This window comes from Salvelinus namaycush, chromosome 3 (genome assembly GCF_016432855.1).
Source record: "Salvelinus namaycush isolate Seneca chromosome 3, SaNama_1.0, whole genome shotgun sequence".
Classification (NCBI taxonomy): Eukaryota; Metazoa; Chordata; class Actinopteri; order Salmoniformes; family Salmonidae; genus Salvelinus; species Salvelinus namaycush.
The window spans coordinates 75,614,154-75,740,573 of record NC_052309.1 but is presented as its reverse complement, the minus strand read 5'-3'; the positions used below and the strand labels follow the sequence as shown (position 1 = coordinate 75,740,573).

General features: G+C 44.4%; 5 protein-coding genes across 15 annotated transcripts; 1 reads left to right on the top strand and 4 right to left on the bottom strand.

Moving 5' to 3' along the window:
* Nucleotides 1-4,484: 4,484 nt before the first annotated feature.
* On the bottom strand, nucleotides 4,485-15,435 carry LOC120038853 (low-density lipoprotein receptor-like). Its single transcript, XM_038984443.1, has 18 exons — nucleotides 15,168-15,435; nucleotides 10,239-10,364; nucleotides 9,992-10,114; nucleotides 9,437-9,814; nucleotides 9,179-9,301; nucleotides 8,948-9,070; nucleotides 8,644-8,763; nucleotides 8,151-8,276; nucleotides 7,853-8,024; nucleotides 7,472-7,699; nucleotides 7,240-7,358; nucleotides 6,982-7,121; nucleotides 6,705-6,846; nucleotides 6,282-6,425; nucleotides 5,919-6,167; nucleotides 5,706-5,780; nucleotides 5,417-5,580; nucleotides 4,485-5,267 (listed from the first exon to the last, which is right to left on the bottom strand). The coding sequence occupies exons 1-18, from the start codon at nucleotides 15,223-15,225 to the stop codon at nucleotides 5,235-5,237; spliced, it is 2,643 nt and encodes an 880-aa protein (XP_038840371.1). The 5' UTR covers nucleotides 15,226-15,435; the 3' UTR covers nucleotides 4,485-5,234.
* A 5,077-nt stretch (nucleotides 15,436-20,512) lies between these two features.
* LOC120038749 (transcription activator BRG1) lies at nucleotides 20,513-49,045 on the bottom strand. 11 transcript variants are annotated; one of them, XM_038984410.1, is made up of 31 exons: nucleotides 48,818-49,045; nucleotides 48,501-48,636; nucleotides 47,033-47,458; nucleotides 46,685-46,783; nucleotides 46,151-46,406; nucleotides 34,224-34,524; nucleotides 32,217-32,390; nucleotides 31,919-32,101; nucleotides 31,708-31,758; nucleotides 31,221-31,351; nucleotides 30,936-30,990; nucleotides 30,198-30,461; nucleotides 29,896-30,059; nucleotides 29,583-29,649; nucleotides 29,329-29,439; nucleotides 28,957-29,199; nucleotides 28,754-28,867; nucleotides 28,470-28,577; nucleotides 28,255-28,341; nucleotides 28,088-28,134; nucleotides 27,804-27,970; nucleotides 27,373-27,536; nucleotides 26,926-27,192; nucleotides 26,413-26,490; nucleotides 25,972-26,190; nucleotides 25,576-25,847; nucleotides 25,313-25,421; nucleotides 22,450-22,551; nucleotides 22,058-22,196; nucleotides 21,438-21,574; nucleotides 20,513-21,192 (listed from the first exon to the last, which is right to left on the bottom strand). In XM_038984410.1, the coding sequence occupies exons 1-31, from the start codon at nucleotides 49,028-49,030 to the stop codon at nucleotides 21,160-21,162; spliced, it is 4,917 nt and encodes a 1,638-aa protein (XP_038840338.1). In that variant the 5' UTR covers nucleotides 49,031-49,045; the 3' UTR covers nucleotides 20,513-21,159. The 11 variants fall into 11 exon arrangements, with proteins under 11 accessions (XP_038840338.1, XP_038840343.1, XP_038840355.1 ...); XM_038984415.1 differs by having other exon boundaries at nucleotides 25,313-25,418; XM_038984427.1 differs by having other exon boundaries at nucleotides 26,965-27,192.
* Nucleotides 49,046-55,223: 6,178 nt separating this feature from the next.
* Nucleotides 55,224-57,962, top strand: LOC120044600 (galactosylceramide sulfotransferase-like). Its single transcript, XM_038989271.1, has 2 exons — nucleotides 55,224-56,221; nucleotides 57,020-57,962. The coding sequence occupies exon 2, from the start codon at nucleotides 57,326-57,328 to the stop codon at nucleotides 57,842-57,844; it is 519 nt and encodes a 172-aa protein (XP_038845199.1). The 5' UTR covers nucleotides 55,224-56,221; nucleotides 57,020-57,325; the 3' UTR covers nucleotides 57,845-57,962.
* A 52-nt stretch (nucleotides 57,963-58,014) lies between these two features.
* Nucleotides 58,015-67,065, bottom strand: LOC120038739 (cysteine protease ATG4D-like). Its single transcript, XM_038984399.1, has 11 exons — nucleotides 66,958-67,065; nucleotides 62,101-62,348; nucleotides 61,929-62,012; nucleotides 61,625-61,798; nucleotides 61,190-61,466; nucleotides 61,015-61,082; nucleotides 60,773-60,921; nucleotides 60,587-60,665; nucleotides 60,424-60,500; nucleotides 60,032-60,151; nucleotides 58,015-59,517 (listed from the first exon to the last, which is right to left on the bottom strand). The coding sequence occupies exons 2-11, from the start codon at nucleotides 62,285-62,287 to the stop codon at nucleotides 59,332-59,334; spliced, it is 1,401 nt and encodes a 466-aa protein (XP_038840327.1). The 5' UTR covers nucleotides 62,288-62,348; nucleotides 66,958-67,065; the 3' UTR covers nucleotides 58,015-59,331.
* A 2,483-nt stretch (nucleotides 67,066-69,548) lies between these two features.
* LOC120044041 (microtubule-associated serine/threonine-protein kinase 1-like) lies at nucleotides 69,549-122,838 on the bottom strand. Its single transcript, XM_038988631.1, has 26 exons — nucleotides 122,800-122,838; nucleotides 111,783-111,814; nucleotides 91,617-91,714; nucleotides 91,421-91,496; nucleotides 90,764-90,839; nucleotides 87,470-87,706; nucleotides 86,818-87,027; nucleotides 86,110-86,211; nucleotides 83,869-84,001; nucleotides 83,668-83,735; nucleotides 83,178-83,254; nucleotides 82,778-82,986; nucleotides 82,515-82,653; nucleotides 82,257-82,389; nucleotides 81,499-81,664; nucleotides 81,284-81,385; nucleotides 80,797-80,919; nucleotides 77,020-77,129; nucleotides 75,581-75,741; nucleotides 75,141-75,412; nucleotides 74,812-75,042; nucleotides 74,373-74,602; nucleotides 74,063-74,185; nucleotides 71,677-71,813; nucleotides 71,343-71,530; nucleotides 69,549-71,221 (listed from the first exon to the last, which is right to left on the bottom strand). The coding sequence occupies exons 1-26, from the start codon at nucleotides 122,836-122,838 to the stop codon at nucleotides 69,549-69,551; spliced, it is 5,145 nt and encodes a 1,714-aa protein (XP_038844559.1).
* Between the last annotated feature and the right edge of the window lie 3,582 nt (nucleotides 122,839-126,420).

Here is a 126,420-nt window from a genome sequence, read left to right as displayed (position 1 = left end):
TGAATTGGGCTTTACTCAGATCCTTTCAAACAAAAATATGGTTTTACATGGCATCAATTATCACCCATGTTCTCTTTGCTGTTTGCTCTTTGTACATAGCTACTCTGAGTCATGTCTTCATCTCCCTGGGCCCCACAATAAATTATCAGTGACGTTTACATTGCAATTCTTTGCCAATCTATGTAGCTTATCACCACTGTCAAACGAGTCTGTCAAATAATAACACATCCCACCTAAAGCAAATAATAGTGCCTGAGATAAAGAGACTGTTTCTGGAATGATTAATGACTTTAAGTAGCTTCATTCACCTCATGTCTTGAATAGTTGACCAGGTATTGAAGAGCTCTAGGGAGTGCGGCTGCAGTGGGATTCAGAGAGGAGGAAGGTGTTTATTTGAGGTCTGAGGTGATAGCCAAGGGACAGCAATTTAACTGTCGTGTCACGAAATGAGTGCCTTTTTGCATCCCTTTGATGTTTTAAGTAGAAATTGTGCACCTATGTTACATTTTTAAAGCTTGTTATATTTAATGAAGTGCTCTTTAATATAGACCACATAGATAATTCAATAAATCAGATTTTTTATATAAATGAAGACAAAATTCAGTATTTTGACATGTCCCTCAGTGCACCCTCTATGACTTTCACCATCATCATAACACGTCAACCCTGTTACCCATGGATAAACAAGCTAGAAATGTTTTAACAATTTCATTTATTTTCTGGCGCTTGTGTTCAATTGCACCTGCCTGTGGCACACAGCAAGCTTCCTTTTCCCCTGTCACAAGGGGATGTATGGCTAATTTAAGATGAAAACTTCAACCCTGTAACTTTATTCTGGACTCCGTGCCACTTACTGTAGTAATTTAGTTTTTGAACCTCTTGAGTTGTGAAAACTAGTTTTTTATTAAGTTGAACATGTGCTCTTTATCGCAGAATGTTAAAATGAAGTGAATTCAAACATTTTTTTTTACCAAGTTACACATCTCAAAAGGCACCAAACTGGTGTAATTTATGTATCCTTTTATAATAGCCTACTCTGTGGCTCAGGAGTTTTTCTCACCTGACCTGGCATAAATTGGAGTTAAAAATTAGATGAAGATTGTCTTCATCTGAAGAAAATAGATCAAGATGGGATGAATAATTTAACTGGAAGCAAAACTACAAATCAAAGCTTTCTGATGTGTAGAATGACACTGTATCATGTCATCATTACACGAGAGGGCTCTCCTAAAAATGTGAGTCATGATATATAGGTAAACAATGGACAAAACATCAACAGGTTTCAGAAGGAACCAGTGTCCTTCCCTGGCCTATTTCCACCCTCCGCCCACTGCTTCCCCTTCTGGGAAAAGTGAATACGTCCAACCTCTGCATAGAATATTGGCAAATATTCAATGTACACAAAAAAACAAGGATGGCCTCACCATTTATCTCTTCTGTAATGTTTACTTAAAATGAGAGAGTATGGTTAATATGTTTCCATATAGATAGGTTGTATTTCATATTAACTACACTGATGATATAAACTGTTTATTACACCAATCTGTTTGAATACCAGTATAAAGAATACTGCCCATATTGATAGTTTGTTACAGTTTTACACTCTGCTGTACCTCTAATAAACTCCAGCTCCAGTTCAGCTGTACTGAACTCATGTTGGTATGTTAATGATTAAGGACAACCCGAGGTTCTTTGCTTCAAAAATGCCTCATGCCAACAAAAACAACCAGTCTAGGACACTGTGTTAGGAAATGAAGTCATATTCCGGGGAGCAGTTATTTGTTTGGATGAATGTCACAAGTAAAGTAATCAAACAAAAGGAGGCCAAATCTCCAGTTGAATAAGTGTCCTAGTTACTGACAGCTGGTTAACATTGTTCAGCCAGTGATCCAAACCCAGCATCTACTTTATCTTTAATTGTGTGCAGTATTGTCCTACTGTAACATGATAATCTAGTGTCCAATGTCAGTTAGCACCCATGACAGTCTAATAAGGATGGGGATTCTCCTCATTTTCCATCTTTCACAATGGCAGCCAGAGTCACAACTTGAATGGAATGGAGATGTATGTGTGTTTGTATGTTTTTTATGTATTTACTGTATATGCATAAGTACGGATGTGTGTGTGTGTGTGTGTGTGTGTGTGTGTGTGTGTGTGTGTGTGTGTGTGTGTGTGTGTGTGTGTGTGTGTGTGTGTGTGTGTGTGTGTGTGTGTGTGTGTGTGTGTGTGTGTGTGTGTGTGTGTGTGTGTTTTCTTGGTATGTCATCATTTATCCTCCCTTCACAGCCTTGAACTTTGTCTACAGTAGGGAGCCTGCTGCCAGGACACATAGACAGTTTGACGTGAGCGATGTAGCCTGAGACCTCATTGCTTTCTTGGATGCTGTTCCTGTTATTCTTGGACACTGTTTTTTAAGGCTGCCACACAATCTGCAAAATTGTTTCAGTTGGAGATGTGTGCTGTGAAAAGTGTTCTCTTGATGTGTTCTTGTGCAGTAGCTTTGACCTAAACTGGTGTCATTATGACTTTGTAGACCAGAAAGCTTGTGGCAATATGACAATGAAGATTAGATATTTCATTCTACATATGGAAAGAAAGTACCCATACACACTTCATCCCAGCTTGAACAAAAACTAGGCCTACGTCCCGTCAATAAATAATCAGATCTATGCAGAAACAGAGTGCTCCTTTTTCTTTATTTAAGACAAAAACACTCCCATAGTTAGTTAGTTAAAAACACTAAAGGTCAGTCGTCTGAGTCCATATAATTAAACACAATAAATCAACATAGTCCGGAAATATAAAACAGCTGTGTGATTTGTGTATTTACAATCATACAATTTCATAAATAAATATATCATATCTTCCATGCTTCTGTCAGGAATTACAGAACGTTTGTGTTATTCAACAGGCTGTCATCCTGCTAATGTAATGGCCATTGGTAGTGCCCTTATTATCTAAAAGGTTAAAGAAATGTAATTCTGGAAATATTTAATTCTCAAATTAGTGCTAAAAATCTGATGGAATGATAAGGTATAATAGATCTATGTGAAAGGTGACTATTTTGAAACTACTAAAGCATCTCAATATTGATTAATTCTGGAAAACCAAAGGCAGCAAACACAATTAACACAGTTAACTTGTAACCTGTATTTTGTGTATGTATGACACATTTACAACACAAAAATGCTTGTCAGACCAAAACTTCAGGCATACGTGAAGTACCAATCACAGTGTAATGATTCTAAAATAAATATAAGCATTTATTTATGTACATCAAATGTTTAACGGTGTACAAATTCTACACTGGGGGACATCATGGCCAAATTTTTTAATGAATATTTACAAATACATTATGAACATAATATTTACATATTCATGATCTGCACTGTTGATGTTAGTTAACACAAATTTCTGGATTTATTCCATACGGCTATTGAATTAAACAATATGTTTAGCCCCAACCCCACATTAAAAAAAGAAACATAAACAAACACTTTCACTGACTCAACAATAATGTCTTTGTTAGGCTTAGGCCATATGTAATTACCCAAACTCTCGGTCTGTCTAATACCTGTAACACTGTGACATCCTCAAGGTCAAACACATTTAATTGTAAACAGTTAGACACATTAATTTCACTCTGATCTCAGAGAAAGAGGTGTCAAACATTGTAGCCTAAAGCCACCTCAGCACTATCATTAGTATTTGAATAAATCATCTGGTTAAAAGGTTAGCAGCATGATATATAATGCATGTCAAAATCAGTTTTTACTTAGTCAAATAAATATCTCTCTCCAGTAAACAACTCTGAAAACCATTGAAAGGCAACTTATGTTTCTGAACCTGAATGAAGACATGATATGCTACACTCTTAGAAAAAAGGGTTTTAAAATCGTTCAGCTGTCCCCATAGTAGAACCATTTTTGGTTCCAGGTAGAACCCTTTTGGATTCCATGTATAACCCTCTGTGGAAAGGGTTCTATCTGGAACCAAAAAGGGTTCTTCAAAGGGTTCTGCTATGGGGACAGCCCAAGAACCCTTTTTTCTAAGAGTGTAGTCATGGCTCCTATGGTCATATGGTCCCGTAAACCAATTTTTTAAGGCTTTCTGTCATAGAAGAATTACACAATTATATACTGCTCTCACACAGTTGGGCTGAAAGAACAGGAAGCTTGAGAAGGAGTGGATGACAGAAAGTTAGACAAGGCAGAAAATGAGAAAGATACATCTCAGACAGACTGTCCTAAATCTACTGTCTTGGCTTGCAATTAAACACCATATTAGGGAAATTGACAGCAATAGTGTTACCAAGGCACATAGACATACAGTATAAGTGTCAGTGTGTTTAACCGTCCATTTGGATAGTGCTCCACTAGTGAGGCAATGTGGACGATTGGTATAAAAAGCTATGATTTGACTTTGTCCCTGTCTGGTGATGTTATAGAGGTAAAATTGGCTCATGTATAGAATTCAAGACGACATTCACTATCAAAGGGTTTCATTTCAACAAGTGGCTCAGGTGTTAGTTTAAGTCCGATTTTGATATTAAAACAATTCAGGAACAAAGAAATTAGTCTAGACATAGTAAAAGATATGATCCGCTCATTATTTCTCAACATTTTGTCAGTCTCGGACATAAGTAAAATAAATACCTACGTTATTTACAATACCTAATTTCTGAATTCTACGTAACAAGAAAGAGAGATTTTTCTCAATTCTAAGTGGTGTTAAATAAAGTTGCATTAACCTCATATATCAAGGGCACTTCTTCACAAACACAAAACACTCAAATATTACAATTACATTACTGTTCTTTCATAATGGGGTTCAACTTCTAAACAGTCTTCTATTTGTAAGACATTTCACAGTTCAGACAAATAGTCTCTGAGAAAAATACTATGGTGTAGAATGGGCCAATAAAACTCAAGCTTGGTGGAGATGAGTTGATGGTCTCTTATGGCTCTGGATTGTGCACAAATGGGCAAGAAAGACACATGAATGAGAAATCTTCCTCCTTTTCCTGCTTTTCTTTCCAGAGCTTCCATTTGTCTTTGAGCACACAGTGGTTTGGTCAGCGGTATGACACTTTCTCTGCCTTCTTATGTCTTTGAGGTTGTGAGGTAACATTTTTTAAATAAGATTGTCCAGGTAGCTTATATAAAATGTTTCTCTTACTCCTCTGCTTTCTCCTCTTAAAGCGTTTGTGTTGGCAGGGAACGGCAGCACTACGGTCAAGCCTCATCATCAAGACTCACAATCTGTCTCTGAGGGGAAGGAAACAAAGAGTAATACATTAGGTCACTGAACTACAGCTACTGTACAACATACCATAGGCTACATTTGCTAATACAAAAACACTAGCATACTCCAAGTGACATTGAGATTGACTGTGTATGAAAGATTGACCTCTTACCGGTGGGTAGGAGTAGCCGTCTGAACTGTGGCTCCTGCATATGTGCACCTGTTCTTCAGTGGTCTTCTGGTAGACTGGGTTTTCAAAGTGAATGGTGTTAGTGTTCTTCAGCCTGTAGTTCCTCCACACCAGCATGGCACCAAAGGCCACCAGACACACAATGGCTGAGAGACACAGAGACATACAGGTCAGAGGGGATTTGTTGATGCTAAAGTGGGGTTTTAACATCATTGGTGTGTAATAATCATGCTAACTGTGTGTCTAAGTCAGTGATGTTAAAGCAACTTACCTATAGGCAGCGCGATGTATAAAGCTGCAGGGGTTGAAGGGGCTGTGGGTATAGCAGCAAATTCATGGCGGATGTCTGAAGGGAAAAACAAGACAGATTTAGACCAATGATACACCATGTCAAAGTGTGATGTTCCAGGAAAGTCATCTTTAAAAATATTCATTGCTGATAACTTCTGCATTTAATGAGAGCACACATTTAAGTCATGCTTACCCTGAGTGGTGACTTGAGGCACTGTGGTAGTCTGGGCCTGGGGGATCCTGGGTCTATCTGGCTGGGCAGGTTGGGAGTTGCATGGCACAGGCTTGGTAGTGCGGGGAGGCGCAGGCGTAACTGTGGTAGCGATGATGGGGGCCTTAGTGGTGGCGCGGGCTGGAGGTGCAGGGGAGGTGTGGGCGGGTGCCGGTGGGGGGTTGGAGGCGGGAACAATGGGCTTGACTGGAGCTGCAGGTGTTGGTGCAGCTAGTCAATATACAGATAACACTTAGGTTAGATATTATACAGGAAGCAAGGGATCATATATTTCCCCTGTGTTATGCTACATAGAGAGGCTGAGGGTGCTAGCTAGATATATACCTGGTACACATTTCCTCATGTCTTTGGCCAGCAGCATGTTGTCAGGGCATGCACAGGTGTACTTGGGGGAATGTATGCCCACCTGGGGGGCTGCCAGACACATGAACTCACAGCCTCCGTTGGCCACCTTGCACCAGTCCCTGCCTGGAGTGGGGCAGAGGGGAGGAGGGGATTAAGTCTGGGTACTGGTTTGTCTCAATAGAAAGCACATTGCTATTGCTATGCTACTGCAGCATTGCAACTTAATTGTAATAGTCTGAGGCTCCAAACACAAAAATAGCACTTTGAATAAAATGCATCCCTGAGGTGCAACCGTCATGCAAAAACCCATTGGTGCCTAACTCCATGGCTACTCTTGCATAAACAAACTACTGATCTAACTAACTATGGGAAGATTAAAAATCTGAGAGACCTGATACATACCAGTTGGCTGTTTGAGGTTGTGGTACAACACAATGTCCTCTGGGGATACCAGGTGCTCTGCCACAGGCTTGATGTCCCTGCCTGTCACACGGTTGGCACTCAGAATGGCATTGTTGCTGACATCTGTCCAAAACACTCTTTCCTACACACAGAATACACAGTACTCCATTTAAACATTTCTAATCTCTGCATAAACATATGAAATATATATGATTATTTTCAGACTTATTTTCATAGTGCCTCATTTAAAAGTTAAAGTTGTAATTTTGGCACTCACCTCAAACACAGTGATGCCTAGGGGATGGGCTAGCCTGTGTTCATCTATAATGAGTGTTCTTCGGCCACCACCCTGGACGTTGATACTGGAGAGGGTGTGCAGCTTGGAGTCCACCCAGTACAGCCGCTGGTTCAGCAGGTCTGACCAGGGGATAGGACAAGAGAAACTAGTCAGACCAGAGTGACCATGCAGAAACACACACACAATTATGCATGCGCACCCTCACACACAAAGGTAGGAAGTTATGAAAGTGCTCACCAAGGGTGATTCCATTGGGCCACACAATGTCGTCTGTGACCAGAGCAGCACGGTCCCCTCCGTTCAGACCTCCCTTCTCAATCTTGGCTGGAGTTCCCCAGTCAGTCCAGTACATGAAGCTACGAGGGCAGGAGAACACATTTATTGAAGCATGTCATCATTCAACAGATATCCTGTGTAGGCTCAATGTTTCAGTCATTATGCTCATTCCTGAAGCCAGTGTGGGACCTACTTGCTGTGGGGGTCGACCACAATAGCGCGGGGCTTGGCCAGATCATTCTGGAAGAGAGTCTTGCGGCGGCTCCCGTTGGCGGTTGACACAGAGATGCTGCTGCGGATACTGTCGGTCCAGTAGATGTTGCCGTGGACCCAGTCAAAGGCGATGCCCTCCGGAGCTTCGATGTCGCTGTCAATCACAACTTTGTGTTGCGCTGTGTCTGCAGCCAAGTCTATTGAGGTGCTGGATTGTAGGAGAAGGGTGAACAATAGAGAGAAAATATATTTATTATACCATCATCATCATTCTAATCATCATCCTCATCAAAATATCACTGGGAGCAATAGGCCTACAACAGGGCTCTATGGATAAAGATAACATGGAAGCTTTGCTCACCTGTAGATCTTCTTCTGGGAGAGGTCAGACCAGTAAATCTCCTTGGCAACCATGTTCATGTCCAGAGCCACTGCATTCTTCAGGCGGGGGATGACACGCGTGTACTCACTCTTGTCCAGTGTCATCTTCCTCACCTCATGGCGATTGGTGAAGAACAGATAGGCTACAGTGCCTGTGTGATCAGACGAGAGAGTATTGTTCCAATAACTGCAATGCATGACCCATGACAATATAAAAATAAACTTGATCAAAACATGAGCAAAGTAAGCATTCAGTCTTTCTTAGGTCCAATACTTACCGATGGCCTTGCAGGCTTTTGTGGCTGGGTCGACCTGGTAGCCCTCCTCACACTCGCACTTGTAGCTGCCCATATGATTGACACAGATCTGGCTGCAGATGTCTGGGTTGGCACACTCATCGATATCTGTGGGAAGAGGTACAGGACAGATATGACGTCTGTGTAACTGGCACAGTGTTGGAGAAGGTAAACGGTGGCGTAGAGTCAGACGAAGGGGGTGTGACAGTAACAGCACTGGGTCATCATGGCTCCACAGGGAAGTGGTCCAGTCAGGACAGATACCTTCTCACCCCACTATCACCAGCTTTACACTGCCATACAGGATTGAACTAAGGCAAAGGTATCAATGGGCACATCGCCTGGCACTAGGCCTAAAGGATGTACAGTCTGAAGTCCACATTGGCAAGGACATCAGATCCAATAGCGCTGCTGATTGAGCCAACTTTTTGGGCTCTGTGGACACAAATGCAGCTATAGTGGTAAGGAGTTTAACCTTCACAGTGTTTCTTGTCCGTCAGGTAGTAGCCGGTGGGGCATTGGCACTCATAGCCGATCTTCAGGTCATTGCAGATGTGTGAGCAGCCGCCATTGTTGTACAGGCACTCGTTGGAATCTGCAGGGAGGGTTAGAGGAGAGAAAAGTGACAGTTCAACACACCAGTCCACAACTCCTTCTTTCTTTCAGCAACCACAGCTAGATAGCATTCCCACGGTTTCCATCCAACTCATTTTACGTGAGAAGCTAACCATAGACAAAACTATTTTCCCCCTAAGTACATGTTCCATCTTTATACTCACCACACTCTCTGAGAGGCTCATCTGACCAGTCCCTGCAGTCACGCTGCTTGTCACACACCTTCTCCATGCTGATGCACTCCCCACTACGGCACTTAAACCTGGTGGGACCCTTGCAATGGCTCACTGTGGAGGAGAGGAGAGTGTGACTATAACACAAAGGTAGTATTACCATTTTAGTAGGTCACAGTAGTAGAAGCAGGGGTAGTAGCTTTATGTGGGGCAAGAGCCTACCATTGACACAGCCTATTTCATCACTCAAGTCTCTGCAGTCGTACTGGCGGTTACATTGGCGACCGCCGTGGATACAGGTGCCATCACCGCATTGGAAATCATCGGGGCGGCAGGTGAGGCGGCCTATGGAGAGAAGGAGAGATTGAGAGGTCAGTCAAAAATCCATATGCAATTTACATATTAAAGACAGAAAATATTAAAGCGAATATAGCTAACAGAAGTAATAAAAGGGTAATATGAGAGAGGGAATGTACTCACTACAGTTGGTCTCGTCAGAGCGATCCAGGCAGTCGAACCCTCCATCACATTTCCAGCTGCCGTGGATACACTCCCCGCTGCCACATTGGAACTCCCGAAGGGAGCAGGGCTTGGGGGCACCCTCAGGGGCTCGCGTCCCACAGTTCTGGGGCCACTCATCGGAGCCATCCGAGCAGTCAACGTCTCCGTCGCAGGCCCACAGGCGCGGCACACACACAGAGTTGTTGCACTGGAAGGAGGTGGAGCTACAGGTGGTGGGTGGGCAGGAAGCCTCGTCGCTCCCGTCATCACAGTCCAACTCCTCATCACACACAAAAGAGGCTGACACACACTGGCCGTTACTGCAGCGGAATTTGTTATCTGTGCAGCGCTTGGGCGCTGTGGGAGGAACAGAGATGTGTGTGTTAGAGGGGAGCCTCATTTGTCAGGTTTATATCAGTTGGGAAAGAATGGGACTGAGAGGGAAAAGAGAGAGTAGATGAAAGAAGGGGAAATGTTGGGAGGTAAGTTGGGGAGAAGGGTACAATAGAGAGTGGAGAAGACAGGACCACTCACCACAGCTCTCCTCATCAGCTCCATTTTCACAGTCTGCTTTGCCGTCACAGAGCCAGGTACTGGGAACACACTGGTTCAGACGTCCACCACAGCTAAACTCTGTGGTTCTGCATGTTCTGGCCGCTACAGGTGCAACCGAAAAGAGAGAACAACCATCAGTGACTGAAACTGAAAAAGATGTTGAACTAGAAGTGTGGTTCAATCCTCTATTGTATTCCTATTAGCTACGGCGGTATGTGTTACTCACAGCAGGTTCCGGGGAGCTCGTCAGTTCCATCTCCACAATCATCTGTTCCGTCACACACCCATCTCAGCGTAATGCACTTCCCGTTCCCACACAAGAACTGCCTAATCCCGCATACTGTCTCTGCGTCTATAAGGGGAAAACACACGTACCCACACGGTCAGTCCATGACTATTCATTCTGGTGAACAACAAAATCTCAAAATCAAAATGGGCTTTAAGGAGCATTTAACTGACTAACATTTACAACCCCGGATACATTGTATAGTGGGACAATACATTTCTTATGAATGAAATTAATTGCTGTTCTATTTATTTCTGGGAAGCACACAAACCAGACGCTTTCCCGAGAGGACACTGTATATAGCTGCACATTGATCTGGTACTGGTACTCCTGGCAAAGTACACAAATCAGATGCTTTCCGAGAGGGGTCGCGTGGCAAGCCAAGCCCATGGCACTGCAAAGCCTTAGCAAGATAGGACAACCAGTGGTATTTCTCTGCTTTATCATCTACATACTGTCAGGTCAGTCAAGAACACTACACATTATTTGAACACCTGTATCCAGACATCACAATAAACCACAGGAAAAGGAAACATTGTCTGTTTTCTGTAACTCTGTGGATGTTATCTGAGGCAAATACTTGAGCAGACCATAAATCAGAATGTATAGAGTTAAAACAAAAGTGCCAGAGCAGGTTGCATCTGGTGGGTCTCATTTCCCAGCTTGCAGTCATATGTGACAGTGAGTGGGGGAGGGGATGGCTGTTCAGTGGGCTATGGCAGGGATGCTGGTAACACATCAACAAAGAGGCAGGGGGATGGGTGGGAGAGGCCCATTATGACCCTCTCCCTCAACATACACACATATACATGTACAGACACATAAACATGCAAATTCCAACCTGCCTATAGAGGAGGAATGTGGAGAATCTACAACTCAAACACACTGACACATGCACACATACACATGCACACACACTCACACACTAACGTTTACACCTGCCATTGGTAGTGGAGAATGTAGATTTTTGTCAGTAATTGGGTGGTGATGACTGAAGACAAATGAAAAGAGATCGTAGACATACAGTGCTGGCTGCTGTTATGTTCTCTTTAACATCTTAATTTTCCTCCATGCAGTTCTGAATGCTCTTCATCCATCAAACAAAGACATTCTAGACCTCCTACAGCTCTCCACCCAACCCCCTATCTAAATCACCCTAGTTAGTGAACTGGAAGAACCAATTAAGACACTGTACTGTACATCAGTGCCCCTGGCCACAGAGATGACTCACAGCAGTGTCCAGATGCCACTGGGAATTCCTTATCCTGCACTTAGGCCTCAAAACACTGGATGGACACCTGTTTCTGATAGGAGCCAGAGGGAGGAGCTTGACCAGAGGGAGGAGCTTGAATCACACCACTGGTAGCTGATTGGGTCAAGAGGAAGGTTTGCATGATAATAACAGTAGAGACAATAGTGGGCCAGATACTCTTTTTACTGACCACTGGGGATGGATTTTCAAAACAGGACAGTTCCTGGGTGAGGTGAACCTTTAGTTTCTCACCAACGGTTTCAGGTGCAGGAACAATAATACCTACTAGGGAATTTGGAAAGATTTAACAATTTATGCTCATTGGAGGAAGGCCCATAGTTTGGCCTACATTTTCTTTACTGAGATATTTTGGTCATAAACTGTGACAGCGCAGTTCTGTTGCTTTTTGTTCCGTACTATTCAACAGATGTCAACAGCAGATCTGGGAAAGTGGATGGAAATTAAATGGGGCAATCTAGTACAGATATTTCTCTGTGAACAAACAGTATGAACATGAGAAGTCAATGTCCTCATTCACCATGTCTCCACAGCTAAACAGGTTACTGCTATTCCAGTTCTGGACCCAGCTGTCCCCATGTAAAAGTGTACTATGGGCGGCTGTATTGGTGGGACCCTCTTCCATGTGCATTCCCTTTCTTTAAAGGTTTTATCATTAGTGACTTTAATCTTATCTTACCTGGTTGTCTTATCTATAGAGTTCACTCGTGAGTGAACAAGACAAGCCACAAAATAAGAGCAGAACAACACGTGAATGAATACCCACACAACTGAGAGAGAACATAAAAGAATACCCAGATGTGATCACATTTCACACTGCCATCCCTTGGAAAACAGTTTGGGTTCTAGTAACTCACACAATATGACCCTCTAGGGCCAGGTGAGTATATTGACTTAATACCTGCAAACTCTAATTAAAGGCTATCAAAGTCTCTCTCTCTCTTTATCATATCCACCTGTCCTCATTCCCAGAGAGAAATGATGGTCAGATGCAGGCGAATACCCTGCCTTCAATAACATTTGGTTAGGCTTAAAGTTCAGTCCATCAAAGGCTCGGACTGACAAGGTTTACTGATTAACCTTGGGGAGAAATGTAACGTGGCATACTTGTTTGTCTGTCCTCTGATGTGTGGTGTGTTTAATTGATCTTCCGTCCCCTATCAGGACAAGCTGGAGGAGAGTAAACAGCTCTGCCCACTGTTTGATGAGCTGTTGAAGCTGGCTAATAAAAGTAAAAATCTCTTAATATGACACTTAGAAGGCATGGACATGGTTCACAGATAGCATGATAAAGTGATTTGCACAGGCTTACAGTTAATCAGTACCACTTTTTAAATAGGTGATGGAACAGCTCTTTTTTGAGATGGAGCATGTCATTCTGCAACTACTTTTATTTATCGCTCAGCATTCTCCATTTAGGCCCTCAGAAAATGTCAAGGCAAAAACGGTATTCTTTCTGATTATTTGCAAAGAGTTTGAATCAAGTTCCCAGTGTGAGTCTCCCATTCGATGTCACATTCTCGATATATCTGCACGTTACAAATTGCGCAATATGAGGGATGTCCGCTCCTCCTGATAAGACAATGGACAATGAGCACAAACTGTTTCAGACTGCTGATGCTCTGACAACAACACAACTCTGTTGTGTCAATGGATAGGAGTGTGAGAGCCAGTTCCAACACATTCCTGGCACTTTTTCCCAAACATTTCCATACTAATGATAAAACCGTTTATTGTTTACTCCATGTGTAACTCTGTGTTGTTGTCTGTTCACACTGCTATGCTTTATCTTGGCCAGGTCGCAGTTGTAAATGAGAACTTGTTCTCAACTAGCCTACCTGGTTAAATAAAGGTGAAATAAAAATAAATAAAAATACTGGCCCCAATACTAACACTGGATGTTATTGCATACAGGGCAGATGGTGTTGAACCAATATGTTGGAATGTTGCCTCAAGAGAAATACACAAAAGTCCTGCTTTGTGGAGGTGGGCAAGAGGGATTCCTTTAATTCTCAAGGTGGCCCACCACAATGATGCCATAGGGCCATCAATACATCATGAAAGGGTCAAAAACATGAGTGAACAACAGAGAATCTAGATTGAAATGTGACTGGTTATTACATCAGTTGATGAGAACACATATAGTCTATTGCAGCCTTGCTATGTAGCCTAATTATACAATAACTCACTTGTAATCTGCTGTACCTGAATTTGGAAGATTTTTGCACTTTAAAGCTAGAATGAGCAGTTGAAACAATAAAGCAACACCCCGCCTCTGTTTTGGTAAAAAGCTGAGGGATGGGCCTGAAGAAATGTAACCTCTCTCAAATTCATAGACACAGCCAGACTATGGATGTAAGGACTGACCATCCATGATATCAACATTATAATTTGAACCATGTTTTGAGACTATGCAGGTTTTTAGTTTTTATTTAGCCTATATTGTTTACAAACATTGGAGGGAAAAAAGCTTATATTTTGGGTTCTGATGGGATTCAACAGCTGGACTAAGCTCATTAGGTATGTATAAGTGGCACAGCGGTCTAAGGCACTGCATCTCAGTACTAGAGGCATCACTACAGTCCCTGGTTCGAATCCAGGCTGCATCACAGCTGGCCATGATTGGGAGTCTCATAATTGGCCCTGCATCGTCTGGGTTTGGCCAGGGTAGGCCGTTATTGTAAATAAAAATCTGTTCTTAAATTACTTGTCTAGTTAAAAAAATATATAATCAATGGGTGTATATATAATTAGGTAGATAGTCATTGCGCTAATGCTAGTTAGCACTGGCTCGCTAAACTACCTCAAACGTCCATCATACTGGCCACATGGTATCCACGAGTTCATCTGACTCTTGGTAAGTAAATGGCCTCATTGGCAAAATCCCAGTATCCATTTAATTCATAAATCCTGACATGGATGTAGCAATGAAGGATTATAGCTTTAAAATAACAATAGCCTACTAACAAAATAATTGTCTTGCACAAAGTGCAAAACTGTAAACTGCCGCTCTTCTCAGGGTGCACAACAATGCAAATATCCTTTAGCCTCGCCCGGCTCCAATTCCACAACAAGCTTTCGGAAACGTCTTGTTGCACATTCTTAAATCTGATTGGCCACGGAATCTCATGGCCAACAACAAATCAGAGGCTGTGAACGTAGATCATTCAAACAAATGCCGGTAAAAATAGATCATGTAAATGTATCTAAAGGTAAATGCGAGTGCAATGACAAAATAAATACTCGCCTACGCATTGTGTTCTGATCATAATAAGAAACAATTTGTGTTGCACACTATCGCAGCTTCTTCAAGATGCAACACAAATTTGACCTACATTCTACAAATAACTAGCCCCCTCCCCCGTCGTGATGCGTCAGGCGATGTCCAAGAGTGGGCTATTTAAACATTTCAAATCGATTGATAACTGCCATTTACGATAGACATAATATTTAACAAGAAGGTAGGCTGTGTTTAAAAATATACTTACTTTGCCACTATGCATTAATGGAACAAATAACAAATAAACCAAATTAATTGGTAATTATTCCGAAGTTTACGATACACTAGAGTAGACCTATGTTAGAATAAAGATACTTACTTGTTTGGACAACACAGCAAGCCAGGAACACCAACAGCACGCACAGCAGCCGCTCCATAGCCTGCAGCCAAATTGTTAAAATGATTTACACTTTACTCTGACTGTCAATAAGGTATTATGATACAGCTATAACAATGTTAAAACGATTGTTTTATTTTAAAGTCACTGCTTCCAAGCTATTCAGTTCCTCTGCTCTTATGTTCTGGATTCAGATGCGCTTGGGACGAGAGGTTAGACAAGGATGCTCCTGGCAGTGTAATCATGTTTGGCAACATCAGAGCAATTTCAATGTGGTCCAGGAGTGGGTTGGAACGGGAGGAGCCCAAGAAGCATAGGGCGGGGTTTGGAGTGGTGTGATCTCTGGAATACAGAGCCTCTTTATCGAAAGGCTGTCTTCAGACGCTCTATTTTACTACTGTTTAACACTTGAGTTCATTCTTAAAGCTCCACGCACGAACACACACACACACACACACACACACACACACACACACACACACACACACACACACACACACACACACACACACACACACACACACACACACACACACACACACACACACAAGAGGCGGGCCAAGACATACAAATATTTGTCTATAAGCTCATTCTGACAGGCGTTTCTAAGTATTCAAAAGCAGGATCTCCCTGGTCAAAACAATAGATAAAGATTGTTTGAAGTTTTGGTCATAACATGTTTCCTTGCTTTTCCGTGGAGTTGGTAAAAGTGGTAACTATAAAGGTGATTCTTAATAGTGATAGGTTCTACATATCTATCTTGTGACATTTTGATAAAACTGTACATTTTCATGACTCAGCTCAATCCAGACACAAACAGAAAATGACATAGGCTGTTGGGGTTCCTCGAGGTTGTCCCTATGAAATACAAGAGAACTGAGTGGGAGGAGAGAAGAAAAATAAATAGGATGTTAGTGAACCAAACAATAAGCACAGAACATGTGATCAGGTCTATCATGATGGCCTTGAGGACTAATTCTCATCTAGTTTGTACTTGCTCTATCTATTTTTAATATTGATCTATCCAATGTCCATCAGTGTGCAATGACGCACCATCTCTTAAACAAAAGACAAAAACGCCACAGCCAAACGACTGTTTTTCCCTCATGGTCAGAGCGGCAACGCGTGACAACATAAATAATAGCAAAACAAGTGTAGTCAAACTGCTCTAGTTCTCATGGGTCTGCTGACCCGACCAGTATTAGTATGACATCCTGCTATGCCTCTGTCAACCAGTAACTGACTACAGCTCCCTATATTATTTTGGATCTAATAGAACAAGCTAAAAACTGTAATCTAATAGTGGCTTCACATCAGAGTTGAGGATCTAGCTACACACAGTAGCTGGAAATAAGATGGCAGGAGAAGCCAAGGCTTTGATGATGACAGCGATTATATAGCTATTACCCTCTCCTTCTGAAGCAATGGTGTTTTATTTAGTAACAGGGAGTGGTAACACAGATGTAATCAAGATTATGTCAGACAGATTTGGATCATACTACACTACATCAAGATGAAAGATTAACAGTTCAATTTCATGTTACAATACCTCACAAAATAATCATTGCTAATTGGTTTTTACTCCAGGATTGAGATGTATTTCTTTCACATGGATTCTGAGAAAGCTAACCTACACTTGAGACCAATAATAGGAGTTGACAGTCACACAACTCTCTTCCCTCTGGTGAGAGTGGGTCCTCTCAGTGACCGGCCCTTGAATAGCCCACCATGGGGCATGGAAGCTTCTGAAACTGTGCAAAGGAGAACCACAGAAGTGCCTAATGAGACTGTCATTAATTGTGCTGCCCTCACTGCTCCCGCTATTGGAATGCTGATGGAGCAGATACAGTGACATTTCACATTCTTAAAATAAAGTGTTGATCCTAACTGACTTAAGACAGGGAATATTTACTACGATTAAATGTCAGGAATTGTGAAAAACTGATTTTAAATGTATTTGGCTAAGGTGTATAAACTTCCGACTTCAACTGTATCAGAATAATAGTGGAGAGAATGATTTATTTCAGCTTTTATTTCTTTCATCACATTCTCAGTGGGTCAAAAGTTTACATACACTCAATTAGTATTTGGTAGCATTGCCTTTAAATTGTTTAACTTGTGTCAAATGTTTCGGGTAGCCTTCCACAAGCTTCCCACAATAAGTTGGGTGAAATTTGGCCCATTCCTCCTGACAGAGCTGGTGTAACTGAGTCAGGTTTGTAGGCCTCCTTGCTCGCACACGCTTTTTCAGTTCTGCCCACAAATTTTCTATAGAATTGAGGTCAGGGCTTTGTGATGGCCACTCCAATACCTTGACTTTGTTGTCCTTAAGCCATTTTGCCACAACTTTGGAAGTATGCTTGAGGTCATTGTCCATTTGGAAGACTCATTTGCGACCAAGCTTTAACTTCCTGGCTGATGTCTTGAGATGTTGCTTCAATATATCCACATCATTTTCCATCCTCATGATGCCATTTATTTTGTGAAGTGCACCAGTACCTCCTGCAGCAAAGCACTCCACAACATGATGCTGCCACCCCTGTGCTTCACGGTTGGGATGGTGTTCTTCGGCTTGCAAGCATCCCCATTTTTCCTCCATACATAACGATGGTCATTATGGGCAAACAGTTTTATTTTTGTTTCATCAAACCCAGCCTTGTGCAGGTCTACAATTTTATCCCTGATGTCCTTACACAGCTCTCTGGTCTTGGCCATTGTGGAGAGGTTGGAGTCTGTTTGATTGAGTGTGTGGACAGGTTTATTTTATACAGGTAACGAGTTCAAACAGGTGCAGTTAATACAGGTAATGAATGGAGAACAGGAGGGCTTCTTAAAGAAAAACTAACAGGTCTGTGAGAGCTGAAATTCTTACTGGTTGGTAGGTGATCAAATACTTATGTCATGCAATAAAATGCAAATTAATTACTTAAAAATCATACAATGTGATTTTCTGGATTTTTGTTTTAGATTCCGTCTCTCACAGTTGAAGTGTACCTATGATAAAAAATTACAGACCTCTACATGCTTTGTAAGTAGGAAAACCTGCAAAATCGGCAGTGTATCAAATACTTGTTCTCCCCACTGTATACGAACTGTAACGCAGTAAAATCTTTGAAATTTTTGCATGTTGCGTTTTTATTTCTGTTCAGTGTATTTAATTTTTCAGGTGAAAATCCATCAACAATCATTGCCACGATAGCACATTGATAGTAGTCAGGGACAACTAACATAGCGAAGCAGGGCTGGGTTTGGTTAAAGCCCTGGATGGGAGACCAAAGGGTAACTGTAGACGGAAGGGGTTCTGCCCAGCCTGTTATTTTTTTTCTTCTGATAGTGGATATTTTTTTAAAGGTATTCTACATATTTTATACAAGTTTTATCTATGTTGGAATTTGGTTACCATGATAACAAAATCCTGTGGTTGAAATTTCACCCTCAAAACAACAGTTTACATTGATGACTTTTTTCAAATCCAATGTATTTTCCATGTAGATTCCACATCACAACACATTGACAAATTACATTGGAACAACATTGATTCAACCAGTTTGTGTCCAGTGGGTTGGCTGGGAATGAGAGTCCTTTCTCCCTCACAAGAGAGGAGACATGAGAGTCAGATTAGGATCCTCCAGCTGCAGTAGAGCCTGTTGGCCCAGTGAATCATCTTGACAGACCTGGGAAGCATATGCTGCGTAGACATTGGGTGCCTTGCACTAGATGCATTATAAAGTTAAAATTAGGAAAGCACTAGGTTCTTGGCATGTAGACTAACTAGTCTGATGTTTCATGTGGAGGCCTTCACCTAGCAAAACATCAGTCTGTAGACAACAGGGCAATCCATCACCAACCAGCTGGAAGGACTGCCATTATTTATTTGCCAAGACTTAACTATCAAACACCAGAAAACACATGGCTCTAATATCTCAATACAAAAACATGGTTTTATTTCTAATGGGAGGGAAGCGGTATGCTTTAAGAATTGTTTTACAATGTTCTGCCCTTGGACAATTGGATAAGGCAGAGATAAGCGATACGTTGGGTGGAAACTGAATAATATATAGTAAAATGACTACACTGTCCTCAAATGAGAGTTTGTGTCCAACGCTCAAGGTCACTTCTGTTGGAACCTTGCTATCCAGCTTTCTCTCGTATGTCACGAGTCTTGGAGATATGACAATGTGAGACAACTTGTGCAGATACATGTTGAAACATATAACCACTGGTTGTAGGCCCTCCGCCTTGCCCTCCACTCAACCCCTCAAGACAGCTCACATCCATGACACACCCCTTGTTCATAACAGACCATCTCCTCTTCCTGCCTGCCTACAGTGCAGTGAGAGGAACTGTTCCGTTGGTTACTTGGTTCTTCCACCCCTGTGGGGCACCAGCTGTAAATCCTGTACACTGATCTGTTCTCCTGGTTTCAACCATCACATTCTTTTCCATCTCTCTTCAGATTTCACCTCAACTTCACCACTACTGACCATCATCCCTCCTAGCAAATAAGCTTTTTTATTAGAATGTATTTCTGAACAATGACAAAGTAAAAAGAAAATCACAAAATAAACTGGCCATGTTAACCCATATACACATAGGATAATAAGGCTAGTCAGAGGTTGGTCTCAGCGCAGTCAGAAACTCTGCCATCATGGTTAATGCGGTGACGGTAGCTCTTTAGAGTCACTTAAAATGAGTTAACAAACCATTTGAGGAGAGAACGGACTCTACTGCAGATCCATTCAAAAACATTCTACTGAAAAACGACTTTCAACACACAGAAAAAAAGTATTTGTCCAGGTGTTATGATATGAGCCCAATGCTGGAACAAAGCAGTGTGAGGGGGAGCGGGAAAAAACAGCAGGGTCAATGAGTGACCTGAGGAAGAAGAAACTGGTGTATATCTGAGATCAGAGGCATGGAAGCCCTGGCAGGATCTCACACATGCCCAGAGTAACACTGTTTGAAATACAACTGTGTGAGTGCTACAAGCCTATAAAAGCACTGTGGCCTAAAATACATAATTCATATAATTCAGTTTATCATAGCAAACTAGCATTCATTTAGTGGTCAGCATGTTTACAGTTCAGACTCAAGGAGAAAATCTTCAACCTAAACATCAACAAAACACCTACATTTTCAACCCATGGCTTTTCATCCAGAAGCATTCAGTACTGTTATCTGGTCAAGGTGAGAGGGCCATCTAGTATACATACAAGATATCTACAGTTAGTCAAAGATGGCTTAACAGTTCATTCCATTCAGCACATTTAGGATACAGCAATCAATCATGTGTAGTGCATAAAGTGAATAAAGACAACAGCAGTGAGGAAAGTTTAATTACGAGACGCCTTTATTGTACTTTTTGGAATCCAGTGACACAGACGTGAGACAGAGTCCCGCCCTTCCCTTCTCACTCGTAGCCGGAGGAAGGCCTAAGGGGGAACGTACCGTTATCTCACTTGTATTCTTAAATTAAACAGAGATATAATAGAACGACACACCCAGGTGCATTTCCACAGACCAAACGACATGCATTCAAGGGACTTAGAAACCACAGCGACTCCGGTCACACAGCTCCATCTCAAAGGAAACAAAACGACAAAACAAACTCACTTAAAAAGTCAGCAAACTCTCCCTATGGTCCACGATCAGTCTGCTAATCAAACCCTGTCCACCTTAAATCACTTCCAGGAGAAAACAACAAGGCAAAAAGACATACAGTCCAGCTATTCATACCAGGATTGCCTGCTTAAATATGTAAGTTTTTTTTATTTTTTTTATGTGTATTTTTTTTTATTGATGGTGTATTTTAATTATGGAATACATTTCTCTCACTAAAAATCAGCTCATCTAGGTAAAACTAGGCCCCTCTCCACTGGCTTGTCTCCCTGCTATAGAATCTAGGTAAAATATATAAGTTCCAGTCGAGGGTGTCAGTGGGCCGTTGGTCCTCACAGAACAGGAGTGGTTCAGTTCAGTCCTCCTCACTGCCGCTGGCCGAACCCGCCTGGAACAGAAGGCCGAAGAAAAAACACTTAATCCTTCAACCCAATACAACATAGCTTGTTGATCACCAGCCTAGTCTACTGTAGACGTTTAAGAAAACAATTCTGAAAGTGTTAAAGACAATCCCACAAAAATACTGCTGCTCTGAGTTACATAAGTTAATCAGTGTTGCCAGTGTTGCTGGCTTCGAAAGGAAGCTTAAATGGACAGTTAAGTAGTGTCTCAATGTATTTGTGCGTGTCTTACCTCCTCCTGTTCCTCCTCGCTGTCGTCGTCGCTCACTACAGGTTTGGCCCGGGAGCCACGGCCCCTCCGGCGCTGGCCCTTCCCTCTGCCCTCCTTCTCCTTCCTCCCCAGCTTAATCTTCACCTTCACTGAACGAGCTGAAAGAGGGAGAAAGAAAGAAGAAGCATGGACACAAATCCATGAGTATACAATTCCTCAAAAGTACAACAAATTATTAAATAGTTTAAAGGGGCAATCCCTGATTGCAACATCTATTTTTGGACTTTTCAATTAATGATTTACACCCATTGATTCTTGAAGAATATAAGTTATAAATGCCTCATGAGCTGAGTTAAATTGTCACATTCCACCAGAACCCAAAATATAATCTTGTTTTACTCCTTTGTAAACAATGTAATTGTAAACAAACACTGTACAGCCTCAAAACATGGTTAAAACTATAATTATGCATTCATAGCTCAGTCTATGAATTTGAGAGTGGTTTCAACAGCCCCATCAGTCAGCTATTTACCAAACACTGGTGGGGGGGAGGGTGGGACGCGTTGTTGTTTGAACGGCAGATTGCCCTTTTAACAGTGGACTATGATACTAAGTACATATGTAAATACTGTAACACTCACATTCAGACTCAGAGCCTTCGTCCACCTCCTCCTCTTCTTCCTCACTGTCCTCTCCCTCACTCTCCTCCTCCTTCTCCTTTTCAATCTTCTGCCTGACACTGGTGAAGACTGACTGCAGTACGATGGAGTCCTCATAGATCTAGGGGGTGAGAGACGCCACAGAGAAATATAGAAGATGTCAGCAGCAGGGTAACAGGCTACTGTGACATTTCTTCAGAGTATGAGAGGTTCCATTCAATTCACCATAAAAAGGTTGTGACAAGTCTCCTCGGATCTGTAATACATTGGGCTGAAACAGGCCCTCCATATCCCAGCACCCCCACAACGTTGTCTTATCATGCCCAACAACGGTCTGCCCTCCCCTCATTCCCTCCCTGTTGCCAGACACTCACCAGAGAGCCCTCCAGGTTGAAGGTCTGAGCGTTACTACACAGCAGCATCACATCCTTCTCCAGGTCATTCAGGCTGCGGTACTTATGGCCGCGGATCCTCTCCTGGAGGGGAAAAGAGGAGAGGACATCAGAATAGTCATCAGACCAGTAGAGCACAACACAGGACTGAGAAGATCAGGACGAGACAGCTAGATGTGACTTGTCAGTCCCCTAACCTCCCAGAAGGACTATTTTACTGAATGCGATTCCCTAGTCGATTCCCGCGATGTCTAATATTAAAGAAGTCTCGAGGTATTGCTCGCCTGAGGTAGAGTACCTTATGATAAGCTGTAGACCACACTATCTACCAAGAGAGTTCTCATCTATATTAATCGTAGCCGTCTATTTACCACCACAGACCGATGCCGGCACTAAGAACGCAATCAACAAACTCTAAGGCCATAAGCAAACAAGAAAATGCTCATCCAGAAGCGTCGCTTCTCGTGGCAGAGACTTAAATGCAGGCAAACTTAAATCAGTTTTACCAGCATGTCACAACTGCAACCAAAAAAACAAAAAACATTCTAGACCACCTTTACTCCACAGACAGAGATTCATACAAAGCTCTCCCCTGCCTTCCATTTGGCAAATCTGACCATAATTCTATCTTCCTGATTCCTGCTTACAAGTTAAAACTAAAGCAGGAAGTACCAGGGACTCGCTCAATACGGAAGTGGTCAGATGACGCGGATGCTACGCTACAGGACTGCTTGCTAGCACAGAGTGGAATATGTTCCCGGGATTCATCCAATGGCATTAAGGAGTATACAACCTCATTCTTCGGCTTCATCAATAAGTGCATCGACGACGTCCCCCCAACAGTGACCGTACGTACCGATCCCAACCAGAAGCAATGGATTACAGGCAACATCCGCATCGAGCTAAAGGCTAGAGCTGCCGCTTTCAAGGAGCGGGACACTAATCCGGACACTTATAAGAAATCCCGCTATGCCCTCAGACGAACCATCAAACAAGCAAAGTGTCAATACAGCATTAAGATTGAATCCTACTACACCGGCTCTGACGCTCGTCGGATGTGGCAGGGCTTGAAAACTATTACGGACTACAAAGGGAAACCCAGACACGAGATGCCCAGTGACACGAGCCTACCAGACGAGCTAAATGCCTTTTATGCTTGCTTCGAGGCAAGCAACACTGAAGCATGCACGAGAGCACCAGCTGTTCTGGATGACTGTGTGATAACGCTCTCGGTAGCTGATGTGAGTAAGACCTTTAAACAGGTCAACATTCACAAAGCCGCGGGGCCAGACGGATTACCAGGATGTGTACTCAAAGCATGCACGGACCAACTGTCAAGTGACTTCACTGACATTTTCAACCTCTCCCTGACCGAGTCTGTAATACATACATGTTTCAAGCAGACCACCATAGTCCCTGTGCCCAAGGAAGCGAAGGTAACCTGCCTAAATGATTACAGCCCCGTAGCACTCACGTCGTTAGCCATGAAGTGCTACCCACCTGAAAAAAAGGAACACCTATGTGAGAATGCTGTTCATTGACTACAGCTCAGTGCTCAACACCTTAGTGCCCACGAAGCTCATCACTAAGCTAAGGACCCTGGGACTAAACACCTCCCTCTGCAACTGGATCCTGGACTTCCTGACGGGCCGCCTCCAGGTGGTAAAGGTAGGCAACAATTCGTCTGCCACGCTGATCCTCAACTCTGGGGCCCCTCAGGGGTGTGTACTTAGTTCCCTCCTGTACTCCCTGTTCACCCACGACTCCAACACCATAATTAAGTTGGCTGACGACAACAGTGGTAGGCCTGATCAACAACGATGAGACAGTCTATAGGGAAGAGGTCAGAGAACTGGCAGTGTGGTGCCAGGACAACAACCTCTCCCTCAACGTGAGCAAGAGAAAGGAGCTGATCGTGGACTACAGGAAAAGGCGGGCCGAACAGGCCCTCATTAACATCGGGCTGTAGTGGAGCGGGTCGAGAGTTTCAAGTTCCTTGGTGTCCACGTCACCAACGAACTATCATGGTCCAAACACACCAAGACAGTCATGAAGAGGGCACGACAAAACCTATTCCCCCTCAGGAGACTGAAAAGATTTGGCATGGGTCCCCAGATCCTCAAAAAGTTATACAGCTGCACCATCGAGAGCATCCTGACCGGTTGCATCACCGCCTGGTATGGCTACTGCTTGGCATCTGACCCTAAGGCGCTACAGAGGGTAGTGTGTACGGCACAGTACATCAGTGGGCCAAGCTTCCTGCCATACAGGACCTATATAATAGGCGGTGTCAGAGGAAAGCCCATAAAATTGTCAGAGACAACAGTCACCCAAGTCATAGACTGTTTTCTCTGCTACCACACGGCAAGCGGTACCGGAGCGCCAAGTCTAGGGTCAAAAGGCTCCTTAACAGCTTCTACCCCCAAGCCATAAGACTGCTGAACAATTAATCAAATGGCCACCGCACTATTTACATTAACACCCCCCCCCTTCCCCTCCATTTGTTTTGTACACTGCTGCTACTCACTATTTATTATCTATGTATAGTTACTTCACCCCTACCTACATGTACAAATTACCTCAACTAACCTGTACCCCCGCACACTGACTCGGTACCAGCGCCCCCTGTATATAGCCTCATTATTGTTATTTTATTGTTATATTTATTACTTTAGTTTATTTGGTAAATATTTTCTTAACTCTTCTTGAACTGCACTGTTGGTTAAGGGCTTGTAAGTAAGCATTTCACGGTAAGGACTACACTTGTTATATTCGGCGCATGTGACAAATAAAGTTTGATTTGATTTAGTCTTATAACCGATACATTAAAGGGTTAGCGCCATACCTTAATCTTCCTGAAGTCGACAGGCTTGCGGATGAGCTCGTAGTACTCAGGCAGCTCCTTGCGGGATGGCAGCTGGATGAAGACTTCACTCAGCTGGCGCCCATTGCTGCTGTGAAATAGGAGAACAGGGAAACTCCGGGATTAGTCCACCTCAACATGCTCTGCTCTGACCATTACATGACAAAGTAGGTTGTGTTTGTATATGTTGTCATGTGCTGATCTTCACTGAGTTGTCATCCAGACATAGGAGCTCACCAACTCACCCGTCCTTGTACTTGATGACAGTGTCCACCACCTTTTTCATCTTCTTGGTGAGGGATGGGGGGTTAGGGGACAGTTTTTCAGCCGGAGGGCGCCCGCGTTTCTTGGCCTTCTTGACCTCCTCATCCTTGTCACGGCTGCGACCACCGCCACCACCGCTGGAGCTGGGCGTGGCTGGGCCGGGCATGTCGTCACGGTCTCGCTTGCGCTTCCGGGTCGTCTTCTTGTGACGCACCTCCTCCTCGAGGTCCTCCAGATTACCGTCCTCTATGGCCTGTTGGAGGGGGAACCACACATCAGCATTGCAGGTCATAGACCATAGAGGACGGTAATCTCAGTTATAGGACTTTCAATTATTAGCTAAAATCTTTTTCAACTACAACAGTTGGATAGCTGACCTTGAGCCACTGCTTCTCTGTGAGTGAGTCGCTGTAGTCCACCTCCTTGCGCTGGCGAGAGCCGCGACCAAACATCTTCTCCTCCTCCTCCTCACAGGTGAGCCTCTCCACCTCGGCATCATCCTTTAGGATCCAGGTGGGCAGCTCGTCATCCTCCATCAGACGGGGCTTTCTCTTGGGGTTGCGGGCGTCCTCACGGCGCCGGTCCAGGTCCATACGCTGGAGGGGAGGTACAGTGTAAGAAAAGAGGAAAAAAACAGTTGAAGAATGGTAGATTTCCATCGTAAGTCTATGTATCGGTGTCATTTTATCAGACTTGAGGTTGTGTCAAAGCCTCCAACAGGGCAGTCTTCAGTCTAGAGACTGACAGTGAAGCCTCCAGTTGCCTCAAGCAAGACTCAGACTACATTACTGTAAATCTTGAAGAATTATGGGACTGACCATGAACTGGTCAAACTCCTCCTCGCTCCTGGCAATCATCTGGTTGACAGTCTCATCATCAGGCACCTCGTCCTCCTCCTGTAGACAATAGAAAGGGTGAGCACAGGGCTGTTAGTGGTGCCTCAGTCTCTGAACTAGAATTCTTGAATGCTTATCAGTTATGTTAGTATCATATAAAGTGCATTGTAACATGTAGCGCGTGATGTATTGGAGTGAATATCCTACAATAGGTGTGATGCATACGTCTACCAGAAAACCACTGCTCCTACTAACTGTATAGATAGTAGCCGTCCTAGCTGGAAGTCTGTTCTATGTTATTGAAAAAGAGCTTCATTAAATAAATAAAACGTTTTTTTTTTTTTAAAGAAAGCAGGAAGAGGAGAAGAGGAAACCAAACCTAAAAAAAGGAACAGCCCCTAAATTCAGAAGGTAGAGGGAAAAAAGGAAAGAAAGGTTAAATGGTAGGGAGGCGTGTGGGTGGTTGGGAAGTGTGGTGGACGTGATCACACCCACCAACGCCCCCCCAGCGCGCCAGCCCCCCGGGGCCCCGACCTCGTCCTGTTCCTCATGCTCCAGGATGGCCTGCAGGAAGGCACGGCGCTCATGACTCGACGACTTCTGGTCGAACATGCCGGCCTGGATGACCTTCTGGTCCACATTCAGCTTGTACTTGGCCGCCGCCAGGATCTTCTCCTCCACACTTTGAACGGTGCAGAGACGCAACACACGCACCTCGTTCCGCTGCCCGATACGGTGGGCTCTGTCCTGGGCCTGCAGGTCCTGTACAGGGGAGAAAGAGAGGGGTGAGTGATCAGAGTTAGGGGAAGGGTCGGAGTTGGCTATGTTACCTCACAAAATCACCTCAATAGCCACTAATCCCAGCTGTTTTCTAAATATATATCAATAACTCCAGTGAGATTCCTAGATCATAACACTACAGTAGAGGGTAATGAGCTGAACCTGATGTGGGTTCCAGTCGGAGTCAAAGATGACCACAGTGTCAGCAGACTGAAGGTTGAGGCCCAGCCCGCCGGCCCTGGTGCTGAGCAGGAACACAAAGTACTGAGAGTCGGGGTCATTGAAGGTCTTCAAAAGCATCCCACGATCCTCAGCCTTAGTGGTTCCTATGGACAAAGACCAATGGTGTTAGTTACCAGTTTCCACAGAACAACAGCAGAAGGGATTTGCAAATAACATGAGCTCGTGAACGTACATCAGCCTCCCCACATCACAATGTTGAGCCATTGTGTTCTAGTAAACTGCATACTGTAAGTACAAAACAAATCCTACACATAGTTCTGTATTTCTCATAGTACAAAATACTTCTGGAATTTGTCTTGAATTCATTTTCTCAGCACCAGACTAAATCACTTTCCTATCCCGCCTCTCACCGTCCAGACGCAGGTACTTAAAGTTGCGCCAGCCAAAGTAGTCCTCCATGATGGTCATGGTGGAAGTCATCTGACAGAAGAGCAGGACCTTGTGGTTGGTGACCATCAGCTTGGGCAGGATACGGTCTAGCAGCTCAAACTTCCCAGCTGCGCGGTACAGGTCAGGTCTGGAGGGAGCAGGGGACGAGAACAGAGGGGTGGATGAGGGAACGCGCCACACATAGTAAGATCAACCACAAGACCATGAAGCGTCAACATGCAACGTCAGCAGAAGATTTGCTTACCCAGACACTACGCCTCCAGTGAATCCCAAATGCTCAGAGAAGGACTCCTGTGAAGAGACGAGTCACAACTATTCGGTTAAAATGAGAAGCTTTAACCACAATCTTACACTTCAGTCAACATCTCTTCTCAATTCATGGAAGAGTTGAGGTAGGCCCTTGCACTGTACCTCGATCTGCTGGAACATGTAGGGATGGTTACAGATCTTCCTCAGCTGCATGATGGTGTTCATCAGGGTCTTGGTGCCTCCTTTACCCTGAAACACAACACTCTGCACTTAGTCATCCTGTAGTACCCATCTAAACAGCCCAGTATAACTGACCCCCAGTCAGTTGTTAGGGGGTGTATGGAGAGCAGTGACGGGGGTTCTCTACTCCTCCTTACCTTCTTGTCTTTCTCAGAGCCGTCGGTGAGCAGCACACCCTTAGCCTGCATGTGTCTGTACAGCACTCTCTGCAGGGCCGACATGTCACACTTGATCACATACTCCACCTGCGGAACACACACACACACACACACACACACACACACACACACACACAGGGAGAGAACAGGTTAAAACATTGCATTGATTGGACAGATATGAGTTTAAAGTACTGAAAAAAATCAATTGATTGATCTTTATTGTCCTTGGAGACTGAAAGCCAAGTGATTGACAGGAGTCAGACCTTCTCAGGCAGCTGGGACTCCACTTCCTTTTTCAGTCTGCGCAGCAGGAAGGGGCGGAGCACTTTGTGCAAACGACGGATAATCAGGATGGTCTCTTCCTCGTTCAGATCCACCTAGGTTCGAGAGAGAGGGGGGTAAGAGTCCAGCCATGATGACCCCAATGTCTCCAAAACACCCCTCTCCACAGCCCCGACTAACTCACCTTCTCTCCGGTCATGGCGAAGGGGGCGTTGAACCACTGCTCGAAGGTTGTGCAGGACTTGAAGATGGTCGGCAGCAGGAAGTTGAGCAGGGCCCAAAGCTCCGGCAGCTTGTTCTGCAGCGGGGTGCCGGTCAGCAGCAGACGCCGCGGGGCCAGGTAGTGGGTGTTCAGAACCACAGTCAGCTTACAGTGGTGGTTTTTCATACGGTGGCCCTCGTCCACTATCATGTACTTCCATCGCAGCTGAGAGGGAAAGAGTACAGTGGCGTGAGAAGTTGAAATGGAAGTTTCCATAGGTTTACCTGTCTGACTAGGGCCATTTCTAAGGCGGTGTATAATTGCACAGGGTGATTTGAAGAGGTGGGTCCCTACCTTAGCCAGCACTTGCTTGTCTTTGATGATGTACTCGTAGGTGGTGAGCAGTACGTTGAACTTGCCGCTGCGCAGGATGGGGAGGAATGCCCGGCGAGCTTGTGGTGAGCCCTGGACATAGACATAGTAGAACACACATCAATTTTACATCTACAGAACACTATAATCAAAGGATATTCACATGTACATGCGGACCACCTACTACGCAATTGTCAAACTTCACCCTGGAAGAAGCGTTGAAAGGGGCTACTCACTTTGTAAGAGACTTTCACCACAGATGGAGCCCACTTATCAAACTCATACACCCAGTTGGACAGAGTTCTGAAAACAAAGACGGGAGATAAATTTATAAACATATACTTTCTCTGTCCACCTCAAGGTCGCACTGACATAACACAAGGCAAAAATACCCATGACTGTGGAAAATACCCATAACAGCCCTTCTGGGCTTGTATCTGTATAATTACAGGAGAACATCTCGATTGAAACAACAGAAATAGTGCATCAGTCCCGGTCTATAAAGGAGCAGAGAAGTGAATAGAGGAAAGGAGAGGCAGAGGGACTCACGAGAGGGGCACGATGATGAGGAAGGGGCCGTTGATGCGCTTGTGCTCCATGAGGTAGGTGATGAGGCCGATGGTCTGGATGGTCTTGCCCAGACCCATCTCATCAGCCAGGATCCCATTCAGGTTGTTGTTGTACAGAGACACCAGCCACTCCAAGCCCTTGATCTTAGATGTGAGGGGGACACAAACCAGTCATTCTACTGTCTCACAAGGTCATCAGGTGTGCGTCATCTCTTCTTTTTTGACACGTTACTTCTTGTAAGCATTGTGAAAGGTAATGAAACACATGGGTAGACTGTGCACCTGGTAATGTTTGAGCTGCCCGTTGACCAGCAGTGTGGACTGTTTGTCCACCGTCTCAGTGACGGCGTGGGCCACAGCATAGTAAGACTGCAGGCCTCGGGCGAACGCCGCCTCGGCACTGTTATACTCATCATCCACATCCTGCTTGGCTCCCTCGATGATGTAGCGGACGTCGACCTCAGACACGTCCTCTGTGTCGGGGTCTGGGATCTTCTTTTTCTCCTCAGTGGGAGCCTGGGAGGGCTGGGGCTCCTCCTCTTCCTCCTGAGGGGTGCGGAGAAAGAGGATGGACTCAGATACAGATGCCACACAGCCTGGCTCAAATTTTCTCAGCCAAGGTCAAGTCAAAAGACATGTTATCGAATCGGAATAAAATATTCTTTATGGAAACTAGAACACGGCTTGTCCCATGAACTGGTTAGGATTAAGATTAATCTGGAAAAGATCTCTGTTCCAGTAAAGATATTTACAGCACAATATGTTTTGATTTACATTAATATAAGCTTTATAGTACACAATGCAGAGAAAAGGTTACATTAGTTTGGGCTTGGCAATGGCTTGGTTTCTGATAGCCCAAGGCGAGAGTGGTACGCCTCTGAACAGACTCCACACGCAAGGTCTCATCCACGGCGGTCTGCGTACATTTATTTAAAGGTGACTTGAGGTTTACGATATACATATATTAGAGGGGAAAGTGGGGGGGTAAGGAGAGCATTGCGGTCTCTGTAAGGTACATACCTCCTCTTCCTCTGAGCCACTGTCCTCGCTGTCTGAACGAGGAGCCACTTCATACCTGCAGGAGAAAAGTTAAAATGATTAGTTGTGATGCCTGATGTCATAGTTTTGAGATGACAGTGTTTATGTACTTATGGCTAAGCAACAGTGTGAAAGGCATTTAGAATTGTACAATGTTCATTCTTTCCAAAGGAAAATGGTATTTCACATTCCTCAGGCTCTCGTGTCGTCATTATTCCCACAGTCGGGTAAACAAGCGTGTCTCCTAGCAAGCTGTGTTTAACTGACCCAGGGTTCATCTCCAGCCAGGTGTCCAGCTGGCCAGCCCGGGGCGCGTCCAGCCCCGTCAGGATCTTCCCACTGTCTACATGGATCACCTTCACAGGCAGGTCACTCATCTGACTGGTCTCATCCAGAGGCTGAGAGTGGAAGAGGGAGTGAGTGAGAAATTGACTGGAAACTGTGTGATATTACTTGTCAATATGATAATTTCATGGTAAATTAAACAAGTATTCCTGTGGCCTTGTGAAAAACAGGGAGCCTGGAAACAATGCTACTTTTCAGTTTCTTATCAACACATCATGAGGCAAATGGCCTATTACCAGACATGAAAAGGTCCTATTAGTTAAAATGTTGAGTGATGGGGCTTACATTCGTTCATTATATTGTTCTTCATGAACTGATGGCAGAGAAGATGACTTTGTAAAAAATCTTGGGGGGGAATTATTGTCTGGATTTTATCAGACCAAATCTTTCACTGGGATCTGAAACTCACCTCTCCGTCGGGTCCCAGGGCAGGAGGCTGGCTCTCCCCACTCTCTGGCTTCTAGGGAACATGAACATCAATTTCTCATATTGCAATGCCAGGCTCAACAACGGAAACACGGGGGGCTGCATATCGCAGTAAAACACAAGGTAACACAATACAACAAATGGAACTTCAGAAAGATGCACTTTCAACATTTGTCCTTGGCCTCATTCTTCACCTTCTTCTTCTTCTTCTTCTTTTTCTTCTTCTTCTTCTTGTCCTTGAGGGCCTGATCAGCCTTGTGGGCTCTGACCAGATCGGTGAGGTTGGCCACGTACTCGTCTGTCTGCTGCAGCAGGTAGGCCAGACGCTTGTCTTTCTTCTGGTCAATGAGCTTACGGTAGCCCTCCTCATCTTCAGCCTAGGGAAGGACACACACATTGACGACAGGTGTTAGAGGCATTGGGTGTGAGAGTAGATCTATGGCTATTTAATAGTGAGTGTGTAAACGAGCACGCAGCTGTGTGGTCACTCACCATCAGCCTACTCATTCTCTCCTTCTCAATGCGCTCGTTCTCCTTCTTCTGCTCGCGCTCAGTGTTGGCGTGGTAGGTGGCCACAGCTTTGGTGGCCTTCTGGAGCTTGGCTGTGATGGAGCGGTGGTACTCCTTGAAGTCTTTAGCATGCTGCAGGATGCTGTTAAGGTATTCCTATACAAAAACCTCAGAATATTAGTGTCTATACAATACAACGCAAAGCACTGGAGGTCTTACAAGAATGTGAGGATCACCTGACATCTAGATTGTGAACTTCAGTCCCGACCCCTCTGTGTACCCGGCGGTTCTGTCCCGACCCCTCTGTGTACCCGGCGGTTCTGTCCCGACCCCCCGGTGTACCCGGCGGTTCTGTCCCGACCCCCCGGTGTACCCGGCGGTTCTGTCCCGACCCCCCGGTGTACCCGCCGGTTCTGTCCCGACCCCCCGGTGTACCCGCCGGTTCTGCCCCGACCCCCCGGTGTACCCGCCGGTTCTGCCCCGACCCCTCTGTGTACCCGCCGGTTCTGCCCCGACCCCTCTGTGTACCCGCCGGTTCTGCCCCGACCCCTCTGTGTACCCGCCGGTTCTGCCCCGACCCCTCTGTGTACCCGCCGGTTCTGCCCCGACCCCTCTGTGTACCCGCCGGTTCTGCCCCGACCCCTCTGTGTACCCGCCGGTTCTGCCCCGACCCCTCTGTGTACCCGCCGGTTCTGCCCCGACCCCTCTGTGTACCCGCCGGTTCTGCCCCGACCCCTCTGTGTACCCGCCGGTTCTGCCCCGACCCCTCTGTGTACCCGCCGGTTCTGCCCCGACCCCTCTGTTTTACCCGCCGGTTCTGCCCCGACCCCTCTGTGTACCTGCCGGTTCTGCCCCGACCCCTCTGTGTACCTGCCGGTTCTGCCCCGACCCCTCTGTGTACCTGCCGGTTCTGCCCCGACCCCTCTGTGTACCTGCCGGTTCTGCCCCGACCCCTCTGTGTACCTGCCGGTTCTGCCCCGACCCCTCTGTGTACCTGCCGGTTCTGCCCCGACCCCTCTGTGTACCTGCCGGTTCTGCCCCGACCCCTCTGTGTACCTGCCGGTTCTGCCCCGACCCCTCTGTGTACCTGCCGGTTCTGCCCCGACCCCTCTGTGTACCTGCCGGTTCTGCCCCGACCCCTCTGTGTACCTGCCGGTTCTGCCCCGACCCCTCTGTGTACCTGCCGGTTCTGCCCCGACCCCTCTGTGTACCTGCCGGTTCTGCCCCGACCCCTCTGTGTACCTGCCGGTTCTGCCCCGACCCCTCTGTGTACCTGCCGGTTCTGCCCCGACCCCTCTGTGTACCTGCCGGTTCTGCCCCGACCCCTCTGTGTACCTGCCGGTTCTGCCCCGACCCCTCTGTGTACCTGCCGGTTCTGCCCCGACCCCTCTGTGTACCTGCCGGTTCTGCCCCGACCCCTCTGTGTACCTGCCGGTTCTGCCCCGACCCCTCTGTGTACCTGCCGGTTCTGCCCCGACCCCTCTGTGTACCTGCCGGTTCTGCCCCGACCCCTCTGTGTACCTGCCGGTTCTGCCCCGACCCCTCTGTGTACCTGCCGGTTCTGCCCCGACCCCTCTGTGTACCTGCCGGTTCTGCCCCGACCTCTCTGTGTACCTGCCGGTTCTGCCCCGACCCCTCTGTTTACCTGCCGGTTCTGCCCCGACCCCTCTGTTTTACCTGCCGGTTCTGCCCCGACCCCTCTGTTTTACCTGCCGGTTCTGCCCCGACCCCTCTGTTTTACCTGCCGGTTCTGCCCCGACCCCTCTGTGTACCTGCCGGTTCTGCCCCGACCCCTCTGTGTACCTGCCGGTTCTGCCCCGACCCCTCTGTGTACCTGCCGGTTCTGCCCCGACCCCTCTGTGTACCTGCCGGTTCTGTCCCGACCCCTCTGTGTACCTGCCGGTTCTGTCCCGACCCCTCTGTGTACCTGCCGGTTCTGCCCTGACCCCTCTGTGTACCTGCCGGTTCTGTCCCGACCCCTCTGTGTACCTGGTGTTTCTGGCGTCGTTTACGCTCCTGTTCAATCTTTTGTTGCTTCTCCAGTTTCTCTGTGATGCGGGCCTCGCGGAGGGACTGGCGCTTGCTGCGCTTGTAGGCCTTAGCGTTGAGGGCCGTCTCCAGGGCCGTGTCACGACGCATACACACCACTACCTCCTGACGCAGCTGTCTCTGGAAATTTAGCAGCCTCAGGGCCTTGAGCTCAATGTTGGCTTTGGTGCGCAGGTCTCCGGCCAGAGACCCTGGTAGATGCTCCAGCTCCTGGATACGGTGGGTGATACGAGCCTGCAGCCTGTACTCTCTCTCCTGGAGGATCTCCACTGGGTCCAGACCACGGGGCTTCTGGATGGGCGTGATGCGGTTCTGTTTCTGGTGCAGCACCATAGGTGGGGGCTGCCCAGGGGACTGGGTCTGGGGGGGCATGACCGGGGAAGCAGCAGGGGGCACGGAGGGTGGAGCAGGGGAGGGTCTGCCAGTGGGCTGAGGGGGAATCAGCTTCTGGGGGGCACTGGATGGAGCAGCAGCATTCACCATGGGCCCTAGAACATACGGCATTGAAAGAGTTATTAGTTCTACCATCCCACAGAGTGTTTTCGTGCAATGATTATGTGTTCAATATGTGTGTATTACTTGTTTAATTGTTATTTAACTAGGCAAGTCAGTTAAGAACAAATTCTTATTTACAATGACGGCCTACCCTTGTGATAGGTCTGGTGAAATGATCAGCACAGGAAAGAGAAGAACATGGACTAAAAACACTACAGACTAGTGCCCTCTCACACACAGGTGAATCACTGCCCAGGGGTCAAGCTGAGGCTCACCTTCGGGCCATTGTTTAGGGGGTCCATTGGTGGGCTGTCCCTGCATACCAGGGGGAACACCTGAGGGTCCTGGAGGAGGCATGTTTGGGCCTACCATTCCTGCAAGATGACATTAGATATGATCAGACACTACCTGGGCATTCATGCCTACTGAAGTCTAGTTAACGTAGAAAATGGTGCCTGAGCCGAGAGCACGTGTTTAAGTTTCACCACCAGGGGTCCCTGTTCAGCATTCAATTTTTTTTTATTTTTTTTTTGAGATGGACAGCATTTGTGTGTCATTCATAGGGTTGCAAAACTTATTAACAGACTGTGTAGCATAAACTTGTACATTCCCCCCTCACCATGAGGTCTGTTGTAGTTTGCTGGTGGCTGTCCAGGCCCCGCCCCAGGCCCAGAGGAAGGCGGCATGTTGGGCATCCCTGGCTGCTGCTGCATCCCTGGCATGGGCCTCTTGCCCTGCACAGCCATCTGCAGGTGGTCTGGCAGGGGCTGGCTGCGAGCCAGCATCTTGTAGGCCATGATCTGGGCCCTGAGCTGGTGCAGCTGGTTTTGGTTGAAAGGGGTGGGTCCACCCGGTCCAACCCCGCCTGGCCCAGAACTACCACTCGGACCTGGGACCCCAACGCGGTTCTGCTGGCCCATGGACTGGGGGTCACCGCTCTCCATGGGGACACCTGGGCCAGAGGGCATCATGGGGCCGGGGGGAGGGCCGTTGGCTGGCACAGGGCTGGGAGAGTGCTCAGAACCCCCCAGTGGAGAGGGGTAGCCTGGGGAGGAGACAACAGCACAGGTGAGAAAAGTCATCTTCCCTGGGAATGGTAGGGCATGACTGTCCCTTTAACAGTAAGAAACTGATTTGAATGACCAATAAAATGGCTAGATACATTGAAAATGGTGGCGAAATGGATGCTAACAGACCAGAAGAAATGTTAACCATATCCAGACTGGTTTTATGATTATGAGCTGGACTGTCGAAACAAACACTTTACAAATCAGTCTCTAACAGACATGCACACATTACAGCTGAGCCTCGCCCTCTGTCACACCAGTCAATACAGGATAGAAGAGTGAACAGAAAAACACCCTCTCCTGTGTTACAGTATTTCAACAGCCCCTCGGTCTCCCTGTCCCTCTCTCCTTGGTGACTGAGTAGTTTTGTAGCAGACAGCTGCCACCGTCATTGTCTGAAAGGGGAAGCCTCATGCCCCGCCCCTCCACTGAGCGTCTGCTGCTCACGCTACCCAACAAAACGACAGAAGTGAAAGAGGAGAAACTAGCTGGTTGAGTTCACAGTACAAGTGCACACAAGTCTACACGAGTTAGCATTCTCTTTTCAGCTAATCAGCTTTAAAAACAATTGTGCTTAACTCTAAAATCATAAGCACAATATTTAGATCATATGGAAAGCTAATAAGTTAATCTTTTGTGTAAAGCACCTTCAATAACAGAGTCAATGTTTCCTCTATCCAATCTAATCATTACCCCATGGTATGGTACCTTGGGAATGTTGATCCATGGGGCTAGGAGGGGGTCCCATTCCAATGTGGCCTCCACCTGGTCTCATGCCCATGCTCTTCATTGGTCCATAGCGAGGGTCATCAGACATGCCCTTCTCATGCATGCCTTCCATAGGCTGGGAGAAGACAATACACATTAATACATTGACATAAGAATGTCCTACTTAGATAGCACATACATTTCTTAGGTACAGTAATGGAAGAATAGATTAATGCAAAAAAAGTATAATGAAATGGTACTGCAGACCATAGCAGACATTTTACATACATTACAGTTATGCCCATTTTCTGTCTTACTTTGTGCATCTGATGCATATTCTCCTGAGGATATCCTGAGGGCCCCTGTTGTGGGTGGGAGTGTCCAGAGGCTGGGGGACCTGGGCTGGGTCCCATCATGCTATGAGCAGAGCCCGGGGAAGGGCTGGGGCCCATCATTGCTCCTGGAGAAGGCCCCGGTCCTGGGGAGGGGCCCGGCCGAGGCGTCCCTCCCATGGGGGGGTCTGGGGTGGACATCTCTCAGCTGAGTCTGAGAATTTGACAGCACCAAGCTCCACTCTGCAGAGAGGACAAATTACAAATGATACTGAGCAAATTGTTGTTGACAATTTCGCAATATTTGTTTGCGTTAGTTGGCTGTACCTGCACCAAATCTCCAGTGGTTTTCTTTCATAGCTTGTTTTCCATTATCTTTTTAAATAGGGAGGCTTTTTTGTTGCAATTTTATTTCCATGATGGATCAAAAAACATGTTTTCTCATGACTCCTGTCCCTCTGCAGCAGACATATGGTATTATAATTGGATTTTAAGGCACGTATGAATATCCTGCGTAATATAATATTTGTGTCATTATCACAAATCAACTGCATTATACTTAAATACTTCAACGTCAACGAGTAAAATGGCTCTTTGGCTAGCTTTTGCTACAGCATTTATCAACGAGCGTTAGGATTCTAGCTAACAATTGATGCATCCAAAATAGTTATTTTGCAAAGACAACCAAATATAATCTCAGCGACTTGTCAAGCAAGAATCAAAACATCATTGTAAGCGTATGAAAATGTAAATCTTGGCTGTTGAATGGGCGCAGATGGCAACAGATTCTTACTGCAGCCAAGAGTCACGCGCATCTGTGTGTAACGCTAGTGTTTCATGTACTGTAAAAGGGTCTATAGAATCATGAGAATCACAATAAATATTGTATCGGCACCTAAGTATCGTGATATTGTATCGTGAGGTCCCTGGCAATTCCCAGCCCTGGTGCGTACCAGATGATCTCTATGTAGCCATCATCCACAAATGGACTTTGTGTTCTCGGATGTGCCCAAATGACCCAAAATACACCAGTTGGTCTGAATAACAAGATCCAATTCCCAAGATAGCCTTTTTGTAGTCATTTGAGTATGTTTTGTGTTAATATGCACACCTGGCACAAATATACACAAGTAGGATTAGGGGAAAAAAGTAGAAAATAAGACACTAGACTGGTAGAACCTGAAAGCACAGTTCACACATCTCCTGAGTTAGTTTATTTATTTTCTGCTTCAGTCACAAGGTGGCTCATTTTGTCAAGATAATTAGCCCAAGCATTCTCAACTTAAGACAAAAGTGTGCGTGTAGGCAACAACACATCCGCCACACTGACTCTCAACATGGGCCCCCCCCAGGGGTGCGTGCTTAGTCTCCTCCTGTACTCCCTGTTCAGCCACGACTGCATGGCCGAACACAACTCCATTAAAGAATATGGTCCACTCCACACACCAACACAGTCCTGAAGGCACGACAATGCCTCTTCCCCACAGGACGCTGAAAAGATTTGGCAAGGGCCCTCAGATCCTCAAAAAGTTATACTGCTGCACCATTGAGAGCATCTTGACTGGCTGCATCATCGCTTGGCATCCAAATGCAAGGCACTAAATAGGGTAGTGTGTAAGGCACAGTACATCACAGGGGCCGACATCCCTGAATTCCATGACCTCTATGCCAGGCAGGGTCAGAGGAAGGCCCTAGAAATGGCCAGACTCCAGCTACCCAAGTCATAGACTGTTCTTTCTGCTACTGCATGGGAAGTGGTACCAACATGCCAAGTTTGGAACCAACAGGACCCTTAACAGTTTCTACCCCCAAGCTATAAGACTGCTAAATAGTTAACCAAATAGCTACACAGACTGTCTGCATTGACCCCCTTCAGTACTAACTCCGACTCATCATATACACCGCTGCTACTGCTTATTATTTATCCTGTTGCCGAGTCACTTTACCCCTACCTATTTGTACATAGCTATCTACCTCAATTCCCTCGTACCCCTGCACATTGACTCGGTAGGGGTACCTCGTGTATATAGCCATGTTATCGTTACTCATTGTGTATTTTGGCTATTCGTCATATTATTTTTTTCTCTACATTGTTGGGAAGTTAGTCTACACCTGTTCGTTATGAAGCACTTGATTTGTTGAAAGACACCAATGTTCTGTTTATCTTCAGTTTGTACAGGCCTACCTAAAGACCCCTGGATGATTACATTAAGTGGCCCGCCTTTGATAATACAACCTATATCATAAATAAATTATAAATGGTATACTTTTATTAATAATTGCTTTACTGAAATATAATAATTGCACATAGATTGTTGGACAGAAATATGCTCCAATGACAAAAAAATGTTCTTCCAGTGTGTGGCGATAGACAGAATGAGGAGAGTTCTTGCTTGGAAACCTTACACTCAGACGAGGTGATTCGGATGATGCTGCCCAGCAGCAGCTGCATGCATAAGAAGAACCCCCATACACTCCCGACAGAATAAACAACATAAAAGGTAAACAGCAACCATGATGTGTGGGTAAAGTTGTCGACATCATGACATTCATGTTAGTGAGACGAATAACGTTATAGCTAGCTATTTAAACGATTGAGAGTGGAATCTATTGTCGTTCCTCCTCACTAGATATTGTTATGTTAACAGTTATGTCCAAGGAGTGATGCATTCTCTTTGGTGAGACAGTAGTAGCTTGATACTGTAAACCCTGCTACCGGCGACTTGACTTAAGCTAGCTAGCTTTAGTAAAACACGGATATTTAGCTAACTAGTGGGACACAGTTGCCGGTTGCAGTTGGTAATCGTAGCAATTGAATTGCGGTAGCTAGCTAATTAATTAAAGACTTCGTTAACTACTTGCTAAATATTTAGTTATAGAAGCTAACTAAACAACGTTATAAAAAAACAGTTAACGGATGCTAAGCTAATGTGGTGTACGGTGTAGTTAGCATAGTTTGACTTGGCTAGAAAGCTAGTTATGTATAATAACTCAGTTCCGTTTACAACACAGGTTAGAAACCATTCATGTGATGTGCTAACAAATATTATTTTCTAGCTACACAATAAATGTGTATAAAATGAAAACTAACAAAAAATAAGAAACACTGCCAGGCAGTTGGCTAACGTTAGCTGGTATAGTCTCTACTAGCCGAACATGCTGTCGTAACAAAATGTATGGTGAGAATTGGGTTATTTTGCTGACTTTGGAGATGCAGCAAGAGAGTAAAAGTTAAATAATAATTTCAGTTGATTGATCCAACCTGCAGCCCGTACCCCCGCTCTAGCTAGACTGTTACATTTACAAAAAACACAATTCATTAATTTCACTCTGCCGCCAGTCTGCATTGCAGACAAGACTAATAAATGTTCGTCTAGAGGCTAACGTTCCTTCCAACGATAAACAAAAGAAAGAAACTGAAATTACGTATCAATAATCTGTTTAAGGATACCATCGACGAAGTCTTAAAAATACAACTTTTGAATCTGACTTACATTGAAATCACCCTTCGCCGATAGGTCCCTTCGATTTCCAACGCTAGCCAGAAACAAAGAGCGACCTAGCCTGTTAGCATTTTTTCTCTCACCACCCCCAATTCTCGTCTGATTGTATCGCCAAGGAACGGCCTTCACTACAGCAACCGTGATACAAGAGCGCCCCCCCTACACGTTCATCCCCATGAACGACTGGAAAATCAACGCATGCCCAGTCTAGGCCCCATTGCAGAGAAGAATGCGGACGAACTATGTCGACGTGGGGGATGGGTGTACAAGTTATTTACATGTAGTAAAATAAGATAATGAGGGATCCTTGTTGATAGTAGTCATTGACAGTAACAATGAAATCAATTGAGCTCCGTTTACATACATTTTTCTGCCTGAATAAAATTTGCAATGTCAAAAAAGCATTTGCCGATATCCACACTAGATTTTTTTATTTAACTAGGCAAGTCAGTTAGAACAAATTCTTATTTACAATGACGACCAAACCCGGACGACACTGGGCCTATTGTTCCACCCTATGGGACTCCCAATCACAACCAGTTGTGATATTGTGATACAGCCTGGATTTGAACCAGGGTGTCTGTAGTGACGCCTCTAGCACTGAGATGTAGTGCCTTAGACCGCTGTGCCACTCGGGCTCGCCACTCAGTAGATGGCGTAGTATAGGCCTGGTCCTTCAGCAAATGACTTGTGCGAGAATGATACTATAAAGACACAGAAGAGCCTTGTCCAGAATAACCCCAGAGCTGCAAAATAGAAAGTAAACATGATTTAGGCTAGGCTTATTCCACTATCTAAATATGTGTGTTATTTAACGGACATATAATTGCATAATTAATTTTTATAGCCACATGGGGCTACTGTAGTGATCATGTAACCTAATGAATCACACTTTTTTCCAGTATTTGGGAGCACGGACTGTAGGCCTTATATCAGGCATTTTGACTGTTGTATTTGCGAATTCCAACCTGTATGTAGGCTTGTTATAGCCATTTGCATTGCACAACCCCATCACACAGAGGCTATATCCATATCAAATAACGAGACAAAACAAAATATTAAGTGTTGGCTATTAAGTGTTGTCTTGAGCGGAATAGCCAAGGGGTCCCAAATGGTCAAGACTATCTATAGCCTATTCTTACTGCCAGATCTGTTTTCCCTATCAACCACTGCATGTGCTTCTTCAACTATTTTGTTTAAAATGTATTCAGAGGCTATATTTAGAGGCCTGTGAGCTAGGGTCTCTTTTTAAAGGAGAGGCCTATAATAAAAACAGTAATAAAACACAAATAGAATCCTACAATTATTCCACAAGACACCAGTACCAAAATTATAGCCTACATTGCAATGCCTACAAGTTGATGGCCCATTGTTTTATTTGGATAGGCCTAAATTAAAAATTGAATTATTAAAATGATAGGCAACTTGAGAATTTAGATACTTTTGAATACACACATGGATTTCAATAAACAAACAGATAAGACTGTTCTATTCTCTTTGATTTAGTTCCTATTGCAACTCAGATCATAGAATGGATGACATACTGACTGACTGGCTGAACTGAATGAAGGATGAATTAAATGTTGAAATATGTTGGAATGAGTTGCACACATCGTGCATGCTCTGTACTTTATTTGGCTAGTAGGCAAATAGGCCTAGATTAGGGTATAATGACTATGGCTGCATGCCTCCAGAAGGGCATCTTCTGAGGCTGAGGGGTGCTTTTCCGAAGGCGCATAGTGCTGTGGTATTGCATGGAGATCACAAGCTCTTCAACTGGGCAGCAGTTTCACAATGGAGGGAATAGCCTACACGGAGACTACTTAAGACCACTGCAACAGAGTTATTGTAAAGTGTGGGAATAAGATCATGCTAGACTTAGCCTACGTTTAACCTCTCCCTTGTTCAGTTTAAAGGCCATATGTTCATGACCTGATTCATATAAATCATGTCAAATTATTTTTAATTCATATTAACCCCTCCTACAGAATATGCTTTGGCAAAATTGAGTGATTAAATAAATGTCAAAATATTCAACAAAAAATATTGAGTGGCAAAGGCTCCAGTGGTCATACATAATTCAGATTCACCAAACATCTATATTTCATTATTCCTGGTATATACTACTGGTTATGATTGCAGACAGAGAATGGGATGGTGCAGTACTAATTAGTCATATGTTGATAAGGTGCGTGCATGGGGATGTCCACGTCACCCAGAGATATGCCCAAGCTGTAGAGATTCACCTAGCTGACTGAAACTTCACTGTTGTAGGCATAATACAGCTAGTGTTATCCAGACTTGCGCTGGCAAACAAATCCATGACATTAGCTACTGAAATGTGAAGTAAACTCAACTGAGTAAGAGAATGGAGACTTTTAACTTGACAACATGCAGGATAACTCTTTCCGGTTTCTCCGGCTTCAAATTATTAATTTTTGTACACTGTGTTATGCTTGTTCGTGTAGCACTCCTCACAGGCCGTTTGGTGTACGTTTTTTTTTGACGGTGAGATGAAACTGCCCTAACTCTGAAAGGTATTATTGTATGTCAGAATTGCAACACAAGATTTGTTCAAGCCTAAAATGTTAGTCCGTAATCGTAACATGGTGTTTCTATGTTCACAGATTAAATTTCACATTTACGTTTTACGCATGGCTTTTCTTACCATCCTAACAATTTATGTATGGATTTTCTTACGATACGTATGTTCAACCTTTTGGCAGCTATCTGGCTCCATAGAAAAACTGCAACATTTACCTGGATCTCACTCTGCAAGTAGCACTGCTGGCTAATTTGAAAATCAGTTAATCAATCAATCAATAATACTCTTAGCAAAAAATGTTATATTTAATTTACAATCTGTTGAAACTATGAGAATAGAAAGGTTCCGAACTTTTGTGAAACATCACAGTACAGTTGAAAAATATATGGCAAATAGACATCAAAACTGGATGGTGTTCAGAGATGGATGGGAGGGGTTGAGAGGAGCTGAAGGGTGGGACTAAAAATAACAAAAAAACAAGATAACTAAAGTAAAATGTATTGTGTCCGTAAAATGTACAGGATATAGTATGTATAAGCTGTAAGTAAAAGCCTAAGTGTTGTTGTCCATTAGTTTAATCCAATTAGGGGAGGGGTGGTAGGGTTATGGGAAAATAATAAATGGACAATATATATAACAAAAATTCAAGGGTTTTTCTTTATTTTTACTATTCATTGTAGAATAATAGTGAAGACATCAAAACTATGAAATAACACATGAAATCATGTAACCAAAAGTGTTAAACAAATCAAAATATGTAATATTTTTCAGAGTAGCCACCCTTTGCCTTGATGACAGCTTTACACACTCTTGGCATTCTCTCAACCAGCTTCATGAGGTAGTCACCTGGAATGCTTTTCCAACAGTCTTGAAGGAGTTCCCACATATGCTGAGCACTTGTTGGCTGCTTTTCTTCACTCTGCGGTCCAACTCATCCCAAACCATCTCAATTGGTTTGAGGTTGGGTGATTGTGGAGGCCAGGTCATCTGATGCAGCACTCCATCACTCTCCTTCTTGGTCAACTAGACCTTACACAGCCTGAAGGTGTGTTGGTTCATTGTCCTGTTGAAAAACAAATGATAGTCCCACTAAGCGCAAACCAGATGGAATGGCGTATCGCTGAAGAATGCTGTCGTAGCCATGCTGATTAAGTGTGCCTTGAATTCTAAATAAATCACAGTGTCACCAGCAAAGCACCCCCACATCATCACACCACCTCCTCCATGCTTCACAGTGGGAACCACACATGCAGAGATCATCCGTTCACCTACTCTGCATCTCCCAAAGACACGGCGGTTGGAACCACAAATCTCAAATTTGGACTCATCAGACCAAAGGACAGATTTCCAAGGTCTAATGTCCATTGCTCGTGTTTCTTGGCCCAAGCAAGTCGCTTCTTCTTATTGGTGTATTTTAGTAGTGGTTTCTTTGCAGCAGTTTGACCATGAAGGCCTGATTCACGCCGTCTCCTCTGAACAGTTGATGTTGAGATGTCTGTTACTTGAACTCTGTGAAACATTTATATGGGCTGCAATCTGAGGTACAGTTAATTGCTGACTGGTAACTGTAATGAACGTATCCTCTGCGTCAGAGGTAACTCTGGGTCTTCCTTTCCTGTGGCGGTCCTCATGAGAGCCAGTTTCATCATAGCACTTGATGGTTTTTGCAACTGCACTTAAAGAAACGTTCAAAGTTCTTGACATTTTCCAGATTGACTGACCTTCATGTCTTAAAGTAAATATGGTCTATCGTTTCTCTTTGCTTATTTGAGCTGTTCTTACCATAATATGGACTTGGTATTTTACCAAATAGGGCTATCTTCTCTATACCACCCTGACCTTGTCACAACACAACTGATTGGCTCAAGCGCATTAAGGAAATAAATTCCACAAACTAACTTTATCAAGGCACACCTGTTAATTGAAATGCATTTCAGGTGACTACCTCATGAAGCTGGTTGAGAGAATGCCAAGAATGTGAAAAGCTGTCATCAAGGAAAAGGGTGGCTACTTTGAAGAATCTCAAATATAAAATATATTTTGATTTGTTTAACACTTTTTTGGTTACTACATGATTCCATAAGTGTTATTTCATAGTTTAAGTCTATACTATTATTCTACAATGTAGAAAATAGTAAAAAAAAAAAAAAACTCAAACAAGTAGGTGTGTCTAAACTTTTGACTGGTACTGTATATATATACAGCCAAAAAATATGTGTGGGATTGGAAATGATGCAGATATTTACACTGATAGAAGCCACAATCTATCTGCAACATTTGAGCTGATCTAACCCCCCTGACAAAAAAAATTTGTGTAGACTACATGACCAAAAGTATGTGGACACCTGCTCTTTGAACATATAATTCCAAAAATCATGGGCATTAATATGGAGTTGGTCCCCCATTTGCTGCTATAACAGCCTCAACTCTTCTGGGAAGGCTTTCCACTAGATGTTGGAACATTGCTGCGGGGACTTGCTTCCATTCAGCCATAAGAGCATTAGTGAGATCGGGCACTGATGTTGGGCGATTAGGCCTGGCTCGCAGTCTGCGTTCCAATTCATCCCAAAGGTGTTCGATGGGGTTGAGGTCAGGGCTCTGTGCAGGCCAGTCAAGTTCTTCCACACCAATCTCGGTAAACCATTTCTGTATGGACCTCGCTTTGTGCATGGGGCCATTGTCATGCTGAAACAGGAAAGGGCCTTCCCCAAACTGTTGCCACAAAGTTGGAAGCACAGAATCGTCTAGAATGTCATTGTATGCTGTAGCGTTAAGATTTCCCTTCACTGGAACTAAGGTGCCTAACCCGAACCATGAAAAACATCCCCAGACCATTATTCCTCCTCCACCAAACTTTACAGTTGGCACTATGCATTCGGTCAGGTAGCTTTCTCCTGGCATCCGCCAAAGCCAGATTCGTCCGTCAGACTGCCAGACGGTGAAGCGTGATTCATCACTCCAGAGAACGCGTTTCCACTGCTCCAGAGTCCAATGGCGGCGAGCTTTACACCACTCCAGCCGACGCTTGGCATTGCGCATGGTGATCTTAGGCTTGTGTGTGGCTGCTCGGCCATGGAAACCCATTTCATGAAGCTCCCGACGAACAGTTCTTGTGCTGACGTTGCTTCCAGAGGCAGTTTGAAACTCGGTAGTGAGTGTTGGAACGGAGGACAGATGATTTTTACTCGCTACGCGCCTCAGCACTCGAGCCTGCAGCCTGTACTCTCTCTCCTGGAGGATCTCCACTGGGTCCAGACCACGGGGCTTCTGGATGGGCGTGATGCGGTTCTGTTTCTGGTGCAGCACCATGGGCAAGGGCTGGGGGGGCTGCCCAGGGGATTGGGTCTGGGGGGGCATGACCGGGGAGGCAGTAGGGGGCACGGAGGGGGGAGCAGGGGAGGGTCTGCCAGTGGGCTGAGGGGGAATCAGCTTCTGGGGGGCACTGGATGGAGCAGCAGCATTCACCATGGGCCCTAGAAGATACGGGATTGAAAGAGCTATTAGTTCTACCATTGATTCCACAGTGTTTTCGTGCAATGATTATCTGTTCAATATGCGTGTATTCCTTGTTTAATTTAACTAGGCAAGTCAGTTAAGAACAAATTCTTATTTACAATGACAGCCTACCCTTGTGATAGGTCTGGTGAAATTATCAGCACAGGAAAGAGAAGAACATGGACTAAAAACACTACAGACTAGTGCCCTCTCACACACAGGTGAATCACTGCCCAGGGGTCAAGCTGAGGCTGACCTTCGGGCCATTGTTTAGGGGGTCCATTGGTGGGCTGTCCCTGCATACCAGGGGGAACACCTGAGGGTCCTGGAGGAGGCATGTTTGGGCCTACCATTCCTGCAAGATGACATTAGATATGATCAGACACTACCTGGGCATTCATGCCTACTGAAGTCTAGTTAACGTAGAAAATGGTGCCTGAGCCGAGAGCGCGTGTTTAAGTTTCACCACCAGGGGTCCCTGTTCAGCATTCAAATTTTTTTGTTTTTTTGTTTGAGATGGACAGCATTTGTGTGTCATTCATAGGGTTGCAAAACTTATTAACAGACTGTGTAGCATAAACTTGCATGTGCCCACCCCACTCACCAAGTTGTCTGTTGTAGTTTGCTGGTGGCTGTCCAGGCCCCGCCCCAGGCCCAGAGGAAGGCGGCATGTTGGGCATCCCTGGCTGCTGCTGCATCCCTGGCATGGGCCTCTTGCCCTGCACAGCCATCTGCAGGTGGTCTGGCAGGGGCTGGCTGCGAGCCAGCATCTTGTAGGCCATGATCTGGGCCCTGAGCTGGTGCAGCTGGTTTTGGTTGAAGGGGGTGGGTCCACCCGGCCCAACCCCGCCTGGCCCAGAACCACCACTCGGACCTGGGACCCCAACGCGGTTCTGCTGGCCCATGGACTGGGGGTCACCGCCCTCCATGGGGACACCTGGGCCAGAGGGCATCATGGGGCCGGGGGGAGGGCCGTTGGCTGGCACAGGGCTGGGAGAGTGCTCAGAACCCCCCAGTAGAGAGGGGTAGCCTGGGGAGGAGACAACAGCACAGGTGAGAAAGGTCATCTTCCCTGGGAATGGTAGGGCATGAAATGGTGGCGAAATGGATGCTAAAAGACGAGAAGAAATATTAACCAAATCCAGACTGGTATTATGAGCTGGACTGGCGATACAAACACTTTACAAATCAGTCTCTAACAGACATCAAATCAAATGTATTTATATATCCCTTCTTACATCAGCTGATATATCAAAGTGCTGTACAGAAACCCAGCCTAAAACCCTAAACAGCAAGTAATGCAGGTGTAGAAGCACAGTGGCTAGGAAAAACTCCCTAGAAAGGCCAAAACCTAGGAAGAAACCTAGAGGAACCAGGCTATGAGGGGTGGCCAGTCCTCTTCTGGCTGTGCCGGGTGGAGATTATAACAGAACATGGCCAAGATGTTCAAATGTTCATAAATGACCAGCATGGTCAAATAATAATAATCACAGCAGTTGTCGAGGGTACAACAAGTCAGCACCTCAGGAGCATCAGTAAGCCAGTGACTCAGCCCCTGTAATAGGGTTAGAGGCATTCGTCACATGCACACATTACAGCTGAGCCTCGCCCTCTGTCACACCAGTCAATACAGGATAGAAGAGTGAACAGAAAAACACCCTCTCCTGTGTTACAGTATTTCAACAGCCCCTCGGTCTCCCTGTCCCTCTCTCCTTGGTGACTGAGTAGTTTTGTAGCAGACAGCTGCCACCGTCATTGTCTGAAAGGGGAAGCCTCATGCCCCGCCCCTCCACTGAGCGTCTGCTGCTCACGCTACCCAACAAAACGACAGAAGTGAAAGAGGAGAAACTAGCTGGTTGAGTTCACAGTACAAGTGCACACAAGTCTACACGAGTTAGCATTCTCTTTTCAGCTAATCAGCTTTAAAAACAATTGTGCTTAACTCTAAAATCATAAGCACAATATTTAGATCATATGGAAAGCTAATAAGTTAACCTTTTGTGTAAAGCTCCTTCAATAACAGAGTCAATGTTTCCTCTATCCAATCTAATCAGTACCCCATGGTATGGTACCTTGGAAATGTTGATCCATGGGGCTAGGAGGGGGTCCCATTCCAATGTGGCCTCCACCTGGTCTCATGCCCATGCTCTTCATTGGTCCATAGCGAGGGTCATCAGATATGCCCTTCTCCTGCATGCCTTCCATAGGCTGGGAGAAGACAACACACATTAATACATTGACATAAGAATGTCCTACTTAGATAGCACATACATTTCTTAGGTACAGTAAAGGAAGAATAGATTAATGCAAAAAAAGTATAATGAAATGGTACTGCAGACCATAGCAGACATTTTACATACATTACAGTTATGCCCATTTTCTGTCTTACTTTGTGCATCTGATGCATATTCTCCTGAGGATATCCTGAGGGCCCCTGTTGTGGGTGGGAGTGTCCAGAGGCTGGGGGACCTGGGCTGGGTCCCATCATGCTATGAGCAGAGCCTGGGGAAGGGCTGGGGCCCATGGCTCCTGGAGAAGGCCCCGGTCTTGGAGACGGGCCCAGCCTAGGCGTCCCTCCCATGGGGGGGTCCGGGGTGGACATTTCTCAGGTGAGCCCGAGAATGTGACAGCGCCAAGCTCCACTCTGCAGAGGACAAACGACAGATGAGATACTGACCACTATTTACAACAAACCAACCCAGCAGTGGGGAGTAAAATGTTATGTGTACTAGTGATGGGGGGGATTGATACCGTTACATATCGGGATACTGTTGACGATATATTGTATCGTTTTGACAATATTGCATTAGTTGGCTGTACCTAGGGTTGCAAAGGGTTGAAAACTTTCTGGTAAATTTCCAGAATTTTTTCCAGGGAAGTTAAGCCCTGGAATTTGGGGAATTTTGCTTAAATTCATCAAAAAAGTTTGCTTAAAACAGTGAACCTTTTTTGTGGGATACATGGCAATTCTAGGTCTTGTGGCATATTTTGGTTAACCTATCCCCAATTCAATGGAATTGCAACCCTCTGCATGCACAGTGCATTCTTCCATCACATATACAGCTGATTCTCAAGATCTTGCACACTAATGAGATGCTATTCAGCCCACACTACTACACTGTCTGAGCTAAGGACTACATGTTTTCTGGTAAGTTTTGAATACAATATTGGGTGGGGTGAATATTTATTTTGTTAACTAGTAAATTGTAGCCTACAGAAAAGTGTGTTTAAATCATTTCTAACTTGTTAACAATTTCTGCTAGTTAGTTTTTGCTACCATGTGGGATTTAGCTTGCTTGAGCCTGCTAACTGAGGAGTGTTAATTCACCTGTTTCCATACATGTTTCATTTTAAAACATTTATCTTACAAAATTAGTTATTTAATCTAACTGCTTAACTATTTATCTGTACATGGAATTGTATTTGATTTTTTAAACCATTTTTCCCCTAATCTTTACAGGAAAATGCCACGGGCACCATCTGATGTGTGGAGACATTTCACTGCAGCTAACGTAGAAGGAAAAGTTGTGTACATTTGCAAATACTTGGCCAAATCATATGTGAAGAATGCAACAAAGATGCAGAATCATCTGGCCAAGTGCATTCGGCCAACTGGTTCACCTCTGATGCTCACAGGCAATGTGTATTGGAAGAGATTTCTGAATGTTCTTCGCCCAGCATACACCCCTCCAACCAGACATGCTTTATCTACTCATTTGCTGGATGCAGAGTTCAACAGAGTTCAAGTCAAGATCAATCAAAGCATAGAGAAAGCAGACTGTATTGCAATCATCTCTGATGGGTGGTTGAATGTTCATGGCCAAGGAATAATTAACTACATCATCTCCACCCCTCAACCAGTATTCTACAAGAGCACAGACACAACAGACACACCAGTCTCTACATTGCAGATGAGCTGTCATCAATGACCTTGGACAACAGAAGGTATTTGCACTGGTGACATACAATGCTGCAAACATGAAGGCTACTTGGTCTAAAGTGGAGGAGTCCTACCCTCACATCACACCCATTGGCTGTGCTGCTCATGCATTGAATCTGCTCAAGGACATCATGGCACTGAAAACAATGGATACACTCTACAAGAGAGCCAAGGAAATGGTTAGATATGTGAAGGGTCATCAAGTTATAGCAGCAATCTATCTCACCAAGCAAAGTGAGAAGAATAAGAGCACCACATTGAAGCTGCCCAGCAACACCCGTTTGGGTGGTGTTGTCATCATGTTTGACAGTCTCCTGAAGGGGAAGGAGTCTCTCCAAGAAAGGGCCATATCATAGTCTGCCGATATGGACAGCCCTATCAAGAGGATCCTCCTGGATGATGTATTTTGGGAGAGAGTGGTAAGCAGCCTGAAACATATAGCAGGATTGAGGGAGACAATGCCATCCTGTCTGATGTTCAGACTCTGCTTGCAGATGTAAGAGAAGAAATCTGTACTGCCCTGCCCACTTCACTGTTGCTCCAAACAGAGGAAACTGCAGTTCTGAAATACATCAAAAAGCATGAAGACTTCTGCCTGAAGCCCATACACGCCGCAGCGTACATGTATGCTGCCAAGAGTGTCCTGTCTGGTGCAGAGATCAACAAGGCCTATGGTGTCATCACTACCGTGTCTCGCCACCTTGGCCTGGATGAGGGCAAGGTTCTTGGCAGTCTGGCGAAGTACACTTCCAAGCAAGGGCTTTGGGATGGAGATGCGATATGACATTCGTGCCAACATATCTCATTAGCCACCTGGTGGAAGGGACTTTGTGGATCTGAGGCTCTTTCCCCTGTTGCCTACATTATCCTCCAAATCCCACAAACAGCCGCCGCCTCGGAGAGCAACTGGTCCTTGTTTGGAAACACACACAACAAAGCACGCAACAGGCTGACCAATACATGGGTTGAAAAATTGGTGTCCATCCAGGCAAATTTGAGGCTTTTTGAGTCTGACAATGAGCCATCCTCAACAAGGTTGGAAAGTGACAGTGAAGATGAGGCCTCAGAGTCTGATGTTCAAGAGGTGGACATTGAGGAGGTCCAGGGAGAAGACATGGAAGCCTGAGAGGAAGACAACCAAAGCTTTAATTTCATTTTAAAGATGTATGTTGAAAACGTTTTTGGGAGATGCGATGGATCATTGGGGATCATTCAATATTCCCTTTCTTTTGTTGTTCATCCCATGTGAAGAGTCAACTAATTTAATTAAAGTTCAATTCGTAACAATTTTTATTTTATTATTATTTATATTGGAAGGATTTAATAATTTGCAATTATGTCTACTTATAAAAAGGTAAAAGGTTTATGTTTGTCTCCATATATGGTAAATATTTCCAAAGCAAAAAACATCTCCATTTAAATGGTATTAATATTAATTTGCATATTCCCATTAATTCCCAAGGAAAGTATCCACCTCTGAATATTCCCCATAATGTGCAACTCTAGACACACCTACTCATTCAAGAGTTTTCCTTTATTTTGTACTATTTTCTACATTGTAGAATAATAGTGAAGACATCAAAACTATGAATTAACACACATGGAATCATGTAATAACAAAAAAAAAAGTGTTAAACAAATATAAAATATATTTTATATTTGAGATTCTTCAAAGTAGCCACCCCTTGCCTTGACAGCTTTGCACACTCTTGGCATTCTCTCAACCAAAATTCACCAACGCAACACATACCTTTGTCTCATGCCCTTCTGCACACCTAGGAACCTCCCTCCTACACTGCTACCACATGCCCATTAGCTTGACACACCTGTAACGTTAACATCGTAATGTATTCGTTACAAAAGCTCAGACAGGGATAACTGATATAACATCACTTTGCCGGGCAAAGACTCAACATCAAAAGAACAACGACTCCTCTGTTTCTCCACTCAAGCCACACAGTCTGCGTCGCACCAAACGAAGAGCATCACAAACACCGGGAATCTTCCCCTGGCTTCAGATTGTCCACTTTCACATTTACCGCTACCCCAGTAATCACTCCTTTTAATGGCGCCCTATACTTGAGAGCAAAACAATTAACATATCCTGTCCTCAGACGTTTGACGCGGAGCGCCTGTTTCATCTGACCAACAGAAACGCAAACAATCACAAGACCACTTCGGGTTACCTTCACCGATTACACACCACCCAACTCAATTTTCACCCACCCTGAAACCACAAATGGATCAGCCAAAAGGCAAGGGTCCACTTTTTCCCTAATTTCACTCCTACGGTCACATACTCATCTTTATCCTGACCCTCCGTGTAATCCTCGGGCTCCGAGAACTTCACCACACCTACCACTTGATACTTCGCCCTTATTCACTTTAATTTCTCCTGTCTTCGATCCGGTGTACAGATCACACTTTCTACCATTCTTCAACAAACCATCTCCCTTTTGACCAATTCAAGATCACCTTCCTCTCTGTTTCCTTCCATTCATCCTCCGTAATCCAAGTTTGTCTCCTGATAAATCTAGGACGCCATTCCTCGCTCGCTCCAGCCCTCCGCATCCTGCACACACTTTTCAAGTTTGATCACCCCAAACATTATCCCTTACCAAAGATAATGGTAACTCCTTATCGGTCATCGAGGCCGTTAACACTTTCAAAACTCGCAAAGATCTACAGTATTGCAGCGCATGAGGCACATAATGTGGTGTATAGCTTGACTAGAACGCTAGCTAGCAGCAAAACAACCTCCGTTTGCTCCGTTTACAACATAGTAACACGCTATATTTGTTTGAGGTCAGAAACCATTCACCCATGTGATGGGCTACATTTCAAACATTGTTTTCTACATAATAAATGCGAATAAACTGGAACACTGCCAGACAATTGGCCAACGTTAGCTAATGTTATGGTCTCTGCTAGCCGACTATGCTGTCTTAACAAAATGTATGGTGCGAATGACGTTGTTTTGCTGACTTGAGAGATGCCGCAAGAGTATTTTTTTTTTTTTTCAGTTGATTGATCCAACCTGCATCCCGTACCCCTGCTCTAGTTAACTAGATACGTTTACCAAAAACATGTATTCATTTCAGTCTGCCGCCACTGTCTGCAGAGAGACAGACGAGTAATGTCAGTCCTGACTACCGTTCCTTCCCAACCCGACGATAACCAAAAGGTATTAGAAAGTTTAATTACGTATCATTAATCTGAACAAGGATAACATCTACGAAGTATTGAAAATAAAACACCTGAATCTGACTTACATTGAAATCACCCTTCGCAAATAGGTCCTTTCGAAGTATGTCGATGTGGGGGATGGATGTACAAATTATTACATGTAGTAAAATAAGATCTCATGATCTTTGTTGATAGCATCGTTGTTGATAGTAGTCATTGACAATAATAATAATAATAGCAATTGAGCTCTGTTTACATGCATTTTTCTATCTGAATAAAATGTGCAATGTCAAAAAAACATTGACCGTTATCAACACTAGCTATATTGACTCGTTTAATAACCACAACCAAAGGTGTGTTTTGTAGATTGGGATATGTACCAGTCCGCTTTACAGTAAAACAAAATATGATAATACAGGTTATTGAAATTAAATGCATAGGGACTAGATAGAACCACTGAGTGAACTGGGTAGTGGTGGATAGTCGACTCCAAAATAATCGATTCCTCGACTCCTTGCCTGTCGACTCCCTTTTCTTGGTGTCAAGCTTCGACTCCTAAGATTCAGTATTTTTGCAATGGGGGAAACTATTACCCGTAGAACACAAACTCGCATCTCAAAGCAGGATCCCCGCTGAACTTTTTGTAAATGGTAAATTCACTTTCTCACCCATATACACAATCAAATGTGTATATACCGTTCAGCAGCTCAAATCATCCGGATGTGGGGCATTGTTATTCGGAAGGACGTCATGCTTGGATCGCAAAAATAATGGTTTTGATAACACTTCATCAATATAAATATTATGGGGAGACCTATATTTTTGTCAACGCACATACTTGGATAATAATTACAAAACTAACGTCTCTAGTAATACCCGTCCGAATAGGGCTATAACAGGTCAAAGAATAGGCTTATCAGCACCGAGTGCGCAGTATCATCGCATGGGATCCGTGGAGGTTGCACACGGCAGAAATATCACTGAAATATTATAGATGTAACTTCTTACACATCACCTTCTATATTCAAACAAAATAGTCCTTTAATATGCAACTGGGAGGCATCATGCTCTTGCCAGTCCTCTGAAACGCAAATATATTCTTCCTAGTAGGACTGCAATAATGAGGTTGTGCGTATGTGTGTGTGCATCCGTTTCAGCGTGTTTTTGGAGTTGAGCAAGAGTCAGAGTCAAGTAAGTGGCGACTCATTTCGACTCCAATCACAGGAGTTGGAGTCGACTCCAAAAATCCTGAAGTCGCGCACCACTGGAACCGCGTTCATCAGGACAAAACTTTTTAAATTGTTTTATTTAACCTTTAACTAGGCAAGTCAGTTAAGAACAAATTCTCATTGACAATGACGGTCTACCGAAAGGCCTCCTGCGGGGACGGGCCCTGGGATTAAAAATACAAAATAAATACAATATAAATATAGGACAAAACACACATCACAACAAGAGAGACAACACAACACTACATAAAGGGAGACCTAAGACAGCAACACATGACAACACAGCATGGTAGCAGCACAAAACATGGTACAAACATTATTGGGCACAGACAACAGCACAAAGGGAAAGAAGGTAGAGACTACAATACATCACACAAAGCAGCCACAACTGTCAGTAAGTGTCCATGATTGTCAGTAAGTGTCCATGATTGAGTCTTTGAATGAAGAGCTTGAGATAAAACTGTCCAGTTTAAGTGTTTGTTGTAGCTTGTTCCAGTCAAAATTTTGGCCAACGTTCAGATAGAAATGTATGATGTAGAACAAACATAGCTACCTCTTTATTGTATAGAATCAGGTCTGCTCTAGTCATGGCATTTCTATCTGCAACGTTTTTGTAATGAACATGGCCTGCTCACAGGAGGGTAAGGGTTACCCGTTTATCACCGGTTTTATTATGAACCAATAGTATCTTGACATGTAGCATTTTAAACAATTGAATGATAATGCACATTAAGGGTTGATGAGGAAAGCAACGCCCCCTCCAACATCAGACCCGTCCCTTTCAATGAATAGCACTGTCAATGTGTTTGCCACAGTCATGTCACACACATTCATATCAGACAATAGTGAAATACCATAAAAACAAGGGTGTCATTAACTTGTTTGTAGATGTGTAGGCTATTCTTATAATACATTTTCATTGTTGCACACCTTGATTTAGGCCTAGGTGGTTTTACTATTCTTTGTGTTGGGGAATTTTCTGTTTTTATTTATTTTAATTGTATCTAATTTATTGTATTTATTTTCCTTAATGTCCTTGTCTCTTGTCCAATTGAGCTTTTAGTATTTGGCATCCTTAATATACAAAAACAGATTTTGCTGCTCTTAACCAAAAACTCAATCATGGCTTCTTGGTTGGAGAGTTGCTGGCTGGCTGCGTGACGTCTCGCTGAGCCAGCTTAGAGGGTGAGGTCAGGTCTCTCTCAGTTTCTTTAAGCTCCGGAACCCAGTCTCACCTTCAAAGTCCCAGAGCCTATTTACCATGCTAGGAGGGAAGAAGGTTCCAGAAGAAAGTGTTTCGGGTGGGCCACGGAAAGGAGATGACCCTCCGCTGGTTGTCCACCCAACTTTGGAGACACCGTGTGATGGGTCTCCTGATGGCTTTGTGTGTCACCTTTTTACTCATGCTCCTGGCTACTCAGTCATTGCAGCATCCAAGGTAAGGGACAGTCTGTCTCTCTCTTTCTCCCCACACCATTATGCACTCTCTGTAGCTGTAGGTGGTGGTAAAACTAATAGATTTAGCTCAGTTGTTATTGTGAAAATGTACCAGAGAAACACTACATATATTTGTGTAAATGCATTACAGATTAAAACACCTTTTAAATACAGAATTGATTAATGAGGAGTTCTTTGTCATGGCATACAGCTAAGCTGCATAAGTTCTGTTGAGACTTTGTTTACCTAGATGTCTGTTGAAATCCTCTTTCTTATTTCGAAAGCCACTATGGTGGGCACAAGGGCCATAAGGTGGATGAGAGGGGAGCACTTTCTAACAATGCTCCTCCAAACACCCCCGTCCCATCCCACACTGCCCCTAACAGGAGATAGTAGTCGTGCCCATACCTGTCTGGGTAGCTGAACTGGTATGCGTGATAGGGGAAGGCGAAAGTGAGGTTCTCCTTCTCCCCAAGGCGGAACATCAGATTCTGGACAGTGCTGCTTCCAGTCTTGTGTGTTTTGAGGAAAGCTACAGGTGGAGGGCTCCTCCTTGTCCTCATAAAGGTGTACCCATTGGGGTCTCTTTGATGCTGCAGATTGGGTGTTTGAACCTCCTTCCTCCTGTAAGATACGGTTACCTCTATTCATCTGATGAGTAGATATGTTCTATTGCAATGTTCAGATTATCAAATTTACTGTCAGGTCTCTGGTACATTTGGAGCCCCTCCATTTGGTGGATATTAACTGCAGATAACTTTCACTGCTTTAACATGTTTAACCTTCCTTATGGCTCCAGGTTCCGAGCAGACTTTGTAGATGAGCTGCCACCGGCTTCCTCTCAGTTCGACATGCTCTGCAGCCACATGCGGCTGGACCTGGGACAGCTGAAACAGGTGATGCCCAAGAACACTATCTACATTACCCTGCTGCGTGATCCTCTACAGACCTTTGAGTCCGTTTTCAGCTACTACACTTCCACTGTACCTGCCTTCACTCTAGCCAAAAAGGCAGCTGACAGGAAGTCAGCCCTCTCAGTCTTCCTGGAGGCCCCAGAGTCCTACTGGGACCCTACAGAACTAGGAATGGCCTAGCCAGGAACCCTATGAGCTTTGACTTGGGCCTCAGCAGCCAAGAGTGTTACGCATCCTGGCCCATGGAACTGACTCAGCTGGAGGAGGCCTTCCAGCTGGTGATGATCGCTGAGCACTTTGATGAGTCTCTGGTTCTCCTGGGGGCTCTGCTGCAGCTGGAGCCTGAGGAGCTGGCCTATGTGCACCTGAACGTCTGTGCCCCCTCGGACATCACCCCGATAGAGGACACCAAGGCCAGGCTCTGGGCCTGGAACAGTCTGGATGTGCTGCTCTACAACTTATTTCTGCAGGTGTTCTGGGAGAAAGCTGAGCAGTATGGCCTGGGGAGACTGAAAAGGGAGGTGACCCTACTGAGGGCCTCCACACAGAGGCTCAGACAGAAGTGTGTGGCCAGAGGAGGAGTGCCCCCTGGTGAGCTGGAGGACCTGGTCAGGCCCTGGCAGACCGACAGTCACCATCCTGGGATACGAGGTACGAGGGAACCTGACTCTGCAGGAAGAGGGGCTCTGTGTGCGACTAGTGCTGCCTGAGCTACAGTACCATTCTCACCTGTATTTCCAGCAGTATGGCCATGACATGAGGTCCATACCTACAGACTAATGTGCAGCACTTTCCCTTTTAGATTCTACACCGCTCAGAATTTCTGCTTTTGATGTATTTTTCCAATAAACCAGAAATACTAACATTGTTAGGTCTCTTTCCAAATTTATTTTTATTTTTTAAATGTGGATCTTGTTAAAATACTATAACAACCTTAATTCAACTCCTAGAGACCTAATCAAGAGATGTTAGCCTCTTGGGGAAGCTAAAAGAGGCATAGTTCAGCCATAATCCAAGAGGAAGTGGCGTATCTCTTTACTAGAAGCTTGAGGACATTATTTTAGCTATAATCGTTACATTTTTCAGTAACATTTTCAGATTTTTTGGGGTGGGGAGAACTGAAGAGGGGTATCAAACAAATGTATTTATAGACCTTTTTACATCAGCAGGTCAAAGTGCTATACAGAAACCCTGCCTAAAACCCCAAATAACAAGCAATGCAGGGTATCCGTTAAACATGTAATTCAAATTTGTATGGCCTAAACTAAATCAGTCTGAAGTTGAGTGATTTTTTTTACTGAGCTTTTATTGAGTGCATTGTGCCACTCATTTTCCATTAATTCTGAAAACAGGGCAAATGCAACCCCATATTGCTCAGAATGTGCCTCTTAATTGAAATTATTTTAAACTCTCCCCTCTCAACCACATAAAACCAACACATCTCTAAGAAGATAAATGTATTCCTTCAACGGTTCCATGTGCACGTCACAAGGTCTAAGGAATCCAATTTCCTAATCCATTCACAGAGCAGACATCCTGTCACATAACGTCAAACAGCAGCTCAGAGCCCAGATTGTCTTGAGTCTAATGCTGGACAAAGTAGTTCAACAAAAGGTTGTAGTGGAGAGGACTATGGGATGAGCAGCCTATCTACACAATGATGAAATAGGGTCAGTTAGTGTCTTTCAGCCAGGCAGAGAGTCACCCATGACTTCATGTAGAATAGTAAACAACGAAGTTGAAGGCAGGTTATTTAACGTAAGAACCTCAAAACCATACTAATATCAAAACCTTAAAATTAAAAACAATTAAACAAAAACCTTCATTTAAAAATATTGTTACATTCATAAAAACACATCCCCTTAAAACAAATAATTAGCCCAAACTAATAAATACACAAGAATAGTGTCATTGGCCTGTTCTATTCAGCAACACCTCACCCAGCCTGGGTATTGCCTGTGGAGGTTGGGGATAAAGGCTAATGCTGGAGCATGTCCCCCGTCAGTAGCTGCCACTGATAAAGCTCAGTTCAGTAACCGTGTGTATGAGTTGGTATGTGAATTATGTTCCCTGCTGGCCACATTAAGTCAGTCTGTTCACAGCACCCTTAGCAGAGTTGCCAACAACCGGATGTTCCGGTTTTCAGGGATACAGCTAATTCAACCGAGCTTAGAACTTTTATACCTGCTACGTTAGTTCACAATAACACAAACTCATCCATGCTGTTGCTGTTATTGGTCCTTCTCAGCCTCGCCTTGTCCTTGGTCAAGATGTGGGTGACAGAGTTTGGGGGTGCATCGCTCTCATCCTCCTGCCCCCCATCCTGCCCCTGACCCTCTGCAATGGTGAAGATGGGGTACTTTTCTGTTGATGATGAGAGAGCCTGGGGAAGAGAAAGATCAATTAGAGAACCATCTCTAGGAGAGCTCTTATTTTTCCCCTCATCTCAATTTAACCATTAACCAATGACTGTATTACTGACATACTGTAAAAGCAATAATGTACTTGGCTCCTTGCAACTAAAACATGTTCTGCACCAGTTATACAGCATACTCTTCATATATGCATATTTGATCTCAAGAGTCAACAGCATCTTGTCCAAGGTTCAAATCCATAGCCAGCCTATGCCCCTGACATGGACACCACAAATAAAATCAAGTTGGTCACATGCACAGGATACCAGGTGTAAACGGTACAGTGAAATGCTTACTTGCAAGCTTTCCTCAACAGTGCAATACCCATTTATAAAAAGAAAACAAAATAAGTAATACAACGTAGTAACAAAATAACCATTTTAATATTTGGGATTTTTATGTTTGGAAATATATACACAAAAATAATATATAGTATAGCTTAGATAAATAGTAGCAGCAATAGTGCCTGTGTGCCCCACATACCGTGCTAACAGCTGAGCACAGTAACTCAAATTCCTTCTGGCTCTTGGCATAGAAGCCTATAGTGCAGCTGGGATCCATGCGACTGAAGGAGATCTTCCTGGGACACTTACAGTGAAATGACTGCATGGGGAGTGGAGAGGAGAAGAAGGCCCCATTAAGGCGAGAGATGGTGGCGTCAGGGTAGCCCAGTTTCTAGACCGAGATTTTATCTTGATTGTATCACGAAAGCGTGGCCAACAGGCACAGACAGGTCGGTAAATAAGTGTGTTATACTGCTAGACCAAGATACAATCTTGGTCTAGGACCTGTGCTAGTGTCATGGATATAGAATAATGTATAGGGTTTGCAAACAACACAGACAGCCAAAACAGGAAGAGAGCGCCTTCCATTACCTCTAAGGGGAAGTTATCCTGTGTGATATCTACTGTGGACTGGCTGTAGTGGGGGTCCAAGTACAGCAGCTGTTCGTCTAGCACAGGAGACATGAGCATGGTCAGAGTGAGGGTACAAGGACTGTAAAATTACAGAATGACAACAGAAAGACCATACACCTACCTTGGTACCCAACAAAGAACAGAGAATGCTTGGGTTTGCCACCAATGATTCCAATGCAGCATTCTAACCTCAGGAGATTCTATGGAAAGAAAAACACAAGAATGGTTTACCAATCTCTCACTGTGTTTTGTGGTTGTCAGTGTCTGTGTGCATGTCTCTAGCATGTTACTCTGACTTGACACATACTTTGACACATTTGATGTAGGTGGGGTTGAGGACTTCTCCTCCCAGGCGCACAGGGACCAGGATGATGACAGACTTCCAGGCTGGACTGGGTCCTGTGGAGCCCTCAGATAGAGGTCTCTCACACAGCCTCACCACGTCATCTATGTACACTACACAGGGACCACATAATGATACCACCTATTACTATAGTCTGATGGGCACCCTGCCAAATAGTGAGAATGAGATAACAAGGGAACACTCACCAGTGCAGTCCTGTGCTACATACACTGTCAGATTGGACACCTCTGCTGATGCTGCGTCAACAGCCTTACTAAAACAAACAGACACCCCACATCACTAAGGGAAGATGTATTGTATGGAATGCAGATGGCTGGGGGGGGGGGGGGGGGGGGGCAGGTTTAGCTTCTAAGTTCTCACCGAAGTATGTGTGCTACGATGGAGGGGCCGTACCAGTCCCCTGCCTTCTTCCCTGAGCTTGTGCCCTGTTCCACCAGCTGGTGCAGCCCGAACGGGGCGATGGGATGGTCCCCAAACCAGGACACCACCCGTCTGTGAGTGACCTCAGTCCGACTCTCCAGGAAGGACACTATGCTCTTCCTCCTTCCCTTCTTAGTCACCTCTGGACCCAAGGAGCGAGACTCCTGTACCTCTATGTCATCTTTGGACACCTGGTTGGCAGAGAGCCAGGTCCAGCCTGGCAACAATAGAGAGACAAGGGACAAGGCTAAGTAGTGATAAACTGTAGTAGTGTGTTACTCAGGAGATACTTTGAGATGCTACTGGAAACATGTACCTGTATGTATGTATATGTATGTGTGTCTCCCATGTGCACAAGTGTGTTTTTTCTTTTACCTGGCGGCAGCAGGTGTTGCAGCAGCCCCTGTGCCAGCAGCATCTGTCCACTGCGCAGCATGCAGCCCCACCCACTGTCTGTGGTCAGAGAGGAACCATCCAGCTGTGGGAAGCCCCGCCTGTACGTCAGCCACAGCAGAGTGGCAAAGGCCCGGCGAAAGCACTCCCTCTCCACTGACAAAACAAAGGACAGACACTGGCCTTGAATATAGAATTTTCTCAAATCCAGTTACATGCCAGTTTACCATTAGGTGTGGGTCTTTTTAAAAGGGTGGAGTTACCCAACCAACAGAACATCTCTCACCTCCATGACTGAGCAGATAAGACTGTCCAAGCATGGTCAGAGGAGAGGTCTTGCTGAAGCGGGCCTTTGACTTGAACGACCAGCCTGGATGGGCAAAGGAAAACAAACTATAAAATGACAAACAATAAGTGACTAATCACTGTTAGGTCAAAACGGTTTTAGGCACACATACCATATTTGACATTGTTCCATGCTGACACCAACTTGGACTTGAGTCTGCCTCTCTCCTCAGGTTCCTCTGGGTCATCCCGGCTTCCATCAGAGCCCTGAGTTCCCAGAGACATGGTGGAAAGGTGGAACCAATCATCTGGAGGGTCACCCTCAGGGCTCTGGCCCTCACAGGGAGAACTGGGGTTCATGACTACTGGGCTTGTCCAACTGTCTGGAGTCTGGAGGTTGTTTCCTTATCGCCATATCAACCTGAGAGTGGACACACCATTGAGTATTCAGCTATGAAGAAACCTTGATTACCATCAGGGGCAAAGCTCAGATTTAAGCTGAGAGATATTGACTGCACAGATCATTGTAGTAGCTTATACTAAGTCTTCTCTCCAGGAAGTAGCTACAAACGTATGTTAAACTGCATCACGTTAATAATTCCCCTCAGTGAGTTAGACTGAGGGCACGTGACTAGCTTGTGATGACAGTAGGAATTTCAGACATGGGTTTCTTTCAAATAGATAGACTATAATGTTGTTGCTAGAAGATACCAACCCTACCGTTAGGCTTGTTTACACTGAGCTCCACTGGGGTCGAAACACAATCATGGTTAAATTAAGACAATGGGGAGCCAGTGCGAGATATAGGTCGGAATATAAATCTCAATGTAGGGATGGGATATGTATTATTACTAACATACGCTAGCTAGCAGTAACCACCGCAGCCATTTTCGAATGGCAGTGTCAGCCAATCAGCTCCTTTGTTGTTCAACACGACTTGCCATTCCATAATGGCTGCTGTGGTTACTGCTAGCTAGCATGAGGATGAAAAAGGAAGTTTTCTGGGAAAACTAGCAGTATTTCAATCTTCTCGATGCATCAATGTGGATAAAGCTAAAACGTTGAGTACAGTGACATCACCCATCCCTGCATTGAGGTATGTTTTCTGTGCCATTTCTCCAGCTAGCTCCACAGTGTTTTAATGTAATCATGATTGTGTTCCGACCCCAGTGCAGCTCAGTTTAAACAATCGTAACGGTAGGGTCAGTATCTTCTGGAAAAAAATTGTGGAACAACACTTTCTTTTCAGCAGACACTGAAAATGCAGTTACACACACAGTAGAGCTCCATCTGCCTTCACATGTACAGTGGGGCAAAAAAGTATTTAGTCAGCCACCAATTGTGCAAGTTCTCCCACTTAAAAAGATGAGAGAGGCCTGTAATTTTCATCATAGGTATCATCATCACTTCAACTATGACAGACAAAATTAGGGAAAAAAATCCAGAAAATCACATTGTAGGATTTTTAATGAATTTATTTGCAAATTATGGTGGAAAATAAGTATTTGGTCACCTACAAACAAGCAAGATTTCTGGCTCTCACAGACCTGTAACTTCTTCTTTAAGAGGCTCCTCTGTCCTCCACTCGTTACCTGTATTAATGGCACCTGTTTGAACTTGTTATCAGTATAAAAGACACCTGTCCACAACCTCAAACAGTCACACTCCAAACTCCACTATGGCCAAGACCAAAGAGCTGTCAAAGGACACCAGAAACAAAATTGTAGACCTGCACCAGGCTGGGAAGACTTAATCTGCAATAGGTAAGCAGCTTGGTTTGAAGAAATCAACTGTGGGAGCAATTATTAGGAAATGGAAGACATACAAGACCACTGATAATCTCCCTCGATCTGGGGCTCCACGCAAGATCTCACCCCGTGGGGTCAAAATGATCACAAGAACGGTGAGCAAAAATCCCAGAACCACACGGGGGGACCTAGTGAATGACCTGCAGAGAGCTGGGACCAAAGTAACAAAGCCTACCATTAGTAACACACTATGCCGCCAGGGACTCAAATCCTGCAGTACCAGACGTGTCCCCCTGCTTAAGCCAGTACATGTCCAGGCCCGTCTGAAGTTTGCTAGAGAGCATTTGGATGATCCAGAAGAAGATTGGGAGAATGTCATATGGTCAGATGAAACCAAAATAGAACTTTTTGGTAAAAACTCAACTCGTCGTGTTTGGAGGACAAAGAATGCTGAGTTGCATCCAAAGAACACCATACCTACAGTGAAGCATGGGGGTGGAAACATCATGCTTTGGGGCTGTTTTTCTGCAAAGGGACCAGGACGACTGATCCGTGTAAAGGAAAGAATGAATGGGGCCATGTATCGTGAGATTCTGAGTGAAAACCTCCTTCCATCAGCAAGGGCATTGAAGATGAAACGTTGCTGGGTCTTTCAGCATGACAATGATCCCAAACACACCGCCCGGGCAACGAAGGAGTGGCTTCGTAAGAAGCATTTCAAGGTCCTGGAGTGGCCTAGCCAGTCTCCAGATCTCAACCCCATAGAAAATCTTTGGAGGGAGTTGAAAGTCCGTGTTGCCCAGCAACAGCCCCAAAACATCACTGCTCTAGAGGAGATCTGCATGGAGGAATGGGCCAAAATACCAGCAGTGTGTGAAAACCTTGTGAAGACTTACAGAAAACGTTTGACCTCTGTCATTGCCAACAAAGGGTATATAACAAAGTATTGAGATAAACTTTTGTTATTGACCAAATACTTATTTTCCACCATAATTTGCAAAGAAATTCATTAAAAATCCTACAATGTGATTTTCTGGATTTTTTCCCCCTCATTTTGTCTGTCATAGTTGAAGTGTACCTATGATGAAAATTACAGGCCTCATCTTTTTAAGTGGGAGAACTTGCACAATTGGTGGCTGACTAAATACTTTTTTGCCCCACTGTAGCTAGTATCCAACTGTTTAATATACATTGAAAGATTTTATAGCTGGCTAGTCTACAGCGCATTCGGAAAGTATTCAGACCCCTTGACTTTCAACATTGTTACGTTGCAGCCTTATTCTAAACTGGATTCAATATCCCCCCCCCCCCCCTCCCCTCATCATTCTAAACACAATACCCCATAACGACAAACCAAAAACAGGTTTAGACATTTTTGCAAATATATATAAAATATATATAAAAACACGAAATATCCCATTTACATAGGTATTCAGACCCGTGACTTAGTACTTTGTTGAAGCACCTTTGGCAGCAATTAAAGCCTCAAGATTTCTTGGGTGTGACACTACAAGCTTGGCAACCCTGTATTTGGGGAGTTTCTCCCATTCTTCTCTGCGGATCCTCTCAAGCTCTGTCAGCTTGGATGGGGAGCGTTGCTGCACAGCTATTTACAGGTCTCTCCAGAGATTTTCAATCGGGTTCACATCCGGCCTCTGGCTGGGCCATTCAAGGACATTCAGAGACTTGTCTTGAAGCCACTCCTGCATTGTCTTGGCTGTGTGCTTAGGGTCATTGTCCTGTTGGAAGGTGAACCTTCACCCCAGTCTGAGGGCCTGAGTGCTCTGGAGCAGGTTTCATCAAGGATCTCTCTGTACTTTGCTCCGTTCATCTTTCTTTGATCCTGACTATTCTCCCAGTCCTTGCCGCTGAAAAACACCCCCACAGCAAGATACTGCCACCACCATGCTTCACCGTAGGGATGGTTCCAGGTTTCCTCCAGACGTGACGCTTGGAATTCAGGCCAAAGAGTTCAATCTTGGTTTCATCAGACCAGAGAATCTTGTTTCTTATGGTAAGAGTCCTTTAGATGCCTTTTAGCAAACTCCAACCGGGCTATCATGTGCCTTTTACTGAGGAGTGGGTCCGGTCTGGCCACTCTACCATAAAGGCCTGATTGGTGGAGTGCTGCAGAGATGGTTGTCCATCTGGAAGGTTGTCCATCTGGAAGGTTCTCCCATCGCCACAGAAGAACTCTGGAGTTCTGTCAGTGACCATCGGGTTCTTGGTCACCACCCTGACCAAGGCCCTTCTCCCCGATTGCTCAGTTTGGCCGGGCGGCCAGCTCTAGGAAGAGTCTTGGTGGGGCCACTGTGTTCTTGGGGACCATCAATGCTGCAGAAATGTTTTGGTAGCCTTCCCCAGATCTGTGCCTCGACACAATCCTGTCTCGGAGCTCTACGGACAATTCCTTCAACCTCATGGCTTGGCTTTTGCTCTGACATGCACTGTCAACTGTGGGAACTTATATAGACAAGTGTGTGCCTTTCCAAATCATGTCCAATCAATTGATATTTACCACAGGTGGACTCCAATCCAGTTGTAGAAACATCTCAAGGATAATCAATGGAAGCAGGATGCACCTGAGCTCAATTTAGAGTCTCATAGTAAAGGGTCTGAATACTTATGTAAATAAGGTATGTTTTTTATTTTTAATACATTTGCAAACATTTCGAAAAACCTGTTTTCACTTTGTCATTATTGGGTATTGTGTGTACATTGATGAGGAAGATAATTTATTTAATCAATTTTAGAATAAGGCTGTAACGTAACATGTGGAAAAAGTCAAGGGGTCTAAATACTTCCGAATGCACTGTATATCAGTAACGTTAGCGAGCTGTGTGATAAATCAGCACCTGAATTGTTTAACGTAACTAATAATATTCGTGTTGACAACCAGCTAACATTACAGTGACACGCCTAGTGCTGAGGTAACTACATGTCTCAACATTACAGATGAATAGTCAACATTTTTTCCAACACAATGGCAAGCACGTTGGTATTCATTTGTCACTGGCGAGCTTCTTGCTGGCTGAATGTGTTCTATCGTTTCATTGTAAAAAAAAATATAGCTAACAAAAATATTGTATATTGCTTTCAAATCTTAAGCGAACTCAATGCAGGCTGACTGACTTGCTAGTGAGTGAGCTAATAACTAATTGACAGCGGGTTAACTAGCTAGCCAACGACATCCATGTCTTTATTATATTCCGTAAACAAGCTAACATTAGCTGTTCTTCTCTCCTGAGCTCTTTATAGTTGGTCGATCATTTGTCCTCTTACCTTTATTTACATATCTGTCATCTTGTATGTTTCACTTACAAACTACTGTCAACAAAATAATCGTCGGAATTGGAGATGCCTTTCAAGAACAAGTTATCCCATGATTAGCTAGCGGCCTGACTTCCTGTTTGTCTACTTGGCAATCGGTATCGTGATTGGTCAATTACCCCCATTGACTTACTCCCTACACAGCGGCGTGTTCAGCATGACGCAACGTTTTGGAACGTTCATATATATATATATATATATATATATATATATGCTACGTAAAACAAACATGCCTCTCTGACGTATAGAATAAGGATTTATGTATTGCCCTATTCATGAAATGTCTATCTGCAAGGTTGGGCAAAGTTTTGCTGAATGTGGCCCTGCTGTAGATCCATCTGAAATCCATTTAGAAGTTGTCTGTCAAAGTTCTGTCTCACAACAAGAACACAAACAGGCACATAATAATTTAAGGATTCTCTTTAAGGATTTTATTACTCTTTAGGCTTTTTTTTGCATTGGTTTCATAACAGCGCCTAGGGAATAAAATAACATGGACAACAATGAACTGAGAGAAGTGTCATAAAAAAGTCAAAACTCACAAATAAGTCAACATGGACAGAGGCCATGGTGTATTGCAACTCTCTTATGGAATGACAGAAGTATAACTGCACAAAATAGGACAACCACATAGATTAGGTAAATTCTCTCATTTGTAGACTTACAATTTAGAGATATAAATAACAATTCAAAGAACAATGCACAAGTAAACCGTTTGAGAGCAATTGACAAATAATCAAATACAATAAATAGTGTAATAAATAGATAAATAAATTTGACACAAAATAAAGTGCAATTTCCACACAAACCCCCGCATACACAAACACAAGCTTTTAACTAGCATTCATCTAAATATGAGCTGTTTGTCGTCTCCTAGGAGCACTGTATCAGTATCATACATCTCTCTTTATCGGTCATAATACACACAACAAACGTTTTTTCAAATTGTATTGAGACAAACACGTTTCTAGTAGCTATATGAATGGAACAATGGTTATAATAGAAAATAATGAAGATATGAGGGTAATATCTCGGATAAAATCTAATCTTGTGTCATTCAATTGTGAACTGATTATGTGTAAATTACATTTTGACCTCAAATACTATGTTCAGGACAGTTGTGTGATGACCACAAGATGGCAGTCTGATACAGGTATGGGCATGAACATATTAAGTTATGTCACTGATGAGAGTGCTGCCTAGGTCTACGGCGGGCTCTCAGATCTCACTAGGAATTCTACATAGAACTTGCATAGCATTACACATCACTGTAAACAACATGTTATCCCTCAATTAAAACTGGCACTTTTATTCACACATTACATTATACAATGCTAATTTTGCATACATTGAAAAGGGAGAGAGTTCTAGCCTACGTTGCCAGAGTACGAGTAAGTCTCAAAGAAGACTCCCATTCTATAGTATCTATTTCATCACCTGACCACACTTAATTCACACACAGAGACATATGGGTTCCACTTCTTTAGTTCAATTCATTAGCACTGTATTCATGTCAGAACCTAAATAATTGCACAATTCACAATGCCCACTGGGCACAGACGTCAATTCAATGTCTACTCCATATTGGTTCAACGTAATTTCATTGAAATGATGTGGAAACAACATTGATTCAACCAGTGTGTGCCCAGTGGGTGGAGTCAATGCAGACAATTCGTAGAACAATATATCTGCTCTGCTTGGCTTATTGCAAACCTTTACCTCCCTAACATCCGTTCATGGGTACATTGTAGGGGACACACAGGAAAATACCTAAAAATTCCATTGCATAGTGTCCCTGTGCAAGTTCAGATAGTCCACCTAAATCCAACCAGGACTCAGCCCTTAAAACACTCAAACAAATTCATTCAGCTCTTCTTTACACAATACAATTCCAAGTTCCACATTTAGCAAGCAGGTCATCATCTTAGTCCAGTTAGTAACACATCTCAATGTGTTACACCAATGCATGTTACACCAATGCAACAATTCTTCTCTCAATCTTTTTTCCAGGTACTGTGTGAGAAAAAGACAAGGTCTTTGTATTATCTTTGTATTTTAACTGAGTGAAGAGATGGCATCGAAGTTGACGGACATGGGTAATGCTCCTCATGGTGACAGACTGTGACAGAAGCCTGCCTATTGACATGCTGTTTACATTGGGAACATGTGAGGGCTGTTGACATGATGTTCACAGTGTTCACTACCATCAGGTCTGTTAGATGTTTTTCCTCATCTCTTTAAATATTCTCTTTCATCTCTCATGTACAATTTGGAACATGCAAGAAGACACGCTTTTACTATATACATTACACATACAGTACATACATACACACATTTGAGAACAGCATTAAAGCACATTCCTCCACATATTCTTGTTTTATCTACAGGTCTGTATTTTCTAGCTATTTGGTGTGTGTTTCTTTAGGCGTACATGTTTTTGTCCCTTTTTTGAGGGTGCCCTGTCCGTGCCTGATATGGTGGCATGATATTCCGGTCCAAAAGGCATTTTTCGGGAGATCCCAGGTTTGTCCCTCACTCGCAGATCAGGAGTGGTGCTTACCTGAATTCCTCGTGTTTGCCTTTTCAGGCTGAGCTGAGCCGGCAGGACTTTGAGATGTCCCCTGAGCCCCCCGTCGACCACCTCCAGATGGAGCCTCAGACTTTCCTGCTGAACTTCCCCGCTTCTCCTCACCGCCCTTGGGCCCTTCCTGGGATCCCATCTTCATAGGCCCCAGCACGTTTTTGGCCACACTGGTCAGCTGAGTCACAAAGCTTGGCTTGTCACCAGGGGAAACGGGGCGTGACTTGCTGGAGCAGGGGGAGGCAGCGGTGGAGGAGGGGGACATAGGGTTCTCCTCCACCACCTCCAGGTGACTCCTCTCCTCCTTGGCCCCTCGGTAGCTGCTCAACAGAACAGAAACCTTGCCTGCTCTGGATTTTGTTGAAGCAGGAACTGGGCCTATGGTAAGAGGGGATGTGGCCGGGGTTGGGGCTGGTGCTTGGGTTGGGACTGATGGAGCAGGTCCTTTAACCTTGGTCTCATTGGCTTTGTCAATGCCACCCATCCCTCCTTTCAAAGTGCTCTCTCCCATCTGTGTGTCTTTACTTGCCTTGGCCAACTCTGTAGCTCCCACACTCTGTGTAGTGACTTTGTCTGGGCCCACAGTCCCTTTCTCCTCACTCTTCTCCTGGCTTCTGCTTGCTGGGGTGGTGTCTGTCTGGACAGCCTGGTGCTTACGCTCCTGGGAGAGCGGACTCTGGGATGTAGCCTGGACTGGGGCCCTCTCAGTGGGTTTAGGGCCTCCACTGGCTGTCTCAGAGCTTGGAGCACTAGAGCTTAGAGGTCTGTCTGCTGGGCTGGACTTGGCTCCTGGAGTGGAGGGGGTTGAGGCTGGGCTAGGCTGGGCCTCACCTGGTACTGGGGAAGCTTTTCTCTTCAGAGCCTCACAAGGGGTTAATGTCTGAGCTGTCTCACCAGCGCTGGTCTTGGGCTCTACTTTAACAGGTGTGCTGTCAGTGTGAGGGTCAGATGCTGTAGTCTGGGCAGCTCTCTCCCTCCCTGTCTGCAGTGTGTCCCGGCTCAGGGGCGACTCCTGTCTCCCCAGCCTCCTCGCAGGCTTCAGGCACCCTGTCTCTCCAACCGTGGGGGGAGAGGGGGAGGAGGAATATGAGGGAGAGGGGGGAACGGGCCCGTTCTCTCCCTCCATCTCCAGCAGACTCTGCAGGCTGTGCTCGCAGTGGAAAGACTCCCTCCTGTAGTCCCCATGTGACACCTCCAGGCTGTGCTTACGCATTGAGACCCCCCCTGCAATGGGCGAGGAAGCTGATGACGAAGATGAAAAGGAGGGCAGGAGGGTCGCGCCCAGTTTCTCTGACGACTGAACCCGCTGTAGCAAGGGTGAGCGGGGGGGCTCTGCGCTTTTGGGCCTGGGACGGGCCACAGGTGGAGAGGAGTGGAGCTTGGCTGGGAAGGCCTGGGTGGTGTTGGAGCTACCCACCGTGTGGCCAGACAGGGGTGGGGGAGAGGCGGTGGTGGGGGAGGGTGTGTGGGCCAGGGGGGACAGGGGGATGTTGCCAGCTGACTTGCAGCGGGCTGAGCGGTACTGGCGGTGCAGCTTGGGGGAGAGGCCGTGCAGGGAGCTGGGTCTCATGTGCTGGGAGGCAGCCGGGGAGTTAGGGGTGCTGGAGACTGGAGAGCTGCTCTGAGAAGAGTTGCCTGAGGAGTGAAGAAGAGATATAGCAATAATTCAAACTGTATTATTTTGTTATGTGAGGGTGCAGATGCTAAGAGGAGTGCTGTACAGTAATGTAGGTAGAGTATTGCCCTTCATACTGACCCAGGTAGGTGGAGTCGGGGGTGGAGCGGTAGCTCTGTGTGGGGGAGCGGGCAGAGAGGTTGTGGGTGGGGGAGCCTGGGAGGCTGTCCCCTGATGACAGAGAGCGGTTCAGAGAGGACAGGCTGCGGCTGGTGTGGAGCAGGTTCGACTGCTTAGTGATCTTCCTGAACAACGAGCTGCGCTTCTTACTGCGAGTGAGAAGTGAAAAGAGAGAGGTGGGAGGATGAGAGGAGAGAGAGAGAGTTAGAAGAACAGAGTCAATGACATTGATTTTCTAGAGCGCTCATCTGAAATCATAGTGTAGCATCTGCTGTGCAGAGAAACCCACTTGTACCTTTCTTGTCCCTCCTTAGCCCCTGTCTTCTTGTTGCGCCGTGCCATCTTGGACTTGTAGCTGGACTTGCGGGCAGGACCAATCTTGATGGAGGTGTTTTCAAAGGGCGTGGTGGTCACCGTCACATTGTTTCCACTCTGGAGAAACAACGGAAACAAAAAACGTACAGTATGCACTGCTTGCACAATTATTAGGCAAATTGTATTCCTCAGGATACATTTTATTGTTGAACAAACACAATGCTCTCAGTCAATCCAAAATGTTATTGCATCTCAAACCTGAATGTTTAACAAAGGAATAGTGAGGTTTGTCTTTCTCAGGGGAATATATAAGTGTTAGGCAACTATTAGTGTGCACAATTATTAGGCAACTGAACTACAAAAATAATTTCTCCCAACTCACTTTTTATTCTCAATTTTTAGAGTAAGTGTAACAAATAAGTAACACAAAATGACAATTAAATAACAAGTTTGGCCTTTCAAAAATATTCAGTGACCAATATAGTGTCACGCTCGTTGAAAGATGGATTGGACCAAGGTGCAGCGTGGTGGGCGTACATTTTATTTTATTTGAAATGACACCAAAAAAATACGAAATACAAAACGAACGTAAAGCTACATGCAGTGCAGAAAGCAACTACACACAAACAAGATCCCACAACTGAAGGTGGGAAAAGGGCTGCCTAAGTATGATCACCAATCAACGATAGACAGCTGCCTCTGATTGGGAACCATACCCGGCCAACAAAGAAAAAGACAAACTAGAATGCCCACCCAAATCACAACCTGACCTAACCAAATAGAGAAATAAAAAGGCTCTCTAAGGTCAGGGCGTGACATATAGCCACCCTTCTTTTAAATAACTGCCGTGAGCCTTCCATGCATGGAGTCTTGTCAGTTTCTTGATCTGTTCACAATCAACTTTCGCTGAAGTAGCAACTACAGCCTCCCAAATGCTGTTCAAAGAGGTGTATTGTCTTCATTCACACTAAATCTCACATTTGGGAAGGGCCCACAAGCTCTCAATAGGATTTAAGTCAGGTGAGGAAGAGGGCCTGGTCATTATTCAGGCATCTTTGAGGCCCTTGCTGGCTAGCCAGGCAGTGGAGTACTTGGATGCATGTGATGGAGCATTGTCCTGCATAAAGATCATGGCCTTCTTGAATGCTGAGGACTTCTTCCTGTACCACTGCTTGAAGAAAGTATCTTCCAGTTTCAGTCCATCTTCAACCTGAAAAGGTCCAACTACCTCATCCTTAATGATAGCAGCCCATACCAGTACCCCTCCTCCTTGCTGGCGCCTGATTTTTAAATAAATAAAAGAATATTAACTTCCGGCGCCGACAGAGATGGCCGCCTCGCTTCGCGTTCCTAGGAAACTATGCAGTATTTAGTTTTTTTTAACGTGTTGATATTCTTCATCCCTTTACACTTGTGTGTATAAGGTAGTTGTTGTGAAATTGTTAGGTTAGATTACTCGTTGGTTATTACTGCATTGTCGGAACTAGAAGCACAAGCATTTCGCTACACTTGCATTAACATCTGCTAACCATGTGTATGTGACAAATACAATTTGATTTGATTTGATTCGAAGTGGTGCCCTGTGTCCATTACTGATCCAGCCACGGGCCCATCCATCTGGTCCATCAAGAGTCACTCTCATTTCATCTGTCCATAAAACCTTTGAAAAATCTGTCTTCAGGTATTTCTTTGCCCAATCTTGACGCTTCAACTTGTGAATCTTATTCAGTGGTGGTCGTGTTTCAGCCTTCTTGACCTTGGCCATGTCTCTGAGCACTTCACACCTTGTACTTCGGGACACTCCAGGTAGGTTGCAGTTCTGGAATTATGGTGGCACTGGAGGATAATGGGTTCTTGGTAGCTTGATGTTTAATTCTTCTCAAGTCTTTTGCAGTTAATTTGCACCTTTTCTTCTCCATGCGTTTTATGCCCCCCAGTTGACTATTCGCAACAAAACGTTTGATTGTCCGGTGGTCACGCCTCAATAGTTTAGCTATTTCAAGAGTGTTGCATCCGTCTGAAAGGCATTTTACAATTTTTTACTTTTCAGTGTCAGTTAAATCTCTTTTTTGGCCCATTTTACCTGAGGTAATGAAGCTGCCTAATAATTATGCACACCTTGATATAAGGTGTTATTCACTTTCACCACACCCTCCCTCATTACACAAGTACATTATCACCTGAAAATGATTCAATCCAATAAGCATTCAAGTTTATATAGTTTGGAGTTGGAAAATGTGCATAGAAATAATGATAAGATCAGAATACTCACTTGCCTAATAATTCTGCACACAGTGTATGTTAGGCTTCACCTGTATTCTATACTGTCGAAAAAAACACATGTTGTTTCTTTCCTTTCCTCTCACCTTCAGAATGAGCTCCACCACCTCAGTGTGCACCAGCCCGTGGACAGACTCCCCGTTCACATGAGTGATGAGGTCACCAGCGCAGAGTCCCGCCTCCTGGGCAGGGCCTCCGTCCTCCACATGCTGTGATTGAAACAGATCAACATCAATCAAACAAGTCATCATGCTATTGGACAAGTCTGTTTTTTCCACTACAATTGTAGCGATGCTTTGTTCTGATACAGAACTTCTTCAATAGAGTGATGTCTACTTAACACTACTTTCTCCATAGAAACAAACACAAAACATATAATCTCTATCGCTGTCTCACCCAGACAACGTGGTGTACGCTGTAGACATCACTGTCTCCCATGTAGACTCGAATGGCTCGGAGGGTGAAACCGTACTTCTTCCCAGAGCGGTGGATGGTGATGGGAGAACGCAGCACGTTGACCGTGGGCGAGTAGTCTCGGCTGGGGGAGGAGTCACGAGACGACAGGTCGGAGGAGATGGATCGAGGAGACATGGGGCTGGCCAGGGGGGACGTACCATGCTGCTCCACTGAGGAGGGGGGAGAGAATCACAGGAATAAAGTGTGAGAAAAAACATCTGAATAAGTCAATTGAAGGTCAAAGCAATAGATAGTCTTTAAGAAATGTACTATTTTCCATAACAAGCCCAGTTAACCGTTTTACTGTTTAACATTAATATTGTCATTAGCAACAGACAGCCCCGCTCTTCTCACACTCCCTTGCCTTCCAGCTCCTCACCTGTAGGTATGATGACAGACAGGGCTGTGGTGGAGGCAGACTTGATGACCTTGGTTACGGGTCGCGAGTTGCGTTTCTCTCCCTCAGCTGAGAGCTGGCTGTGGCGGACCCTCCTCAGGACCAGTTCGTTGGTGGCCCGGGACCCCTGGGGCTCTGTGGCCCCAGCAGTCACAGTACTGTTGGGGCTGGGGATGACTCCGATTGGTACATCAGCTGGCCTCAGAAGCTTGTCTGGAGCAGAGCAGAAAGATGGAGGAATAATATCATGTAGGCATCAAAGTGTATGTCAAGCAAGGATTCATCCATTATCCAATGCCAAATGCCCTCACCTCCAGCAGTCAACCCGTTGCCCTCCTTTTCCTTCCTAAAATCCCCCTGGCTGGATGTGGTGCCCATGGATGTGGTGCCCATGGCCCCCTCCAGAGAGGTGCCCCTGGCCTTGACTGGGGGCTGCCTGGTGGGCACTGGCAGCTCAGGATCGGCCTCTAGTGGGGAGGCGAAGCGGTGAGTGTCCATGAGGGCAGAAAAGCGTCGCCGGGCCCCAGATGGAGGACTGGAGTCACTCTCAGTGAAGGATGACTCTGAGCATGACAGTCGCTTCCTAGACACAACACAACACAAAATAAATTGATTGTATTTATGAAAACAAACAATGAGTAATGATAATGAGAGCCTTGATAATGAGGACCAACAATGTCACATTTCTGACATGTTATGCAAGGTAAGAAGGCACTAGTACTAGTCAGAGTACAGTAGTGGTCATACTCACATCTCAGGTGATCCTGTCCTCCAGCTCTTATCTCTCAAGGTCAGGCTGCCCAGGCTCTCTCTCTTGGCCGCCCGGTCCTCCCTGGGGCCCTTGTGCTCCCGCCGGGTCACCGTCGGGGGCTTGTGCTCCAGCTGGGACAGGTGCTCCATGCTGCTGTACACCTGTAGTTCCCAACAGAGAGAGGACGCATAGGCTTTCAGCACCCACAGAGGGAAAAAATACACATTTTCCCATGATTCTTTCTTTTACAATGGGTTCAGTGGCACAATTAGCTTTCACAGATTAGTCAAGAAGGGGAGATCTGAGCAGAAAGATACATATGTCTGAGGCATGTGTGTCGATAAAATCCAAGGTTACCAAAGAGGTTCTTTCATGACTTAGTCTACCATGTGTGATAGTCACATTAAGTCACTTGGCTCAGACGTATGTCTCTTTCTGCTCATCTCCCCTTCTTGACTAATCTGTGAAAGCTAATTGTGCCACTGAAACCATTTTAAAAGCAAGACACATGAGAATTTAGGATTATGAGATTTACTGACAGGCTTTAGGGAAGGCACGTTTACATGGCCTAGACTTGTACAATGAGGGGCATCAAGTTAATCTAGATCAGCAAGGAGTGTTGGAGAAGGGAGGTGAGACAGAAGAACTGATTAGGCCGAAGTATAGGTTTTAGAGTAAACATCAATTAATAGCCCAGGCGTTTATTTGCTTGAATCACTGAACACAACAGGCGCTTATTAGACACAGGCTTCTATTTGAGTCATGAGTCTCTTTCCTTAAATGCACACAGCGTTTGCTCATTTGCTTACTTAATTGTTTAATTCCAGCATTCACTTCCAGTATTTTAATCAATATCTTAATTTCCTGCACTAATGTGCTATCATTTACACACTGTGCCACGTTTATTTTGTCTTAGTTTGCCTCTAATAAAAATGTATTAAAAAACCCACCCTTGACAGAATAATTATTCTCCCCTTTGAATGTGCATTTTTTCTGCAGTTCTTACTTTCGTCACTAGAGTGAACAGCTGATTTCTGGGGGGTCTGTATTCCTGAAGTTGATGACAGTTTTTGTGCTTGCCAGTTAGCTAGCAGTTCTCATCTGTTAGCAGCCAATGGCTAGCAGTTCTCATCTGTTAGCAGCCAATGGCTAGCAGTTTCTTACTGGTGATAAAAACTGATGATTGCCATCACTTTTTCGAGACATTACTGAATTATTGAATGTAACAAATGAAACATTAAACCTTATAAACAATTCATGGTAATTCATGGTAATGTTGTAAACAATTCATTTAGACCCAGTGTTTATTTGAAACAGGTGTTTATTAGCTGAAATGTGTAGCGTTGGCCGGCTATTAAAATGAACAGGTCGGCTATTTGAGACTGTGTTTAATTGAAGTTTTAATGTAAGTTTAAGGATGAGTAAGTGTAGAGTTTGACCTTGCTGAAGCGAGGGGAGCAGGAAGAGAAACGACGGATTTCAACAGGTTCATCATCATTGGTGTCGTCCTCATCATAAGAGTGGACATGGTGGTAGCGGTCCGAGCGGGCTGGGGACGGAAGAGGACATGACACACACACACACACACACACACACACACACACACACACTTACAAATGAAAACACAAATAGCATGGACAAGTGCCTCAAAGCTCCAAACACAGCTAGTTCTTATCTCTATCCCTTATGCCAGTGGTATTCAAAGTCGGGTTTGCGACCAAACCAAATTTATTTAGGAACAAAGAGTAAAGATTATTGTATGGAGCAATATGCAAACCTTTTTGAGAAATACAATTTTATTAAGTAAATTTATTTATTGGTTTCTTTGATAAGAGATTCAAATGTTAAAACATTTTTTTTTAATTGAATATCCGAAACATACAATATACTTGCAGTGAAGCCGCTCAACAACTACATCATACCAGTCATCCAACAGATTCCCATTCAGAGCGACACACATAAGCATCCAGGGTTAATGCCCTACTCAAGGGCACGTTGACAGATCTCCCACCAGGCCAAAAAACATGAACCCGAACCCTCCAAAATCCCCCCCACAGTTCCCCAATAGCTGTCCCTCAACCATTCGAGACCTCTCCCACAGTCCCCCCCCAAGAAGAAAAATAAAAAATATAAAATACAATTAATTCCATTCCCCACCCCCAAGAACCCCCTAATGCACCAACAACCAAGAGAATGAACTAAAGAGAAAAAAGGAAAAGACAGGTGAAAACAGCAAACAATACAAAAAAATATATATAATAATTTAAACAAAGGACATCAAGGACAACTAAAATCATAACAGCAATGCCAACTGTATATGTTTGTGTGCATGTCTGACACTATTACATGTATGTGTGTGTTCTTGTATGTGTTTATTTGAATGAGAGTATGTGTATATGCATGTGTACAAACACCTGCACGGCATCAGCCTCAGGCAAACCGGCATTAGTTGTAAAAACACTACCCCCCAGTGTCATTCAAATGTACTTTTTATTATGTTTTTATTTTGACTTTAAAAATATATATATCTTTGACCATGATTCTATCTCCCGCACAGCAACTCCACTCCCACTTGTCTCCAGTTCCACATCCCAACCCTCAGCTTCCCTCAGCCCATCCCATCTATCTCTGCTGGCCACCCACTTCGGGTTTCTATGCAACACATATCTTTCAACTATGCTGTGATGTCTTTCAACTATGCTGTTAACGTACAATTTCAATCTATCTAATCGAATAGAATCCACAGATTGCAAGTTCAAGATAAATACTTTTACCAAGAGTATTAGTATATTAGTAATTGACTGACCCGGTCTCTCCAGATCTCCTGACAGTACTATTTCTATGGTCAATTTTAGATCAATGGTATGCATTTTCAGCCATTCCTGAACCTGAGACCAGAAACAGGCTACCTGAGGGCAATACCAAAATAAATGGTCTATTGATTCTGTATCCTCACAACAAAACCTGCAGAGCTTCGATGATTTTATTCCCCAAATATTCAACATTTTGTTGGTGGCAAGAATTCTATATAATAATTTTAGCTGAAAAGCACGAAGTCTTGAATCTTGCGTTGTTTTATATATCAACTCATACACCCTGTACCATGGAATCGGTACATCAAAAATCTCTTCCCAACTATTTTGCAATCTGTATGGCACAGTTGTCAAAATCCTGGTCCTCTAATGAAACTGGTATACTTTCCTATTTATGCTATTTTCTATTCCTCCGCCAGTTTTGATCCTTTATATTGGGCAGACAGACCAGTTCCCTACCTCCTCCTGCTGCCAACTGCCTCCTCCATTTTAGGGGTAATGCTGTGATCAATTGGTTGTACTCTTGGATTGAGCAGACCTTCCCGTACAATTCTGTTAACTCCATGAAGGACATAACTCTTCCATTCCAATTTACAATATCATTAAAGAACAAAATACCCTTTTCAAACTTTCCCATAAATACAGGTGTTTTATCAACCAGCACATTTGAGTTCAGCCTTAATATTTGTTCTATCTTTTCAGGGGGATGAAATTGAAATTGTAGCCAGCTCTGCAATGCTTGATTGAAAAAGAGAGATACTTCGAAAAAAGTATCATTTTCAATTAATCAAAAAGGCGATTTTTAAACAATGGATGAGCTTTTCTTAGTAATCTACTTGAGAACCATTTAGGGTTCAAATAAAACTTTTGAATAAGTGAAGCTTATAGAGAGATGCTTAGTGCTTTTATATATAATAATCTCAACCCACCCAATTCATATTCATTATATAGATAGGCACGTTTTATTTTGTCTGGTTTAGCGTCCCAGATAAAGCGAAATATTTTTTCCTCATATGATTTGAAAAACGAATCATCAGGAGTAGGCAGCGCCATAAGTAAGTGAGTAAACTGAGATATGATAGACAGGTATTTACCTCTCCATGGTTGCAGGATTTTGTCTATTTTTACAAGTTTTCTATTGAAATTCATTGTGGAGAGCTTATTTATATATTTTGTGATATGAATACCAAGTATGTCTACTTCACCATCAGCCCATTTTATAGGTAAACTGCAGGGTAATGTAAAAGTTGTATTTTTTAAAGATCCAATACGTAATATTGTACACTTATCATAATTAGGTTTTAGTCCAGAGAGTACAGAAAAGTTATCTTCAATGAGACATTGCAGGGATCTAGCTTGCGGACTTAATATAAAACTTGAGTCATTGGCATACATGGACACCTTGGTTTTTAAGCCTTGGATTTCTAATCCTCTAATGTTGTTATTGGATCTGATTTTAATAGCTAACATTTCGATGGCCATAACGAATAGATATGGTGACAGAGGACACCCTTGTTTAACTCCTCTTGACAATTCAAAACTATCTGAGAAGTAGCCGTTATTTACTATTTACACCTGGGGTTGCTATACATTCGTTGTATCCATTTTATAAGAGAATTACCGAAATTGAAAAAATCCAGGCATTTCTAAATAAAATCCAGTCTTACTTTATCAAATGCCTTTTCAAAATCCGCTATAATTACCAGGCCTGGCTTCTTAGATGTTTCATGATGTTCTATTATTTCTAGTAGTTGTCGTATATTATCTCCAATGTATCGTCCATGTAAAAAACCTGTCTGATCAGGATGAACAATACCTGGTAAAACCCTTTTAATTCTGAGTGCTATGCATTTCACAAGTATTTTTGCATCACAACATTGAAGTGTAAGGGGCCTCCAGTTTTTTAGATAGACTGGGTCTTTATATTTGCCATCTGAGTCTTGTTTTAATAATAGCGAAATCAGACATTCCTGCTGAGTACCTGACAGACTACCATTTCTATAGGAGTAGTTAAAACAATCTAACAATGGAGCTTTTAGTATATCAAAAAAGGTTTGATATACCTCTACCGGTATGCCATCAAGCCCTGGGGTTATTCAAGACTGAAAGGATTTAATAGCCTCAAAAAGTTATTCCTCTGTAATTTGGCCTTCGCACTGATCTTTCTAATTCACATGTTATTGAAGGTTATTTGTTGATGTAAAAATCAACATATACCTTTTAAGGTTTTGCCAATAGATTAGGGATGGGGTTCCCCAGAAATTCTGGAGAAGAGAATGGGGTCCCCGTTGAAAAAGTTTGAATACCACTGCCTTATGGTGATTCTATACATTAAGAATGCAACAAATCAGCACAGTTCCCCTCCATGTGACCAGGGGGCAGTGCAGTTAGAGAGAGACTCACTGTCGAAGTAGCTGGTGTCCTCCTCTGACTCTAGGTGGGGGATGAACTCAGCCTTCTGTCTCAGCAGACTGTTCCAGTCCAGTTCAGTGAAGAACGAGTGCTGCTTCACCTCAAACGCACCGCCTGGGGCAGTGAAAGAGAAGGAGTGAGTGAGTGAGTGAGTGAGTGAGTGAGTGAGTGAGTGAGTGAGTGAGTGAGTGAGTGAGTGAGTGAGTGAGTGAGTGAGTGAGTGAGTGAGTGAGTGAGTGAGTGAGTGAGTGAGTGAGAGAGAGAGAGAGAGAGAGAGAGAGAGTGAGAGCGAAAGAGAATGAAAGGGAGAGGGAGAATGAAAGGGCGAGCGAGAGAGGGGGAGCGAGAGGGAGAGAGAGATAAGATGTGTGTTGTTGAGTGAATCTATATTTTCACTATGAATAGGCAGTTTAGTCCATCTCTGTTACAGCACACGTCTGATGTTAAGCATGTTGTCAACATGCACGTTTATGCTGACCTGTGCCCAGTCGGACCAGTGGGTTGGTCTGAAGCAGAGTAGAGATCAGATGCTGGGCATCGGCAGGAAGAGCGTCATCACCTTCTGGCCACACTATGTCATCTACAAGAGACAGACAGAGATAAGTTGCATTGGACAATGTAGACGTGAGAAAGATGGCTTCAAAATGGCTGTAAGATGCTGCTCAATGAACCCACTAACCCCCGACCTCTCACCTGTGATGACCTGTCCAAAGAGCTCCTCAGGCGTGTCTCCAAAGAACGGCACACAGCCCACCAGGAACTCATAGAGGATGATGCCCATAGCCCACCAGTCTACTGGCTTCCCATAGCCCTGTCTCAGGATCACCTCTGGGGCGATGTACTCTGGCGTGCCACACACCTGATGGAGGGCAGAACCACACAGCACTCCTATGAGAGGCTCTGTATTCATATTTATGGATAAAACACTACTGGTGAGATGCTAAGGCCAGTCTCTCTCAAAATGTGAATGGGAGACATGTGTGGCCAATACACGTTTCTGCCAAGCTGAGGGGATCAATGCGAGAATGCCAGGATGAAACATGAAAGCTTTGGACGTTGTGTTTTCATGTGCAGATGGGTATTCATCAAATGCTAACAGATCTGTGGCTGTGAGAAAGCCGAGCCAATAAATAATTGGGGATTTAATTGAAGCAGCACCATTCAAAGGGTGGGAAAAACAAAACATCTGAAAAGACAGTTGATTATAATAACTGAGGCATATTTGGTTATCATTTTGTTTGATGTTGATCATTTCATTTCTTCACGCTTTGACAACTATATGCACACATTTATAAATTCAGCATTAATTTATTAATTTGTCTAGAAATAAATACATAAAAAATGGATTAGGTATAGTAGAAATTTAAATATATTACTGCAAATTCATTTTGAATTCCTGCCAAGGTTGTGTATACTGTGGTGGGTTTCTCTGCTCTATATACAGTGCACACCTGTTTGTCCAGGAACTCTCTGGTGTCCTTCTCAATGTGTCCCTCGTACAGGTTAGTGGTTAGGCTCATCAGACCCATCTTAGACAGGCCGAAGTCAGTCAGCTTGATGTGCCCCATGGAAGTGATCAGAAGACTGGGGACAGACAGGTCAAAGGTTACAGGAAACACTCTTCGTGTTTGTAATATAATCAAACTTTGAGTTCACTCCAATGAGTCCCATATGATAATTGTTCAATGCCAACCCAAGTGAGGTCTTACTTGTCTGGTTTGAGGTCGCGGTGCACGATGCCATAGTTGTGGATGTACTCCAGTGCCAGGACGGTCTCGGCAAAGTACATGCGCGCCATCTCCACAGGCAATGCCCCGATGTTTTTCAGCAGGGTGGCACAGTCTCCCCCTGGCAACCGATAACACGTGATCAGACTGACTGCTAACATTCCCATCACCAGCAATGTCCTAAATGCTGCTCTTGTCCTAAACAGACAAGTAATGGTGTCCAGTATATTATTGTGTTAACTTACCCTCCACATACTCCATGACCATACAGAGGTGCCTGCGGGTCTCAAAGGAGCAGAACATGGAGACCACGAATGGGTTCTCAGCGAAGGTCAGGATGTCTCTCTCTACGAAGGCCTGCTGGATCTGGTTCCTCAGTATCAGGTTCTGCTTGTTGATCTTCTTCATGGCGAAACGCTGACGGGTCTCCAGGTGACGGACCAGGTAAACAGCCCTGGAGACACACACATGCATACACACAGTTAGTAATCAGATTTTTTACACATTTTACTGAGTAAATCCAGTGTTTTCTCCTAAAACCATTCAATGGACATCAACAAGATGGCTCAGAGACATGTACTAATGTAACATTCATATGCGTGAACACACCCTCACACCCACACACACACTCACACCCACACTCACCCATAAGCTCCATTGCTGATCAGCTTTATGGTCTGGAAGTCAGCCTCTTCGGGCGTCTTCATAGCTCTCATCTTGCCCTGAGGGAGAGAGCATGACAGCAGGGTAAGACGAGACTGGATCTGTCCAGACCTCCAACACCAGGTCCACAGGAGTGACGTCGTCTCTTTTTCCCCCAGTGCTACCCTTGTCTTCCTGACTTCTTGTCCAGTTAGCAGAATTTTGCTACCTGTCCCGATGGTTGAAGGAGGGTTGATTGCAAGCCTACAAGGCACGAGAAGATATCCTGCTTTGACTTCAGACTCTAATCAAAGCAAATGGACTCAATTGCGTAGGGTAATGTCCACTGTGCCGAGTAATTAGTAGAGGAAGCATATTCATTGGAGTCAGCAGGGCCTTGGACTACAGTTTGACTTAACCCAAAGGGACAGAGGGAGAGGGGGGTTGATGGTGGGTGGGCTGGGAAGAGGTGGAGTAGGGACAAGGTTCTCACCTCTGTTGAGTCGTCTGTTTCTGGGGTGAGAGGTCCCTCACTGTCGTAGCTGTCCAGGTTCACCATTTCTGGGGACATACAGAGGGAGTACGTATGAGCTGCATTTCAGCAATACATAGAGTGAGAAAGCAACAGTAGTCAACACAAGTCAAGGTTTCCTCTCTCTCTCCCTCTCTCTCTCGGACTCATTCTCTCGCTCACCCTCTATAGGGTCTCGTGTCAGTCCCAGCTGGCTGATAATGTAGCGAGGGATGTCCGTCTTCATCAGGTGTCCCTCCTTGGCGTGGTCCTCTGCTGCCTCCAGCAGGTGGTAGAACTCCTCTGGATTAAACTCCTGAGGGACAGGAACAGGGGGACCACATTCAGTGTGACACAGGTATAACACTACTTTAATCAAGATATAACTAATTTTATTTCCCGCACTACAGACGCTATATCAGTCCGCTAATACTGGATTAGTAAAGGCCCAGTGCACTACTGTTTTGAAGACATTTGTTTCAAATAATTATTCCGATTTTTCAAGGGGGCCCTCAGCACCCTCAGCACCCCTACTTCCCGCGTCTATGCATGTACCAAATATAAAATACTGGTTAAATGGGTTTCCATCACATTTTCAACTCCACTGATGATTTTCTCACACCAAATGTTTTATATAGCGAGTGAGTCATCAGAGTCATCAGAGTCTCACCCTCTTTTACACTACTGCTACTCTCTGTTCATCATATATGCATAGTCACTTTAACCATACCTACATGTACATACTACCTCAATAAGCCTGACTAACTGGTGTCTGTATATAGCCTTGCTACTGTTATTTTCAAATGTCTTTTTACTATTGTTTTATTTCTTTACTTACCAACACACACACACACACACACACACACACACACACACACACACACACACACACACACACACACACACACACACACACACACACACACACACACACACACACACACACACATTTTTTTACGCACTATTGATTAGAGCCTGTAAGTAAGCATTTCACTGTAAGGTCTACACCTGTTGTATTCGGCGCACGTGACAAATAAACTTTGATTTGATTTGTGCCCACACTGGTATTGGCACAGTACTGTTTCTGCGCCCTGCACGCTGTTGGCTAGAGCACACGCATAGCCTACATCATGGGTATTCAACTCTTACCCTACGAGGTCTGGAGCTGGCTGGTTTTCTGTTTTACCTGATAATAAATTGCACTCACCTGGTGTCCCAGGTCTAAATCAGTCTCTGATTAGAGAGGAACAATGAAAATAATGCAGTAGAACTGGCTTCGAGGTCCAGAATTGAGTTGATGAGTTTATTGTGGACAAAAGAGCGACATCATTTTTATTTGTCAAACAGCACCCAAGCATCGATGATGATGTCACCAGAATAAGACCCTCAAAATGTATTGGAAAGGAGCATCAAGATCATGACCTTCCACTTTCACCACCCTGTGAAGTTCATCATAAATTATTTAATCTGTAGCCTAAGAAACTGCATGCTTCCCTAACGAGTTGTAGTGGGAGGACCATACAACATGTCATTGCAAGACTCTAAGTTAACTTCCATTTGATGGGTTATTATTTCAAAATTTGAGCATAAAAGAGTCAGAGTGCAGTATAACTACAGTATGCTGCAAATACTGCGTCCAAAATAGCACTCTTTTATTTACAGCAGTAATTTAGCAGTTAGAGTGCAGTATAACTGCAGTTCAACTGCAGTACACTACAGTTATTCTGCAATTACTGCGTCCAAAATACCACAGTCAACTGCAGTTACTGCACTTTTACTGCAGTTTCAAAATTGCAATCTTTTTTTGTAAGGGCTTGTCTAACGTATTTTGTTTGGTCAACATTTGGAAAGTTTACGGGGAAAAAATGATGTTTCCATCAGGCCTGTCATGACATTTTTTTTACCAACATGTCCTTTACGCACATAAAAAGGTTGGATGGAAGCCAAGTTTATGAGGCCTGCTGGCTGCGTTCACCCAGAGGACAGGACTACTGCTCTACCAGAGACCCTGAGTCAGTCTGGGCTACACACACAGGCTCAAACTTTAAACGACACAGGCACGGTCTGTGAGACTCAGACAGCACTTCAGGAGGCCGCTGGTATTTGTAATACTGTAGCAAGGCAAATGGAGTTTAAACTAAATGCAAATGGGATTGCTAGCCAGTCAGATTGGGCCTTTTATCAAGGTGCTTAGTTGGAGCTCAGTATTTTTGCCCTACTGTGTAATAAACCCCCTGTTTAAATGTTTATAATGACTGTTTGTGCTCATATTTATTTAAGGAAATGAATTTGTCTTTGGTCCAGGACAGGGATATGGTCTGTTAAATAATTAGTGGGGCCATGGACCGTGAATGTGACTGTGAACACTCCCATGACCATTACCATGACTGTGATTGTGTTGAGAGTTCTGTTTTCTGTTCTCACCAAGCACTCCAGCAGCCTTGCTGGGCGAGAGATGATGATGAGGAGTTTCTTCACCAGCTCTGTGACGAAGGCCACCTCTGAGCTCTCTGATCGCTCGTACGCCTGAGAGAGAGAGAAATAGATGGAGGAAGAGAGAGAGAGAGAGAGAAACGTTGAGGGAGAGAGAGAAGTAGAGAGAGAGAGAGACAGACAGCAACAGACATAAAAATACCAAATAAATCAAAGCTTGGCAGCAACTTTGGATGTGAGAACAGTCATATTCCAGGCAAAACTAATCCAATCAAACAGAATACTGGCAACCCAGAATAATCAGACCGATTTAATCAACCCGCCAAACCAGGGGTGCAGAGGAAGTTCCGTGATAGGTTCTATCTGCTCACACAAATCACACACACTATTACACAATTAGCCTTATTTTACTCCTTTACTCGTTCTTATCCTTCTGAAAGGAGTAGTGCTGTCATTTGAAATGAGACGATAGGAACTAAATGTGCCTCTCAGCAGCCCGCAGCGTGGCCACCCAGACCTGAGAAGAGCCTGATATTGAGACAATGTGGCTCCCATTCAACAATTCCACTCAGGGCTATGCTGATGTTATACACTGCAACATAAGAGTGGCTTATGGGCAGCTCTATAACCCCAGAACTGACCTGTCCTGGCACCTATCATGACATCTTAGCCTATAGTTGCAGCGTTTCTGTGACTCACGTCATTGAGCAGCTTCTCCAGGTTCTCCTGCAACTCAAAGAAGTAAACAGTAGTGATGAGGCCCTCGCGAGCTTTGGACAGGCAGTCCCTGGACAGCTCTGCTATCTGATGGTGAATGAAGCTGATGACTCCGTCGGCCAGCGGCAGCACGCTCTCAGGGGAGAAGGCATTGATGAACTCTGCTAGATGCTCCTCCATCTGAGCCGTGGCCTGGGAGAGGGAGATACAGGAAACAGAGTTAGGAGAGTTTTACCCATGTCATATTTTACATTCAAAACTGAAATAGTTCAGTTGTGCTCCATTGACCAGTGGTATTTCCATCATTCTCACTTCCACCTGTTTAAAAGTAGACATAACTCCTGACATACAAATCAGAGAGGAGACAGCCTCGTTTCCCCTCAATTTCCATAGAAGAGAGTTTTCTATCTCTAACATACAGTACCACACACATACAGTAACACCATAACCTGCTTCCTTTTGATACCAGTCTGCTCTAACCAATCCTTATCCTTGCTTGCACTTGAAAGTGTGAGAGACAATTATGTTTTGTGTGTGTGTGTGTGTGTGTGTGTGTGTGTGTGTGTGTGTGTGTGTGTGTGTGTGTGTGTGTGTGTGTGTGTGTGTGTGTGTGTGTGTGTGTGTCATGTCTTACTTTGGGGAAGCGCTCTTTGTACACATGGTTCATCATGACAATCTCATTGTCATAGCAGGAGGGGGAGCGTCCAGGACTGAGGCTGCGGGAGCGCAGTCGCATGTGTGGTGAGCAGCGGCCCCCATCATCGTCGGTGATGCTCTCCGTGCTGCCAAAGTGCTTGGACAGGAAGTGCAACTCGTCCATGGTGGGCTGGAAGGGCAGCTGGTGCAGCCGCTCCTGAGATGAGCTGGAGGACTGGAGGGGGAGGAAGAGAGAGAGAAGGAGGAGAAAAAGAAGGGAGGAAGAGTGGAGGTGTTGGACAGAAGACAAAAGAGGATGAAAATTGATGTTCTCTCATACGTGAAATCCAGTTATTGTATTGGCCAGAACCATAGCTAATCATGTCCTCTGGTGGCTCTGGTAGTGGCTATACTGAGAAGTGGGGACAGTTAACCTCATCCATCTGTCTCACCTCTGAGAGACAGAGAGAGACACTAATGAAGTGAGCACAGCACCAGGGTCTGCTACATTAATCTGTCTCTTTCAGAATCAGACTCATTTACCTGCTGAGTCAAAGCAATGGGACTTCACATTCACCACTAACCACAGGCTCAATCCCAAATCAATCCCAATTGGCATCCCTGCTTAAAACAATCAGGACAAGGTTGGATGGAAGGACGGGAAGATTATCTCTGTCACTGCATTTCATGGTTATAAATGTTCTGTTATTCATCGATGCTGCTTTCTCAATATGTCTGCCAGGGTATTGAAAAAGCACAGTTTTCACTCCCAAATGGATCTGTCTCCACCATAGCCATGATCAGACTCAGTCCAGGGGAGAGGAGGGGACTCTGTAGTAGGACTGGTACTAGTTGTGAAGAGGGCACGATAACACCCTTTCCCACCCAGGAGACTGAAAAGATTTGGCATGGGTCCCCAGATTCTCAAAAGGTTCTACAGCTGCACCATTGAGAACATCCTGACCGGTTGCATCACTGCCTGGTATGGCAACTGCTCGGCATCTGACCGTAAGGCGCTACAGAGGGTAGTACGTACGGCCCAGTACATCACTGGGGCCAAGCTTCCTGCCATCCAGGACCTACTGTACATACTAGGCGGTGTCAGAGGAAAGCCCCAAAAATGTTCTCTGCTACCGCACGGCAAGCGGTTCTGGAACGCCAAGTCTAGGACCAAAAGGCTCCTTAACAGCTTCTACCCCCAAGCCATAAAGCTGCTGAACAATTAATGAAATGGCCACCCAATTATTTACATTGATCCTCCATTTGTGTTGTACACTGCTGCTACTCGCCGTTCATTATCTATGCATAGTCACTTCACCCCTACCTACATGTACAAATTACCTCAACTAACCTGTACACCCGCACATTGACTCGGTACCGGTACCCCCTGTATATAGCCTTGTTATTGTTATTTTATTGTGTTACTTTTTACACTTAGTTTATTTGGTAAATATTTTCTTAACTCTTTCTTGAACTGCATTGTTGGTTAAGGGTTTGTAAGTAAGCATTTCACGACAAGGTGAATTCGGCGCATGTGACAAATAAAGTTTGATTTGATTTGAAGCCGCCCTGCCAGCTCCATGTCTGGGCTCATTCAGATATATATGTGTTGTTTGTTGACTTATTATTTCCAGTGGGGGTATTTAGCTAAATAGAGCCTGTGGTGAATTTGGCATCGAACAGCGTGTACTTGCGCTATCTATTTTCTCCTCTTTTCTACTCTCCTCTCTCATCCCACCGGTCTGGTACTTATCTAGCTACCCTCCTCTGTTCCTCCCTCTCTCACTGGCCAGACGAGAGCAGTCCCCAGGCCTCTGATGTTGTGTTACATAAGTGAGAAAAACACAGACAGACAGACAGACAGACAGACAGACAGACAGACAGACAGACAGACAGACAGACAGACAGACAGACAGACAGACAGACAGACAGACAGACAGACAGACAGACAGACAGACAGACAGACAGACAGACAGACAGACAGACAGACAGACAGACAGACAGACAGACAGACAGACAGACAGACAGACAGACAGACAGACAGACAGACAGACAGACAGAGAGAGAGAGAGAGAGAGAGAGAGAGAGAAAGAAAAAGACCTGAGGGAGGAGAATCAAAGACAGAGAAAATGTGGGTAGAGATGATGTGTGTGCGGGTATGTGTGTGTGTCTATGAGTGTGTGAATGAGAGAGAGAAACTGAAGAAGACCCTGAGGCAATGACAGAGACAGTAAGAGTGTACCATAGTGTTAGAAAGAGAAGGGAGACAGAGACAGTAAGAGTGTACCATAGTGTTAGAAAGAGAAGGGAGACAGAGACAGTAAGAGTGTACCATAGTGTTAGAAAGAGAAAGGAGACAGAGACAGTAAGAGTGTACCATAGTGTTAGAAAGAGAAAGGAGACAGAGACAGTAAGATTGTACCATAGTGTTAGAAAGAGAAAGGAGACAGAGACAGTAAGAGTGTACCATAGTGTTAGAAAGAGAAAGAGACAGTAAACGTGTGCCATAGTGTTAGAAAGAGAAGGGAGACAGAGACAGTAAGAGTGTACCATAGTGTTAGAAAGAGAAAGGAGACAGAGACAGTAAGAGTGTACCATAGTGTTAGAAAGAGAAAGGAGACAGAGACAGTAAGAGTGTACCATAGTGTTAGAAAGAGAAAGGAGACAGAGACAGTAAGAGTGTACCATAGTGTTAGAAAGAGAAAGGAGACAGAGACAGTAAGAGTGTACCATAGTGTTAGAAAGAGAAAGGAGACAGAGACAGTAAACGTGTGCCATAGTGTTAGAAAGAGAAGGGAGACAGAGACAGTAAGAGTGTACCATAGTGTTAGAAAGAGAAAGGAGACAGAGACAGTAAGAGTGTACCATAGTGTTAGAAAGAGAAAGGAGACAGAGACAGTAAGAGTGTACCATAGTGTTAGAAAGAGAAAGGAGACAGAGACAGTAAGAGTGTACCATAGTGTTAGAAAGAGAAAGGAGACAGAGACAGTAAGAGTGTACCATAGTGTTAGAAAGAGAAAGGAGACAGAGACAGTAAACGTGTGCCATAGTGTTAGAAAGAGAAGGGAGACAGAGACAGTAAGAGTGTACCATAGTGTTAGAAAGAGAAAGGAGACAGAGACAGTAAGAGTGTACCATAGTGTTAGAAAGAGAAAGGAATCAGAGACAGTGAAGTAAGTCAGACAAAGGAGAAAGAGAAAGTGGAAGAAAGCGAGTTTGAAGAAAAGACTAAGAGCTTTTTAGGAAAATGCCATTGATGCATGAGATGAGACAAAGCAGGGTAAATCTGTGCTACCGTGGAGCTGGGCGTGTTGGTGCCATATCCAGAGGAGGGCAGAGATGCCAGGGACCATCGTCGACCATCCGCCCTTCAGAGGAGAAAAACAATGTACAGTATTAAACCTGAGAGCATCAGACCTATGCCCAACATCCTCAATGCATCCACCAATCGAACTAATATGGAAATATGCGAATGAGGCAGCGCCTGCATCCTGTATAACACAACTGATCCACAGTATTGTGTTAGTCATAAGAGCCATCCGAAGGGAGAGGGAATAGAGTGGAGTGGCCTGGCCATTGTGTTTCTATGGGGCTGCAGCATGCTGCAGTGACAGACAGGCAGAAAGATTTGATAAACACGAGCAGTGAGTACAGAAAGCTATTACTGCTCCTGCCTCTAACTCTGACTGACTGACTGCATGGGAAGAGAAGGGATGACTGGATTGGACCTCTTCACATGTGTAGGTTGTTGTGTATCTCAAACATACATACACACATTCCTACCTCCTGGCTAGGCCCTTTGGTTTCCTCTCACCACTGACTCTGAGAGGTGTGATCATTCTCACTGGGAGGTGCTAGACCTGCATCTAACTGGTATTCACCTCTCCCTCCCTCTCTCACACACACATACACACGCATGCATACACACACAGTGTCAGGGAGCTGTTACCTTCTGGAGGAGGCGAATGAGAAGTGTGCCGGGGTGCTGGAAGAGAAGTTGCGTGGGCTGTCCAGAGGGCTACTTCCTGGAAACATAAAGGAATGGGAATAGAGAAACAGACAGAGCATGGGAGAGGAGGAGAGGTACTGTATAATGACGTGTTTACAGTAAGATGTTTCCAGTCCGAGATGGCTGTAGTACGTACCGAGGTGTACAGGGAGGGGCAGAGGAGAGTGTGGGCGGTGGGGCAGAGTTGGGGAGGTGGTGGACAGGATCAGACTCTTCCTGTTACTGGTACGACAACTGGAAACACAGAGAAAGACAAATAGAGGGAGTTTTATGAACAATGATGTATTAGCAGGAGACCTTTTGTGAAGGTTTAGTGTGGTACATAAAAGAGAGAGTGTGTTACTGCAAGTATGTGTGTGTGTTTGTCTGTGGTTTAGTGTGTTCAAGTGTGTGTGTGTGTGTGTTTTCAAATGTGTGTGTGTGTGTGTGTGTGTGTGTGTGTGTGTGTGTGTGTGTGTGTGTGTATGTGCGTATGCAGGGCTCACTGCAGGAGGACCAAGACGATAAAGAAAATTCAATTTGCCATCAATCCCCAGCCGTCTCCTCTCATGCAAGATAAGGGTGAAGAGTAGGAAGGAGGGAGAGATACAGAGCGAGAGAGAGAAAGAGAGAGAGAGAGAGAGAGAGAGAGAGAGAGAGAGAGAGAGAGAGAGAGAGAGAGAGAGAGAGAGAGAGAGAGAGAGAGAGAGAGAGAGAGAATGGGAAGACAACAGGATCCTCTCAAATCCACAGGAGACCCTCAATCCTAATTGGAACCTCCACTCCACACACTCTCCTCCATGTCGTACTACACATGATGACTCTATCTGAGTCACACACAGGCGTTCTCAGTAACGGCACGAGGCCTCTTTAATGGCACTCTAAAAGCCCACAGCTCAGATCCATTTGAAACACACTCAGATAGCTCCATCACCAGCACTATGGCATATTGCCCCATCCACTCCTCTTTAATACTGTATGCACTACTAGTCAGTCAGTGTAGCTTGGCTTTACCGTCAAGGAAAGGAGGAGAGATGCTGCGTTCATATGCTGGTCGGAAATAGGAAACTCGAAAATGGCAAGTGTATAACTACAACCAGTTAGAAAGATATTCCTAGTTCCATATAGCACGTGAATGCGGGAAGAGTCCTGCTGTTTTTCCACATCCTACCTCTGTCACACAGGGGAGAGGTTATATAGACATGCCTGTTGCCATAGCCACAGGAAGTAGGGGTGCTGAGGGTGATGAAGCACCCCCTAAAAAATCTGGATAAAAAAAATATATATATATTTTTCTTCACAAAAGTGGTGCACTGGGCCTTTACTAGTCCTTTATTAGCGGACCGGTGTAGGCCTCTGTAGCGCGGAAATATTTTTTTTCCCCAAAACGTGCCTCAATCCTTGAACAATACAACATTTAACTGATTGAAAGTAAGGGGATATCAGTGAACAAATTCCATGGTCAAGGCTACGACGGCGCCAGAGCAATGAATGAAGCTTACTCACGTGTTCAAAAGTGCATATCAGACCGGGAGCCTTATGGTTCTCAGGCAGGCCTAACTCTTTATGTGTTTAAGTTTAGAAAACTATCTCTCCGCAGAAGCGACAGTTACAGGGTTGGTGAAAACAGCTTGATTGCTCTAGCAACATCCGGGAAACTGGGCAGATGGGAATGGTACTTCAAATACAGAAATTGTACAACATCTTTAATTGAGCCTCTCATTCTCCTTCCACATATTATTGAAAGAGATAAATTGCATCAAAAAGTTATTTAACAATCTGCAATATTTGAATTTCCAACTTTAATTACTGAACAAGTAATTACATTATTGCCGCCAGCAAGCAGTCTAAAGATGGCAGCATTGCGACACCATGTATAGTGTCGTGAAATGTTAACATGAGGAAAGGATGACCAAATAGGCCTACCAATAAACATTTATCCATTAGCTAAAGCTCTAGGCTACATTCCTTAGCACCACAGAAAGCCCATCATCGAATAGATGTCGCAATTTCAGCACCATGGACAGTGATCAGAAGTCTATACTTTGTGAGTGCCTGTCTGGTTAACGGGAGGACGAACTCCTACCATGTGGGGATCCAGAGAAGCTACTTTATACCAGTGGCACAGATAGGGGGGTCTACTTGCGTCAGAGGACCTTCCCCTTTGCCATCCCACTCCTCAAGTGCCCTTTTGGGTATTTTTCTGTATACCGTTTTTGTCATTGTTGTTCTGAACCCACTGACCCCAAGTCGTCGTGATGTCATCAAGTAACACTTGATAACACTTGATTTAAATAGCCATCCATATTAGGTCTGGTGGTTAACTGTTACCGTGACAATCCAATCGCTAACTCAACGACAAGCCGATGCTGATGACCAGTGCAACAGTGGTGCAATTCCATCGAGGTGCAATTCCCACTCTTTCTTCCTTCCGACTGGGCAGTAGCAGAGAGGCAGCAGCTGTGTCCCACACCTCTGTGAAGCTAGCCACAATAAGGATTAGCCACAATAGTGGAATTTGTGCCTCGCCTTCAAAATTAAAGTCCCCAATTAATACTGACCAAAACAGATAGTGATAGTGGAATAATGCCATATTTGGACTAGATATTCATGCTAAACAAGGTTGGAATGTTGTTATATAACTTAAAAATAAATACAATAATTTATTAATTGGACAATAAACAGTAAAAAAAAAACAGTTAATTGGTGGCATAAATATATGCACATGTACAGCCTTGCCTATAGAGTGTGCACCCATGAAAGGGGGTATCAGACTACTGTACAGTGACACCCACAGAACACAACTATGTCTCGGGTCAGATCTTGGGTATTCGGATTATGAGTGGACCCAAGAAGAATTCTAATCCCCACTCAACTATTGCTACATGACATATGTCATCAATTTAGGGCACCACGCATATCCATTCAGCCTTTCCCAGCACACAGGCAGATACGTGAGAGGAACTCTCCTTGACCACACACATACACAGCCCCCCCCCCCCCCCCCCCCCCCCCCCCACTATCACCACACCCCACCACCACACACACAGTTTCTTTGACGTTGTTTCAGAGGAGTGTTTTTCCATCTGAATAAATGCAGAGTCACTGGCACTAATGGGCTGATTGCTGAGTCATGACGTGAGCTGACTGTAGGATCACCCAGTCGGACAGACACAGAGGCAGTCGCAGAGACAACCTCCTCTATTCCATTGGGAGACAGTAACAGCAACCAATCACAGACAGTCTAGTCAGGCTGCAGGTAATGCTAATGATTAGCATGACTCTGCAACAAATCAGTTCAGTCAACCCCTGTGTTTGCTCTATCTGTTTGTTTCAGTTGTGAAGATTATACTCCTGTGCTTGTGGTTATTACTGAGAATGTTGATAAAGAGTTGATCACAAAACCAGCTGTTAGCCTAAACCCAAATATCATCAACCACTAACCAGAGTGAGTTCATTCATTTTTGTTTTCATTACCTATCCTATAAAATACGATCTGTCATCAAGCTTATAGTTATGGTCATTTAAGGTCTCGACTCTTTAGCCTTTGCTACTGATGGATGCCTCTGTAATCCTAATTTGTGGCCCTCATCCCCAGCACTGGGCCTCTCCAGATTCAGTCCTAATTCAACGTGAGGGAGAGGTTTTGGAGACGTATTAATTAACGTTTCATTTCACTGCAGATGACGGTGGGAGCAGAAAGTGCCAGCGAGCACATTAAACACTGTTTCACTTGGCTTTCATCACGTTCGTGGTTAATTGTTTCTTCAGCGACTGGGGCTATTTAAAGGAGTGCAGGGCGCTCTGAGGCATCAGTGAGAAACCCAGAGTACAAAGAGCCTCACTGGCTGAGATTCTACTTCTGTGGTTCTCAGACTAGCAGGATAAATGCACTCTCAATGCCGTGGGAAATAAATAGGGCTAAGTGTTCACACATATATGTACACACGCACACAAAGGCATGCACGCAAACGTACACACATGCAATTTAAGATGCACTACATGGCCAAAAAGGTGTGGACACCCCTTTAAATGAGTAAATTTGGCTATTTCAGCCACATCCGTTGCTGACAGGTGTATAAAATCGAGCACACAACCATGCAATCTCCATTGACAAACATTGGCATTAGAGTGGCCCATTCGGAAGAGCTCAGAGACTTTCAACGTGGCACCGTCATAGGATGCCACCTTTCCAACAAGTCAGTTCGTCAAATTTCTGCTCAGCTAGAGCTGCACCGGTCAACTGTAAGTGCTGTTATTGTGAAGTGGAAACATCTAGGAGCAACACCGGCTTAGCCGCGAAGTGGTATGCCATACAAGTGCACAGAATGGGACCACCGAGTGCTGAAGAGTGTAGTGCGTAAAAATCATTTGTCCTTGGTTGCAACATTCACTACCGAGTTCCAAACTGCCTCTGGAAGCAACATCAGCACAAGAACTGTTCATCGGGAGCTTCATGAAATGGGTTTCCATGGCCGAGCAGCCACCACAAGTCTAAGATCACAATGTGCAAAGCCAAGCGTTGGCTGGAGTGGTGTAAAGCTCGCCGCCATTGGACTCTGGAGCAGTGGAAACGCATTCTCTGTAGTGATGAATCACACTTCACCATCTGGTAGTCTGACAGACATCTCTGGGTTTAGGGGATGCCAGGAGACCACTACCTGCCCCATAGTGCCAATTTTAAAGTTTGGTGGAGGAGGAATAATGGTCTGGGGCTGTTTTTCATGGTGAAGGGAAATCTTAACACTACAGCATACAATGACATTTTAGAGTTACATTTTTTTTTTTACTAGGCAAGTCAACAAATTCTTATTTACAATGATGGCCTACCGTGGAACAGTGGGTTAACTGCTTTGTTCAGGGGCAGAACGACAGATTGTCAGCTCGGGGATTTGATCCATCAACCTTTTGGTTACTGTCCCAACACTCTAACCACTAGGCTACCTGCCACCCTGAATGATGATTCTGGCCTTCCAAGTTTGAGGCAACAGTTTGTCGAAGGCCCTTTCCTGTTTCAGCATGACAATGCCCCCGTGCACAAAGCGAGGTCTATACATAAATAGTTTGTTGAGATCGGTGTGGAAGAACATGATTGAACTGCACAGAGCCCTGACCTCAACTCCATCAGTACACCCCCTTACTCATTATTTAAAGGGAAATTAGTGTTGGTGTAATGGATTTATAATTTAGGACCAGTCCCCCACGGCCCCAGGGCCCAGGCACATTCTCTGGTTGCTCATTCAGGGTCACAGGCAGACAGGACAGTGGGGAGATGTGGCTGTTTGTTTCAGCCCCAGTGACAAAGGCTGGACTGAACCGGCTGACTCCACACAACCTCCCAGCTGACAGGCTGCTCACTGCCTGGGGCTTCTCACTGAAGAGGAGGGAGGGAGGGAGATTGAGAGGAGGGAATAAATTAGGAGGGATGGAAAGGAAGGGAGAGATGGAGAAAGAAATATAGGTGGGGAGAAGACATGGAAAAGAACAAGGGCAAGGGAAGAAAGGGATGGATGGATAAAGAAAATAAAATCATGTGGAAGAGAAAAAAGGAGGGAGGAAAGAGAGAGAGAGACAAAGAGAAATCAGGTAGGGAACGGGAGGATGTTCTCCCAGTGGTGCTCATCATCCTTGCATGTGTAACCAGTGTGAAATGGCTAGCTAGTTAGTGGTGCGCGCTAGTAGCGTTTCAATCGGTGACTTCACTCACTCTGAGACCTTGAAGTAGTTGTTTACCTGGTTGTCGATGTGTTCAGAGGGTCCCTGGCTCAAGCCCAGGTTGGGACAAGGAGAGGGACGGCAGCAACACTGTTACAGGTGTAAGGTAAACATGACCCAGTTCTTTCACAGTGCTGTACACACACACACACACACACACACACACACACACACACACACACACACACACACACACACACACACACACACACACACACACACACACACACACACACACACACACACACACACACACACACACACACTATAATGTAAACACATGGAAACATAGCGAACACACACATTCACAAAAAAACACAGGCCCTTCTGCTTGAACAAAATGCCTGACAAATAGGAGCCCTCATCACCTTATTTATGCTTATCCTCTGCCTTTTCATCTATTCCCCTTCTCTCTTCCTCCATTCACAGCAGAGGGAACAGACCTCATTAATACTGAGCAAACCAAACCATGTCTCCCTCCATGCTAACAAACAGGCAGGTGCAATATTGTATTATATGGATGAGATGACAAATTTGAAACTGACTATATTCTGAAGGACAAAGAGAATGCGAGAACGTGAAAGACAGCAAGAAAGAGAGACACACAGAGCTGCGATGGAGGGAGGAAAAGAGAGAGAGAGAGAGCAAGAAAGAGAGAAGCTGAGGTTGAGTTGAGGTACAGCAGGTCTTTTACATCTGGCACTGGAGAGATGGATAGAGGAGGGGGCAAAGAGATGGGTGGAGAAGAGCTGAGACTGGTAGAGAAAAGGAGGGGAAAGATGGATAGAGGGTAGCGTGAGCGATGGGTGGAGAAGGGGAGATATTAGTAGAGGAAAGGAGTGGAGAGAGATTTAGGTAGAATAGGAGACAACTGGGTACAGGAGAGGTGGGAAGGAGGTAGAGGAGAGAGTTAGTGGAGAGGAGAGAGCACTGAGCAGTGGGCTCAGATCACATGTTGGCTTGTTGCTACGCAATGTGCAGCAGAGGAGACACAGATAAGAGTTGAGAGAGGGTGACCAGTGAGACGAGGAGAGGAGACAGAGGAGAGAGACACCCGACTCCGTAGTTATTCAAGTTCACAGACCATGTGAGATGAAAATAAAATGACAAAGGAGAAGCAATAATGTGAAAGAGAGAAAGAACAAAATACGGTGAATGTATGATGTGGGTGCAATAAGAATTTTTAAAAATGGTGTAAACAATTGCTACAATAGTACCAAAGATTTTTGTAACTAACCCAAGATAGACCACAGTCTGTCGTTTCCATTGTGAGCAAATTAAGCATAGTGGGCAGAACAAGCATGGAGATGGGCAGAGCCAAGCACGAGCTAGCGAAATCCTATTGGCGGGGTCTAGCATGTATTAGCATATTTCCGTTAGGGAACGCCTACTCTGCGAAGTGTGTGTGTGCAATAACTCAATTCGCCCCTGCACCCCTTCTAAGGGACTGTACGTTATTTATAATGAGGGTTACCTGAAGAAAATCAGACCACTCTGAAATGAAAATGGATGGCCCTCCTTTCAGTAAAATATATTTTTATCCGACCCTACCTGAACTTTTGAAAAAAAACAAGTGACCCTCCCCTAGACCCAAAATAATAGTGGATAGCAGAGGACATGCCTACCATTTATCCTCACTCCTAGCATAGAACAGAGCCTTTAGATATGCAGTTTTAGAAACTGTCCTTCATTTTGTAAGCATTAGCCTGCATGGCAAAGTAGCCAGAAGGTTGTGGATTCACATTACACCGCAGACAACGGTAGCTGTGAAAAGATCTCCATTATAATTAAAACACTGCATGAATGTATCATCTTATTTGTGGTCTAAGAAAAAATTGCCTTTTATAAAAGCATTTCATGCAATTCTACATTATTTTACATGACTGGAAACAAGCAGAATCTTGTAATAGCACAACAGCGCATGAAAACAATGAGCGCATGCTGCAGCACCGGAGAGGTTGTGATTTCTATACAGGATCATGTTTAAAAAAGAGGATGGTCTAAGTTTGGAACACTGCTAAAGTTGTCTATCAACTGTAAAAATTGAGCACAACAGAACCAGTTACAACTGATGTTTCTAAAAGTAAATTCAAAGGCTCTGTAGAATGACTGTATAGCCTAATAAGGCATTTTTCATTTCATTATTATTTAATTCTAAATACATTAAAAAAATTAAACTGCAGAGGAGTATTTCTGCCTGTAATAATCCCATTTTGTGGGGAAAAACTCATTCTGATTGGCTGGGCCTGGCTCCCCCATGGCTGCGCCCCTGTCCAGTCACGTGAAATCCACAGTGGTGTAAAGTACTTAAGTAAAATATACTTGCTATACTATACCTGGCTATCAGCGGAGCCTTGTCTGGCACCGAAACAGTTAAATATAAAAGTCGTTTTTTGGGGGTATCTATACTTCACTTTACTATTTATATTTTTGACTACTTTTACTTTTACTTCACTACATTCCTAAAGACAGTAATGTACTTTTTACTCCATACATTTTCCCTGAAACCCAAAAGTAGTCGTTACATTTTGGATTCTTAGCAGGACAGGAAAAAGGTCAATTCATGCACTTATTAAGAGAACATCCCTGGTCATCCCTAGTGCCTCTGATCTGGTGGACTCACTAAACACACATGCTTTGTTTGTAAATTATGTCCTAGCGTTGGTGTGTGCCCCCTGGCTATCCGTAAAATAAAATAAAAAACAAGAAAATGGTGCTGTCTGGTTTGCTTAATATAAGGAATTTAAAATGATTTATACTTTTACTTTTGATACTTAAGTATATTTTAGCAATTACATTTACTTTTGAAACCTAAGTAAATTTAAAACCAAATACTTTTATACTTTTATTCAAGTAGTATTTTACTGACTTTCACTTTTATTTGAGTCATTTTTTATTAAGGTATCTTTACTTTGACTCAAGTATGACAATTGGGTACTTTTTCCACCACTGGTATGTTGTTTAATAGCTTGTGGAAATGTTGATCATCAATTAGTGACAGAATCACACATTACTTCCTAAGATAAGTACATGTTTTGTCTCTTCGGCTATAGAATGTTGTAGTGCAGCCTCTGAATAACAAACCAAAGATATCCCTTCAGCATCGGAGTCACGTCTTTCCCCTGCATTTTATAGCTTGCTTCTAGCATAAAGCTCTGCGGACTAAAGTGTTGATTAAGATCGCATTATATAATCAGGCCTTTAAAAAAAACATTTATCTAAAGCTAACAAGGGATAGGCCCAGTGGCGATTTTAGCCTGTAAATCCTGGTGGGGCTAACTCCCCCCCAAAAATGAATTGCACTATAACGGTGACAAACGGTGCCCACAATCTGTTAGAGCTTACATAAAGCTGTCCCAACAGCAGAGCTTTCTTTTCAGCACCATGGAGTGAATCCTTACCACCGCTACACCTGGCTATCGGCGGAGCCTTGTCTGGCAGCGAAACAGTTCATTCAGCCTCATTTACTGCCTTTTTAAAAACAGCTAATATTTTTTATTTAACTAGGCAAGTCAGTTTAGAACAAATTCTTATTCTCAATGACAGCCTAGGAACAGTGAGTTAACTGCCTTGTTCAGGGGCAGAACGACAGATTTTTACCATGTCAGCTCAGGGATTTGATCATGTAACCTTCAGGTTACTAGTCCAACACTCTAACCACTAGGCTACCTGCCACCCCGTATGGCTGACTTGCTTAAACAAATGTGGTTTCTACTGACAATTTAGACGTACAAATGAGCATTAATGAGCGAGCTAGGATGGACGTAGTCAATATAACTATTTGTTCAGCACTTCTGAAATGTACAGCAACAGAATTCAGAACATGAGCCGTTCTTACAGTATTCTCCCTGTACACCAAGTCAGAACTGTAGGATAAATAAAGTGGGCATATGAGCAGACAATGAAAGCTCTTACAATATTCAATGATTACATTTCACTAAAACAGGCTATGGGCTACATGTGCACCACCAAGTCAGAACAAATGGCTAAATTATGAGGGGAAAAGGGGCCAAATTATTAGGGTGAGGCACATTGGCTAATAACAGCTTACTACACAACATACACTTAGTATTACCTTCTTAGCTACAGTATACATATCTCCCTGGCATATTACAGCATTTATGCAGCAGCATACAAGACATTTTTGAACTCACCATGTTGTGCTGTGCTCACTTGAACAGAAGGGTGGCGCGGAGGTCCTTTGTGGGAAAATTTTGTCATCAAACTTTGTCATCAAAGTCTGGCATTCTCTGGATTTATGGTGCTTTCAAGACAACTGAAAACTCAAAGAAAAAAAACCAAAGTCGAATCATGATGTTAGTGATCTTCAGGTCGGAGCTCTAGAAAGAGGCTCAAGTTCCAGACTTGGAATTCCAAGTTGGATGACTGTTCAAAACGTATTTTCCCAGTTCGTTTTTTCCCAAGTTCCCAGTTGTCTTGAACGCACTGAAGTCTGAGATTTCCCAGTTCCGAGTTTCCAGTTATTTTGAACAAGGCAGAAGTCATGCTGGATTGACAGCATGACCAATGTATTCAACCTTTTCTGGCCTATCGTGTTAAATGTTTATCCTTGGAAAAGAGACGCTTAAACCGAGACCATACACCCACTCCACTGAATTTATTCATCAAAACTCAGACCTTTCTGTGCCACTGTAAGCACTGAGCCAATCATTTTTGGCTATGAAAATAACAAACATATATCTGGTGTCACGTTCTGACCCTAGTTCTTTTGTTATTTCTTTGTTTTAGTGTGGTCAGGGCGTGAGTTGGGTGGGTAATCTATGTTCGTTTGTCTATGTTGGGTTTTTCGTTTGGCCTGGTATGATTCTCAATCAGAGGCAGGTGTCGTTAGTTGTCTCTGATTGAGAATCATACTTAGGTAGCCTTTTTCCACCTGGGTTTCGTGGGTGGTTATTTCCTGTTTAGTGTTTGTGTGTTTCACGTTACGGGACTGTTTCGGTTTTCATTTTGTTAGTTTGTATTTTGTCGTATTCATTCTCATTAAAAGTCATTATGGATACGTACCACGCTGCATTTTGGTCTTCCGATCCTTCCTACTACTCCTCGTCAGAGGAGGAAGAAGAAAGCTGTTACATCTGGCACATCCCCGAATCTAAAGGTCTACCGCCAGCACTTAGATTTACTATTGCAATAGGTTTGGTTATTTTTTATTGAACTAGGCAAGTCAGTTAAGAACAATAATCTTTACTCTTATTTACAATGATGGCCTACCCCAGCCAAACCCTCCCTAACCCGGATGACGCTGGGTCAATTGTGCACTGCCCTATGGGACTCCCAATCACGGCCAGTTGTGATACAGCCCAGGATCGAACCCGGGTATGTAGTGACGCCTCTAGCACTGCGATGCAGTGCCTTAGACGACAAATTACATGACCCTCTAGAAAAATACTAAACCCTCCCCCTGACTGAGATTGTAAAAGCATGACCCTCCCCCATTTTCCTCCAGGTAACAATTGTGTACATTTCGACCACTCCCTAAACAATTACATTTTTTCTAAATTTTGGCAAAGGGTAAAGTCTACAAAACTTAGTCCAGTTTTCATCTATGAGAAAATGTGCAGAATGTCAGCCAAAACCCATCTTGCTACATCTTCTCCCACTGCCGGCCAGTAGGCTTCCTCTCATCACCATATTTGGTGGTGAGTGGAAATTCCAACCGTATGCTTCAGATTTATACATCCGGTGAAACATCTGGCTCATTGTTCTATCTGTGATAGTACTGTATAGGCTACACTGTGTGACCACAATCGATGACATACCAATCAAAGAAAACCAGGGTAGAGAGAAGAATATTACAGTGAAAAAGAGAGTGCCTTGTCTTGTCCTCTATCCTGACACTCAACAACTAGAGCCATCAAGAATCTTCTCAGTCAATCCAAAATCACACATTCCTTCCATCTCCCAGCATCCTCTCCTTCTGACCTCCATGGGCTGGGACAAAGTTGCCAGCATCAGCACATCACAGCAACCCAATCTGGACAGACACCCGAGGAGAGGCGATGCCACCCCAGCCTGGAAAACTGTCTACACGACTACTGAAATATTGCTACTGAAATGGATATACGGAGCTGAGAGTTCCTAAAAACACACAGAGATAAAGGTGTTAAAATGTACAGTATATTTTATATATGAGGGAACCTTTGTCCCAGCCTACTGTATTTCTACACTTTATATACATATGATGGATGTGGCTTTATTATCCCTGAGAGTTTAAACACTGACAGATGTTGAAATGGACATGCCAGCCCTCAAGCAGAGCTCTGGCGAACACAGCTTTGTCACATCTCCACCGGACCACATAAGGATGCTGTGTGTTAAATGTCAAATTGTGTGGCCTAATTTCATTACCGCCACCAGAGAAGTCAAACAGAGCCTAGTCACCTTCTACTGACCCTCTTACAGCTGTCTGAGACACAAGTTCCAGATCCTCATACAAGATGCCATGAGGCACAGATCTAGGATCAGCTCACTTTCCCCAGATCCTTATAAGTGTACAAAACAAAAACAAACTTTTTAAGTAAGAAGTAGGCATTGGTGTGAAGCCGAAAAATAAAGGATATTCACGAGCACTACAATTCCTACTCCACCCATGCTCTACCAAGGTTTTTCAGCACACAGCTTTGACCTAATACAATAGCTACATTGGTCTATTGTACTTCAAACAATGTGTATGCAGGTTGCTTAGAATTTAAACCTTATCAAACACCCACAGTAACTCAATATTAGGAAGTTTTTGTTTATATATATTTTATTTATCCTTTATTTAACTAGGCAAGTCAATTAAGACCAAATTCTTATTTACAATGACGGCCTATACCAGCCAAACCCGGACGACGCTGGGCCAATTGTGCGCCACCCTATGGGACTCCAAATCACAGCTGGTTGAGATACAGCCTGGATTCAAACCAGGGTGTCTGTAGTGACGCCTGAGATGCAGTGCCTTAGACCACTGCACCACTCTGGAGCCCATTCTAAACTTTGGTGTTCTTAATGTTTTGTACACTCAGTGTATGTAGACATTATAGTTTTTGCACCATAACACAGCAATACAGCAAGTAAAGTAAAAAATACACAGTAATGACAAATGGCAACAGAAATAATGTAGTTTAGTACATTATTTATTTATTTAATATTAACAGCTGATTTTCCAGAGGAAAGTGAAAAACCAGAAACCCATTTAAGCCAATATGGAGTAAACTGGAAAAATATCCCTGATCTCATTTAACAAGACAATCTAGCAAGCTACTGGAAAATATACAAATAATCAACATATAGCCTACCAATGAACTATTCACATACATTCTTGACTGTCACATTAGGTGGCACGGAGAGCAAGGCACAAAGTGCAAGAAGTGACACAAACTGCTCTGTGTTCTGCGCCAGCTCCCCCTGACATCCTACTTCTCCCCCTGGCATCCTAGTCTTCCACCTCGGTGGAAACGACTTGGGATATACCAAGGGGACGGCACTGGCGCAGCAGATGCAAAGATTTAGAGGTGGTCATCCAAATGTTTCCCGGGACAACGGTGGTCTTTGATATCACGCAGTGGGGCCAGAGGATAAACAAGTGCATAGAGAGGGCCCGGCACTCTATCAATCATCTGGTATATGCATTTCAGGGAACACAATCCGCCACCTTGATGTCAAGCAGTGTGTCCCTAGGATGTCCCGTAGGGATGGAGTACATTTGATGGATGAGGGCAACAACGTATTCCTTGAGAGTTTAGAGTTGGTCTCTCCAGTCTCTCCAGCGTGGCAGTTTCCCAAGGTTTGGTGTTGACAATGAACTTTACTTAGCTAGCTAGCTGTGCTTTGTGGAAGAATGTGGGAGATATTGTCAACATTGAGTCGTGCCGGTTCATGATCAGTCCATACAGCTAATGTTAAAGCCTTGTTAGCTTATAGCTAGCTAGTTAGCTAACATTACTGGCTAACATTAGTTGGCTAGCTAACTGGCAATAGCACCCAAGGACGTTCGCTATCTTATTTGGGATTATTTGTTTGTGCTCTGATTACATGCAAGTTTCAAGGCCAACAGTTTACACAGATGACTTCAGTCATGTGAAAAACCTTCCATAGCAAAATATAGCAAGCTTCCTTTGCTTGTAGCTTGCCTCTCATCTGACTGGTGAAAGCTAGCTACTAGCGCTGTTGCTGCGCAATCCAAGTGCTTTGGTCTGGTTTTAGAACTCCTGACATTCGGCTTAAAAGATGCCCAGCTAACATTGAGCTTCAACCAATGCCATACTGTTGTGGGGGCTATAGCCAGTTAAGGGAAATCACAACTGACCATAGATCAGTGTCTAGGGCAGTGATATTCAAACGATTTTTTCGCCAAGAGTTTCTGGCCACCCCATCGGCACTCCAATAAAAAAAGAAACCAATAAATACATTTACTCAATAAAATAACAATTTTCAAATTATCTTTCTCAAAAACGTTTGTATATTGTCCCATACAATAATCTTCACTCTTAATTTTTAAAATTTTAATTACAACCCCAACATTGAATACCACTGGTCTAGGGGCTTACTTCAAAGCTAGAACAGCTTTTGACGTTGCAGTCTCAGAGACAAAACATTAGCTTCTTGTTATTGTCTTTGATTAACAAAGATCCCTTATTTTGTCTAGAAACATAGAGGCTGACAGAGAAACAGGACAGTGTCAAGAGTGGCATTCTTCCGATTCAGTATTGAGGGGGTAGACTTTTCCTGGAACTGAAGTCAGGCTCCGACGGGACTAAAGAAGATCAAAGAGAATAAAAGCCCCATTACTCCACTGAAATGATTTTTACTCTAAGAGAGGAGTAATGCTACCACTTCCACCAAAGCTACTGCTATTGAATCCAAACATCCCCTGAGAGACAGGAGACCACTCAGAAGGACGGATTCTTTGGTCTGGCCCAGGTATCTTGACACCCCACTTACCTCCTTCGATGTGTGATATGTGTGGTATTGGTTGAAGGTAGATTCAGCGAAATGACATTGGCACGAGCAGCACCGGAGATATATTGAGATAAATGAGATGCAAGACTTCACTCTCACAGTCACACACAGTATCTGCATATGTGCACGGGTTCGCTTCACACTGTGAACAACGTGGCAGCCAGGGCACCAAAACAGTGGAGAAGTTGAGCCTTGTGCTTCAATGCTCTTAGTTGTTGTGAAAATTGACCCACTACGCTCTTTACTTTCTGCATCTACCTCATATTACTGAGTCTACCTTTAAGTACTGTGTAATAGTGGTCTGATGGCCTTGTTTGTTTGTAAGGGTTAAGGTGTGGCCATTAGAGAGGGAGAGGTATGTGTAGGTGTGTGTGTATGGAGGTGTGTTTGTGTGTGTGTGTGTGTGTGTGTGTGTGTGTGTGTGTGTGTGTGTGTGTGTGTGTGTGTGTGTGTGTGTGTGTGTGTGTGTGTGTGTGTGTGTGTGTGTGTGTGTGTGTGTGTGTGTGTGTGTGTGTTCCAGGGAGGGGTTGGGGATGGAGACGTGTTGTTTTCACTCTGATCTTTTTTGTGATGAGGTACACCTGAGCCCAGCACCTGAGGGACATACACTGTCTGATTATCAACACTCATTATCTCTCCTTTTATCTCTCCTTCCCTCTTTATCTTCTTTACCTCTCACTCCTTCCATCCTGAACACACCCACCCACTACATCTGTATTTAGCTCACACACACACGGAAACACACACACCCCCACATAAAAAGAGGAGAGACTCGTGTGTACGCATGTGCCTGACTACAGCTGAATGGACACTCATCCCAGGACGTTCTCTCGCTCACTAGCTCTCTTTCTCTCTGTCATCCTCTCTTTCGTGTTTAATCTGTAAAGAGCTGGATACGGACAGAAAGAAAGAAGGAGAGGGAAAGAGAGAGAGAGAGAAAGAGAGCGAGGCCTGTGCATGTCTTCACTGCTCACATAACCCCAGTGTGTTGGTCCTTGATGGAGGCTGAGATAGAGATATTACCCTTGGGCCCTGTGCTCTTACTCACTCCCTCTCTCTCCCGCTCTCATTTTCTCTACCCCTTTCTTTCTCCCTCACTCTCTCTCCTCACTTGCTAAGCCACTTTGACTTGAGGATGTGACTGGAAGATAATGTAGTGTGATAATGGCATGTCCATTCAAAACAAATAGGGAAAGATGTTGATAACTTAAAATGGTAACACAGACCGATAGATCTATTACACTGCAGTGTAATGGGAATATAGACATGTGTTTGAAAATAATAATACAGGGGCACTATGAGATGATTGAACACACAAATTCATATTAAACTACTACCATCAGCACAACAGACTTCTTGTTAATCAGCATGCTGACTAAGTCAAGTATTTTCTGTCTGGTGGGTGCTTGTGTGTGTTGGTGTGTGTGTTAAAACTGCAGTAATAACAGGCCAGAGGCAGCCTAATCCCTGGCCAATCAGCAGGAGAGAATGAAGTCATTGGGAGTCAGAGGGACTGGGGCACAGTAGGAGAACTTCTCTGAGATTAAAGCAAAATGATGTTGATCATGGCTAGAACTAACTGTTTTATAATATTCTGTGTCAGAGAGCTACAGTTGAAGTCGGAAGTTTAGATACACCTTAGCCAAATAGATTTAAAATCAGTTTTTCACAATTCCTGACATTTAATCCTAGTAAAAATTCCCTGTTTTAGGTCAGTTAGGATCACCACTTTATTTTAAGAATGTGAAATGTCAGAATAATAGTAGAGAGAATGATTTATTTCAGATTTTATTTCTTTCATCACATTCCCAGTGGGTAAGAAGTTTACATACACTCAATTAGTATTTGGTAGCATTGCCTATAAATTGTTTAACTTGGGTCGAATGTTTACGGTAGCCTTCCACAAGCTTCCCACAATAAGTTGGGTGAAATTTGGCCCATTCCTCCTGACAGAGCTGGTGTAACTGAGTCAGGTTTGTAGGCCTCCTTGCTCGCACACGCTTTTTCAGTTCTGCCCACAAATTTTCTATAGAATTGAGGTCAGGGCTTTGTGATGGCCACTCCAATACCTTGACTTTGTTGTCCTTAAGCCATTTTGCCACAACTTTGGAAGTATGCTTGGGGTCATTGTCCACGTGGAAGACCCATTTGCGACCAAGCTTTAACTTCCTGACTGATGTCTTGAGGTGTTGCTTCAATATATCCACATAATTTTCCATCCTCATGATGCCATCTATTTTGGGAAGTGCACCAGTCCCTCCTGCAGCAAAGCACCCCCACAACATGATGCTGCCATGCATCACGGTTGGGATGGTGTTCTTCAGCTTGCAAGGCTCCCCATTTTTTCTCCAAACATAACGATGGTCATTATGGCCAAACAGTTCTATTTTAGTTTAATCAGACCAGAGGACATTTCTCCAAAAAGTATGATCTTTGTCCCCATGTGCAGTTGCAAACCGTAGTCTGGCTATTTTATGGCGGTTTTGGAGCAGTGGCTTCTTCCTTGCTGAGCGGCCTTTAAGGTTATGTCGATATAGGACTCGTTTTACTGTGGATATAGATACTTTTGTACCTGTTTCCTCCAGCATCTTCACAAGGTCCTTTGCTGTTGTTCTGGGATTGATTTGCACTTTTCGCGCCAAAGTACATTCATCTCTAAGAGACAGAACGCGTCTCCTTCCTGAGCGGTATGACGGCTGCGTGGTCCCATGGTGTTTATACTTGTGTACTATTGTTTGTACAGATGAACGTGGTACCTTCAGGTGTTTGGAAATTGCTCCCAAGGATGAACCAGACTTGTGGAGGTCCACAAAATTTTTCTGAGGTCTTGGCTGATTTCTGTTGATTTTCCCATGGTGTCAAGCAAAGAGGCACTGAGTTTGAAGGTAGGCCTTGAAATACATCCACAGGTACACCTCCAATTGACTCAAATTATGTCAATTAGCCTATCAGAAGCTTCTAAATCCATGACATAATTTTCTGGAATTTTCCAAGCTGTTTAAAGGCACAGTCAACTTAGTGTATGTATACTTCTGACCCACTGGAATTGTGATACAGTGAATTATAAGTGAAATAATTTGTCTGTAAACAATTGTTGGAAGAATATATTGTGTCATGCGCAAAGTAGATGTCCTAACCAACTTGCCAAAACTATAGTTTGTTAACAAGAAAATTGTGGAGTAGTTGAAAAACGAGTTTTAATGACTCCAACCTAAGTGTGTGTAAACTTCCGACTTCAACTGTACGTATCCCCTTACAGTCATCGCTCAACAAAGAGTTTATCTCAGCATCACTGAGTCAAACTGATTCAAACAGAGCCATGGATATAATCAAACAGTCACCTTTCATTTTTTGAGTCACTGATTAGTAAATACTACATTAAGCCTGAAATAATGATACAGTCCTATCTTAGCTGGTACATAGAGGATGTCTGTAGAACCACTGACACAGCAATCTTCATAAACACTACTCTAAGTCACTCGACAGCCTCACTCAGCAGAACTGAGCAGAAATACAAAACCAGATGGACACTCACACACGCACGCACGCACGCACTCACGCACTCATGCACACACACACACTCACGGTGACCTTATAAGCACAAACACATCAGTCGCACTGTCAATGCTAACCACCTCCTAATGTACACTTAGCTGATACACACACACAGAGAGGGAGAGAAACCCAGATAGATGAGGTGATGGAGGGAGGGAGAGAAACACAGATAGATGAGGTGATGGAGGGAGGGAGAGAAACACAGATAGATGAGGTGATGGAGGGAGGGAGAGAAACACAGATAGATGAGGTGATGGAGGGAGGGAGAGAAACACAGATAGATGAGGTGATGGAGGGAGGGAGGGATAAGAAAAGGATAAAAACAAAAGGGAGGACAGGGAACAACATCACGTATTACAAAGACAGAATCCCCCACCGCTCAGGACACACTGACCTATTTAACAGTGCCCTTTGTTTTATATTGTACCTTTTGGTGCGTCGGAACATGTTGCTTGCGTAGTGAAGGTAGCTTAGCGTAATGCTAAGCAACGAGAGCAGTTGAGAAGTGAGAGTCAGGAAGCAGCAGGGTCCCTTGAAAATGTCATCGCAAACACTCCCTCAACCTCTAGATGTGCACCGGTGTCTGAGTGCTGTGGCGGTAGACAAACGTCAGTAAAGGAGAGTGAGGGAGGGAGGGAGGGAGCGAGAGAGGGAGGGAGGGAGCGAGAGAGAGAGAGAGAGAGAGGGGGGGGGGGGGGGGGTGGAGGGAGGGAGGCTGAGGCTGTCTTTGATTTTAAATAGGAACAAAAAACCAGACAGGGAATTTTTGGTCGTGTCTCAAGGGTAAGGGCCATGGCAAGGGAAGGGATGATGAATTCATTATCCCAGGGAGGAGGAGAAGACTCTCAAAGAAGTCCAGAGCTTGTTAATTGAAGCTGATGCTAGAAGGTGGTAGAGGTGTGTGTGTTTATCTGCAATATGTGTGTATACAAGTGGACATGTCGTACATAACAAAAAACAGATATTTAAGATTAGATATGTGCACACCCATTCCATAATTCATCCAAGCAAATGTAAAACCACATCAGTGCTGATAAATACAAGCCTACTGAGAACAATAGAGGAGACACCCCATCCAGATGAATAGATCAAGGCAGTAGATGATTGTGAGCTCATCTATAATGGATGATATGGATGATACTGGTCTATGGGGAGGGAGGCCTAGAATGGGAACCAGACTGAAACAGAATGAACCCAGATGGTACATCTCTGGAGGAGAGCATAGAGTTGATGACTAAAAAGGGGACAAAATGAAAGCTGAATACCACTGTGAGGGAAAGATAGAGGAGATGACCAGTGGTCACTGAGGTCAGAGGTCAGCACGGTCCCCAGGTTCATTTCCTGGTTTATTTCCCAGGGGTATGGTGTGGGTGATATGGGCAGGGGGAAGAGACGGGTTACAAAGAAAGGCAGAGAGAGGGACTGGATGGAAGTAGGGACAGAGACTACACAGAGAGACTGCTTGGGTCTGTGTTCTGTATGCTGTGATTTTAAACACACACAAGCGTGCGCACACACACACACACACACACACACACAATGATAGAATGATAAAAGCTTCATCTACCACATTATTAACGTATTATAACATTTAATTAACACAATCAATCATTTCAGCCATATCTTTGTCTTGCTGACACAGACAATAACACACTGGGGCTGTTTCCCTGCCACACACAAGCTAGGGTATGAGAAGGAGGGTGAGAGAGAGAGAGCGAGAGACAGAGCCAGAGACAGAGCGAGAGAGGCAGAGCGAGAGACAGACAAAGAAAGAGGAGGAAGTGTTTCAGCACCATGGAAAGCGATCAGACGCAGAGCGCTGTCTACCCAGACAGACTGCAGGATTGCCTCCTCCATTCATTCTAATTCCCCTCTAAGTACCTCTCAAGTATCCTCAAACCCTCAATAGGGTGTTGAAATGCTAATCATGTCTCAACTGGGATTCAACAGGGATGAAATCTTCCAACCAGGACAGTAGAGCCCTCGGCTGATAAAAGAGTTCTTGTTTCCAAACACACACTTCCCCTGGCTCGGGGTGTGTTTCATAGGGAGTGCCCAGTTGGCCAGGAGGGAGGGAAGATGTACTAACCTGCTGTTCTTGCGGGGCAGTGGCAGATCCTTCTGGAAGAAAGGCAGAAAAAGAGAGGACAACAGAGATCAGGTACTGGTAACATTAGAGGGATTCACAGGTAACGAGGTGATTAGAAGCAGAGAAACAGACATCAACTAAACCCCTGTACGTCACCTCACCACATTGGTACATAAGCTAAGCAATGGAATGTTATGACTTGACACCTCCCTTCAGTCTCTTAGTCCACTTGGACCTCGCCTCTGCTATAAAGACTCACATATACAGTACATTAATATATACAGTACATGGTATTGTCACGCCCTGACCATAGAGAGCTTTTTATTCTCTATGTTGGTTAGGTCGGGGTGTGACTAGGGTGGGTCATCTAGGTGATTATACAGTATAGCTATGTTGGCCTGGTATGGTTCCCAATCAGAGGCAGCTCTTTATCGTTGTCTCTGATTGGGGATCATATTTAGGCAGCCATTCCCCATTGTGCTTTGTGGGATCTTATTTTTGTGTAGTGCCTGTTAACACTGCAATTACTTCACGGTTCGTTTGTTTTCTGTATTTGTTTTGGTGTGCCTCCTCCCCGCACTCGCCCTGAGGTGCGTCACCAGCCCGGTGCCACCTGTACCGCCCCCGCGCATCAGGCCTCCAGTGCGCCTCCCCAGTCCAGTATGTCCTGTGCCTGCTCCTCCACCAGTGCCTGTCCCACGCACCAGGCTTCCGGCGACATTTCCCAGTCCAGAGCTTCCGGCGACTGTTCCCAGGCCAGAGCTTCCGGCGACAGTGCCCAGTCCAGAGCTTCCGGCGACAGTGCCCAGTCCAGAGCTTCCGGCGACTGTTCCCAGTCCAGAGCTTCCGGCGACAGTGCCCAGTCCAGAGCTTCCGGCGACGGTCCCCAGTCCGGAACCTCCTGAGACGGTCCGCAGTCCGGAACCTCCTGAGATGGTCGGCAGTCCAGAGTCTCCAGCGACGGTCGGCGGTCCAGTCTCCAGCGACGGTCAGCGGTCCAGAGCCCCCAGCGACGACCCACGGTCCGGTTCCTCTGGCGACGATCCACGGTCCGGAGTCTCCGGCGACGATCTACGGTCTGGTTCCACCGGCGACGACCCACGGTCCGGTTCCTCCGGCGACGAACCACGGTCCGGTTCCTCCGGCGACGATCCACGGTCCGGAGCTTCCGGCGACGATCCCTGCACCAGAGCCGCCACTGAAGATGACGTATCCGCGAGCGGAGTGGGTACTTCACCCCGCACCGGAGCCGCCCCCGACGGTAGATGCCCACCCGGACCCTCCCCTATTGAGTCAGGTTTTGCGGTCGGAGTCCGCACCTTTGGGGGGGGGGGGGTGGGGGGTACTGTCACGCCCTGACCATAGAGAGCTTTTTATTCTCTATGTTGGTTAGGTCGTGGTGTGACTAGGGTGGGTCATCTAGGTGATTATATATCTATGTTGGCCTGGTATGGTTCCCAATCAGAGGCAGCTCTTTATCGTTGTCTCTGATTGGGGATCATATTTACGCAGCCATTTCCCCATTGTGCTTTGTGGGATCTTGTTTTTGTGTAGTGCCTGTTAACACTGCAATTACTTCACGGTTCGTTTGTTTTCTGTATTTGTTTTGGTGAGTTTCATTGATTAAAACATGTGGAACTCTACGCACGCTGCGCCTTGGTCCAATCATTCTAACGATCGTGACAGGTATTCTGTGTGTCTTTGTTTATGAATTCCGTTGAGGGAAAGATACCAGGAAACAACAGAACAGAGAGGATGGGTAAGTGCATTATGTGCTTGTATATGTGAGTGTGTGCTTCAGCAATGTGGACCAGTGCTTTGAAGTGGACCAACACTCTCTCTACCGCTCCCTCTGTAAGGGAGTGCGTAACTGGCGGCAGGGAAGTCAGGGGCAGGAGAGCAAAACTGGGTAATCAACGGAGCAGTTTTATTCATAAAACCACCGGAAACCAGAACAACAAACAAATGGGTACAAAACCCGTCACGCACCAGAGAAAACGTGCACATGCTCTTACAATAAACAATTCCGCACAAAGACATGGGGGGAACAGAGGGTTAAATATACAACATGTAATGAGGGAATTGAGACCAGGTGTGTGGGAAGACAAGACAAAACAAAATGAAAAGTGGATCGATGATGGCTAGAAGACCGGCGACGCCGACCGCCGAGCGCCGCCCGAACAAGGAGAGGAACCGACTTTGGCGGAAGTCGTGACTTTGACTCTCTCTCTCTCTCTCTCTCTCTCTTTCTCTCTCTCTCTCTGTTCCCCCAGCAGAGCAGAACAGTGGGTCCACCCCCCTATCTCTCCCCTGGGTCCCAGATGGACCCAGAACACTGGGCTGGAACAGCAGCTAACGCTGAGAAGTGCCAAATCCTACCCCAGCCTGGCTCTTTGAAATGCTTCATGGTACCGATATTTGCGTTTTTCATGCATCATGTTCAAATCATTTATAAGTGACATTGTTGAGCTTCACAGTCAATTTTAGATATTTTCGGAGGATTTGGACATGATGCGCGAAAAATGCTAATATTGGTACCATGACTTGAATGGGATTTGTGCCAAAAATGCTAAAACATTAGCATTTGGAAACAATGCCAGGAAAATAAAACTAACGCATGGATTGCTGTCATACCTTGTCTATAGACTGCTTACAGGGTAAGGAAACCAATGTGTAATTTTGTAATTTGGGATGAAGTATCCCTTTAAGCTCTGTGGTGCCTAGAGCTTCAGCCTCAACCAGAGCCTGATTCTGCCTCTGTCTGTGTCCCTGATTGCTTACTTCTTACACACATTCACTACAACATACTCCCACTCTCTCCAGACATACATGTAGAACATGAAAGAGACAGAAAAATTGCAAATTGACCAAGAGGTACTGCAAAATAAATCGGGGAAGAGAGGGGCCAAGAGAGAGAAGGCCAAGAAGAGGTGAACAGAGAGATAATGGAGAGAAAAGAGGATCCAGAAAGTCCAAATGCTCACAGGCATCACTTTGGTGACTAACACTGAGCCCGTTTCCCAGGTGTGTGTTGTGTAGAGCGCTAATTAATGCATTAGCCACTCCACATCCACTCCTGTCAATGACGGGCGACTCAGTCAAGATGCCATTAGCATTGACTGACAGGCAACCAGTAACAATCAATACAATATTAGGTTAATCTTGAGCTAAAGTGTACATGTTTGTTTGAGTGTGTGTGTGTGTGTGTGCGTGTGCGTGTGTGTGTGTGTGCTTACATGTATACTATAAGCTATTAGGGCTGGGAATTCCCAGGGACTTCACAATACGATATCATCACAATACTCAGGAGCTGATATGATATGTATTGCGATTATCATGATTTTATATTGCGATTTGATGTTCCGAACATATTGCTCACTATATGTCTGCTGCAGAGAGACGAGAGAGCATGATAAAATTAGTTTGTCACGCCCTGACCACAGAGAGCCCTTGGTTCTCTATGGTGTTTAGGTCAGAGCGTGACTAGGGGGGTGTTCTAGTCATTGTATGTCTATGTCGGTGAGTTGTATGGTTCCCAATTAGAGGCAGCTGGTAATCGTTGCCTCTAATTGGGGATCATATTTAGGTATCCTTTTTCCCACCTGTGTTTTGTGGGATATTGTTTGTGTTAGTGTGTTTGGGCACTACGTCGTCATGGTCTTTGTAAGTTTTGTTATTTTGTTTCTAGTTTCACTTTGGTAATTAAAGATGTGGAACTCAATTCACGCTGCGCCTTGGTCCGCTCATTTCCAAGTATGTGACAGAGTTTTGATCTGTCAGGGAAATAAAAGTGCTGAAAACATGTTGGCTCACTATTAAAAAGGAAGATGGAGAACAAGCTATAGGATGAAAAATACAGGAGTTTTGGGACAGGTACAGACAACTATCTCTACCTACAATTATTTGTATTCTTTTTTATTATTACAAATCAATACTTAATATCATCCAAAAATAATGTTTGCGATATGTAATTGTATCGATTTTTTCTCCATCCCTATAGGAAATAGACTGAATAATGTGTGTGATCCTCTTCATAAGGTTCTCCCTCTGGAACAACTAGAGAAACCCTCTCCACAGTGTGTGCTTGTCTAGTGGAATGTCTTTGTATCCCAGGGACAAACCTCCCACATAGCAGAATACCTTCAACACTCAGTTACCTTGAAGTGTCAAATGGAACACTCCACAGATTTAGTCTTACCCCAGAGAGAGCTGGTAAAAGCTATGAATGCTTGGGAGAGAAGGCAGTAGAACCTTGATTGAGGAGTGAATACGAAATAAATAATTTTGGATCAAAAGAGAAGTAACCTCACCATTGTAAGGTCAGATACTCACATGAGTTTTACACCCAGCACAAGCCGAAGGTCATCGATAGTTGTTGGTGTATATTAAGCTCCTCCCATGGGTTTACGTGTTAATAGAAACAACTTCCTCTTTACAAGAACGACCGAATATTCAACCTATTGATTCCTCCTCACTCCTCCATTGGTCAGACTAATTGATCCTGAGCCATCAGAGCTCTGTACATTACTTGAAAGTGTGGATGGAGGGAAGACAGTGCAGAGAGAGACTAGCGATGGGGAAGGTGTATGAACATATCTCAGACACAACATCATAAAGCTATCTGGCTCGTACCCGTCATACTGCACATACCAGTGAATCACTTTATAATTGCCACTTTAAGAGCTGTGGCATAGATCCATATTGAGTCTATGCCTGTACTGAAATGCACTTTCAATAGATACTCTCCATTGCGCATACTTTTTCATCCAGGTCATGTAACCTCTCATAACATGATTATCTAGTTCGCTTTGACACACAAAGAGCGGAAATCTTTTTATGCTACAAGTGCAGACCAGTTAGAGTAAGAAAGAATGAAGAGAAAACCTTCTGAATATAGAGGTATTAAACCAAAGGAACAAAGCAGGATGCACTACGCCGACTACAGCATTTAATCAAAATGAGTCTGCTCGTTGTCTGATGTCCTCAATAGGGCCCTTTACTGCTGTGGCGTGTCTGAGGCATGTCTAGACAACAAAGAAAACAATGTGGTGCATCAAAGAGAATGCGACCTTCTATTTGTCTGGGAGGAAGGAATCATAACCATTGACAGGGCCCTACAGGTGTAGGATCTTAATTTGAGCCAGTTTTTTACTTCAGGAAAATAATCCAGCAGCAACAGGAAATGTGAATTATTATGTTGATTATAATTCATGGAATTGTTTGTCGGGGTTGATACATTTTAAGCAAGAGAAAATCAAGTCTGAAATTTCAAAATGTAAATTGCTGTCACGGATCCCTCCGGAACTTTCATCACGCACACCTGTCCCCTATTCCCACTGATCAGTATTTGTATATATGTGTCCTTTGGTTTCCATTGGGGGGTCGGTTATTGTTCCCATGTCCGTTGGTGGTGTGAGTACCTATGCGTTGGTGCAGCGGTTATGCTGCGTGCTATATATATTGTGTATTATGGGTATTGTGTCGGTCAATGAGGTTTACCATCGCTCTTTTGTTTGGGTACAGCCCAGTGTTTTTGTATACGTGTTTGTTTTGGGTGTATTAAAACCCCTATTGCGCCTGTCTCCAAAATCCTTTATACCAGCGTGACAATTGCAAACTTCAGAAGCCTTTTAAAACGTAAAATACATTACAAGTTTTAAATGTCCTGCATTGCAGGAAGGAATCAGCACCATGGACAGGGCCCTACCTTGGAGGAAGGAAACAGCACCATGGACAGGGCCCTACCTTGGAGGAAGGAATCAGCACCATGGACAGGGCCCTACCTTGGAGGAAGGAATCAGCACCATGGACAGGGTCCTACCTTGGAGGAAGGAATCATCACCATGGACAGGGCCCTACCTTGGAGGAAGGAAACTGGACCATGGACAGGGCCCTACCTTGGAGGAAGGAATCAGCACCATGGACAGGGCCCTACCTTGGAGGAAGGAAACAGGACCATGGACAGGGCCCTACCTTGGAGGAAGGAATCAGCACCATGGACAGGGCCCTACCTTGGAGGAAGGAAACAGGACCATGGACAGGGCCCTACCTTGGAGGAAGGAAACAGGACCATGGACAGGGCCCTACCTTGGAGGAAGGAATCAGCACCATGGACAGGGCCCTACCTTGGAGGAAGGAAACAGGACCATGGACAGGGCCCTACCTTGGAGGAAGGAATCAGCACCATGGACAGGGCCCTACCTTGGAGGAAGGAATCATCACCATGGACAGGGTCCTACCTTGGAGGAAGGAATCAGCACCATGGACAGGGCCCTACCTTGGAGGAAGGAATCAGCACCATGGACAGGGCCCTACCTTGGAGGAAGGAAACTGGACCATGGACCGGGGATACTTAGGAGGAGGTCACTCCACAGAGCCAACTCAGGAGTGGGATATGGAAGAGGGATATAGTAAAGGGATTCAGGGACGCATATAGGTTAAAAAAAAACAAATGAGATCAGGAGAGGAGATTAGCTGCTTGAGAGCCAATGTATCCTATCAGCGCATATATGATGGAATAACATCTGGTCTGGAGAGTGGTCTGACAAAAGGTGCCTCCCCTCCTAACTATTCATTTGCTTTAGATTTGCATCAGAATGTCAGATAATGTACGTTAAAATGTCATGTTTTCTAATAAAAAAATATGCAGGTCACTCCCTCAAGCTGCCCTACAAACAACATGATTTTCATTGTTGAACCAATATTTTAATGCTCTCTCACTTTGTCAGGCCATATGGGGAGAAACTCATGACACACTGAAATCTAGAGTTTATCAATGGCCAGCCATTGTGTCATTGACTTAGTCAATCCAGGAAGCTGAGACTAATGAAAGAGATTGTAATTGAGTTTCCGCTCTCTGAATGTTAAACACACTAAAAGCACAGCGACTGGCTGGCTGCTCTGAATCTGATGGATCTGGAGCGGAATGGCGACAGATGGAGCTCTGTCACAACCGTACCGTTCCCACTGACTGATCACAGATTTGAAAGCAAAACAATTATGCTCTATATTTACCCCCTCTCTGTGACGAGGATGACTGCTCTTCCAGAAGGTTCTGCACTGTGGGTTGAGGAGTCTAAATGGTCCCTCTGAGTCGCAACCACATTGGGATGTTTGTGACAAAATGACAAAACATACGTCAAATGTCTATGAATATTCAAATAGACTGTATTGTCCTGTGATTGCTGTGGTTGGCAGCATTACAAATACAGTTCAGGTTCATGTTTATATTGCCTGATTGTAATGCTGTGTACAGTACAGTATACTATGCTGTGGCCCAGAGGGGAGGTTGAACTCTCAGTTATAAGTCACTGTTCCAACGGATGCACCACAATATACTTGTGTATTCAGCCCAGAGCAGAACGTGGTGCGCTGGTGACCGTTTCAACACGGGATGGTGCATCTCAAGGAGCTTTATCCTTTCAATAAGAAATTAAAAAATTAATAGAATACAAGTGATTGGGATGTACAGTGCATTCGAAAACTATTCAGACCCCTTGGCTTTTTCCACATTTTGCTACTTTACAGCATTATTCTAAAATTGATTAAATTGTTTTTTCCCTCATCAATCTACACACAATACCCCATAATGTCAAAGCAAAAACAGGTTTTTAGAAATGTATGCAAATGTCATAAAAAACAGAAATATCTAATTTACATAAGAATTCAGACCCTTTACTCAGTACTTTGTTGAAGCACCTTTGGCAGCGATTACAGCCTCAAGTCCTCTTGGGTATGACGCTACAAGCTTGGCACACCTGTATTTGGGGAGTTTCTCCCATTCTTCTCTGCAGATCCTCTCAAGCTCTGTCAGGTTGGATGGGGAGCGTCGCTGCACAGCTATTTTCAGGTCTCTCCAGAGATGTTCGATCGGGTTCACGTCCGGGCTCTGGCTGGGTCACCCAAGGACATTCAGAGACTTGTCCCGAAGCCACTCCTGCATTGTCTTGGCTGTTTGCTTAGGGTCGTTGTCCTGTTGGTCACCTCCCTGACCAAGGCCCTTCTCCCCCGAATGCTCAGTTTGGCCGGGCGGCCAGCTCTAGGAAGTCTTGGTGGTTCCAAACTTCTTCCATTTAAGAATGATGGAGGCCACTGTGTTCTTGTGGACCTACAATGCTGCAGAAATGTTTTGATACCCTTCGCCAGATCTGTGCCTCGACACAATCCTGTCTCGGAGCTCTACGCACAATTCCTTCGAACTCATGGCTTAATTTTTGCTCTGACATTCACTGTCATCTGTGGGACCTTATATATGCAGGTGTGTGCCAAATCATGTCCAATCAATTGAATTTACCACAGCTCGACTCCAAACAAGTTGTAGAAACATCTCAAGGATGATCAATGGAAACAGGATGCACCTGGGTTCAATTTCGAGACTCATAGCAAAGGGTCTGAATACTTATGTATGTTCTGTTTTTTTTAACATACATTTGCAAAAAAAGTATAACTTTGGAACAAGTCTCTGAATGTCCTTGAGTGGCCCAGCCAGAGCCTGGACTTGAACCCGATCTAACATCTCTGGAGAGACCTGAAAATAGCTGTGCAGCAACGCTCTCCATCCAACCTGACAGAGCACACCAAATACAGGTGTGCCAAGATTGTAGCGTCATACCCAAGAAAACTTTAAGTTGTAATCGCTGCCAAAGGTGATTCAACAAAGTACTGAGTAAAGGGTCTGAATACTTGTGTAAATATGATATTTCTGTTTTTCATTTTTAATGAATTAGCAACCATTTCTAAAAACCTGTTTTTGCTTTGCCATTATGGGGTATTGTGTGTAGATCGATGAGGGGGAAAAAACTATTTACATGTGGAAAACATCAAGGGGTCTGAATGCATTCTGAAAGCATTGTATATAGAACCTTCCACCCCCAGCTGGGATATGGATGCTGATGAAGACCTAATGGTCGAAACGTTGTTGTAATAAAATCCCCTGGGAGCATGAGCAACAGTGTGCAGCGTTTTTCCTTTCTATTAAACATGAATTCACCTAGAACTCCAGCACCTGCAAAAAGTACCCGGATGTGCGTATGTTCTTCAGCTTTTGTACAACACCTCAATATCAGCAATATGGTGCTACTTTAATTATCTTCCCCCAGACCACTTCCTGGCAGTAATCTCTGTGAAGCTCTCTGATAATGAGATGGGCTGGCTAAGACACCAGCCAGCCATGAGGATCAGACAGAGGCAGGCAGAGAGTAATGCTGCTGCCGGACCCTGCCATGAGATAGGAGAAACAGCAGCACTATAAATGGTCGTCTGACGTCATGCCCTTCAGCTCCTCCTGTCTGAGCCGGAGGAGAAAGGGCCCCGGCTGTAATGAAACAGTACTGGCTGGACTCCCTGCCCACAGCTACACCACCGCTGGCCCCATCATTTCGTGGACACATGAAGGACAATGGTGAGAAAGTGAGTCTGGGGGGCTGATCAGAACCTAGACAGGGGCCTACTCATCACCTCAGTCAGTGTCAGTGATTGGCTTACCGTCCCATGTCTGACAGATGGAGAGGGGCTGGGGAGGAGGGTCATACTGTAGTATGGAAGTGTCATGTCATCCCCACTGGCTGGCACACAATCCTCAATACCCCACACATTATTCAGATCGGTCCTTCCCCTGTATGCTACTGTACATACTGTACATGTATATACGTGTGTGTGTGTGTGTGTGTGTGTGTGTGTGTGTGCGTGCGTGCGTGCGTGCGTGCGTGCGTGCGTGCGTGCGTGCGTGCGTGTGTGCGTGTGTGTGTGTGTGTGTGTGTGGAGGCTGGAGGGATAGTGTCTGGAGCAGATACAAAGATGTTTGTTTCATGTTAGTCATGTTGAAGCAGTGCATTATGGGGCTGACCTTTGATCTGCTCTCTGTGGGAGTGGGGTGTGTCACCATATGGCGCAGAGAGATGAGAGATGCGCCAGAAGGGGGATTTTAAACAGACACTAACGGTTGTGAGAGTGGCTGGGATGATGGGACTCCAGGGAGATGAGCTGTTGGATGAATCTGAAGGATGGTCATCCAGACACTATTCATCCTCATAAACACACAGAGAGAAGCACACTGGCATACACACACATCTTCCTTATGCACATTCATGACTCATGCTTGTTGTTGAGACATGTAGATGTTTATAGTTGTCACACAATGTCACTAGTTTGCTTTGCCTTATGTTTTAGTTCACACACACATCCACTGTTTGTTTGCTGTTGTGTTTGTGCTGTTGCCAGTGTCTTCTGTCTGTGTTGTCCATTTAGTCTTACATTGCCATTTGCCTCTTGCCAGGCCATCATTGTAATTAATGATTTGTTCTTAATTGAATTGCCTGGTAAAATAAAGGTAAAATAAAATACTGTGAAGTCAAGCATATGTGCACCGACACATGATGGAATTGAGAGTGTTGACAATGGCATGAGGTGGATTTTCCCAGCACAATAAAGAAACGGAGTAATGGTCAACCCCAGTCTCTCCATCCCCAGCTCTCTATCCTCCCTCCTCTTCATCACTATACTGCCCAGCCCTAATGAGGCACTCTGCCTGCCTGCCTGCCTGGCTGACCGCTCAGCTCAGTTCACTTGACTGAATCACGCTCCAAGGGGGAGGGGTGACCCGTACTTAACCAGGCTACTTCATAATGGATGAACACGTAGGCTTCAGTAATATGAACATGTCATATCAATATGCATGGCGGTACATTTTCATTATGGAGATATTACCTTGAATGGCATTATAGACATAGAGTCGCCAAGTATCTTATGAATATGACCTCTGCTGAGATACATTAAATCAAGATTTCTGCAGCTGAGCATATGAAGTCATAAATGAATAACACAGTTGTTATAACACATGCTCTGAAAAGGATGTTGTGTGTGGGTAATTGGTTATTAACATATTAGCCTAAAAATGGTATTGAACATAATCTCAACTCAATGGCACATTCTGTACGATTTCTATTGACATGAGTGTAGCCTACATGGAACTAACTGTCAAATGAGAGATACTATCAAACACATTACACCCGAACCTCACCTGCAGCCTCCGACGCCGAATTATCCCCGAGTCATCCATTGTGTAATAAGGCGCAGTCGGATGGGGAATTCCCAAAAACAGCCCCCTGACCCTTCACTTGTTTCGGTTTCGACCCAAACAACTCTGCGGCATCCACTGGCGTCCGGTTCTCACTCAAACAACACAGCCGAGACGGCGGCGTTGCTCGTTTTGAGCCAAAGCGCACAGTGCGCGTGTAGTGTCAAGTTGAGGAACCGCTTGAAAACCACCAAATGCCAGGATGTCCCGTAGCATCTGAAACGAGCAGGGTCTTCGTGCTTTTACGTCTCTAAAATAAAGTTATTCCGTTGTAGCCTATAGGTTAATTAAATGATTAAGTCAATGACTCATAAATCGCCATGTTGATAGTCGACTGTCACCTTCACTTCTTCCGGTTGTTTTTAGAACATCTTTGTGCACCACCAACATTTCTTTAGAGACTTCACTTGCAATATAGTCTAATGCACCAGTTCTTTGGCGGTGTCTAAAATAAGTTACACCTACAGTATTAAATGATCACAATATACCAGAATGTTCATTTCGCGGTTGATGCTGCTTGAACAACGGTGCGAGACGTGCAAAGATGCTTCCTCGAGCTCAGTTAGTCCCGTTGACATTACCGCTGATTCGCCCAGGAATCCATCCACTTCTTTGGACTCCCAAGGCAATAACAGTCCATGACATAACAAAACACATCGTCTTTCCGCTCAACCTTTAAAAATTCGAGAGAATGTTCTTCTCCCTGGCTGCATATCGCGGTCCATTCATTATTCCACCTTCACTTCCTTTGATAACGGACGACAATAGCGCGATATCTGTAACCCTTCCGTGCATGGGATTCCCTCACGCCCCTCCTCCACGCGCAATCCGCAACCGGGCCAGTGTGATGAATTTAACATCCCTCTCCTCTCGCCACAGGTAAATGGGGGGGATAAGAAGGATAATATGGGGTGAACTACTTCATTGTTGGGCAACGATGAGAACCGCATGCGTGTGATCGGCCATACTGGTCATTCAGGACCATGGACAGGGCCACGTAGCCTACCAATGAGTGCCTTAGCTTTTAGATAGTTTTACTGCGAGCCATTGCATTGTCATATATATTTTTTTACCAGCATTACAATCAAAATGTTGTACATTGTATACGATATACAGTACCACTCAAAAGTTTGGACACACCCACTCATTCAAGGGTTTTTCTTTATTTTTACTATTTTCTACATTGTGGAATAATAGAGAAAACATTGAAACTATGAAATAACATATATGGAATCATGTAGTAACCAAAAAAGTGTTAAACAAAACAAAATATATTTGAGATTTTAGATTTTTCAAAGTAGCCACCCTTTGCCTTGATGACAGCTTTGCACACTCTTGGCATTCTCTCAACTAGCTTTTTCAACAGTCTTGAAGGAGTTCCCACATATGCTGAGCACTTGTTGACTGTTTTTCCTTCACTCTGCGGTCCAACTCATTCCAAATCATCTCAATTGGGTTGAGGTCGGGTGATTGTGGAGGCCAGGTCATCTGATGCAGCACTACATCACTGTCCTTCTTGGTAAAATAGCCCTTACACAGCATGGAGGTGTGTTGGGTCATTGTCCTGTTGAAAAATAAATGATAGTCCCACTAAGCACAAACCAGATGGGATGGCGTATTTCTGCAGAATGCTGTGGTAGCCATGTTGGTTAAGTGTGCCTTGAATTCTAAATAAGTCACAGTGTCACCAGCAAAGCACACCCACACCATCACACCTCCTCCTCCATGGTTCACGTTGGAAACCACACATGCAGAGATCATCTGTTCACCTACTCTGTGTCTCACAAAGACACAGCGGTTGGAACCAAAAATCTCAAATTTGGACACATCAGACCAAAGTACAGGTTTCCACCTGTCTAATGTCCAATGCTTGTGTTTCTTGGTCCAAGCAAGTATCGTATTATTATTAGTGTCCTTTAGTAGTGGTTTCTTTGCAGCAATTCGACCATGAAGGCCTGATTCACGCAGTCTCCTCTGAACAGTTGACGTTGAGATGTGCCTGTTACTTGAACTCTGTGAAGCATTTATTTTGACTGCAATTTCTGAGGCTGGTAACTAATGAACTAATCCTCTGCAGCAGAGGTAACTTTGAGTCTCCTTCCTGTGGCGGTCTTCATTAGAGCCATTTTCATAATAGCACTTGGTGGTTTTTCCGACTGTACGTGAAGAAACTTTCAAAGTTCTTAAAATTTTCCCGATTGACTGACTGTCATGTCTTTTTGCTTATTTGAGCTGTTCTTGCCATAATATGGACTTGGTCTTTTACCAAATAGGTTTATCTTCTGTATACCACCCCTACATTGTCACACCACAACTGATTAGCTAAAACGCATTAAGAAGGAACGAAATTCCACAAATGAACTTTTAACAAGGCACACCTGTTAATTGAAATGCATTCCAGGTGACTACCTCATGAAGCTGGTTGAGAGAATGCCAAGAGTGTGAAAAGCTGTCATCAAGGCAAAGAGTGGAGAAGAATTTCAAATATAAAATATATTTTAGGTTACTACATGATTCCATATGTGTTATTTCATAGTTTTGATGTCTTCACTATTATTCTACAATGTAGAAAATAGTAAAAATAAAGAAAAACCCTGGAAAGAGTAGGAGTGTCCAAATGTTTGAGTGCTACTGTATATATTTATCCTTTTGCAATATCTGTTCATGGTGTATGTTGGTCTCAAAGCTCACATCAGGAGACCATGCAAATGGAATCCAGTAAGTCTACTGACCTGCTGTTTGATCAAGCATGGATCATCTTTATCATGCATGGCATACCCAGGATTTAACCCCCCTTGGGATGACTGATCATTCCTGGCCCATATCCAATATCTTTAGGTCCTGGTTATTAATAGGTCTATATGGGGTGGCAGCATAGCCTAGTGGTAAGAGCGTTAGACTAGTAACTGAAAGGCTGCAAGTTCAAACCCCCGAGCTGACAAGATACAAATCTGTTGTTCTGCCCCTGAACAAGGCAGTTAACCCACTGTTCCTAGGCTGTCATTGAAAATAAGAATTTGTTATTAACTGACTTGCCTAGTTAAATAAAATATGCATCAAACATTTGTCATCCACTTTTTGCATAATATGAGGGCTGGGAGCTGAAACTTTTGAATGTCTCTCCATCAGAAAAATGCTTGAGTGGAGAGAATGTTTTACCCGTGGTTTGGTGCCCTCAACATTTGTGAACAAACTGAAACAGACAGTCAGACAGTGCATGACCTGAGTGAAAAGAAGGAGCACAAACAATGGCCAATGTTTGCCCTTGGACAGTTGGCCATTGGATAGATCTACTATAATGAGTTCCTCTCATCATATTTGTTTTTCTGGGATGATGATGAGGGACAGATGGGTTGCCCTTTGGTAGAGAGAGGTTGCGTAATGCTTTGCGATCAAGGATTAGGACTTTCACGCTGTTTTTATGTAACATATGGTCAGTCCGAGTGTATGGCCCACGCAATGATGACCTCACCCTCAGCCCAAACATAGCCAGCCCACAGAGCAACACTGCACCACACACACACACACACACACACACACACACACACACACACACACACACAC

Excerpts from the sequence above, each read along its gene's own strand:
- LOC120038853 (XM_038984443.1), bottom strand. The coding sequence starts at position 15,225 with ATGGAGCGGCTGCTGTGCGTGCTGTTGGTGTTCCTGGCTTGCTGTGTT. Across the intron at positions 9,302-9,436 it reads CTCTGACGAGACCAACTGTA|GCCGCCTCACCTGCCGCCCC; the intron begins GTGAGTACATTC and ends TTCTCTCCATAG. Across the intron at positions 5,581-5,705 it reads ATACATCGCGCTGCCTATAG|CCATTGTGTGTCTGGTGGCC; the intron begins GTAAGTTGCTTT and ends TGTGTCTCTCAG.
- LOC120038749 (XM_038984410.1), bottom strand. The coding sequence starts at position 49,030 with ATGTCCACCCCGGACCCCCCCATGGGAGGGACGCCTAGGCTGGGCCCG. Across the intron at positions 26,491-26,925 it reads GGCGCGCTGGGGGGGCGTTG|GAGGAGGACGAGGTGCCTGA; the intron begins GTGGGTGTGATC and ends TATTGTCTACAG. Across the intron at positions 25,848-25,971 it reads CAGAGAAGCAGTGGCTCAAG|GCCATAGAGGACGGTAATCT; the intron begins GTCAGCTATCCA and ends CCCCTCCAACAG.
- LOC120044600 (XM_038989271.1), top strand. The coding sequence starts at position 57,326 with ATGAGCTTTGACTTGGGCCTCAGCAGCCAAGAGTGTTACGCATCCTGG.
- LOC120038739 (XM_038984399.1), bottom strand. The coding sequence starts at position 62,287 with ATGAACCCCAGTTCTCCCTGTGAGGGCCAGAGCCCTGAGGGTGACCCT. Across the intron at positions 61,083-61,189 it reads ATCGTAGCACACATACTTCG|TAAGGCTGTTGACGCAGCAT; the intron begins GTGAGAACTTAG and ends TGTTTGTTTTAG. Across the intron at positions 60,501-60,586 it reads GTTCTTTGTTGGGTACCAAG|ACGAACAGCTGCTGTACTTG; the intron begins GTAGGTGTATGG and ends CTCCTGTGCTAG.
- LOC120044041 (XM_038988631.1), bottom strand. The coding sequence starts at position 122,838 with ATGGATGACTCGGGGATAATTCGGCGTCGGAGGCTGCAG. Across the intron at positions 87,707-90,763 it reads ACACGCCCAGCTCCACGGTA|TCCTCCAGCTCATCTCAGGA; the intron begins GCACAGATTTAC and ends CTCCCCCTCCAG. Across the intron at positions 84,002-86,109 it reads CAAGGCTGCTGGAGTGCTTG|GAGTTTAATCCAGAGGAGTT; the intron begins GTGAGAACAGAA and ends CCTGTCCCTCAG.